The 136,496-nt window shown below is 46.3% G+C and overlaps 1 protein-coding gene and 1 non-coding gene across 2 annotated transcripts; one reads left to right on the plus strand and one right to left on the minus strand.

Annotated features, from left to right (window-relative positions):
• Positions 1–50,155: 50,155 nt before the first annotated feature.
• trnad-guc lies at positions 50,156–50,227 on the minus strand. The gene has a single exon. It is a non-coding gene; the product is annotated as a tRNA-Asp (tRNA).
• A 12,325-nt stretch (positions 50,228–62,552) lies between these two features.
• On the plus strand, positions 62,553–120,966 carry triqk (triple QxxK/R motif containing). The gene is made up of 4 exons (XM_033020131.1): positions 62,553–62,673; positions 81,263–81,345; positions 103,188–103,273; positions 119,189–120,966. Exons 2-4 carry the CDS (start codon positions 81,285–81,287, stop codon positions 119,300–119,302), a joined length of 261 nt encoding a protein of 86 aa, XP_032876022.1. The 5' UTR covers positions 62,553–62,673; positions 81,263–81,284; the 3' UTR covers positions 119,303–120,966.
• Positions 120,967–136,496: the final 15,530 nt, after the last annotated feature.

Raw genomic sequence — 136,496 nt, forward strand, 5'->3', positions numbered from 1 at the left:
TTTAGTTTAGAGATACAGCGCGGAAACAGGCCCTTCATCCCACCGAGTCCGCACCGACCAGCGATCCCCGCACATTAACACAAACCTACACACACTCGGCATTGCTGCCGTCTGGAGCTTTGCTCCTGGTATGGGTAACCCATGGCGGTACAGTCGAGGGGGAGGTCTCTGACAAAGAGCAATCCAACCAAGACCTCAACGGTGGAACAGGCGGAGGACGATGGCTGACCTTAGTGGAGCGTCACAACGTCTGGGAAGGCTGCAGCAGAAAAGGGTCGCTGGTCGTCTTGGACTCCATGCCACTGGATCCTGACCCAGATCTGTCAAGGGCCGTGTGGTGGCTGTCTGTGCACCTGCTCCCCACGTTAAACAAAGTCACGCACAGGCGTCCTCCATGAGAGGACAGTCATACTCGTTTTGAGTGACCGCCAGTGATGATGATACACACCAGGGACAATTTACACTTATACCAAGTATACAAACCCAAGCCAATTAACCTACAAACCTGTACGCCTTTGGAGTGTGGGAGGAAACTGAAGATCTCAGAGAAAACCCACGCAGGTCACGGGGAGAACGTACAAACTCCATACAGACAGCACCCGTAGTCAGGATGGAACCCGGGTCATTGTGTGTGAATGTGTGTGAATGTGTGTGAGTGACTGGTGGTGGTCGGAGGGGCCGTAGGCGCAGATTGGCAGCCACGCTTCCGTCAGTCTGCCCCAGGGCAGCTGTGGCTACAGAAGTCGCTTACCACCACCGAGTGTGACTGAGGAGTGAATGAATAATGCGATGTAAAGCACCTTGAGTATTAGAAAGGCGCTATATAAATCCCATCCATTATTATTATTATTATTGGCGCTGCAGGCGCTGTACGACAGCAACTCTACCGCTGCGCCACCGACTGCTCTCAAAAGCTGCAAAAGGATTTTGTTTTCAACAAGTTGTAATTGTCTCTGATGGAATCATTCCTTCTTAATTAAATAGTGTGAGATATTTAAAAAATAAGCAGCCAACATTGAAGCGTTAAGTGGTCACAAAGTGCTGGAGTAACTCAGACTGATATGTAATAGGCGATACGCAGAGTACTGCCCTGCCGACTACAAATTCAGAAGATTCAGAAGGTAACGTTTCAGGCCAAGACCCTTCCTCAGGTTGGTCGGTGTCTTGGATAGAGTGGATGTGGAGAGGATGTTTTCACTAGTGGGAGAGTCTAGGACCAGAGGTCACTGCCTCAGAAGTAAGGGACGTTCCTTTACGAAGGAGATGAGGAGAAATTTCTTTTGTCAGAGGTTGGTGAATCTGTGGAATCCATTGCCACAGATGGCTACGGAGGCCAAGCCAATGGATATTTTTAAGGTGGCGATTAACAGATTCTTGTTTAGTCCGGGTGTCAGGGGTTACGGGGAGAAGGCAGGAGAATAGGGTTGAGAGAGAAAGATAGATGAATGAATGAATAAGTTTATTGGCCAAGTATTCACATACAAGGAATTTGCCTTGGTGCTCTGCCCGCAAGTGACAACATGACTTACAATGACAGTTAGGAATGACACATAAAACATTAAACATTTATAATAAATCATTATCGATTAAATATGTGAATTAAATAAAATACCAGAGCAAAAGGAGGCTAAAGATTTTTGGTTATTGAGTAGAGCTACTACTCGTGGAACAAAACTGTTTATATGTCTGGCTGTGGCAGCTTTGACATTCAATCAGCCATGATTGAATGGCGGAGTAGACTTGATGGGCCAAATGGCCTAATTCTGCTCCAAGAACTTATGAACAGAATAAACGAACAAAAAAAAGTTCACCCAAGATAGACACAAAATGTTGGAATAACTCAGTGGGACGGGCAGCATCTCTGAAGCGATGGAATGGGTGATGTTTTTCGGGTCGAGACAGTTCAATCATTTTTTTTTTTAAACAATTTTTTTTGCGCAAGATTCCAGCATCTACAGCAGGAGCCTGCTCTGAGCTATCAATATTTCAAAGACTTTTCCTTAACTATGGTGAAAAAACGTATACTTACATTTTGGCAAAATACATCTCCCCCAACTCTTAAAATGTGGATTACAAACATGTCTGAGACGCTACATCTTGAAGATATGAGACTTGGCTTAGCAGGAAAATCAGAGCAATTTTCAAAGATATGGTCTCCTTTCATTGATTCTTTACAAGGATAGTATGGTGCAACACAACTTCGGAATTAAACCGAATTACGGACTGGGTGATGGGTGTGATGAGAAATGAAGCAGGTATATCAACAATTTGGGTTTTTCCCCCCTTTTTTTCATTTTTGTCTTTTTATTTTTGTTTAAAGTTTTTACTTACTCACTCTTTGATGACACTAATTTGGTAGTTTAGGGGTTCTATTTTTACATATTCACTTTCTTTCTTTCTTGCTTTCTCTCTTTTTCTATTTCATCTTTGTTAAAATTAAAATGGAAGCTGTGCAATAAATGTATTATGTCATATGCCGCAGTTTATACTTTTGTACACTGCTTCTAATAAAAATATAAATTAAAAAACAAAGGTTCCAGCATCTGCAGTTTCTTGGGACACCACCTGAGGTTTACTCACATCTCAGAACTGCTGCATTTTGTGGGTCCCTCTCGAGTGTGGGGCAAGAAATGGTGAGGATGGGCACCGGGAGCAGCAGATCCAGGCCACGGGTCAGGTTTGAAGCATGATTCACCCTATGGTAATAGCAAAGATAGACACAAAGTGCTGGAGCACCTCAGCGGGTCAGGTAGCAGCTCTGGAGAAAAAGGATGAGTGACGTTTCAGGTCAAGACCCTTCTTCACACTCTGATTTACAAAAAATGACACAACGTGCTAGAATAACTCAGCGGGTCCGTCCAGACAGCACCCGTAATCGGGATCGAACCCCTGGTCCCAGGCGCTGTAAGGCAGCAACTCCACTGCTGCGCCACCGTGCCGAGTTTGAAGAGGAAGGGTCAAGAGGGAGGGGTAGGGAGTGCTGGGGGATGAGGGGGAGGAGTGGAGGAGGATAGGGGTAGGAAGAGGCACGGCGAGGCGCAGTTGGGGAGGGTTGCCATCACTCGCATCACAACGGGAACCCGTCAGCCACGTCTGCGCAGTTGGGGGGGCTATGGGTGAGTGGTGGAATATTGCCTTCGGGGACCAGCCCTCCCGTGTGACAGGGGTCCCACTTGGTCCAGTAGAAATTAAAATTCCAGTCATTCCCAGTGAAATGTGCAACGGAGCTCCTGTCCCAGTAGTCCTAGATCCAAATTTAAATGAACAAATTTAGCACCTGCGTAAGAAGTGTTTCGTAAGATGCTGCGACGTGCAAAGCGATCGCCCGCACAGTGTTGACAATGTTGTTCCTGCCCACTCTGTCGCAGAATGTCCTGGCAGTTTTATTGGGGTCATGGAGACATCGCATGTAAACGGGGGCTTCAGCCCAACTCCATGTTTTCAAGCTGGAAAGGGTGCGGAGAAGGTTTACGAGGATGTTGCCAGGATTCGAGGGCTTGAGCTACTGGGAGAAGCTACTCGGACTCTATTCCTTGGAGCGCAGCAGGATGAGGGGTGATCTGATAGAGTTGTATAAGAGTTTCAAGAGAGAGTTAGATTTAGCTCTTAGCCATGATCATATTGCATGGCGGTGCTGGCTCGAAGGGCCGAACTGTCTACTCCTGCACCTATTTTTCTATGTCTCTATAAAAACATGAGGGGAATCAATAGGGTGAATGCACTGTGTTCAAAAAGGAACTGCAGACGCTGGAATATCGAAGGTACACAAAATTGCTGGGGAAACTCAGCGGGTGCAGCAGCATCTATGGAGCGAAGGAAATAGGCGACGTTTCGGGCCGAAACCCTTCTTCAGACTGATGGGGGGTGGGGGGGGGGAGAAGGAAGGAAAAGGGGAGGAGGAGGAGGAGCCCGAGGGCGGGCGGATGGGAGGGTGGGAGGAGACAGCTAGAGGGTTAAGGAAGGGGAGGAGACAGCAAGGGCTAGCAAAATTGGGAGAATTCAATGTTAATGCCATCCAGACGCAAGGTCCCCAGACGGAATATGATGCACTGAGTCTTTTACCCAGGTTTAGGGAATCAGCAACATCAGGGCATAGGTTTAAAATGAGTGAGGAAAGATTTATTAAGAACCCGAGGGGCAACTTCACAGTAAAGGGAGCGACCTGCCAGAATACATAGTTGAAGGTAGACACAAAAAGTGTGTCGAGAGGAACCGCAGATGCTGGTTTACATCGAAGATAGACACAAAGTGCTGGAGTAACTCAGCGGGACAGGCAGCATCTCTGGAGAGAAGGAATGGATGACGTTTCGGGTCGAGAGTCTGAAGAAGGGTCTCGACTTGAAACGTCACCCATTCCTTCTCTCCAGAGATGCTGCCTGTCCCGCTGAGTTACTCCAGCACTTTGTGTCTATCTTCGGTGTAAACTAGCATCTGCGGTTCCTCTCGACACCTATGTTAATGCCGCCTGGCTGGTGCCAAACGTGAACAATTAATCACAGGGCAACTCGGGATCCAGTCACACATTACATTATTTTCAAAGAATTCTCCTGCACTTCGTCTTCTCTTGTAACTTCCAGTGAATCAGTTCTGAGTATGATTTATGCTAAGGTTGCAAGGAATAGGCACTTGCATTATCGGTCGCAGTTCCCATCAGTGTTAACCACCAGCGAAGTGTTCTCAGCCTATAGACTTTAGACTGTAGAGATATTGCATGGAAATAGGCCCTTCGGCCCACCGTCCATGCCGACCAGCGATCGCCTCATACACTCGCGCTATCCTACACAATTCGCTGCCGTATGCTGGGGCAACGGGGCGAAGGCTGCGGACGCCGATAGGATTAACAACCTCATCAGGAAGGCTGGCTCCGTCCTGGGGGCAGGGTTGGATTCACGGGAGGTGGTCTTGGAGGGGAGGACGCTCCTCAATCTGTCGTCCTGCTGTGCCTTTTTGATCAGCTTGGAGGTGTTGAGGGACCAGGACAAATCCTCCGAGATATGTACCCCGAGGAATTTGTAGCTGGAGACGCGCTCCACCTCAGTCCCGTTTATATGGATGGGGGTATGACTGCCTCCTCTGACCTTCCTGAAGTCGACAATAATTTCCTTCGTCTTCTTGGAGTTGAGGACGAGGTTATTGTTGGCACACCAGGTTGTCAGGTGCTGGACCTCCTCTCTGTAGGCTGACTCATCGTTGTCACTGATCAGTCCTACCACCGTGGTGTCGTCAGCAAACTTAATGATGGCGTTGGATCCGTACTTAGGGATGCAGTCGTGGGTGAAGAGGGAGTAGAGGAGAGGGCTGAGCACACAGCCCTGTGGCACGCCGGTGTTCAGTGTTATAGTGGAGGAGGTGAGGTTGTTGACCCTAACAGACTGTGGTCTGTTGGTGAGGAAATCCAGTGTCCAGTTGCAGAGGGAGGTGGAGATGCTTTCTTTACTGCTGATTTGACTTGCAGATTAACTTTTTGTGAATCCTGCACCAGCACTCCTAAATCCCTTTGCCCCCTCCGGTTTCTAGATTCAAGTTCAAGCTCATGACAGATGGCACAATGGGCTAAGTGTTCGGCTGGCAACCTGAAGGTGGCCGGTTCGAATCCTGCTTGGAGTGTGTACTGTCTGTCGGTGTGTCCTTGGGCAAGACACTTCACCTACCTTTGCCTGGGACTAGAGACGGAAATTAGCTACTGATTGGCTACAATCTCGCATATTTACATGCAAAATGTAAATTAATATGCACTGTCCCTATAAACAAACAATTATTAATTAATTATTATAAACTGCAGAGCATCCTGGACAATACAGCTCACCCCCTTCAGCAACAGACCGGTCCCACCAAGATGCAGGACGGAACGCCACTGTAGATCCTTCTTCTCTGTGGCTATCAAACTGTAGAACTCCTGTCGTGGGGTAGACTGACTCCTCCTCCCTCCCCAATCTTTGCACATCCTCAATCCTTCTAATTTAATGTATTTTGTGTTTTATGACTGTTGGCAGATCAATTTTCCTCATAGGATTAATAAAGTTCTATTGTATCGTGTCCTACTAGGAACAATTTACAATTTTAGAAAAGCCAATCTACCTACAAACCTGTACGTCTTTGGAGTGCGCGAGGAATCCGGAGCACCCGGCAAAAACGTGGCCACAGGGAGAACATTCAAACTCCGTATCAGTCTCACCCGTAGTCAGGATCGAACCTGGGTCTCTGGCATTGTGTGGCAGCAACTCTACCATTTAGTGCATGGTAAAGCCAGCAATGTCCGATCAAAGATAGTCCGAGGATCTCCAATGAGGTAGACAGCAGTTCAGGACTGCTCTCTGGTTGTGGTAAGATGGTTGAGTTGCCTGATAACAGCTGGGAAGAAACTGTCCCTGAATCTGGAGGTGTGCCTTTTCACACTTCTGTACATTTTGCCTGATGGGAGAGGGGAGAAGAGGGAGTGGCCAGGGTGAGACTCGTCCTTGATTATGCTGCTGGCCTTGCCGAGGCAAGCGTGAGGTGTAGATGGAGTCAATGGAAGGGAGGTCGGTTTGTGTGATGGTCTGGGCTGCGTCCACAATATAATTGTCGATTTGTGGAATTCCTGCCACAGAGAGCAGTGGAGGCCAAGTCACTGGATGGATTTAAGAGTGAGTTAGATCTCTAGGGGCTAGTGGAATCAAGGGATATGGGGAGAAGGCAGGCACGGGTTATTGATTGGGGACGATCAGCCATGATCAAAATGAATGGCGGTGTTGGCTCGAAGGGCCGAATGGCCTCCTCCTGCACCTATTTTCTATGTCTATGTTTCTAATAATCAGCAATATAGTAATGGGCAAAGAGAGCAATAATTTAAACCCCATCCTGATGAAGATGATGATACTTTATTGTCACTTGTACCTAGCTCGGTGCAGTAAAATTCTTTGTTTTTACAGACAAAGTATAAAATCATGAGAGGATTAGATCGGAATAGATGAACGGAGTCTCTTGCCCAGAGTAGGTGAATCGAGGACCAGAGGACATACAGTAGGTTTACTTTAAGGTGAAGGGTAAAATAATTAATAGAAATCTGAGGGGTACCTTTTTCACACAAATGGTGGTGGGTGTGTGGAACCAGCTGCCAGAGGAGGTAGTTGAGGCAGGGATATCCTAACGTTTAAGAAGCAGTTAGACAGGTACATGGGTAGGACAGGTTTGGAGGGACATAGACCAAACGCGGGTAGGCGGGACTAGTGTGGATGGGGCATGTTGGCCGGCGTGGGAAGGTTGGGCTGAAGGGCCTGTTTCCACTCGGTGTCATTCTAAGACTCTATGACTCTACCGCTGAGCCACCATAGTGTCTCCAGCTCCAAAGCGCTGCACCACTGTGCCGCCCTAGCTTTTACCTCGGGTTTCCACAGCGAGACATGAGCTTGGTGTTCAGGCTGTGTTTACTAATATTATTCATACTAGCTTAGACCGGACAATTGAGAGGTGGATTTGCATTTGATTTGTTCAAATCAGAAGGGGCGGCAGCGGTAGAGTTGTCGGTCGCCTTACACGCACTTGCAGCGCCGGAGACCCGGGTTCGACCCTGACTTCAGATGCTGTCTGTACAGAGTTTGTACGTTCTCTCCGTGACCTGCGTGGGTTTTCTCCGAGATCTTCGGTTTCCGCCCACACTCCAAAGGCGTACAGGTTTGTAGATAAATTGGCTTGTATAAATGTAAATTGTCCCTAGTGTGTGTAGGATAGTGTTAATGTGCGGGGAGCGCTGGTCGGAGCGGACTCGGTGGGCCATAAGGCCTGTTTCCACACTGTATCTCTAAACTAAACTAATCCAAACCATTTAGAACGGACTTTAAGATGGAAATAAACTCCAAATGGTGCACATTAAACTCAAAATAATACTTTATTAAAATTGCAAGTACGCTGCTGAATTATTTTCTGGCCAAGTTATCTCATTCCTAAGCCTAATTTTTTCCAGTGAAGCCTCTTTGCCTATGGCATCAGAATTCATTGATGTTTTTCTAGGATGTTTTTTTGAAGGTATTGGCATTCAGAACTTCCAAGGCAGATATTGTGTGGATCAGCTTGAATATACGCTCCCTCTGCTGAATTCCAAATCCATCTTAGCTGCCACTAGGAATCTTGCAAAGGTATTTCGTATTCTCTGCCAATCTTCCTTACAATTTCTGGATGGCATGGAAGCTGCCAAACGGATTTGATTTGAGATTTTTCCACCTAACACAGAATGGGGAAAGATTTCATCTTGCCTGTCGGAATGGCTGAGCAGGTTTTGAGTGCATGAGTGTATGTTCCAGAGATGAAAAAGATGGAGGCACCAGAGATATTGAGTCGTAGAGTCTGAAGAAACATAGAAACATTGAAAATAGGTGCAGGAGTAGGCCGCTCGGCCCTTCGAGCCAGCACCGCCATTCAATATGATTATGGCTGATGATCCCCAATCAGTATCCCGTTCCTGCTTTCTCCCCATATCCCTTGATTCTGTTTGCCCTAAGAGCTATAACCACTCTCTCTTGAAAACATCCAGTGAATTGGCCTCCACTGCCTTTTGTGGCAGAGAATTCCACACATTCACAATTCTCTGGGTGAAAATGTTTTTCCTCATCTCAGTCCTGTTTTCCCTCATCCCAGTCCTTGCCGCTGTTGGCGCTGACGATGGCTGCCACGGTGTACTGCTCCTTGCTGTTTTGTGTTTGTTTGTTCGTTTGTGTCGTCTGTGAAAACTCTACAAAGATTCACATGTTTAATCGATAACATTTTGTTATTAATGTTTAATGTTTTATGTGTCATTCCTAACTGTCACTGTATGTCATGTTGTCACTTGCGGGCAGAGCACCAAGGCAAATTCCTTGTATGTGAATACTTGGACAATAAACTTATTCAATTCAATAAATGGCCGACCCCTTATACTTAAACTGTGACCCCTAGTTCTGGACTCCCCCAAGATGGGGAATATTTTTCCTGCATCTAGCCTGTCCAATCCCTTAAGGATTTTACATGTAGAATAATTTTATACGTAGAAGAAGGGTCTCGTCCCGAAAAGTCAACCATTTCTTCGCTCCGGAGATGCTGCCTGTCCCGCTGAGTTACTCCAGCTTTGTCTGCATTTGGTCCAAATCCCACTTAGCTTAGGATTGAATTAAGGAATGTTGTCGTGGGTGTGGACGTCCTAACGGGTCGCTGGTTGTCGGTATAACCATATAACCATATAACCATATAACAAGGCCATTTATTGAACCACGGAAACAGGCCATCTCGGCTCTACAAGTCCGTGCCGAACAATTTTTTTCCCTTAGTCCCACCTGCCTGCACTCATACCATAACCCTCCATTCCCTTCTCATCCATATGCCTATCCAATTTATTCTTAAATGATACCAACGAACCTGCCGCCACCACTTCCACTGGAAGCTCATTCCACACCGCTACCACTCTCTGAGTAAAGAAGTTCCCCCTCATGTTACCCCTAAACTTCTGTCCCTTAATTCTGAAGTCATGTCCTCTTGTTTGAATCTTCCCTATTCTCAAAGGGAAAAGCTTCATCACATCAACTCTGTCTATCCCTCTCATCATTTTAAAGACCTCTATCAAGTCCCCCCTTAACCTTCTGCGCTCCAGAGAATAAAGACCTAACTTATTCAACCTATCTCTGTAACTTAGTTGTTGAAACCCAGGCAACATTCTAGTAAATCTCCTCTGTACTCTCTCTATTTTGTTGACATCCTTCCTATAATTGGGCGACCAAAATTGTACACCATACTCCAGATTTGGTCTCACCAATGCCTTGTACAATTTTAACATTACATCCCAGCTTCTATACTCAATGCTCTGATTTATAAAGGCTAGCATACCAAAAGCTTTCTTTACCACCCTATCTATATGAGATTCCACCTTCAAGGAACTATGCACGGTTATTCCCAGATCCCTCTGTTCAACTGTATTCTTCAATTCCCTACCATTTATCATGTACGTCCTATTTTGATTTGTCCTGCCAAGGTGTAACACCTCACATTTATCAGCATTAAACTCCATCTGCCATCTTTCAGCCCATTTTTCCAAATGGCCTAAATCACTCTGTAGACTTTGGAAATCCTCTTCATTATCCACAACACCCCCTATCTTGGTATCATCTGCATACTTACTAATCCAATTTACCACCCCTTCATCCAGATCATTGATGTACATGACAAACAACAAAGGACCCAACACAGATCCCTGAGGCACCCCACTAGTCACCTGCCTCCAACCCGACAAACAGCCATCCACCATTACCCTCTGGCTTCTCCCATTCAGCCACTGCTGAATCCATCTTGCTATTCCTGCATTTATACCCAACAGTTTAACCTTCTTAACCAACCTTCCATGAGGAACCTTGTCAAAGGCCTTACTAAAGTCCATATAGACAACATCCACTGCTTTACCCTCGTCAATTTCCCTAGTAACCTCTTCAAAAAATTCAAGAAGATTAGTCAAACATGACCTTCCAGGCACAAATCCATGTTGACTGTTCCTAATCAGACCCTGTTTATCCAGATGCTTATATATATTATCTCTAAGTATCTTTTCCATTAATTTGCCCACCACTGAAGTCAAACTAACAGGTCTATAATTGCTAGGTTTACTCTTAGAACCCTTTTTAAACAATGGAACAACATGCGCAGTACGCCAATCCTCGGGGACTATTCCCGTTTCTAATGACATTTGAAATATTTCTGTCATAGCCCCGGCTATTTCTACACTAACTTCCCTCAATGTCCTAGGGAATATCCTGTCAGGACCTGGAGACTTATCCACTTTTATATTTTTCAAAAGTGTCAGTACTTCTTTTACTTTGAAACTCATAGTATCCATAACTACTCTACTCGTTTCCCTTACCTCACATAATTCAATATCCTTCTCCTTGGTGAATACCGAAGAAAAGAAATTGTTCAATATCTCCCCCATCTCTTTTGGCTCTGCAGATAGCTGCCCACTCTGTTTCTCCAATGGACCAATTTTATCCCTCGTTATCCTTTTGCTATTAATATAGCTGTAGAAACCCTTTGGATTTACTTTCACCTTACTTGCCAAAGCAACCTCATATCTTCTTTTAGCTTTTCTAATTTCTTTCTTAAGATTCTTTTTACATTCCTTATACTCCACAAGCACCTCATTTACTTCATGCTGCCTATAATTATTGTAGATCTCCCTCTTTTTCCGAACAAGATGTCCAATTTCCCTTGAAAACCAGGGCTCTTTCCAATTTTTACTGTTTCCTTTCAACCGAACAGGAACATAAAGATTCTGTACTCTTAAAATTTCCCCTTTAAATGTCCCCCATTTCTCTTCTACATCTTTCCCATAAAACAAAATGTCCCAGTCCACTCCTTTTAAATCATCTCGCATCTCATCAAAGTTAGCCTTTCTCCAATCAAAAATCTCAACCCTAGGTCCAGTTCTGACCTTCTCCATAATTATATTGAAACTAATGGTATTGTGATAACTGGACCCGAAGTGCTCCCCAACGCATACCTCCGCCACCTGTCCCATCTCGTTTCCTAACAGGAGGTCCAACACTGCCCCTCCTCTAGTAGGTACCTCTATGTATTGCTGCAAAAAACTATCCTGCACACATTTTACAAACTCCAAACCATCCAGCCCATTTACAGAATGTGTTTCCCAGTCTATGTGTGGAAAGTTGAAATCTCCCACAATCACTACCTTACTACTGCTTACTACTAATATCTGCTATCTCCTTACATATTTGCTCTTCCAATTCTCGTTCCCCATTTGGCGGTCTATAATACACCCCTATAAGTGTTGCTACACCTTTCCCACTTCTCAGTTCCACCCAAATAGCCTCCCTAGATGAGCCCTCCAATCTATCCTGCCAAAGCACTGCTGTAATATCTTCCCTGACTAGCAATGCAACACCTCCACCTCTTGCCCCTCCAATTCTATCACACCTGAAGCAACGAAATCCTGGAATATTTAGTTTCCAATCACAGCCCTCCTGCAACCATGTTTCACTGATCGCCACAACATCATACTTCCAGGTGTCTATCCAGACTCTAAGCTCATCCACCTTTCTTACAATGCTCCTAGCATTTAAATATGCACATTTAAGAAACCCCCCCGTCTCTTCTCTGTTTATTTCCTTTTTTTTCTTTCTCCTCTTGTGTCCGAGTGCTTCCCTTTTCTGCTTTCTGCCTCCCATTCTGTCTACTAGCTTTCTCTATTTGAGTCCCTCGCCCCAACCATTCTAGTTTAGCTTGCCATAGCTCGCCATAGCTTGCCATAGCTTGCCATAGCTCGACATCGACCAGGTGGTAGGTTGTTGTAGACATTGTCGTAGATATTGTCGTAGGGGGGGTCCAGTCGCCGTTCTTTCGGCGACCTGCTACGACTTTGACAGTCGCCGAAAAAATTGCCTAAGTGGGACAGGCCCATTAGGATCTAGGACTATTGGGACAGGAGCCCCATTGCGCATTCCTCGTGGATTTTAATTTCTACGGATAAAACTCGGCATGGTAGCGCAGCGGTGGAGTTGCTGCCTTACATTGCCCTGGACCTGGGTTTCCATCCCGACTACGGCTGCTGTCTGTACGGACCCGCTGAGTTATTCTACCACTTAGGTGTCCTTTTTGGTAAATCAGCATCTGGAGTTCTTTGCTTCTACAGGTTTCTCAGAGGGTTGTTGGGCTCAAGGACTTCACAGAGTCCTGGGTTCGATCCTGACTCCGGGTGCTGGCTGTACAGAGTTTTCCATTCTCCCCGTGACTGCATGGGTTTTCTCCGGGTTCTTCAGCTTCCTCCCACACTCCAAAGACATGCAGGTTTGTAAGTTAATTGGCTTGGTATAAATTGTCCTTGGTGTGTGTGTGTAGGATAGTGTTAGTGTGCGGGGATCGCTGGTCAGCGCGGACCCGGTGGGCCGAAGGGCCTGTTTCCGCGTTGTATCTCTAAACTAATCTAAACTAAAATATCTGGAAGAACGGCATGATCAATCTCTCCCTTGTGGAGGAAGGCAGCTTGGCTGCGTTTGTAAACACAGCTTACACAGATGTAACTGGAGCTCGTTTTTTCTGTGGTATGAAGCTCTCTTGCCAACATAAACGTGGCCCAGATGTGCTCATCGAACACGAGCTTTTCCTCGAAAATCCCTGCACCTGTGTCAACAAACGGATGGATCTCCATGCAGTGCAGTTACAGCTGCCAGGCCTGCACCACAGCGGGCTGAGCAGGGTTTAGCTTAGATCGAAGATAGTCACAAAAAGCTGGAGTAACTCAGTGGGACAGGCAGCATCTCTGGAGAGAAGGGATGGGCGACGTTTCGGGTCGAGACCCTTCTTCAGAGGCTTCTTCTTTTGTTTAGTTTAGTTTAGAGACCCAGCACGGTAACAGGCCCTTCGGCCCACCGACTCCGCGCCCACCAGCGATCCCCGCACGCTAATGCTATCCTACACACACTGGGGGCAATTTACACTCATACTGAGTACACAAACCCAAGCCAATTAACCTACAAATCTGTGCGTCTTTGGAGCGTGGGAGGACACCGAAGATCCCGGAGAAAACCCACGCGGGTCACGGGGAGAACGTGTATACTCCGTACAGACAGCACCCGCAGTCGGGATCGAACCCGGGTCTCTGGCGCTGTAAGGCAGCAACTCTACCGCTGCACCCTTAAATCTCCGGTTTCAACCAGCATCAGCAGTTCCTTCCTGCGCTAAAGCAGTACATTTTATTGACACATTTTCACCCGCATCTCTCGTCACAGGAATGGGTGTCATTTAAACCACTGTGCCCCGAGGCTTCATTGCAACAGAATCTTATTAGACTTCAATTAACGAACGCAAATCTGCCAGAGAGATAGCAGAGCATTTATTTCTTGATGGCTATAACGTTATGCCATAAGCCTCACAGCGACAGAATTATTTTCCCAGTCGGTTGTTAAGATTCTCCAAACATTTTATGGAATAAAAAAAACAAAACAAGTTTGTAAAAAAAATGTTCTGTGGGCGATTCTATCTCGTCCACCGAATGCCTTTGCAGACAACATTTCTGAGCATACGTGTCCTGTGCACATTAAAGCTGTTGTATTATTGATCAATATGCCAAATGTGCCCTCGACTAGTAATTATAACAGCTTGAAGGGGGAAGGGGGGGGAGGGGATGTCCCTGAAGATTATTCCCACACGTGCGAACAATAACAATGAACTATTCTTTGGCGTGAGGCTGGTTCTCGAATTTAATAAAAGAAATATCATGCTCTCTTCTCGACCATCTTCTTCTCCCCCTGCGGTTTAAACATCTCTTGGCTTTGAGTCGGCCTTGTCAGATGCACTCGCTCGGGGTAACACGGGGAAAACGGAGTTGAGCTTTTGGAAGAAAATGTCAGAACCTCAGCGCAACGGGATCCCAGAAGAGCTAGTGATTTTGAAGGCTTTATGCTTAAGAGGTATAATTACCAGTCGAGGGTACATTCGGCGTATTGATCAATAACACAACAGCTTTAATATATTTTATGTGCACCGAAACGCGTGTGCTCGGAAATTGTTGTCTGCAAAGGCATTCGGTGAACGAGATAGAATCGCCCACAGAACAACTTGAAAATAAATTGTTTCACTTAAAAATTCCATAAAATATTTGGAGAATCTTAACAACCAACTGAGAAAATAATTCTGTCGCTGTGAGGCTGATGGCATAATGTAATAGCCATCAAGAAGTAAATGCTTCATTCCTTTGTGATGTGCTATATTCGCTGCTATTTTACAAGCTGAATTAGATACTGACATAATAATAGGCAGCCTGTTTAACTGTGTGCAATAGAACTTAATATCTTTGTCAATCTAAAATTGGATTGCTGTAACTACTCGAGCTGAGCCCATCGTTAATATTTGATTCCATTCTCTGCTGCTCTTTGATCTCTTACTTTTGTTTTCTTTCACCCCCCCCCCAGCACCGAGGAGAGAGCCTCCGGCCCAAACAGCAGCAGAGAACATCCTGGCAGCGAGGGCAGGATGAGAAGATGTTAGACCACAAAGCTCATCACCTGCTCGAGCGTGTCATGAGGATGCTGTCAAACCCCTGAAGTGAGTGAACTGGAGATCAGAAGCTTCTGCACTTCAAGGTGGAAGGCAGGGAAGGCCAGTGAGCGATGGGCAGGGCTGAGCACAAATTCCTCACTTTTATTATTAATAAATATTGACTTTGGCCAATCGTTGCTCCAACATTGATTTTTGTTGATCAGTTTGGGGCATCTTCACTTCCATACAGATTTGCAATATGGACCACATTCATAACTACAGAACATAGAGTTGGCTGCCATTGCTGAACAGCTCATATCATCGAAAAACATAGAAAATAGGTGCAGGAGGAGGCCATTCGGCCCTTCGAGCCAGCACCGCCATTCATTGTGATCATGGCTGATCGTCCCCTATCAATAACCCGTGCCTGCCTTCTCCCCATATCCCTTGACTCCACTAGACCCTAGAGCTCAATCTAACTCTCTCTTAAATCCATCTAGTGACTTGGCCTCCACTGCCCTCTGTGGTAGGGAATTCCATAAATTCACAACTCTCTGGTTGAAAAAGCTTTTTCTCACCTCAGTCTTAAATGACCTCCCCTTTATACTAAGACTGTGGCCCCTGGTTCTGGACTCGCCCAACATTGGGAACATTTTTCCTGCATCTAGCTTGTCCAGTCCTTTTATAATTGTATATGTTTCTATAAGATCCCCCTCATCCTTCTAAACTCCAGTGAATACAAGCCTAGTCTTTTCAATCTTTCCTCATATGACAGTCCCGCCATCCCAGGGATCAATCCCGTGAACCTACGCTGCACTGCTTCAATCACAAGGATGTCCTTCCTCAAATTAGGAGACCAAAACTGTACACAATACTCCAGATGTGGTCTCACCAGAGCCCTATACAACTGCAGAAGAACCTCTTTACTCCTATACTGAAATCCTCTTGTTATGAAGGCCAACATTCCATTAGCTTTCTTCACTGCCTGCTGTACCTCTAAGCCAACTTTCAGTGACCGGTGTACAAATACGCCCAGGTCTCACTGCACCTCCCCCTTACCTAACTTAATCCCATTGAGATAATAATCTGCCCCCTTGTTTTTGCCGCCAAAGTGGATAACCTCACATTTATCTATATTATACTGCATCTGCCATGCATCTGCCCACTCACTCAACCTGTCCAGGTCAGCCTGCAACCTCCTAACATCCTCTTCACAGCTCACACTGCCACCCAGCTTTGTGTCATCCGCAAACATGCTAGTGTTGCTCCTAATTCCCTCTTCCAAATCATTAATATATATGGTAAACAGTTGCTGCCGCAACATCGAGCCTTGCGGCACTCCACTCGCCACTGCCTGCCATTCTGAAAAGGACCCGTTCACTCCTACTCTTTGCTTCCGGTCTGCCAACCAATTTTCTATCCATGTCAACACCCTACCCCCAATACCATGTCCTCTAATTTTAGTCACCAGTCTCCCGTGTGGGACCTTATCAAAAGCTTTCTGAAAGTCTAGATACACTACATCCACTGGCTCCCCTTGTCACATCCTCAAAAAATTCCAGAAGATTAGTCAAGCATGATTTCCCTTTCATAAATCCATGTTGACTTGGACTAATCCTTTTACTGCTATCCAAATGCCCCATTATTACCTCTTTAATAATTGACTCCAGCATCTTTCCCACAACCGAAGTCAGGCTAACTGGTCTGTAATTCCCCGTGTTCTCTCTCGCTCCTTTCTTGAAAAGTGGGATAACATTAGCTATCCTCCAATCCACAGGAACTGATCCTGAATCTATTAAACATTGGAAAATGATCACCAATGCGTCCACTATTTCTAGAGCCACCTTTCTGAGGACCCTGGGATGCAGACCATCAGGCCCAGGGGATTTATCATCCTTCAGTCCCATTAGCCTACCCAATACTATTTCTCACCTAATGAAAAAAAAATTCAGTTCCTCTACCCCCTTAGATCCTCTGTCCTCCAGTACACCTGGGAGATTGTTTGTGTCTTCCTTAGTGAAGACAGATCCGAAGTGCCTATTCAACTCTTCTGCCATTTCATTGTTGCCCATAATAATTTCACCCGCGTCTGCCTTCAAGGGACCCACATTTGACTTTGCTACTCTTTTTCCCTTAACATATCTAAAGAAGCTTTTACTTTCCTTTTTTATATTCCTGGCCAGCTTCCCCTCGTACCTCATCTTTTCAGCCCATATGGCCCGTTTTGTTTCCTTCTGTTGTCCTATGAAAGTTTCCCAATCCTCTGGCTTCCAGCTACTCTTTGCTGTGTTATACATCTTTGCTTTTAGTTTTATTCTATCCCTAACTTCTCTTGTCAGCCACGGTTGCCTCCTACTCCCCTTAGAATCTTTCTTCCTTTTTGGAATGAAATGATCCTGCGTCTTCTGGATTATGCCCAGAAATGCCTGCCAATGCTGTTCCACCGTCATTCCTGCTAGGATCCCTTTCCACTCTACCTTGGCCAGCTCCCCTCTCATGCCTTCATAGTCCCCTTTGTTCAACTGCATCACTGACACTTCCGATTTAACGTTCTCCTTCTCAAATTGCAGATTAAAACTAATCATATTATGATCATTACCTCCTTTACCTCGAGTTCTCTTATCATATCTGGTTCATTGGACAACACTAAATCCAGAATTGCCTTTTCTCTGGTCGGCTCCATTACAAGCTGCTCTAAGAATCCATCTCGGAGGCATTCTACAAACTCTCTTTCTTGGGGTCCTGAACCAACCTGATTTTCCCAGTCTACCTGCATATTGAAATCCCCCATCACCATAGTGGCATTACCTTTGTTACATGCCAGTTTTAACTCCTGCTGCAACTTACACCCTATATCCGGGCTACTATTTGGGGGTCTGTAGATAACACCAATTAGTGTCTTCTTGCCTTTACAATTCCTCAACTCAATCCACGGTGACTCTACCTCGTCAGTCTCTATGTCTTCCCTCGCAAGGGACTGAATTTCATCCCTCACCAGCAGAGCTACCCCCCCTCCTCTGCCCACCTGCCTGTCCTTTCTATAGGAGGTATAACCCTGAATATTAAGTTCCCAGGTCCGATCCTCCTGCAGCCACGTCTCAGTAATCCCTACAATGTCATATCTACTAACCTCTAACTGAGCCTCAAGCTCATCTACTTTACTTCTTATACTACGCGCATTCATATACAATACTTTTAATTCCTTATGCATCTCACCTTTCACATCGATCCCTATTGCACTTGGCCACACGCTCCTATATGTGTGTGTGTGTACATGTATATATATATATACTAGACCAAGTGCAGACCCGTTGGGTCTGTTCCCCCAACGTGCGGTTGTGGGGGGGGAGGCGGCATGCAGCGTCACACACACTAACTATCCCCCCGCACTCACGCTAATTACCCCCCTTGATATTATATTAATATTATTAATTTGCTCCTTTTACTCCATAACCACCCTATCTACTGACGCATAGCCCCCAACTTGCAGTCACATCTAGAGAGGGAGGGGGGGGGTAGAGAGTGAGGGCAGAGAGAGAAGGGACAGAGACAGAGAGAGAGAGACACAGAGAGAGGGGCAAGAGGGATAGGGGGGTGGAGAGGAGAGAAGAGGGAGGGTGGGTGAAGGGGGGGAAAGGTGGGGGAGGATGGGAGGAGAGAGAGAGGGTGAGAGTGAGGGGAGAGAGAGAGGGGGTGAGGGGAGGGGGAGCAGGGAGGGGGAGGAGGAGGGAGGGTGGAGGGAAGAGGGTAGGGGGGTGGAGGGGAGGGGGTTTAGGGGGGGAGGGGGGTGGGGAGGAGAGGAGGAGAGGAGAGAGAGAGAGGGGGGGAGAGGGGGGGGGGGGGAGGAGGAGAGAGGGGGGAGAGAGAGGGGAGGGGAGGAGGAGAGAGGTGGAGGGGGGGATGGGGGGGGGGGGGGGGAGGGAGAGGGGGAGAGAGAGGGGTGTGCTGAAAGGGGGGTGAGTGAGGGGAGGGGGAGAGGTGGGGAGCAGGGAGGGGAGGGAGGGTGGAGGGAGGGGGAGGGGTGGTTGGAGGGGAGGGGAGGGGGTTTAGGGAGGGAGGGGGGGTGGGGGAGGGGATGGAGGGGGGAGAGGGAGGAAAAGAGGGGGGAGCAGAGAGAGAGGGGGGAGGGGAGAGGAGAGGGAAAGGGGGGAGAGGAGAGGGGGGGAGAGAGGAGAAGGGGTGATGGGAGAGAGGGGGGGATGGGGAGAGGGGGGAGAGGAGAGGGGAGGCAGAGAGGGAGGGGGAGGAGAGGGAGGGGGGGAGGAGAAGGGGAGGAGAAGGTGGGGAGAGGAGAGGGGGGGGAGAGGAGAGGGGGGGGAGAGGAGAGGGGGGAGAGGAGAGGGGGGAAGAGGAGAGGGGAGAGAGAAAAGGGGGGAGGAGGGAAGGGAGAGGAAGGCGGGAGAGGAGGGGGGGGGGGTGGGGAGAGGGGGGGTGGGGAGAGAGAGGAGGGGAGAGAGAGAGAGACAGGGAGAGAGACAGGGGGGGAGAGAGAGAGAGAAAGAGAGAGGGATAGGGAGAGAGAGAGGTGGGGAGAGAGAGGTGGGGAGAGAGAGGTGGGGAGAGAGTGGAGGGGAGCGAGAGGAGGGGAGAGAGAGGAGAGGAGAGAGAGGAGGGGAGAGAGAGAGAGGGTGCCTTTTACTTCAACCCAAATCCCCCAAACAACCATTTGCAGGCAGTGCTTTTTTCCCCTCAAACTAACCATATTGTCATTTTCAAACCGCATTATGGGTACTCACAGCTGTGGAGACATTTGTTCAGTGTCATTCAGAGCTCTGATTGAGGCACACCACTTGCAGAGACTGATTGAGGCACACCACTTGCAGAGACTGATTGAGGCACACCACTTCCTGGTTTTATAGTCCCTCCCCCTCCCTCCAGCAGGAGCAGCAGAGAGAATGAGGAATTTTGTAAAAACATTAATATCTCTGTCATTTTTCATCGACGGGAAAAATCCTCGGCACACGTGCGGTGGAGGGGGGCTCTGAGCGAGGTGGCCAAAAATGACGGCCGTAGGTGGCGGCGTTCTCTCGGAAATCGCTGCACAGATGGCCACAACCAGTAATATATATATTACTAAAAGTAAGATCTTGACCACTTCCTGTTTTCCTGTTTCATGATTTTAGAAAAAACGCTGCCACTTACGGCTGTGATTTTTGGCCAGCTTACACAGAGTCTCCCTCCGCTGCGCAGGACAAGAGGATTTTTCCCATCGATGAAACATAAAAGAGTTATTAATGTTTTTAAAATGTTGACATTCTCTCTGTTGCCTCTGCTGCCGCTGCTGGTAGGAGGGGGAGGGACTATAAAATGCGGAAGTGTTGTGCCTCAGTCATTCTCTGCAAGATGGGGGAAGTGAGAGGGTCACGTCTTTCAGTATGAGCTGTGAATAACACTGAACACATGTCTACTAAACTGTGAGTGGTTTTACTGACCTTGAGTGCCCTTAATGCGGTTTGACAATGAAAGTGGGGGTTGAAGTTAAAGCAGTGCAAATGTCTGGTGGCATTTTGGGTTGAAGTAAAAGCACTGTAAATGGCTGGTGGCGTTTTCGGTTGAAGAAAAAGCACTGCAAATGGCTGGTGGCAGTTTGGGTTGAAGTAAAAACATTGCAAATGCCTGGTGGTCTAAACTTGACAACTTCCTGTTTGCACTGTATATTGATTTTAGATAAAACGCTACCACTTACGGCTGTGATTTTTGGCCATCTTACTCAGTCCCCCTCCGCTCATCAGGTGCAGAGGATTCTTCCCATCAATGAAAAATAAAAGTGTTATTAGCGGTTAAAAAATGTTGAGAAACTCTGTCCTGTCAATCAAGCCATGAAGGCCACACCTTTTCCGGTGGGGAGGGAGGGATTATAAAACCCGGAAGTGTGGGTGTGGCTCAGTCTCTGCATGATGGGGGAGGAACAGGTCACGACTCTGTCTGAGCTGTGAATCAACTGAACCCACTGAATGTCTACTGAACTGTGAGTGTGGTGTTTTGTGTGGTTTTATGGTGGTTTCACCCTCCTTGAAATGGTATGAAACTGCATTTGAATTTGGTGGCCTTGCGCCCTGCTTGAAGTGGTATGAAACTGCACGAGTTTGGTGGATCCTGTTTGAAGTGGTATGAAACTGCACTTGAATTTGGTGGCCTTGCACCCTGCTTGAAGTGGTTTGAAACTGCACTTGAATTTGGTGGCCTTGCACCCTGCTTGAAGTGGTATGAAACTGCACTTGAATTTGGTGGCCTTGCACCCTGCTTGACGTGGTAAGAAACTGCACTTGAATTTGGTGGCCTTGCACCCTGCTTGAAATGGTAGGAAACTGCATCTGAATTCGGTGGCCTTGCACCCTGCTTGAAGTGGTAGGAAACTGCACCTGAATTGGTGGTCTTGCACCCTGCTTGAAGTGGTATGAAGCTGCACTTGAATTTGGTGGCCTTGCACCCACCTTGACGTGGTAAGAAACTGCACTTGAATTTGGTGGCCTTGCACCCTGCTTGAAATGGTAGGCCAATGAATTTGAATTTGGTGGTCTTGCACCCTGCTTGAAATGGAATTTCAAGGAGTAGCCGTGAGTCAACTGCTAGCCCACCAGCCGTGAGGAAGCTGCCAGCACATCAGGCTTGAGGAACTGAGCTGTCACTCCAAGAATCCATTTGGCCCACAATGTCCATACTAGCCCTCTGGAGACCAGTCCCTTCAGCCCACAACACCCTTACTAGCGCTCCAGAAAGCCCCCCCCCCCCCCCACTAGCCACCAATATTGGAATTGGTGGAGAGGTGGAATATTGCGTTGGGGGACCAGCCCTCCTGTGTGAACATCGAACCCAACGGGTCCCACTTAGTCTAGTATATAGACTACATATATATATATATATAAACATACTGAACTTCTTTTTCTTGTTTACTATATTGTATGATAAATCCCTCTCCCATCAGACAAAAGGTACAGAAGTGGGAAACCAAGCACCTCCAGATTCCGGGAAAGTTTCTTCCCAGCTATTATCAGGCAACTGAATCATCTGACCGCAACTAGAAAACAGTCCTGAACTACTATCTACCTCTTTGGTGACCCTCAGTGACTATCCTTGATCGGACTTTGCTGGCTTTACCTTGCACTAAACGTTATTCCCCTTGTCATGTATCTATATAAATGGCTCGAATGTAATCATGTATTGTCTTTCCGCTGACTGGTTAGCACGCAACAAGAGCTTTTCACTGTACCACGTGACAATAAACTAAACTGAACGAATAACTTATATATGTATAGCATAAAAACAAACAAAGGATAATAGTGCACACTCAATAATCAGAGACACTCCCTTCCAAAATATTACAATGCCAAAAAGTCAACTTCAAATACTCTGCAGCAGCAGCCTGGGACTCGCCTGGACTTGGCAGCGCTGATAAGACCCAGAGTGAGGACTGGACTTTGGAAAATGTTGCTAAAACCTGGTGCCTCTTGCTTTGGGGCTCAGTTGAAGATTTCTGCACACTTTGCTAATCGGGAATTGTGCTTGGGTATGGCAGTCGTTTTACTGGACTGTATGCATGCAAGAAAAGAATCTCACGTGCCTTTCTTTGCACAAGTGGCAACAAAAAGCACCATTGACCCGTTCCTCAAGCATCGAGAGTAAAACGTGGCCTTTGACTTCTCCACAGCAAAGATTTCATCATTCCTAGCAGCTGGGTGGAGACCACCCTATGATAAAGAGACAGACTGGACGCAAAATAACAAAGGCTCACTTGTAATGAAGTGATGTAACAATGCTCTGCTCTGGAAAAGACATTTAATAATTTTGGTCTTCGGTTCAATTATAGTTCGCCATGCGGGAAACGGCCACATTGCTGATACAGATGAATAATTTCAAAGCACTTGTGCAACTTAGGGGAAGCACACACTTGACCACAGAATAAAAAACATAAACAAAACCTTGTATTTACACGGAGATACAAGGAAATGCATAAGCTGGAATCTTAGTTCAGTTTAATTTATTGTCACGTGTACTGAGGTACAGTGGAAAGCTTTTGTTGAGTGCTAACCAGTCAGCGGAAAGACAATACATGATTACAATCGGTTCATTCACAGTGTACAGATACATAAGGGAATAACGTTTAGTGCAAGGTAAAGCCAGCAAAGTCCGATCAAGGGCAGTTCAAGCGTCACCAAAGGGGTAGATAGTAGTTCAAGACTGCTCTCTGGTTGTGGTAGGATGATTCAGTTGCCTGATAACTGCTGGGAAGAAACTGTTTCTGAATCTGGAGGTGTGCGTTTTCACGCTTCTGTACCTTTTGCTCGATGGGAGAGGGGAGAAGAGGGAGTGGCCAGGGTGCGACTCGTCCTTGATTATGCTGCTGGCCTTGCCGAGGCAGCGTGAGGTGTGATGAAGTCAGTGGAAGGGAGGTTGGTTTGCGTGATGGTCTGGGCTGCGTCCATAATTCGCTTGAGCAAAACATAACGTGGTTGTGGATCGTGGCAGGTCAGGCAGCGTCTGTGGAGGGAATGTTTAGGTGAGGCTTTGGGTTGGGACATTTCTCCAGTCTGAAGAAGAGTCCAGATACAAATCATCATCAGTCCATTCCGTTTCCAGATGTTGACTGACCTTCTGAAGAAGGGTCCAACCTAAAACATCGTCTGTCTATTCTCCTCACGGATGTTGACTGACCCTCTGAAGAAAGGTCTGACATGAAACATCATCTGTCCATTCCCTTCATAAATGCTGACTGACCATTTGTCAACATCATCTCTCCATTCCCCTCACAGAGGCTGACTGACCCTCTGAAGGGTCCAAGCTGAAACATTGCCTGGCCATTCCCTTCATAGATGTCAACACCGTCTGTCCAAGGTCCATGCAATTGCAGCCCACCTTTCTCTTCTTCACCTCCCACCAGACTAGGTTGGATTCCTATATATTGACCCTAGCTCTGCCTTCAACATCATAAGTCCAACCAAACTCCTGGGTCTAGGACTCAGCACATGGACCACAATCGGCAAGGATTGGCGATGAAACAGCCTACTGACCATTCCTAACACTGATGTCGCACAAGACTGTATTCTCAGCTCCCTATGTATTCATGACAGTGCAGCCAACCTCTGCCCTAGTTCCTTATACAAGTTCATAAGTTGTAATAAATTCATAAATCATAATATGTGAAAATGCACACCGCCCAGATTCAGGGACAGTTTCTTCCCTGAAGAAGTCTGAGGAAGGATTTCGACCCAAAACGTTGCCTATTTCCTTCGCTCCATAGATGCTGCCGCACCCGCTGAGTTTCTCCAGCATTTTTGTCTACCTTCGATTTTCCAGTATCTGCAGTTCCTTCTTGAACAGTTTCTTCCCAGCTGTAATCAGGCAACTGAATCATCCTACCACAACCAGAGAGCAATGCTGAGCTATGATGACCTCTTTGATGACCCTCAGACTATCTTTGATCAGGCTTTGCTGGCTTTACTTTGCACTAAACGTTATTCCCTTATCATATACCTATACACTGTAAGTGGATTGATTGTAATCATGTACTGTCTTTCCGCTGACTGGTTAGCACGCAACAAAAAGCTTTTCACTGTACCTCGGTACACGTGACAATAAACTCAACTGAACTGAAGTTCATATCATCTCATATCATACCATATCATATGGGGTCAAGGAAAGAGCGTTCACGTCACGGCCCTGTTTCCACCAATCTTTCCACCACCACGCACAAGAAGCACAAGAAGCGAAAGACGCCATTGTACCCAGATGCCGAGAAGTGTGTTCAGCTCCAGCTGAATTATTTCTAATCTTGTGATGTGAACTCGATAAGTAGATATATCATATCATGTCATATTTCATATAAGAAAGGTCCGTTCTAGAGTCTGATACATCGAGAGAAACATTGTTCTTGAATGTAGTGGCACATGCTTTTAAGCTTTTATAGCTTCTGTCTTATAAGAGAGGGGAGAAAAGAGAATGACTGGGGTTTAGTTTCGAGATACAGCGCGGAAACAGGCCCTTCGGCCCACCGAGTCCGCGCCGCCCAACGATCCCCGTACATTAACGCTATCTTACACACACTGGGGACAATTTATATTTGTTCAGAGCCCTAGTGAGACCACACCTGGAGTATTGTGTGCAGTTTTGGTCCCCTAATTTGAGGAAGGACATTCTTGCTTTTGAGGGAGTGCAGCGTAGGTTTACAAGGTTAATTCCCGGGATGGCGGGACTGTCATATGCTGAGAGAATGGAGCGGCTGGGCTTGTACACTCTGGAGTTTAGAAGGATGAGAGGGCATCTCATTTAAGGGCTTGGACACACTAGAGGCAGGAAACATGTTCCCGAAGTTGGGGGAGTCCAGAACCAGAGGCCACAGTTTAAGAATAAGGAGTAAGCCATTTAGAACAGAGACGAGGGAAACACTTTTTCTCACAGAGAGTGGTGAGTCTGTGGAATTCTCTGCCTCAGAGGGCGGTGGAGGCAGGTTCTCTGGATGCTTTCAAGAGAGAGCTAGATAAGGCTCTAAAAAATAGCAGAGTCAGGGGATATGGGGAGAAGGCTGGAAGGGGGTACTGATTGGGGATGATCAGCCATGATCACATTGAATGGCGGTGCTGGCTCGAAGGGCCAAATGGCCTACTCCTGCACCTAATGTCTATTGTCTATTGTCTATACCAAACCAATTAACCTATAAACCTATACTTCTTTGGAGTGTGGGGGGAAACAGAAGGTCTCGGAGAAAACTCACGCAGGTCACAGGGAAAACGTGCAAACTCCATACAGACAGCACCCGTAGTGTCTCTGGTGCTGCAATCGCTGTAGGGCAACAACTCTACCACTGCGCCACCATGCACTATGAGGTGTGAGTGGCTCTTGATTATATCTTGACAACATGTTATTAATTTATCTATCTATTTCCTATACTCCATCTTGTCATTGTTCCAGATCCACCCCACTGCAGTGGCGTCATCTGTAAGTTTAGAAGGATGAGGGGGATCTCATTGAAATGTGCCGAATAATGAAATGCCTGGATAGAGTGGACGTGGAGAGGATGTGGAGTGGAACGGCCAAAAGGGACTTCTGCTCCAAGCTGGAGGATGAGACAGATGTTCGGCAGCTGTGGCGGGGCCTGAATGCAATCACCTCCTACAAGGCGAAACCAGGAGGTAGCTCGAATGTCGGCGTAGCATCACTCCCTGACGAGCTCAATGCGTTTTACGCACGCTTTGATAGGGAGAACACTGATGTGCCTTCTCGAGCCCCCATTCGCTGTGATGGTATTTCAGTCACAGAGGCCGACGTCAGGAAATCCTTCAGAGGGGTGAACCCTTGAAAAGCACCTGGACCTGATGGTATACCCGGTCGTGTTCTAAAAACCTGTGCGGACCAACTGGCTGGAGTTTTTACGGACATTTTCAACCTCTCACTTCTGAGGTCCGAGGTTCCCACCTGCTTTAAAAGGGCATCAATAATACCGGTGCCCAAGAAGAGTAAGGTGACGTGCCTCAATGACTATCGACCAGTGGCACTAACGCCTGTGGTGATGAAGTGCTTCGCGAAGTTGATCATGGTGCATATCAACTCCTACCTCGAGAAAAACCTGGACCCACTGCAGTTCGCTTACCGCCACAACAGATCAACGGTGGATGTGATCTCACTGGCTCGCCACTCCGCTCTGGACCACTTGGACAACAAAAACTCGTATGTCAGGCTGTTATTCATTGATTACAGCTCGGCATTTAATACAATCATCCCCTCCAAGCTGGTTACCAAACTCTCAGAACTGGGTCTCTGCGCATCCCTCTGCAATTGGATCCTCGACTTCCTCATTCGCAGACCACAGACTGTTCGAATTGGTGGAAAAGTGTCAGCCTCAATAACAATCAGCAAGGGAGCACCTCAAGGCTGCGTGCTCAGCCCCCTGCTGTACTCACTCTATACTCATAGTGCGAACTCCATCATCAAGTTCGCTGACTACACCACTGTTGGGGGACGTATCACTGATGAGGACGAGTCAGAGTATAGAAGTGAAATCGACCGACTGACCAAATGGTGCCAGCACAACAACCTGGCCCTCAACACCAGTAAAACCAAGGAACTGATTGTGGACTTTGGAAGGGGTAGGATGAGGACCCACAGTCCCATTTATATCAACGGGTCGATGGTGGCAAGGGTCAAGAGCTTCAAATTCCTGGGCGTGCACATCTCTGAAGATCTTTCCTGGTCCGAGAACATTGATGCAATTATAAAGAAAGCTCATCAGCGCCTCTACTTCCTGAGAAGATTATGGAGAGTCGGTTTGTCAAGGAGGACTCTCTCTAACTTCTACAGGTGCACAGTAGAGAGCATGCTGACCGGTTGCATCGTGGCTTGGTTCGGCAACTTGAGTACCCAGGAGCGAAAAAGACTACAAAAAGTAGTAAACACTGCCCAGTCCATCATCAGCTCTGACCTCCCTACCATCGAGGGGATTTATCGCAGTCGCTGCCTCAAAAAGGCTGGCAGCATCATCAAGGACCCACACCATCCTGGCCACACACTCATCTCCCCGCTACCTTCAGGTAGAAGGTACATGAGCCTGAAGACTGCAACATCCAGGTTCAGAAACAGCTACTTCCCCACAGCCATCAGGCTATTAAACTCAATTCAAACAAAACTCTGAACATTAATAGCCCATTATCAGTTTATTTGCACATTATCTGTTTTATTTATTCATGTGTGTATATATTTATACAATGGTATATGGACACACTGATCTGTTCTGTATTCATGCCTTCTATATTCTGTTGTGCTGAAGCAAAGCAAGAATTTAATTGTCCTATCTGTGACACATGACAATAAACTCTCTTGAATCTTGAATCTTGATGTTTCCACGTGGGGGAGGAGTCTAGGACAAGAGGTCATAGCCTCACAATAAACAGATGTACCTTTGGAAAGGAGATAAGGAGGATTTTTTTCAGTCGTGTGGCAAATCTGTGGAATTCATTGCCACAGAAGGCTGTGGAGGCCAAGTCAATGAATATTTTTAAGGCGGAGATTGACAGATTTGTGATTAGTACGGGTGTCGGGGGTAATGGGGAGAAGGCAGGAGAATGGGGTTGAGAGGGAAAGATAGATCAGCCATGATTGAATGGCGGAGTAGACTTGATGGGCCGAATGGGCAGAATTAAGCCATTCGGTCCATCATGTCTACGCCATTTAATCATGGCTGATCTCTGCCTCCTAATCCCATTGTCCTGCCTTCTCCCCATAACACCTGTTCTAATCAAGAATTTGTCTATCTCTGCCATAAATATATCAACTGACAGCCTCCATAGCCCTCTGTGGCAATGAGTTCCACAGATTAACTACCCTCTGACTGAGGAAATTCCTCCTCACCTCCTTTCCAAAATAGCGCCCTTTAATTCTGAGGCTATGACCTCTGACCCTGGACTCTCCCACCTGTGGAAACATCCTTTCCACAACCACTCCATCTATGCCTCAGATTACCCCTCAGATTCCTGTTCAATCGTTTCCCCTTCACCTTAAACCTATGTCCCCTGGTCCTCGATTCACCTGCTCTGGGCAAGAGACACTGTGCGTCTACCCCGATCTATTCCTCTCATGATTTTATACACCTCTACAAGATCACCCCTCATCCTCCTGCACTCCAAGTAATAGAGTACCAGCCTGCTCAACCTCGCCCCATAGCTCAGACCCTCGAGTCCTGGCAACATCCTCATAAATCTTCTCTGTACCCATGCAACAGCAAAAGTGCAGTTTGTTTTGATAATTTAAATAGCAAAGAGATCTCCCTGTCCATACGTGTCTTTATTTAATAATAAAAATAATCATCATGTATCTACATTTAAGTCATATAAACGCCTTTCAGACAGTCATTGATGAGATCAAGCCTACATTTATAACTGCCCATACAGGCTGTGTTAAATATATTACATCTTAATAGTTTAAAAGTCTTGCAAAGAATAAATTCATTAAGTGATTTGGAAACTGCAATATATTTCTTGACAGCACAATATCTCATGCTGAATTATAAGTGGCTTGGAATTAGATGACCATTTTAAATTTCATCAATTTATTCCAATAGCTTGTTAATATGACCTAGTGTTTTGGATGCAATTGAATGTAATTTGATTTTGTCTTCTGAATTTACTGACATTAATGTTTGCCTCGTTAATCATGGCATTCGCGTTGAGCTCTCGTTGCCCGCGCAAAGTTCATTTCTATCGAAATGAAGGCTGTCAAGAAAAAAACAATGTGCTCTTCGCAAATGGAACATCTGGCCCCAGCTGCAAATCCCAGCGCTGGTTTGGAGTGCAAATTGGGCACTGCTCATTACGCTTATAATTATCGCGTAAGGTCAATTATGTCACGACTGACATGGGGCGAGAAAACCTTCCTAGCTCCTTGCATGTCTTTACATAATATATATATTCACACGCGCACACACGTACACACACACGCATGCACACACATGCACATACGCGCACCCACATGTGTGCACGTACGCATACACACACACACTCGCGCACACAAGCACACACACACACACACACACACACACACGCATACACGAATGTACAATACGATACGATAGAACTTTATTTATCCCAGGAGGGAAATTAATCTGCCAACAGTCATACAAACACAAAATACATGAAATATGAAATATGAAATTAAAATGACGAGTGGAAAGGATTGGGGATGTGCAAAGATTTGGGGAGAGGAGGGGGTGGGGGGGAGGGGTCGGTCTCAGTCTACCCCACGACAGAAGGGGGAGGAGTTGTACAGTTTGATAGCCACAGGGAAGAAGGATCTCCTGTGGCGTTCTGTCCTGCATCTTGGTGGAAGATGTATATGCACACACACACACATGCCTACACACGAACACACACATACATACATGCACACACTTGCATGCACACACACACACATACATACATGCACACACTTGCATGCACACACACACACATACATACATGCACACACTTGCATACACACACACGTACGGACATTTATATATACACGCACGCAGGCATGCACACACACGCATGCACGCAAACATACATACGCACAAACACAGGCACACGTGTGCATACACACACATAACATATGAGGCTTATCCAATATAATACATTTCTAGAAAATCATGTAATTTGGGGTCTTTTTAGAAAATGCTTGATGAAGAGTGTTTTTTTATGCACATTAACTGCCGAGCATAAAAGCATTCTGCAAAAGTTCCATATGGAGAGTGCAATGGTTTGCATTTGTGTTTAGTTTATTGTCATGTATATTGAGGTACAGTGAAAGGCTTTTGTTGCATGCTAACCAGTCAGCGGAAATACAATACATGATTACATTCGAGCCGTCCACAGTGTATAAAGGGAATAATGTGAATAACGTTTAGTGCAAGATAAAGCCAGCAAATTCACATCAAAGATAGTCCGAGGGTCTCCAATGAGGGGGATCGTAGTTCAGGACTGCTCCCTTGTTGTTGGTAGGATGGTTCAATTGCCTGATAACAACACAGGTTTTCGACTCTATCCAGGGACCCCGACAGTCCTTTCTGGTTAGGCAGAGGTTCACTTACACCTCCTCCAACCTCATCTACTGTAACCGTTGTTAAAGATGTGGACTCCTATAGATCGGCGAGACCAAACGCAGACTGGGCGATCGTTTCGCTGAACACCTTTGATCTCCCGGTTGCTAAAAACACTTTAAAGGGCCTGTCCCACTTGGCGATTTTTTTGGCGACCGCCGGCATCATTGACTGACGTATCAGGTCGCCGCAAAAGTGATGCGGCGGCGATGCGGCGTGACGTGGCGTGACGCGGCGTGATGGCGTATTGACGCGCGGTGTTTCCACAAGTGTCGCAACATTTTTTTTGTCGCCGCTGGATTTTGAAATTTTCGAAATCTTTCGGCGACACTGATACGTCAGTCAATGACGCCGACAGTCGCCAAAAAAATCGCCAAGTGGGCAGGCCCTTAATTCTCCTTCCCATTCCCACGCAGACCTTTCTTTCCTAGGTCTCCTCCATTGTCAGAGTGATGCTAAATGCAAATTGGAGGAACAGCATCTCATATTTCGCTCGGGTAGCTTAAAGCCCAGTGGTATGAATATTGATTTCTCTAACTTCAAGTAACCCCAGCATTCCCTCTCTCTCTAACCCTCCCCACCCAAGTCACACCAGCTTCTCTTTTTCACCCAACAAACAGCTAACAATGGCCTGTCTCCTTTATCAACGTTACTTTTTTGCATATCTTTCATTCATTGTTCTTTATCTCTCCACATCATCGTCTATATCTCTCGTTTGTCTTATCCCTAACCAGTCTGAATAAGGGTCTTGACCTGCAACGCCACCCATTCCTTCTCTCCAGAGACGCTGCCTGTCCCGCTGAGTTACTCCAGTATTTTGTGTCCAACAACACAGGTGATATGGTTACAGGGTCATTTCTCATTTTTCTCCTGATGATTCTACGTTTGAATTTCACCAGAGCTACATGGAGCCATAGAGCCAGGGAAACAGGCCCTTCGGCCCAACCCGTCCATGCCGTTCAAGATGCCTCAGCTAAGCTAGTCCCATTTGCTCGAGTCTGGCCCATATCTCTCTAGACTTTTCCCGTCATAGAACAGAGAGCATAGAACAGAGAACAATACAGCTTTTTAGGGAAGTCACGATGGCGCAGCGGTAGAGTTGCTGCCTTGCAGCGAATTCAGCGCCAAAGATCCAAGTTCGATCCCGACTACGGGTGCTGTCTGTACGGAGTTTGCACGTTCTCCCCGTGGCCTTCGTGGGTTTTCTCAGAGATCTTCGGATTCCTCCCACACTCCAAAGACGTTCAGGTTTGTAGGTTGATTGGCTTGGTAAATGTAAAAAAAACAATTATCCCTAATGTGTGTAGGATAGTGTTAATGTGCGAGGATTGCTGGTCAGCATGGACTCGGTAGGTCGAAGGGCCTGTTTCCGTGCTGTAACTAAATTAAACTAAACTAAACCCACAATGTCTGTGCCAAACATGATGTCAAGACCAACTCTTATCTGCCTGCACGTGGTACATATCCCTCCATTCCCTGCTTCTCCATGTGCAGAACTAACAGTCTCTCAAGTGCCACTATCATATCTGCCTCCACCACCACGCAAGGCTGCATGTTCCAAGCACCCACCATCCTCTGTGTAAAAAATGATGTGCATGTCAAAAAGACACGAGGTGCTGGAGTAACTCAGCGACTCAGGCAGCATCTCTGGAAGACATGGATAGGTGATGTTTTGGTTCGTTGATGGGCCGAACGGCCTAATTCTGTTTCTATCACATGAGGAATACTTGTAATATAGATCTGTTACACGAAAAATACCAGAAATCTGAAATTCTCTGCCTCCCATTGGTTGTCTATGTTGTTACTTTGGAATTCACGAGGTTTTTTATTGGATTTGGGTATTAAAAAAATGCAAACATAGAGACATGGAGCCAGACAGCATGGAGAGAGGCCGTTCAGCCCAACTCATCCCTACTGGCCAAGATGCCCCACTTAAGCTCACCCCATTTGCCTGTAGACACAAAATGCTGGAGTAATTCAGCGGGACAGGCAGCATCTCTGGAGAGAGGGAATGGGTGATGTTTCGGGTCGAAATCCATTTGCCTGTGTTTGAACCATATCCTTCCAGACCTTTCCTATCTATGTACATATCTAGGTGTACTTTAAATGCCCTGCCTCAACGACTTACAGAGAACATAGAACAGTACCGCACAGGAGCAGGCCCTTCGGCCCAATATATCTGCAGAACATGATGTCCAGCACCAGGGGCCACAGTTTAAGAATAAGTTCAAGTTCAAGTTCAAGTTTGCGTTTATTGTCACTTAACCAACAGTGAAATTTGGGCCATTTAGAAAGGAGATGAGGAAAGACATTTTCACCCAGAGAGTTGTGAATCTGTGGAATTCTCTGCCTCAGAAGGCAGTGGGGGGCCAATTCTCTGGATGCTTTCAAGAGAAAGTTCGATAGAGCTCTTAAAGATAGCGGAGTCAGGTGATATGGGGAGAAGGCAGGAACGGGGTACTGATTGGGGATGATCAGCCATGATCCCATTGAATGGCGGTGCTGGCTCGAAGGGCCGAATGGCCTACTCCTGCACCTAATGTCTATTGTCGATTAAACTAATCTCATCGGCCTGCACATAATCCACATCCATCCATTCCCAGCATATCCATGGACCTATCGGAAAGCCTCTGTAACGCCACCATTGTATTTGCCTCGACCACCACCCCTGACACTTCAGTGCAGACACCAGCCACTCTCCGTAAAAAAACTTGCTGTGCACATTACCTTTAAACTTTGACCCTCTCACATGACAGCAATGACCTCCAGTCTTTGCTATTTCTGCCTTGGGAGAAAGATTCTGACTGTTTACTTTATGTGGAGCATGTAATATTCATGACATTATCTTATTGAATAACAGCAGGCATGATTAGATTAATAAAAAAGATAGCTACCTGTGATGTTTCTCAGAGTGTAGATGAATTATATTGGCATAATTTCCGCAGAAGGCTGTGGAGGCCAAGTCAATGGATATTTCTAAGGCAGAGATCGGCAGATTAGTACGGGTGTCAGGGGTTGTGGGGAGAAGGCAGGAGAAAGGGGTTGAGAGGGAGAAATAGATCAGCCATGATTGAATGGCAGAGTAGACTTGATGGGCTGAATAGCCTAATTCTGCTCCTATAACTTATGATCAATGCGAAGCAATTAATTTTGGGGCACTTTACATGCTTCTGTTAATAGAGTCATAGAGTCATACAGCATGGGAGCAGGCCATTCGACTGTAGCAATGTTATAAAATTTTGAAATTAAAAAAATCAAGTCTGTAATTTATCCCATCAATTAAAGCATAAAAATAAATTTAATTTGACATCTAATTCGCTTTCATATCTTCAATATTAAAAAAGTTATGACCATTTTCATACTCGGAAATTAGCATCTTGTTCCCTATTGCTTTTCCATTGACTTAACACAAAAGCTGTGATCGAGGACAGTCAAAAGTCCGTAACTTTCTTAAAAATTAAGAGAACTGAAATAAATTTTTCAGTTATTATAGATTGAAGCATTCTGAAACAACTATGAAACAATCTTACTTAGATGACTTGAAATTAAAGCATATAATTAGTTAGTTACCTAATTGTAGCTAATTACAAAATTCAATTACTAGATCTAAACATTTATCAATTTCTTAAGAATAGATTAACATGTTTAAATAGCCTAAGTGTCCAAATAACATTCACACAAGAATTCATAATATAACATAATTTTTAAATATCATTGTCATGGATTTATAGGCCAAATGGAAGGAATTTCATGTTTAATACCTGTAAATTAATGGCCATTTAAATCATCTTGCGAGTGGGTTTTTCTGGAACGCGATCAATTGGAACGTTGCGGTTGCGGTGAATTTAAACTCCATATCGGCAAGAAAAATACTGCTGGTTCGTATGGGGAAAAAAATCACTGTTTCGCAACGTAAAATGTTGTAACGTAAGGCATCTTAAGGAGCACTTTTATACATAAAATAAACGGCTTTCATTTACCTGTCCCGTACATGAAATCCGTCCCCGTTGTCGGCGTTGACGGCTTTAGAAGCTGATTTTAAAATTACTCCAGCACTGAACTAGTCGGGCGATTAAAAAAGAAAAAATACACAGAACGCCCGTCGGAACGATTCTTAAGCACAAGCTTGCACTCCAAAGAAATATAATCCAGGACAAGGTAGGAGAAACCCGCGTTTTAACCCCGCCCCCCCCCTCAAAGGCGCCAAAATCGCGCACATGGCCAGTGGTAGAATTGCAGCGCCGCTGAAGGTAAGTATTGTAACATACCTATCGGCTGGGTCTGAAGAAGGGTCCCGACACGAAACATCACCTATTCTTTTATTTCCAGAGATGCTGCTTGACCCACTGAGTTACCCCAGCACTTGGTGTCTATCTTCGGTTTAAACCAGCATCTGACTACTCCACTGCGAAATCTCCTCAAGGTGTGCCCACTTTGAAGAGGTTCTTCTCCTCTCTCTCTGACAGGGGTTCTGCGAGACCCTCTCTCGCTCCTCCCCCTCTGTGATTCCTCCTGCTCTCCGGCTCCACCACCACGGTTTAACCCGGACTCGCTACCACAGCCGCGTGTGTTTTCTCGCCGTTTGCCTGCACCTCCAGCTTCAGCCTCGGGAATTTCAGCTGCGGTTCCAGACATCCCAGTCCGGACCCAACCCTGGTTACAGGGTAGAGACAGTCGAGCCACCGCTTCTCGCAAGGCGTCTGAAGAAGGGTTCCGTCCCGAAAGGTCACCCATCCCTATTCTCCAGAGATGCTGCCTGACCCGCTGAGTTACTCCAGCACTTTATGTCTATGTTCGACCCACCATGTCTATGTCGATCAAAATGCCATACTTAAGCTAGTCCCATTTGCCCGCATTTGGCCCATATCCCTCCTCAACCTTCCCTGTCCATTTACCATATAACCATATAACAATTACAGCACGGAAACAGGCCATCTCGGCCCTTCTAGTCTGTGCCGAACACTTATTCTCCCCTAGTCCCATCTACCTGCACTCAGACCATAACCCTCCATTCCTTTCCCGTCCATATAACTATCCAATTTATTTTTAAATGATAAAATCAAACCTGCCTCCACCACCTTCACTGGTAGCTCATTCCACACAGCTACCACTCTCTTTGAGTAAAGAAGTTCCCCCTCATGTTACCGCTAAACTTCTGTCCCTTAATTCTCAAGTCATGTCCTCTTGTTTGAATCTTCCCTACTCTCAATGGGAAAAGCTTATCCACGTCAACTCTGTCTATCCCTCTCATCATTTTAAAGACCTCTATCAAGTCCCCCCTTAACCTTCTGCGCTCCAAAGAATAAAGACCTAACTTGTTCAACCTTTCTCTGTAACTTAGTTGCTGAAACCCAGGCAACATTCTAGTAAATCTCCTCTGAACTCTCTCTATTTTGTTGACATCCTTCCTATAATTAGGGGACCAAAATTGTACACCATGCTCCAGAATTGGCCTCACCAATGCCTTGTACAATTTTAACATTACATCCCAACTTCTATACTCAATGCTCTGATGTATAAAGGCCAGCACACCAAAAGCTTTTTTTACCACCCTATCTACATGAATTCCACCTTCAGGGAACTGTGCACAGTTATTCCTAGATCCCTCTGTTCAACTGCATTCCTCAATTCCCTACCATTTACCATGTACGTCTTATTTTGATTTGTCCTGCCAAGATGTAGCACCTCACACTTATCAGCATTAAACTCCATCTGCCATCTTTCAGCCCACTCTTCCAACTGGCATAAATCTCTCTGTAGACTTTGAAAATCTACTTCATTATCCACAACACCACCTATCTTAGTATCATCTGCATACTTACTAATCCAATTTACCACACCATCATCCAGATCATTGATGTACATGACAAACAACAGTGGACCCAACACAGATCCCTGTGGCACCCCACTAGTCACTGGCCTCCAACCTGACAAACAGCCATCCACCATTACTCTCTGGCATCTCCCATTCAGCCACTGTTGAATCCATCTTGCTACTCCACCATTAATACCCAACAATTGAACCTTCTCAACCAACCTTCCATGAGGAACCTTGTCAAAGGCCTTACTGAAGTCCATACATACACCATCCACTGCTACCTGTCCAAATGTCTTTTAAATGTTGTTATTGTACCTGCTTCAACTACGTTCTCATACCATATATCCAGCACTCTCAGAATCTTGTCCCTTTCACATTAAACATATGTGTACGTACCCTTGCTTTCGATTCTCCTACACTGGGTCAAAGACTCTGTGCCTTCACCCTAACTTTCCCCCTCATGATTTTGTACACCTCTATTAGATCACCCCTCAGCTTCCAGCTCTCCAAAGAATAGAGTTCCAGCTTGCCCAACCTCTCCCTATAGCTCAGTCCCTCTAGTTCTGACAACATCCTTGTAAATCTTTGCAGTGCTTTCTCCAGCTTACAGACATCTTTCCGACAACAGACAACAACCCAAATTGAATGCGGTGCTCCAAATATGGCCTCACCAGCGAGGAGAGGGCGGTCACGGTGGCGCAGCGGTAGAGATGCTGCCTTACAGCGAATGCAGCGCCGGAGACCCGGGTTCGAACCCGATTACGGGTGCTGTCTGTACGGAGTTTGTACGTTCTCCCCCTGACCTGCGTGAATTTTCTCAGAGATCTTCGGATTCCTCCCACATTCCAAAGACGTGCAGGTTTGAAGGTTAATTGGCCTGGTAAATGTTAAAAAAATCCTTATTGGGTGTGGGATAGTGTTAATGTGCGGGGATCGCTGGTCGGCGCGGACCCGGTGGGCCGAAGGGCCCGTTTCCGTGCTGTATCTCTAAACTGAACTAACCGTCTTGTACAACTGTAACATCTCAACTTCCACATTCAATACCTGGATCAACGCATTTTAGACGCATGATAGAATGGCAGAGTTTATTGGAGATGTGTGGGGAAAGTTTTTAGGGAGAAGTAGTGTCTGGAATAAGTTGCCTGAAGTCGTGATGGAGGTTGATATGTTAGTGCCGTTTATAAGGCTTTTGGATAGGCACATGGATATGCAGGGAATAGAGGGACATGGATCACGGGCAGGCAGGTGAGATTACTTTATCTTTGCATCATCTTCGGCAAAGACACTGTGGCGTGAAAGACCTGTTCCTGTGCCGTACTTTTCTATGTTTTATGTTCTCTGATATAATCCACAAACCTTCCAAATGTATTTTTGCAAAAAAACAGCCACTTCTATTAAGATGCCACATTAAAAAGATTTGCGAATCTTTGGAGATCACTTTATCAAGACAATTGCTTCCAGGAACTGGATTTCCACTCAGAAGGGTGGGCAGCACGGTGGCGCAGCGGTAGAGCTTCTGCTTTACAGCACCAGAGACCCGGGTTCGATCCTGACCACGGGTGCTGTCTGCACGGAGTTTGTACGTTCTCCCCGTGCCCTGCGTGGGTCTTCTCTGAGAGCTACGGTTTCCTCCCACACTCCAAAGACGTACAAGTTTGTAGATTAATTGGTTTGGTATAAATGTAAATTGTCCCCAGTGTGTGTAAGATAGCGTTAATGTACGGGGATCGCTGGTCGGTGCGGACTCGGTGGGCCGAAGGGCCTGTTTCCGTGTTGTATCTCGAGACTAAACTAAACCGCAGTCATTCTCTTTTCTCCCCTCTCTTATAAGACAGAAGCTATAGAAGCTTAAAAGCATGTGCCACTACATTCAAGAACAGTGTTTCTCTCGATGTATCAGACTCTAGAACGGACCTTTCTTATATGGAATATGATATGATATGATATGATTATAATTGGCTTGGTAAAAATGTAAAATGGCCTTAGTGCGTGTAAGATAATGTTAGTGTGCGGGGATTGCTGGCCGGTGCGGAATCGATGGGCCGAAGAGCCTGTTTCCGGGCTGTATCTCTGTACAAAACTAAACTAAAGAGGAATAAAATAATATTATAGGGTTGAGTTTAGTTTAGTCTGCTATAGTCATGTGAAATGAGGTACAGTGAAAAGCTTTTTGACTGTGCGCTATCCAGTCCAATAAAAGACTATACATGATTAAAACCATGCCATCCACACTGCTCAGATAAAGCTTTGCCTGCTCAACTTTTCCCTATAACTCAGGCCCTCAAGTCCTGGCAACATCCTCCTACATCTTCTCTTCACCATTTTCAGCAGTTAATGAATGTATACGATGCCACCAGAAAACGCATATTCCTGTATGTGCACATATATATTCCTCTATTTATATATATACATAGAAACATTTTCCTATATGAACACACATATTCCAAATGGTAGCGCTGGAGTAAACTCAAGTGCTCCAATGGATGATATATCTTTTAACTCAAAAACAAATAGAGCAGAGATAGGGCATCTTAACTTATTCTTCATGGGAGAATCTGCCTCCTCCTTAGTTTAGTTTCGTTTAGAGAAACAGTGCAGCAACAGGCCCTTCGGCCCACCGAGTCCGTGCCGACCAGCGATCCCACAAGACCCACCTACACACGAGGGATCATTTATAATTTACAAAAGCCAATTAACCTACACACTTGATGACAGACACAAAAATGCTGGAGTAACTCAGCGGGAGAGGCAGCGTTTCTGGAGAGAAGGAAAGGGTGACGTTTCGGGTCAAGGCCCTTCTTCAGATGTACAAACCTGTACATTTTTGGAGTGTGAGAGGAAACCGGAGCACCCGGAGAAAACCCACGTGGTCACGGGGAGAACGTATATTTAGGAAGAAGTACGTCTTAGCTTTTCAGGAACAGACAGCAAGAACAAACATCCCCACAATCAGTGTTCATATTCACATTGGACTTGGTGAATAGGGAACAGAAATGATTTTTTTTCCCCCCCCTCTGGCACACATAACATAATTAACACAACCTGCTACTTTCACCTGCTTCAAGTTTGCAAACAGTATTACTTTGTGGGTAAAATATTTTTGCTTATATCTTATCAAGTATAACTTCCTTCTTCACTTCTGTGCTATATTTCAATTTCCAATTCCATTTCTTGGCCATTGCTTGGATATGGGTGGTCCAGGACACATTTCTGGTGATATTGGCTGCTGGGAACTTAAAGCTTTCAACCATCTCCACTTTGGCACCGACATTTTTGTTTTTGGGTTGAATTCTGTTTTTAATTTGTGTCTCTGTGATGTCTTTATTACTTGTTATATTCCGATTATATGTTATTCCGATTACTATGTAAGGTGTCCTTGGGATGTCTGAAAGGCGCCCATTAAATAAAATGTATTATTATTATTAATGCATACTGGGGTCTGTGTACCCACATCGCTTCCTGCAATCGAGCATAATCTCCTTCGTCTTGCAGACATTGAGGGAAAGGTTGTTGTCTCGACACCAGCTCATGAAGATCTCAATCTCCTTCCAGTACTCCGTCTCATCATTATTTGACATCCGGCCCGCAGCAGTGGTGTCGTCTGCGAATTTAAGGATGGAATTGGATTTGTACTTGGCTGCACAGTCGTGGGTGTACAAGGAGTAGAGAAGTGGGCTGCGAACACATCCTTGCAGAGTCTCAGTGTTGAGGATTATCGTAGAGGATGATATTGAGGGAGTGCAGCGTAGGTTCACCAGGTTAATTCCCGGGATGGCGGAACTGTCATATGTTGGTAGAATGGAGCGGTTGGGCTTGTATACTCTGGAATTTAGAAGAATGAGAGGGGATCTTATTGAAACATATAAGATTATTAAGGGTTTGGGCACGCTAGAGGCAGGAAACATGTTCCAGATGTTGGGGGAGTCCAGAACCAGGGACCACAGTTTAAGAATAAGGGGTAAGCCATTTAGAACGGAGATGAGGAAACACTTTTTCACACAGAGAGTTGTGAGTCTGTGGAATTCTCTGCCTCAGCGGGCGGTGGAGGCCGGCTCTCTGGATGCTTTCAAGAGAGAGCTAGACAGAGCTCTTGAAGATAGCGGAGTCAAGGAATATGGGGAGAAGGCAGGAACAGGGTACTGATTGTGGATGATCAGCCATGATCACATTGAATGACGGTGCTGGGTCGAAGGGCCGAATGACCTACTCCTGCACCTATTGTCTATTGTCTATTGTCTCCCAACCTCACTGACTGCTGTCTTGTTGATCAAGAAGCCGAGGATCCAGTTGCTGAGATGAGCGCTGACTCCAAGTTCCACGAGTTTGGTGATGAGCTTGGATGGGATAATGCTGTGTTTTGCTCAAGGCTCCAGTATCTGCAGTCCCTTGTGTCCACATTCCCTTTATTGCCGATTTAGCTGGTATTTACCAGCACATCATAAAGTAGCAATTAGCCTAGGAAACTCTTGCATTAGGTGTAACTCTGGAGAGAAGGAATGGGTGACTTTTCGGGTACGAGACCCTTCTTCAGACTCTTGCACTGTGCAGCTTTGTCAATGTACATAGAAAGTCTCTGACCTACAGAAAAATGTAATGACTTATGTCAGTAAACTAAATATGTAAATGTTTTTATACATAATGGAGTCAATTAAGAGTTTCTTCCTTTAAAATAGTATTGGAGAAAGAAGAACAAGAAAACTTTTTTTCTTGTATATTATATTGATTACGGTGTACTATGTTCACATATTCTGTTGTGCTGCTGCAAGTAAGAATTTCATTGTTCTATCTGGGAACATATGACAATAAAACACTCTTGACTCTTGTTAACCAGCTTTACGATGAAAGTCCATTATTGCCTTCTGACTTTAGACTTTCGAGATACAGCACAGAAACAGGCCCTTCGGCCCATGGAGTCCGCGCCGACCAGCGATCACCCCGTACGCTAACACTATCCTACACCACTGGTGGCACGGTGGCGCAGCGGTAGAGTTGCTGCCTTACAGTGCTTGCAGCGCCGGAGACCCGGGTTCGATCCTGACTACGGGTGCTGCCTGTACGGAGTATGCACGTTCTCCCCGTGACCTACGTGGGTTTTCTCCGAGATCTTCGGTTTCCTCCCACACTCCAAAGACGCACAGGTTTGTAGGAACATTTGTTTGCTCTAAATGTAAATTATCCCTAGTGTGTGTAGGGTAGTGTTAATGTGCGGGGATCGCTGGTCGGCGTGGACATGGTGGGCCGAAGGGCCTGATTCCGTGCTGTATCTCGAAAACTAAAAACTAAAACTAGGAACAATTTACAATTTTACCAAAGCCAATTAAGCTGCAAACCTGTACATCTTTGGAATGTGGGAGAAAACCGGAGCTTTTGGATAAAAACCATGTAGGTCACGGGGAGAACGTGCAAACTCCGTACAGACAGCACCCGTAGTCAGGATTGAACATGGGTCTCTGGCGCTGTAAGGCAGCAACTGCGCCACCGTGCCACCCCTAATGCTGCACAGTGCACTAAAATAGTAAGATTAAACGAGAACTTACCAGTTTGAAGTTTGATCTGTATTTTATGAGGGGTTACGATGAGGGATTACGTGAAGAACCCGCTCAGCACGCATGCGCGGCATACTTCAAAGCAGCAGTGTGAAATCACAGATAGACATAGTTATTGAAGTAAACATAGTAAAGACAAGGAGACATCAGTTTATGAATTTGACCCATATTATTGAGCGTGGGAGTGGAGGGCACGTAATCCCTCATCGTAACTCCTCATAAAATACAGATCAAACTTCAAACTGGTAAGTTCTCATTTAATCTTACTATTTTACTTCGGCGTCACGTGAGTGACTACGTGAATATTTCAAAGCTCTGTGATTTCAAACCGTGTAACAGTTATTACTACATCACTGCCGAAGTCTTTGAGGGAGGAAGTGTGTTATCGTAATCAACCAATGAATCTGTTTTATGAAAAACAAAACGGTATTTATTAACAATAACAACAAAAAAGAAAATTGCTCCCCCGGGCTTAAATTAAATATTTGCAGACTGTAAAATTGTTTCAGCATATAACACAGGTTTTGCCAACGGCTTGTGATAAAAAGTCCTGAACGTGGTTTCCCTTGCCCATCCTGCTGTAGCCAGGATGTGGTCCATCGGCACGTTCATTCTTTCCACCGTTTACGTGGATGCTGCCCTGGTGGAGTGAGATTTATACAAGTTAGTGTCAAGGCCGGCAGCTTTTAGCACCTGCTTGAGCCATCTCGAAATGGTTTGGCTCGTCACCAGACCATGAGGTTTTTTATGACTGACCCACAAGGCGTTTTCACTCCCTCGAATATTGTTAGTTGTGTCTATATAAGATAGTAGGTGGGTCATGACACATAACCGTGGTTCTGGTGGGTAAGCCCGGAATACCACGACTGGACTTGGCATTCCTGGCCTGCTCTGTTTGATCAGTCCCTGGATCATAAACAAGATCTGGTCTGGAGCTGTAATCATGTGGTCCAGGCGTAACCGATGTAGAGACTGGACCCTCTGTGCGGATACAAGTGCCATTAACATGAGCGTTTTGAGTGTCAATTGTTCCAGGCTGAGGGATCTGGCTGGTGGCCACCCCCTGAGGTAAGTCAGGACCTCACTGACATCCCATATATGGGTGTACCTTGGTTAGGGGGGTTGGTATTGTAAATGCCTTTCATTAATTTTACCACCAGCGGGTGAGATCCCATGGCCTGTTGTCCTGGTGCTAGTGTTAAGTAGGCAGACAGGGCACTTCTCGCTGTGTTGATGGCACTGTAGCTGAGTCCTTCTTCGTAGTGAAGTTTGGCCAGGAATTCCAGTACGTTGGTGACTGATGCAGTTGTGTAGGTGGTCCCTGTATCCAGGCAGTACTTTCCCATTTTTTGATATTGGTCAAGTACTGTTTTTTGGTGGATGTTCGGATGGATGCTGACATGGTGTCGACAGTTTGTTCCGATAATCCCAGTCCCAGCAATGGTCTGTTCAGAATCTGCAACCCAGGAGTTTGATTTTTTCATGGCATGGGTGGCTTATGCCTGACACTGGGTGTTTTAATAATTCTGGGTCACTGGGAAATGTCATCGGAGTTCCAACAACCATGTCATGGAGTATCGGGAACCATGGCTGCGTAGGCCAGTCGGGTACTATCAAAATACCTGAAGCAGAGTCCATTTGTATTTTGCGTAGTACCCGACTAATGAGGCAGAAGGGAGGAAATGCATAGAAGAAGAAATTTCCCCAATCCAGCGCGAACGCATCTACCGCTGCTGCCTCAGGGTCTGGTTCCCAGGCGACATACATAGGTACCTGGTGATTTAGCCTTGATGCGAATAAATCGATATCTGGCGTGCCATATTGCTTGACAATTTTTGCAAATATTTTGGGGTTTAACATCCATTCGATGTTGTCATTAAATTTACGTGGCCTGGTGTCTGCCACTGTATTTAGCTTACCTGGTAGGTAAGTTGCTGATAGCCAAATATGTCTTTCGACACACCATTGCCAAATTGTGTTAACCAACTTGTCGCATGATAACGATTTTATGCTGCCCATATGGTTAATGTAGGCCACCACCGTAGTATTATCTATTTGTAACCGAACATGCAAGTGATGCATATTTGATGCATATGCTTTTAAACCATAGAAGGCACCCAACATCTCTAGATAATTTATGCCTAGTGTAAGTAGTAATGACGACTCAGGGTTAGTCCATCTACCACCTGTGCTGGATATGGCGTTAGTTGCTCCCCAGCATTGAGCACTGGCATCTGTTTGGATAACTAGCGTAGGGTTAGTGATGATAATAGGGCTGAAACTATGCCAAACGTTTTTTGCCCACCACTGTAGTTCTGATATTGCTTCAGTGGGTAACTTCATGACACGATCATAATGACCTGCATGTCGTTTTAGTGCCTGTACCTTTGCTCTTTGTAAGTTTTGATAGTGCAAAGGTCCGAATTGCGTAGCCGGAAATGCTGCTACCAATTTCCCAATTACTCTTGTTACTTGTCGAATAGTTGATAGTTCATTGACCATTAGATTGTTGCATGATTGTGCCAATGCAACTGTTTTGTCTCTTGGCAAAGTTACAGTCATATGGACTGAATTAATTGTGAAGCCCAAGTAGTCCATAGTTGTGGATGGCTTCAACTTAGATTTATCTGGATGTAAGACAAATCCCAAGGTTTCGAACAACTGTTTGGTAGCTGATACAGCTGACATAGTCAATTCCATGGTTTTGCCTACTATTAAGATATCATCAAGATATGCCATGACAATATGTTTTTGTCTTCTTAATATTGCCAAGGCTAGTTTTAGTATCTTGGTGAATAATCTTGGGGCTGATGTTAAACCATTGGGTAACGCTTTAAACTGCCATTATTGCCCCATCCAGGTAAACTTCAGGTATCTGCGATGATCCTTGTGAATAGGTACTGAATAGTAAGCATCTTTAAGATCAATGCTTGCCATGTAGTATCCTTTGGAAATTAGTTGTTTGGCAGTAACAAACGTTTCCATTTTGAAATGTATATACTTAACAAACATATTTAGTGATGTTAAGTCAATGATGATGCGACATCCACCATCTTTTTTGGTTTTAGTGAATATAATTGATACAAATTCCAAGGGTTCATGTTTTGTTTTTTCAATGATACCCTTTGTGATTAGTCTCATCAGTTCAACTTGTCCCTCTCGTTTTTCTTTCACCTTTGGGGTAAATGTTGAACTGGTGGCAATTTACCTGTTATGAATTGTATTTTGTATCCACTAATGCCATTGAGTATATACTGATCACTCGTGATAGACTCCCATGCTGCTTTAAACTGGTGTAATCTCCCCCCTGTTAGTATTAAGCCCCTTCTTTCTATATGCTGGTAGGAACCAGACCCACCTACCTCCATGGTTATGGGTATTTCCTCTGGTTCCCGCCGGTCCCACGAGGCTTGCGTGTTGTCTGATGTGGCGTTGACGTTGGGGGGTGGCGCATTTTCCATGGGGTCCGCTCTGGGCCCTGGTCTAAAAAAGACTTACGGTGATAGAATGCGGACCCCGAGCTTTCACCAGTCCTATATGGTGGACGTCGACTGGTGGACGCGACGGGGTTCTGCCACTTGGTGTTTAGTGGTCTAGGTTTGCTCGTCCCGTGCCCTGCCTTCATGAGACCGTGAGTTTTTGAGGCCTCGGCCATATCCTTCATTCGCTTAGGGAGGTCATTGCCAAAGAGCAGTATGTCTGGCTCAGAGGCTGGGGTTTTGCACAACCCCGCAAATTTAGGATTGATGGCAGGTTTTATTATTTCTTTACGCAGGTTGTTAATCTCAAATTGCGTATTACACAACAGCGCGAGAGTATCCTGTTGAGTGGTGGTCATCTCGGTGTTGTCCACGGAACGAGCAAACGAAGTGATGGCTGACGTCAGGAGCCTGAGGATCCGCTGCAGTTTTAGCTCGTGGTGTCGGATGTTTGCCCCAACGTGCCCCCAGATTTGGCTGTTTACAGCTGGCACTTTGAGGGACTCACAGTTCTCCGGCGCTGTATAAGTTTCCAAAGCATCATTGACCACCTGCTCCTGTAGAGCCCTGTTGGAGAGGTGGTTGATGCTGGCCGCTAGTTTGGCTTCTAACGGTCTTCCTGCACGTGGGGTTTCCACGTAGTGATCCACTACACCAAGCAGCTCTTCCTGTTCCTGCACCCCTTGCATACTCCCGAGATCTTCAGCCATCGTCCCCTCTTCTTGACCAGCCCAGTCCTGGTCACCAAAGCTACCCTCGGGTAAGGAGGAAGCAATGGACAGTGCACAAGGCACTGTGGATGGAGTGCCTGACCTCCCTCTGCGAGAGCACCCTTCCTGGGGCGCACGTCGCTGGAGCACCTGCTCCAGGAACCGCTCCATGCGGCTGACGCGGCTGTCTCTCCCCCGCCCGGGTGGAGAGACGTCCCCGTCCGACGTGTCGGAAACCACCGGCCAACCGCTTTTCCTGGTAGCTTTCCCTCCAGCCCACTGCTCAGGCGCTAGCGGAGCTGGGCTCGGCACGGTGTCGGGGATAGCGGAGCGCTCGGTTAGCGTTCCTACCGCCTGTTGCTGCCCCGCCCTGATGGAACGCTCCTCTGGTGGAGTCGAATGGGGGACAGATTTCTTTGAGAGCCTTGTCTTTGGTGTACTCATTCTGAAAGAGAAATCAGCCGGCTCTTCTTTGGTAAGTAAAGCCGACCTCAGTTCACTTACCTGACGGTCCGTCTTTGAAATTGCAGCGGGAGCGCCTGACTCCCGCTGTAGCCGCTTGTTGCACTGCTGGCGTAATGCCGCGCATGCATGCTGAGCGGGTTCTTCACGTAGTCACTCACGTGACTCCGAAGTAAAATAGGCTACAATTGCTGGCTTGCTCTCAGGAATGGATTAAAATGTTTAATTGATCAGTAAATACTTGGGACAACTGAATTATACACGGCTTTCCTTAAGTGTTACGAAATGGAACAATAAATTTTGTACAGTATTTCTGAAGTGGTGCAATGTAACATAATGCAGAACAGTATTAGATGGTTGTGTAGGAAGGAACAGCAGATGCTGGTTTACACCGAAGATAGACACAAAATGCTGGAGTAACTCAGCGGGACAGGCCGAAGAAGGGTCTCGATCCGAAACGTCACCCATTCCTTCTCCCCGGAGATGCTGCCTGTCCCGCTGAGTTACTCGAGCATTTTGCGTCTATCTTCGGCGTAAACCAGTAGTTAGAAGGTTACTTATTACTGAGCCCCTGGACGGATGCCGTGCCCGACTAATAAAAATTAGAAGAGGTTGTTTTCTCACGGAGTAAATTTGGTTGCTGTTTTTATAAACAACCTGTTTATTGGCCTTATTTGAAAGAAAATCAATTCATAAGATCCCTTTTATGGATATTTTCCAAGAGAAAATCCATATCACGTTGCTTTGATGAGCTTCAAAGTGCTCCTTTGCTCGTTAATGAGTTACTTCAACATATAATTGCCGTCGCTGTATACTGTAGGCAAATGGTGGGAAGATGTGATGTGGGATCTGGCACTAAAAGGGGTAGTAAAATGGAAACAGAATAGATTACAGCTTTAGGTAGTAACTGAAGTAATCCCCTTCGATTCCTCTACTAACTTTTCAGATTTTATTTAACACCTGCTGATCAATAATATCGAACAAGGAGTTATTGATGGCAGTCAATGCTAACAGGGGACGTTTTCCATTGAGCGCAATAGAATCTCTGATGGCACCAGGTCTTGCTTTCACGAGAGAGTTAGATGGAGCTCTTAAAGATAGCAGAGTCAGGGGATATGGGGAGAAGGCAGGAACGGGGTACTGAATGTGGATGATCAGCCATGATCACAGTGAATGGCGGTGCTGGTCGAAGGGCAGAATGGCCTACTCCTGCACCTATTGTCGATTGTCTATTGCCAACTGGAATCACAATTATTGTATTTCTGGAGTACATCAGTAAGTTGCTCACAATTGCATTTGCAATATCAACTGTCCTGTGCTATTGCAAAGGAGAGTAAATAGAGGGGTTTCATAAATACCATTCCTCTGGGCCTTGCAAGCTGATCATTTTAAACTTTAGACTTTAGAGATAGCGTGTGGGAACAGGCCCTTCAGCCCACCGAGTCCATGCTGACCAGCGATCACCCTGTACATTAACACTATCTTACACACTGGGGAATTGTCTGCCACAGAAGGCAGTGGAGGCCAATTCACTGGATGTTTTCAAGAGAGAGTTAGATATAGGTCTTAGGGCTAACGGAATCAAGGGATATGGGGAAAAATCAAGAACGGGGTACTGATTTTGAATGATCAGCCATGATCATATTGAATGGCGGTGCTGGATCGAAGGGCTGAATGGCTTACTCCTGGACCTATTTTCTATGTTTTTATGTTTTGAAAAGTTTATGTGCGAGACGTACAAGAAAAGGACAGAGAGCAGCGAAATGAGAGTTTGAATTTTCTCTCTCACCTTAACCTTTATTCAACTGCAATTAATGTCATTGTTTGTACCAGGATTAAACGGTAATTGGAAAACCACCGATTTCAACATTTTCCCCTTCAGATCTGAAAGTATTGTTATTGCCAATCTGGCAATTAGCAGTTTAGTTCAGAGGTACAGTGTGGAAACTGGCCCTTCAGCCCGCCGAGCCAGCGCCGACTAGTACACTAGCACTATCACACACACACACACGAGAACAATTCACTATTTTACCGAAGCCAATTAACCTACAAACCTGTATGTCTTTGGAGTGTTGGAGGAAGCCAGAGCACCCGGAGAAAACCCACGTGGTCACAGGAAGAACGTACAAACTCCATACAGACAGCACTCGTGTCATCTCTCTGTGGACTCTTTAATGAGTATTTCTCCTTTGTTTTTACTATGGAGAAAGACATGAAGACTGGGGAACTAGGGAGAATTAATTCTAGGAGCAGAGGTCATGGCCTCAGAATTAAAGGCCTTTCTGTTAGAAAGGAGATGGAGAGGAATTTCTTTAGTCAAGAGGGTGGTGAATCTGTGGAATTATTTGCCACAGAAGGCTGTGGTGGCCTTCAATGGATGTTTGTAAGGCAGAGATAGCTAGATTATTGACCAGTGTGGGTGCAGGGGTTATGGGGAGAAAGCAGGAGAATGGGGTTAAGAGAGATAGATCAGCCATGAATTAACAGTGAAGTAGACGATGGGCCGAATGGCCTATTTCTGCTCCTATATCTTATGAAGTGTCTAGGGGACAGTCAATATTACGAACGAGGAGATGCTGAATGGCATAAGGCGTAGGGAGCCAAACTCCAGGGCTTGATCAGATACATCTGTGGGCATTATGGGAAGCTAGAGAAAGAAATACAGAAACAGCAAGCTAGGTCTTTATTCCTTGGAGGGCAGGAGGATGAGGGATGATCTTGTGGAGGTCATAAGGACATATGTGATAGGAGTAGAATTAGGCCATTCGGCCCATTAAGTCTACTCCGCCATTCAATCATGGCCGATCTATCTCTCCCTCCTAACCTCATTCTCCTGCCTCCTCCCCATAATGCTTGACACCCGCACTAATCAAGAATCTATCTATCTCTGCCTTAAAAATATCCACTGACTTGTCCTCCACAGCCTTCTGTCGTAAAGAATTCCACAGATTCACCACCCACCGACTAAAGACATTCCTCGTCATCACCTTCTGTAGCGGCAGATTTTTATATCGTTCAAGAAATTACTCCCTCTAGCCGCTAAATGGACTACATGGTTAAGGGGAATGTCTTTGTACGCATGCAAGCTCTCCGTCGGGGACCTTTGGAGCTTCTTCACAGATAAATCATCAAATCACAGTCCTTTGATTAATAAATTCTTTATTGTTGATGAAAAACAATAAGGTACACCCAAACTTCTTCCGACTCGTACACTAGAATCTTCATCGAACTCCAGTTTATCGCATTAAATGCTAGAAAACTCCTCATGTCTCCGTTACACTTCGCATGGTCAAAGGGTGAACCTTCCCCATGCTCGTCCGAAACTAAACTGAAAACTAAGCTTCTGCGCAAGAAACTTATCTCCAAACACGCCCTAAAATACGTCATAAATCCCACCCACAATATAACAGGCAGTCTAAAATTTAAAGACACATGCCATCATCAATGACAAGCAAAACAAGCCAATTGGCCACTACATACCGGCCCCTAATTGTTCCGAGTATATAACGAGGCAATTATTAATAAACATCAAAAAAATAGCCATGAAGGCTTAACATATATCAAAAGCAAAAAAATAATGGAATTGAACCCCGTGGCTCCTCGTCGGGGAATTGAACCCCGGTCTCCCGCGTGACAGGCGGGGATACTAACCACTATACTAACCAGGAAAAAATAGCATGCACTATATATCCGCAATCAGAATTCTTCATGACTCTTCCATCTTCACTTTCGCCTTCCAGAAGCAAGCATAACTAGGTTATTCATCTTATTAAAACACTGTTTTTTGTTTAAGGACGTACCGTGCGCACCAAACCCTTAAAATCAGGCATGATACCCAGTATACAGTCCAAAACATAACAGTCCAAAGCTTTGATAGCATGAAACGTCTTCCTCCATGTCCGATCAACTCATGGATGTGTTGTAACAGCAATGTTGAAATATGAAAATCCTTCAAAAGAATAACAGGATCTTTACCAATAATGTTCACCGTTAAGTTTGATTTAATTTCCGGATCATTAGCAGAGATTTCAAATCCCAGCTCAAGCTTTGGCCATTCTCTGTCTGGCTTACTGATCCATCTCTTATCACTTAAGAAGCGGTTTGCTGTCAGTTCTCTGGAAACTTCATCCGTGGGATTTTCTTTTGTGTTAACATATTTCAGTTGTACAACATTAGTAACTCCCAATGCTCTTTCCATTGGCAGATCGTCTTTGTCCAAATCCAACTCTCTGGTTTATTTGGCTCTATCATCTAATGGAATGCTTTCACAATTGTCGCTGTTCCACTTGAAAAGTGTGAATCCTCCCTTATTGCAAAGACAAGTCAGATGTTCTACTGGTAGAATTGCTTCCTGCTCAGTAGACATGGATTTTAAGCAATCATCATTGTATTAAGTATCCTTCAAAGAGATTCTTACCATGAAATTTACTATTCTCGCCAAACTTGCATTTCAAATTCTGGGTACATTGCTCTGCCATACGACGATTATTCGGCAGATTAACTCTTTCTTGTTTGAAAGGTAAGCCCACACAACAGTGTCCGTCAGTTTTCACTGAGTAGTTCATAATATCCATGAACTTCAACTCTTCATTCGATATCTCTTCAGATTCCTTGCTGGTACTTTCCTTGAAGTCATGATTGTATGACTTCATCACCGGCTTTTCTAATTCATCAGTAGACATTTGATTAACATCAATGGCAGGACAGTTCATCTGATTCTTGTTTTCGTTGTTCCTTTTCAAGGAGCCATAGATAACCCATCCAAGTTGGGTTTCCGTAGCATACGGTCCATCACCTTGGTTTCTCACAATCTGTATAGGTTCCAAAGCCTTCAAAACATTTGTTCCGATAAGTAGTTCAACACTAGAATTTATATCAGATATCTTGACATCCTTCAGATAAGGCCATTGTTTCAAGTCTTCATGTCTTGGTATATTTTGACGACCAACAGGCATAGTTCCATGTGTAAACACTTCAGATATTGGTATTAAATTATCTTCATCCAAACTGGATATCGCCATACTTGTAATGTAATGACTCCTGCTCTCTTTATCTTTAGTCATGATACGTAATCGAATCTCAGTCTCTTCTCCGGTAATGTTCAGCCTTCTCGTCAGGTTTTCTGTGCAAAAGGTAGTCGAACTTCCATGATCCAGAAAAGCATATGTTTGCAACACTGTATTCGTCTTACTATTCCTTGGGGAAGTCAATGTTCATACCGCTGGAGTGTAAACTACCCAAGCGAAATATGAGGTACTGTTCCTCCAATTTGCACTGGGCCTCACTCTGGCAATGGCGGAGGCCCAGGACAGAAAGGTCAGATTGGGAATAGGAGGAGGAGTTGAAGTGCTGAGCCACCGGGAATATAACTTTGTTACTGTATCAATGCTCCAAATTTTTCAATGCAACCATGGTACTCATTTCCATTATTTGATGCACAATTCGTATGCACTCAATTTTCTAAGGAAAGATACCCGGAGTTAAGGCCATCACCTGACATCTCCCTCACTCACAGCATCATACACGGTGGCACGGTGGCGTAGCGGTAGAGTTGCTGCCTTACAGCATCAGAGACCTGGGTTTGATCCGGATTATGGGCGCTGTCTGTACGGAGTTTGTACGTTCTCCATGTGACCTGCGTGGGTTTTCTCCAAGATCTTCGGTTTCCTCTCACGCTCCAAAGATGTACAGGTTTGTAGGCTAATTGGCTTGGTAAAATTGTAAATTGTCCCTGGTGTGTGCGTTTATGTAGAATAGTGTTGTTGTGCGGGGATCACTGGTCGGCAAGGACTCGGTGGCCGAAGGGCCTGTTTCCGCGGTGAATCTCTAAACTAAACAAGAATACCTTATTAGATAAATATCAGGTAGATGATTATAACACCAAGATGTGCTAAAAATGATATTTATTCATAACATGTACCTAATCATTTGTCTTAAAGCAGAAAGTATACCTGAGAGCTTTTCACAATAGAAGTGTTTCACAATCAATGAATTTGTTTGGAAGTATAATAGTTTTAATACTGAGAACATGCAAACCAATTTGTTAAGCTGAAAGGTTGTTAATAATAGAGGCAAATAATAGAGGTTATTCATTTGCTACATTAAATGTGGTCAATATCAAATAATATCATAGTTAAAAATGCAGAGTTAGTACTTCATTTAGAGTGAAGTGCTCAAAGTAATGTTACAAAAAACATTCCAGTCTAGTTTTTAATTTTATAATTTAGTTCATAAGGTCAGGTCATAAGGGATAGGAACAGAATTAGGCCATTCGGCCCATCAAGTCTACTCCACCAATCAATCATGGCTGATCTTTCTCTCCCTCCTAACCCTACGCTTTATAGACACAGCGTGGAAACCGGCCCTTCGATCCACCGTGTCCGCGCCGACCATCGATCACGTTTCTATTCTACACACCAGGGACAATTTACAGTGGCCAATTAACCTAGAAACCTGCACTTCATTGAGACATTGGAAGAAAACGGAGCAATCGGGGAAAACCCATGCAGGTCGTACGGAGAACGTACAAATTCGGTTCAGACAGCACCCGTAGACATTCTCGAACCGGTGTCACTAGCGCAGTAAGGCAGCAACTCTACCGCTGCGCCACCGTGCCGCTCACATTCATTATGCCTTGGTATCTTTATATGGAGTTGAGCTAATCCACAGAGATTTATCCAGTATTTATCCAGATTTTATTTAGACCGAGTAACTTAATATATTTTCATTATTCTTTTTATTTGTTGTTCCTTTTGCATTACTTTGTGTTGTTTGTTTCTTTCCGGAATTTGTTGTTATGGAATAACAGTCATTTGTTAGTGCTTTGATTTTAGTATTGAACTGCCAGGGGAAAGTTAATCACTGCTTCTAAATGACGGTTTTAAAAAAATCTTTAAACTCTGCAACAAAAAAATAAAAAATGTCAAGGTTTAATCCTTTAAAAGGTTACTAGACTAACTGGGACCTGATGGGATGGAATATTCCACCTCTCCACCAATTCCAATATTGGTGGCCAGTGGGTGGGGGGGAGCTTTCTGGAGCGCTAATATGGGTGTTGTGGGCCAAAGGGACTGGTTTCCAGAGGGCTAGTATGGACATTGTGGGCCGAATGGATTCTTGGGTTGGCAGCTCAGGCACTCAGGCCTGGTGGGCTGGCAGCTCAGTCACTCAGGCCTGGTGGGCTGGCAGCTCAGTCACTCAGGCCTGGTGGGCTGGCAGCTCAGCCACTCAGGCCTGGTGGATTGGCAGCTCAGTCACTCAAGCCTGGTGGGCTGGCAGCTCAGTCACTCAGGCCTGGTGGGCTGGCAGCTCAGCCACTCAGGCCTGGTGGGCTGGCAGCTCAGCCACTCAGGCCTGGTGGATTGGCAGCTCAGTCACTCAGGCCTGGTGGGCTGGCAGCTCAGTCACTCAGCCCTGGTGGGCTGGCAGCTCAGAAACTGCCAGAAATTCTGCCCAAAACAGGTGAGAGACTCTGTGAGAGAAAAGGAGAGGGTGGAGAATCAATTTTAGGCATTTTTCATCTTTTTCTGCGGATCACAGCAATGAAGGAGGGAAGTCTATCCTGGCCTCGATATCACAGGGAGCTAATGAAGGGAGGGAGAAAAATACTGGGGTGAGGTTTAATACTTGCAGGGGGAATACTTTCTGATGGGCTGAAGGGACTCCTCTTGGGCTAGTACAGGCTTGAAGGGGCTCTTTAAAAAAAAATCTGATTGAAATCTTAGTGAAAGGCACTTTGTATGGACTCCAGGTGATGAAGTGCTTTGAGAGGTTGATCATGGAGCAAATCAACTCCTACATCGACAAAAACCTGGACCCACTGCAGTTCGCGTACCGCCACAACAGATCAACGGTGGATGCGATTTCGCTGGCCCTCCACTCCGCACTGGACCACTTGGACAACAAAAACTCATATGTCAGGCTGTTATTCATTGATTACAGCTCGGCATTTAACACAATCATCCCCTCCAAACTGGTTACCAAACTCGCAGAACTGGGTCTCTGCGCATCCCTCTGCAACTGGATCCTTGACTTCCTCGTCCACAGACCACAGTCTGTTCGTATTGGTGGAAATGTGTCAGCCTCAATAACAATCAGCACGGGAGCACCTCAAGGCTGCGTGCTCAGCCCCCTGCTGTACTCACTCTATACCCATGACTGCGTAGCGAACCACAGTGCGAACTCCATCATCAAGTTCGCTGACGACACCACTATTGTGGGGCGTATCACTGATGGGGATGAGTCAGAGTACAGAAGAGAGATCGAGCAACTGTCCATATGGTGCCAGCGCAATAACCTGGCCCTCAACACCAGCAAAACCAAGGAACTGATTGTGGACTTTGGAAGGAGTAGGAGGGGGACCCACAGCCCCATTTATATCAACGGGTCGATGGTTGAAAGGGTCAAGAGCTTCAAATTCCTGGGCGTGCACATCTCTGAAGATCTTTCCTGGTCCGAGAACACTAATGCAATCATCAAAAAAGCACATCAGCGCCTCTACTTTCTGAGAAGATTACGGAGAGTCGGATTGTCAAGGAAGACTCTCTCTAACTTCTACAGGTGCACAGTCGAGAGCATGCTGACCGGTTGCATCGTGGCTTGGTTCGGCAATTTGAGCGCCCTGGAGAGGAAAAGATTACAAAAAGTAGTAAACACTGCCCAGTCCATCATCGGCTCTGACCTTCCTTCCATTGAGGGGATTTATCGCAGTCGCTGCCTCAAAAAGGCTGGCAGTATCATCAAAGACCCACACCATCCTGGCCACACACTCATCTCCCTGCTACCTTCAGGTAGAAGGTACAGGAGCCTGAAGACTGCAACAACCAGGTTCAGGAATAGTTACTTCCCCTCAGCCATCAGGCTATTAAACCTGGCTCAGACAAAACTCTGATTATTACCAACCACTTTCTGTTATTTGCACTACCAGTTTATTTATTCATGTGTGTATATATTTATATAATGGTATATGGACACATTTATCTGTTTTGTAGTAAATGCCTACTATTTTCTGTGTGCTTAAGCAAAGCAAGAATTTCATTGTCCTATACAGGGACACATGACAATAAACTCACTTGAACTTGAACTTTTCCTTTTGAGCCAAAATGCTCCTCCTGGGCTAATACGGGCATTTTGGGCAAAAGGGACTGATTTCTCGGCTAATAGAGGCCTTGTTGGCCGAAATTAGTGGTTTCAGGCAGGCCAAACAACTCATTTCATTTCATTTCCATTTCAATTTCAAACAGCTCAATGGTTTCGGCCTGAAACGTTGCCTATTTCCTTCGCTCCATAGATGCTGCCACACCTGCTGAGTTTCTCCAGCACTTTTGTCTACCCTCATTGCATTTTAATTTAATTTCCATTTCCATTGCAGTTTCAAGCCTAACAGCTGATTGCATTTTCATTTCACTTCCATTGCCATTGCAGTTTCAAGCACAGGGCAGGCCGAACAGCTGATTGGATTTTCATTTCATTTTCATTGCCATTGCAGTTTCAAGCATAGGGCAGGCCAAGCCAAACAGCTCATTGCATTTTCATTTCATGTCCATTGCCTTTGCAGTTTCAAGCACAGGGCAGGCCAAGCCAAACGGCTCATTGCATTTTCATTTCATTTCCATTGCCATTGCAGTTTCAAGCAGAGGGCAGGCGAAGCCAAACAGCTCATTGCATTTTCATTTCATTTCATTGGAGAGGAGGAATGGGTGACGTTTTGGGTCTAGACCCTTCTCCAGACTGAGAGTGAGGGGAGAGGGAATCTAGATATGGAAGGGCAAGTTGTGAAAATGACAGATCAAAGCAGATGCTGATAAGGAAACATAGAATTGTTAGCTGGTGGGAAGGTGACGATGAGGCTACACAAGGTTTAAACTAGTTTAGTTTAGTTTAAGGATACAGCATAAAAACAGGACCTTCGGCCCACCGGGTCTACGTTAACTATTGTTCCCCTGTTCATACTAGCAAGCGAGCAAGCAAGTTTATTTGTTTAGCACATTCCAGCAACAATGCAAATCAAAGTGCTTAACACAAAGCATTAAAGAGCAATCAAAAGCAATTAAAAACAATCAGTAAAAAGAATAGAAAATAAAAGCAAGGCTAAAATATAATAATACAAGTATAAAATACAAGAATAAAAGTTACAGTGCAATTTAAGAAATGAATAATTATTTAATTTAATTAAAGGCAGTGTCAAACAAAAAAGTCTTCAGCCCCAATTTAAATGAACTGGGAGTTGGAGCGGAACTGCATTTTTCTGGAAGTTTGTTCTATATATGTGGTGCATAAAAACTAAACGCTGCTTGTCCATGTTTAGTTCTGACTGGGGACAGAAAGCAGACCTGTCGCAGACGACCTCAGAGGTCTGGATGGTTCATAATGCAGCAGAAGATCAGAAATGTAATTTGGTCCCTAGTTCGATGCTATTTACTAGTGCGATGCTATTCTACTTCCCCACTCCTATAATTCTTGGGGCAATTAAATTACAAACCCACACATCTTTGGGATGTGGAAGAAAACCGGAGCACCCGAAGGAAACGCACAGGATCAGAGCGAGAGCGTACAAACTCCACACAGACAGACAATAGACAATAGGTGCAGGCCATTTGGCCCTTCGAGCCAGCACCGCCATTCAATGGCTGATCATCCCCAATCAGTACCCCGTTCCTGCCTTCTCCCCATATTCCCTGTCTCCGCTATCTTTAAGAGCCCTATCTAGATCTCTCTTGAAAATATCCAGAGAACTGGCCTCCACCGTCCTCTGAGGCAGAGAATTCCACAGATTCACAACTCTCTGTGTGAAAAAATGTTTCCTTGTCTCCGTTCTAAATGGCCTACCCCTTATTCTTAAACTGTGGCCCCTGGTTCTGGACTACCCCAACATCGGGAACATCAGCACCCGATGTCTGAATCAAACCCATGTCTCTGGCCCTGTGAGGCTGCAGCTCTACCACCTATGCCACTGTGCCACCTTAGAGTACTCCAAAATCATTGAATATTTTCAAAGTTCTTGTTTTCAGTTATGCTTTTACAACATTGGTAATGTGGGGGAAGGAGTTCTTTTAACATGAATCCCCATTGAAGTTTACATTATAGCAAGATGATTATTCAAGGATGAAGCTTCATGATATTACAATGAATGTAGTATTGTTTGATTTGGTAAAAATATATCTACTTGTTTAATTTAGTTAAGACATACAGCGTGGAAACAGTCCCTTGGGCCCACTGAGTCCGCGCCGACCAGCGATCCCCGTACAAGAACACCATCCTACACACACTATGGACTATTTGCAATTATACCAAGCCCATTTGCCTACAAACCCGTACGTCCTTGGAGGGTGGGAGGAATCCGCAGCTCACGGAGAAAACGGAGAGAGCGTATGAACTGCGAGCAAACAGCACCCGTAGTCAGGATCGAACCCGGGACTCCAGCGCTGTAAGGCAGCAACTCTACCGCTGCACCATTGTGCCACCCTTGTTATTCCCTCAGCAACCATAGAGAACACGACTTGCTCAACACATTTGTTTAAGAAGGAACTGCAGCTGCTGGAATAATCGAAGGTAGACAAAAATGCTGGAAAAACTCAGGGGGTGAGGCAGCATCTATGGAGCGAAGGAAATAGATGAAGTTTCGGGTCGAGACCCTTCTTCAGATTTTTGTTCTTTAGATTCCCTGCAATGCGTGATTCTGTGCTCGATGTTAACCAAAACATAGCAGCCCGCTGTGTGTTCTTTTGTTCTTTTTTCACACTCCTAACTGTTGGAACGTTTTCTAGCAATTATGCATTTTGTCCAGAATCTTCATGAGCGAGTTAGATATAGCAATTAGGGCTAACGGAATCAAGGGATATGGGGAGAAAGCATGAACGGGGTACTGATTTTGGATGATCAGCCATGATCATGTTGAATGGCAGTGCTGGTTCGAAGGGCCGAATGGCCTACTCCTGCACCTATTTTCTATGTTTCTCATTTTCCAACACTGTGGAAAACAAAATCTATGCACTTTTTTTCACATTATTAATGCATCACACTGCCTACTCCATAGACAGGGCAATATTTTGTGTTTGTTTCAATGGAAGGTTGATTTTTCATATCTCCGGTTGGGCAAGAGTATAAGTTCATAAGTTCTAGGAGCAGATTTAGGCCATTCGGCAATCATGGCTGAACTATCTCTGCCTCTCAGCCCCATTCTCCTGCCTTCTCCCCAAATCCCCTGGCGCCCGTATTAATCAAGAATCTGTCAATCTCCGCTTTAAAGATACCTACAGACTTGGCCTCCACAGCCGTCTGTGGCAATGAATTCCACAGATTCACCAGCCTCTGACTAAAGAGATTCCTCCTCATCTCCTTCCTAAAGGAACATCCTTTAATTCTGAGGCTGTGCCCTCTGGTCCCAGACTCTTCACGATGCCTCGGCAAGGCCAGTAGCATAATCAAGGACGTGTCGCACCCTGGCCACTCCCTCTTCTCCCCTCTCTGATCGGGCAAGAGGTACAGAAGTGTGAAAACACACACCTACAGATTCTGGGACAGTTTCTTCCCAGCTGTGATCAGGCCACGGAATCATCCTATCACCAACTAGAGAACGGTCCTGAGCTACCATCTATGTACTACAAATGTCCTAGACTCTCCCACCAGTGGAAACATCCTCTCCACATCCACTCTATCCAAGCCTTTCTCTGTTCACTAAATTTCAATGAGGTTCCCCCTCATCCTTTTAAACTCCAGCGTGTACAGACCCAGTGCCATCAAAGGGTCATCGTACATTAACCCAATCATTGCCGGGATCATTCTCGTGAACTTTCTCGTGGACCCTGTCCAACGTCAGCTCACCCTTCCTCGGATATGGGGACCAAAAGGTCCAGACTAACGTCTCCCAATAAGATTAAGGTTGTATGGGGTATGGGGCATTGTCACTAACTGCACGTTCACTCAAAAATGTATCATCCCTGCAAATATCATTCATAGAACATAGAAATGTACAGCACAGCTCAAGAACAGGCCCTTCGGCCCATGTTGTGCATGCTGAACATGATGCCAAAATAAACTAGTCTGGCATGCATCGGTAGAGTTTCCGTCTTACAGCGCCAGAGACCCGGGTTCGATCCTGACTATGGGTGCTTGTCTGTACGGAGTTTGTACGTTCTCCCCATGACCTGCGTGGGTTTTCTCTCGGGAGCTCCAGTTTCCTCCCACACTCCAAAGACGTACAAAAAATGTAAATCGTCCCTCGTATGATGTTGGACAGCGATAATATGTAGGGATCGCTGGTTGGTGCGGACTCAGTGGACCGAAGCGCCTGGTTCTGCTCTGAATCTCTAAAAAAAATCCATATCCATCCATTCTCGGCACATACACGTGCCTATCCAAAAGCATCTTAAATGCTACCATGGTATCTGCCTCCACAACCATCCCTGATAATGCATTGCAGGCACCCACCACTCCCAGTGTAAAAAAAACATGCCCTGCACATCTCGTTTAAACGTTACCCCTTTCACCTTAATGCTATGTCCACTAGTCCATGACATTTCACCCTGGGGAAAAGGTTCAGACTGTCTTCCCTATCTATGCCTCTTAAAATGTCAGAGAAAATAATCCATGTTTGTCCAACCTCTTCTTATAGCTGATGCCCTCTAATCCAGGCAGCATTCTGGTAAACCTCTTCTACCACCAGGAGCGCTGCACGATTGGCAGCCTCGCCAACAGTCTGTCTGTTTTTTTCGGGGTTTTTTTGTTTGGTTATTTTTAGTGCGTTTTAAAAGTTTGTGTTAATGTTCTCTGGTTTGTTTTATGTGGGGGAGGGGGTCGGGGGAAGCTTTTTTTCAATCTCTTACCTTGCCGGAGATGCGATTGTTTTCCAGGTCGTATCTCCGGTCTCTCTGCGGCCTAACAACATGGAGCTGGCGGCCTTGATTGGGACTGACTTTGAGCCCCAATGCGGGGCCATGGACTTACCATTGGAGCCTGCGATCCTTTGCCCGGGATCAACGCTCCAACCTGTGGATTTTACCATCGAGAACTCGCAGTCTCGGGTAGAGACCGTAGATGTCGGGAGCTCCAACGACACAGTAGGTATTGACCAGGCCACGACCCGGGGTCTGATCACCGGCGCGGGGGAGCTGAGATCCCCCCCGATGCAGGAGCTTGATCGCCCCGACGCGGAGGGTCCGACCACCGGCTACTGGAGCCAAGATCGTCCCGTCAACGGAAGGATCGAGGCCCCTGACCGCAGGAGAACAAAAAAGGGAAGAGATTGAACTTTTTTTTCACCTTCCATCAAAGTAAGTGGAGGAGTCACTGTGGTGGATGTTTATGTTAAAATGTGTGTTGTGTGTTCTGTTGCTTTTTATTTATTTGACTGACTTGGCAAATGAAAATTCCTCATATGTTGCAAAGCATATTTGGCTAATACAGTATTATTGTATTGTATTGCATTGTACACCTTCTTCAAAGCTTCCACTTCCTTGCTGAAAGGGGCGACCAGCAAAAGTCCAAATGCAGCTTAGTCGAAATACTATAAAACAGTTTACCTGACGAATGTACACCTTACCGCACTTCTGTTTTCACTTAGTCACTTGATCAATATACCCCTTCACCTGACTTATTGATCAATGTACCCCCGTCTTCTGCTTCAACTTCTAATTTGATTAATAACTAAAAAGTAGGAAATCAAATGAATAACTTCTGAAAATGAAATATAAATACATTTCACTCAAAGGGTGCATGGAACGAGCTGCCAGAGGAGGTAGTCGAGAAAAGTACCATAACAACATTTAAAAGACACTTGGACAGGTACATGGATAGGATAGGTTTAGAGAGATTTGGGCCATATATGTACAAATGGGACTATTGTAGATAGTGTATTTCAATCGCTGTGGACCAATGGGACAGAAAGGCCTGTTTCTGTACCCTATGACTCTAATTTGCCCCTTCACCGATGCTGCATGATCTGCAGAAGGGTACAGACCCAAAACCTCACCCAACCTTTTTCTCCAGAGATGCTGCCTCTCCCGCTGAGTTACTCCAGCACTTTGTGTCTACCTTTTAATATAAACCAGCATCTACAGTTCCTTGTTTCTACTATTGAATAAATACTGCATTTCTCTCTTTTTACATCAAATTTCCAACAATTTGGCTTCTCTTCCCATGGCAACATTATAATCTTTCAGCAGGGGTTACAAGCAGTCGGTGCATACTTTTAAAGCAGTTCAAAATAAAACTGCATGCTTGCCTGACCTGCTGAGTTACTCCAACTTTGTCTACCTTTGCTATAAACCACCATCTGCAGTTGCTTGTTCCACTGCTGAATTGATTGCTGCATTTCATAGAAAATAGGTGCAGAAGTAGGCCATTCGGCCCTTCGGGCCACTGAGCACCACCATTCAATATGATCAAGGCTGATCATCCACAGTGCCCCGTTACTGATTTCTCCCCATTTCCCTCTTTTTACTTCAGATTTCCAGCAATTTGGCTTCTCTGCCCATTCTTTGTAAGATGTAGGTGCATACTTTTAAACGGTGCAAAATAAAAGTCCCCAAATCTCCTCCCATATGCATGCATTATCCTCCCATGTGCATCCGCTCCAGTATGCATGCACCTTCCCCAGATGCATGCATTTCCTCCCACATGCATGCCTGCATCTCCTCCCATATTCATGCACCTTCCCCAGATACATGCATTTCCTCTCATATGCATGCATGCATTTCCTCCCATATTCTTCATGCAATCGCTTGGAAGAAGGGTCTCGACCCAAAACGTCACCCATTCCTTTGCTCCAGAGATGCTGCCTGACCCGCAGTTACTGCAGCATTTTGCGTCTACCTTCGATTTAAACCAGCATCTGTAATTCTTTCCTACACATTCGCGCACCTCCCCCATATGCATGCATTCATGCATGCATGCACGTACTTCCTCCCATATGCATGCAGACACCTATGCTATCTGGCCCATCCCTGGCTGCACGGCTTGCGTGCCCGCCCTCTGCGCGCTCCCGCGGATAGGAGGAGCAGCGAGCACGCGAACACACGGCGAGAGCGCGCGGAGCCCAGTATCTTTGATCCGGGCCCAGGTCCCGGGACGCACGGCGCTGGAAGCCGGGCTGCTGCTGCGGGGATCTTTAACACAAGTGGGTATAAACTGTTTGACTTCAATTCCTCGCTCGGCATGCAGTGGGGCGTGGAGATTGCAAGCAATGCACCGCGTTGCACCGTCTGAGCAGGCAATGCACCGCCAGGCACCCAAATGCCCCGTCTAAGCGAGGAATGCACTGTCTGTCTTGCAAACAATGCACCGTCTAAGTAAACAATGCACCGGCTAAGTAATCAATGCACCGTCTTGCAAGTAATGCACCCCCTTCCTTCCACCTCGCCTCGCTCAATAATGGCTCCAGGCATTTATTGTATCTGTCCATGGTTCCAGCGAGGGGGCGGCCGATTGCATTTCCTTGCAGATGATTGAACGTCTCCAGCAAATGCTGTTCTCCCAATGGATGCCCCAAGTCACGTGTCAATAAACCCTGGGTCACAGGAAGCAACGTTGACTATTCTCCCTTTGCAAAGAGTTTCACTAACTTTTATTTACCTTGTTGGACACAAAGTGCAGGAGTAACTCAGAGGCGCTGGGCCTCGCAGGCTCTGGAGAACATGGAGAGCTTGAGACTGTGAAGATCTGAAGAATCTGCAGGCCCAACTTGCCCATGCTGAGTCTGACCAAGGTGCCCAATCTGCACTAGTCCCACCAGCCCCATATCCCTTCAAACTGTCCCAATCCATCACATCTGTAGAAAGGTCTCGACCCAAAATGTCACCCATCCATGTTCTCCCGAAATGCTGCCTGACCCGCTGAGTTACTCCAGCACTTTGTGTCCTTTTGAGACCTGTACATATGTAAGTAAGGTTTTTGGCCAAGTATTCACATACAAGGAATTTGCCTTGGTATAGATAGCCTGAAGAAGGGTCTCGACCCGAAACGTCAGCTATTCCTTCTCGACAGAGATGCTGCCTCTCCCGCTGAGTTACTCCAGCATTTTGTGTCTACCTGCTCTATAGATAGGCCTGGATAGAGTGGATGTGTAGAGGATGTCTTCACTAGTGGGAGAATCTAGGACCAGAGGGCACAACCTCACAATTAAAGGATGTAACTTTAGAAAGGAGTTGAGGATGAATTTCTTAAGTCAGAGGGTGGTGAATCTGTGGAATTCTTTGCCACAGAAGGGTGTGGAGGTCAAGTCAGTGGATATTTTTAAGGCGGAGATAGATAGATTCTTGATTAGTACGGGTGTCAGAGGTTATGGTGAGAAGGCAGGAGAATGCAGTTAGGAGGGAGAGATAGATCAGCCATGATTGAATGGTGGCGTAGACTTGATGGGCCGAATGGCCTAATTATTCTCCTATTCCTTATAACCTTACCTGCAGTCACTTCCTAAACAATCTTTTTTTCCGGTGCAGGGAAGTCCAAAACTAGAGAGCAATAGATTAAACATGAGAGGGGAAAAGTTTTAAAGGGACATGAAGGGAAACGTTTTTCACACAGGATGGTTAGTGTCTGGAACGAGATGCCAGAGGAAGCTGTGGAGGCAGGTACAGTTTCAACATTGAATAGTAAAAGGCTTGGATAGAGTGGATGTGGAGAGGATGTTTCCACTTGTGGGAGAGTCAAGGACCAGAGGCCATAGGCTCAGAATTAAAGGACGTTCCTTTAGGAAGGAGATGAGGAATTCCTATCGTCAGAGGGTGGTGAATCTGTAGGATTCATTGCCACAGAAGGCTGTGGAGGCCATGTCAATGGATGTTTTTAGGGCAGAGATACATAGATTCTTGATTAATACGGGTGTCAGGGGTTATGGGGTGAAGGCAGGAGAATGGGGTTAGGAAGGAAAGAGATCAGCCATGATTGAATGGTGGAGTAGACTTGATGGGCCGAATGGCAAAATTCTACTTCAAACACATGACCATTTGGACAGGTACATGGAAAAGAAAGGTTTAGAGGGATATGGTCTGAATGCAGGCTAATGGATCAATTCAAATACTCCTGCGTATCCGTTGTTCAAGTTGTGGACTCTCATACATCGGCGAGACCAAACGCAGACTGGGCGATCGTTTCGCGGAACACCTTAGCTCAGCCCGCATGAACCTATCTGACCTCCCGGTTGCTGGACACTTTAATTCTCCTTCCCTTTCCTACACAGACCTTCCTGTCCTCGGTCTCCTCCATTGTCAGAGTGAGGCTAAACGCAAATTGGAGGAACAGCATCTCATATTTTGCTTGGGCAGCTTACAGCCCAGTGGTATGAATATTGATTTCTCTCACTTCAGGTAGCCCCGGCATTCCCTCTCTCTATCCCTCCCCCATCCAAGTCGCACGAGCTTCTGATTTTCACCCACAAACAGCTTACAATGGCCTTAAGGGGTTGGACAGGCTAGATTCCCGATGTTGGTGAAGTCCAGAACTAGGGGGTCACAGTTTAAGGATAAGAGGGAAGTCTTTTAGGACCGAGATGAGAAAATCATTTTTTACACCTAGAGTGGTGAATCTGTGGAATTCTCTGCCACAGAAGGTAGTTGAGGCCAGTTCATTGGCTATATTTAAGAGGGAGTTAGATGTGGCTAAAGGGATCAGGGGGTATGGAGAGAAGGCAGGGATGGGATACTGAGTTGGATAATCAGCCATGATCATATCGAATGGCGGTGCAGGCTCGAAGGGCTGAATGGCCTACTCCTGCACCTATTTTCTATGTTTCCTTTATCATAGTTACTTTTTTGCACATCTTTCATTCATTGTTCTTTATCTCTCCACATCACCATCTATATCTCTCATTACCCTTATCCCTAAAGTGCCTGTTCCCACTTGGCGATTTTTTTGGCGACTGCCGGCGTAATTGACTGACGTATCAGGGTCGCCGAAAAATGTTGAACATTTCAAATTCCAGCGGTGACAAAAAAAATGTTGCGACACGTGAGGAAACACCGCGCGCCAATACGTCGTCACGCCGCGACTTTTTCGGTGACACGATACGTCAGTCAATAATGCAGGCATTCGCCGAAAAAAATCGCCAAGTGGGACATGCTCTTAACTAGTCTGAAGAAGGGTCTCGACCCAAAACGTCACCCATTCCTTCTCTCCAGAGATGCTGCCTGTCCCACTGAGTTACTCCAGCTTTTTGTGTCTATCGTTGGTTTAAACCTGCATCTGCAGTTCATTCATACACCCTCCCCAGATCCTGCCTGGCCCGCTGAGTTCCTCCAACACTTTGTGTTTTGCGCAAGGTTCCAGCATCTGCAGTGTCTCGTCCCTGCAATGTTTATTCTTTCATTCCAGCGGTGTGTGCTATGTAACAGCCACATTAACCTCTGGTGACACCATGTTAAGAGCACAATGTTCTGGTCTGGGCATGACACCACAAAGGGCATGTTAACCTTGGATTGTTTGCAGTGTGGAGCCATCAGACTTGTATTGGAACCGCAGGCTAAATTAGGAGGGAAGCTTGCATGTAAGCTGTTCTTCTCAAGCCTTGTATATTCCCAGAGTTTAGACATGGAGAGAATGATCTAATAGAGATGTTTAATATAATAGTAAGATTTGTTGGGGCAGTTAGAAACCACCTGTTTACATGTGTACACAGTGGCACAATGGTAGAGTTGTTAGATTTCCACGACTCTTTCTGATATAGTGAGTAGAGTTGCCTCCTTAAAGCGCCAGGGACCCAGGTTCGATCCTGATTACGGGTGCTTTCTACAGAGTTTGTACGTTCTCATCACGACCTCGTAGGTTTTCTCCGGGTGCTCCGGTTTCCTCCCACACTCCAAAGACGCGCGGGCTTTTAAGTTAATTGGCTTTGGTAAACTGTCCCTAGAGTGTAGGATAAATCTAATGTACTATCCAGATAGATTGGTGTCGGTGGGCCGAAGGGCATTTTTTCCCGCTGCGTTTACGATTGCTGTCTGTACGGAGTTTGTACGTTCTCCCCGTGACTGCAGTGGTTTTCTCCGGGTGCTCCGGTTTCATCCCACTCTCCAAAGACATACCGTTCTGTAGGTTGTGTTCAAAAGGGAACTGCAGATGCTGGAATATCGAAGGTACACAAAATTGCTGGGGAAACTCAGCGGGTGCAGCAGCATCTATGGAGCGAAGGAAATAGGCTACACAAAATTGCTGGGGAAACTCAGCGGGTACACAAAATTGCTGGGGAAACTCAGCGGGTACACAAAATTGCTAGGGAAACTCAGCGGGTACACAAAATTGCTGGGGAAACTCAGCGGGAGAGCCTATTTCCTTCGCTCCATAGATGCTGCTGCACCCGCTGAGTTTCCCCAGCAATTTTGTGTACCTCCGTTCTGTAGGTTAATTGACTTTGGTAAAAATTGGAAATGGTCCCTGGCATGTAGGATAGTGTTAGTGTGCGGGGTGATTACTGTTTGGCACGGAGTTGGTGGGCCTAAGGGCTTTTTTTCTGCGCTATATTTCTAAAGTCTAAAATAAGCAGAGGGGAATGTCAAGAGTCTTTAATTGTCACATGTGCCGACAACGAAAGAATAAGTGTATAAGTATTGAACAATGAATAATGAACAATTAATAAACGGAACAATGAATATCCAAAAGGCAGAAGTAAATTTTAAAATGAAAAAAACATAAAATTAGAGTTCTCACTATATCGTGGAAATCTCAAAAATCCATAAATAACAAGTTAATTACAGAGTGTTTTGGAAGGATTCAAAGGTTATTGAGAAAGATACACCAGTCACCTAATTATTTTAAATATCCTGGAGGTAGCTCAGCAAATAATGACATCAGATTAAAAATACAAAGTAAAGATTTGGTTTATTGTCACATGTCACAGAGGTACAGTGAAAAGCAAAGATCCTATGGCAAGCAAGATAGATCACTTAACGAAAAAGACGTAGTACGGTCATGGGCAGATTCATAGGTAATTTTCGGCCCCATTTCCGTAACCGGCTTCCATCTCTGCACCAAAGATCCCATAGCGGAGCGAAGATAACTAGTGCGGAGACGGAAGCCGGTTACGGAAACATCCTTGTAAAAATAAAAGTTATTTGATTGTTCAAACTGTTCCCCCGCAACGTTTATTACACTGCGAGTCGGGTCGGGTTACTGAAATGGATGAAAAAAAGGCCCACGTTCTGCTCCGTTGCGTACTACACGTCAGCCCATTGCATTTAGAAGGAGTGGTCTATCTTACTCCGCTATAGGATCTTTGGTGAATAGCTTTTGTTGCATGCTAACACGTCAGCAGAAAGACAATATATGATTACAATTGATCCATTCTCCTGCCTTTTCCCCATAACTCCTGACACCAGTACTAATCAAGAATCTATCTATCTCTGCAGTTAAAATATCCTTTGACTTGGCTTCCACAGCCGTCTGTGGCGATGAATTCCACAGATTCACCACCCTCTGACTAAAGAAATTCCTCCTCACCTCCTTCCTAAAGGAACGTTCTGTAGTGCGTGGGTCTCAAAAGGAAGCACGAAGTCCAGTGTTTTGAGAGGCACCTTTAATTATGTTCCTCCCGGTTGTAGGGAGGTCCAAACGAGAGAAAGATGGCACCCAAACCCCTGCCTATAAACCCTCTGGTTAAGGACCGCCTCCGGACTGAACCACTCCCGTGCCGAGGGGTTCGACAGTATGATGGCACGACCCTTGGGAGCCGCCACAGGACCCCCCCCAGAACCAGAGGCACGAAACGCACCGGCGGGCGCACGACCCGGCCGGCCCGCGTACGGAAGTCAGCCGATCGTGGGGCTGGCGGAGGCATAGGTGGAGGGACAGGTCGAGGGAATGGTCGAGGGACCGGCGGGAGGACAGGTGGAGTGACAGGCGGAGGGAGCCGTGAAGAGGGACGCCCTCGAGGCCGAGGTTGGGCAACGTCCAGGTGTGCCGGCTTCAAACGGTCAATCGACACTGCCTCCGGCCGGCCCCCCATGTCCAGGACAAAAGACGACTGCCCGTGTTCCAGCACCCGGAACGGGCCCTCGTAAGGCCTCTGGAGTGGCGTCCGGTGGGCATCACGGCGCAGGAAGACGTATGGGCAGTCCCTGAGGGCTGATGGCACGTGTGGGCGAAATGTCCCATGGCGGGACGTCGGGACGGGTGCGAGCCTGCCAACTGGCTCGCGAAGGCGTTTTAGGGTGGATGAGGGCGTTCCCTGCTGCCCCGGCGCCGACGGCACGAACTCCCCGGGCACCGTGAGTGGCGACCCGTACACAAGCTCCGCCGATGATGAGGCCAAGTCCTCTTTGGGAGCAGTCCGGATGCCCAGCATGACCCACGGCAACTCGTCCATCCAGTCCGGGCCGGAGAGTCGTGCCTTCAGTGCTGCCTTTAGCTGCCGGTGGAACCTCTCCACCAGACCGTTAGCTTGCGGGTGGTAAACCGTGGTGTGGTGTAGTCCCCCCCCCAGCAAGCGAGCCATGGCTGACCACAGCTCGGAGGTGAACTGTGGCCCCCGGTCTGAGGAGATGTGCGCCGGCACCCCGAAGCGAGCAATCCAGTGCGCGGACAACGCACGAGCACACGTAGCCGTTGAAGTATCGGCCAGCGGAATGGCCTCCGGCCACCGCGTGAAGCGGTCCACCATTGTAAGCAGGTGGGTGATGCCCCGGGACGGCGGGAGAGGCCCTACAATGTCTATGTGGAGATGGTCGAACCGCCGGTGAGGTAGACCAAACTCCTGGAGAGGCGCACGGACATGGCGCTGGATTTTTGCCGTCTGGCACGGAATGCAGGTGCGAGCCCAATGGCCAACCTGCTTGCGCAGACCGTGCCACATGAAACGAGCGGCCACTAGTGCCGTTGTCGCCCGGATTGATGGGTGAGCCAGTCCGTGGATCACCTCGAACACCCTCCGGCACCAGGCGGCAGGGACGATGGGGCGCGGCTGCCCGGACGACACATCGCACAGGATTGTCACTCCCCCAGGACCGAGAGGGACATCCTCAAGGCGGAGGCCGGAGATGGCAGTCCGGTAGGCGGGCACCTCATCGTCCGTGAGCTGTGCCTCTGCCAGAGCAGAATAGTCAATTCCGGGCGCCACCTCGAACACGGCGTTGATAGCGGGGCGGGACAATGCGTCGGCCACCCGGTTCTCTTTCCCCTCGATGTAGCGGATAGATGTTGTATACTCCGATATGTAGGCCAATTGCCGCTGCTGTTGTGCGGACCAGGGGTCAGAAACCTTCGCCAGGGCGAAAGTGAGCGGCTTGTGGTCCGTGTAGGCGGTGAAGGGGCGGCCCTCCAGGAAGTAGCGGAAGTGGCGCACTGCCAGGTACAGAGCCAGGAGCTCGCGATCGAACGCGCTGTATTTCGTCTGCGCGCGGTTGAGGTGCCAGCTGAAGAAGGCCAGGGACCGCCAACCTCCGCCCGTCAGTTGCTCCAGCACAGCACCAACCGCCGACTCCGAGGCGTCCACCGTGAGAGCAGTCGGGGCATCTTCCCGTGGGTGCACCAGTAGTACGGCCCGAGCCAGGGCCTCCTTCGCGCCGCCAAATGTAGCCACTGCCTCGTGGGTCCATTCAACGGCTTTGTTCTGCCCACCCGCCAGGAGTTGATACAGAGGCCGCATGATGTGGGCCGCGGATGGAATGAAACGGTGGTAAAACGCCACCATACCGACAAACTCCTGCAGGCCGCGCACCGTGCGTGGGCGGTTTCACCGAGACCGCGTCCAGAGACAGGGCCGGGCCGGCCTGTGAGGAGGTAGGGCTTTCTCTTCTCTCCATCATGACGCCAATGGAGCGTCGGGGGTCACCAATGTAGTGCGTGGGTCTCAAAAGGAAGCACGAAGTCCAGTGTTTTGAGAGGCACCTTTAATTATGTTCCTCCCGGTTGTAGGGAGGTCCAAACGAGAGAAAGATGGCACCCAAACCCCTGCCTTTAAACCCTCTGGTTAAGGACCGCCTCCGGACTGAACCACTCCCGTGCCGAGGGGTTCGACAGTATGATGGCACGACCCTTGGGAGCCGCCACAGTTCCTTAATTCTGAGGCTATGACCTCTAGTCCAAGACACTCCCACTAGTGGAAACATCCTCTCCACATCCACTCTATCCAAGCCTTTCACTATTTGGTAAGTTTCAATGAGGTCCCCCCGCACCTTTCTAAACTCCAGCGAGTTCAGGTCCAGTGCCGTCAAACGTTCATTATATGTTAACATTATATGTTAACCATTCTTGTAAACCTCCCCTGGACCCTCTCCCGAGCCAGTATATCCTTTCTCAGATATGGTGTCCAAAATTGTTCACAATATTCCAAATGCAGCCTGACCAGCGCCTTATAGAGCCTCAGCATTATATCCCTGTTTTTGTATTCTAGCCCTCTTTAAATAAATACTAGCATTGTGTTTGCCTTCCTTACTACCAATTAGTCTTGCAAAATGAAATGTTGGTGAATCCTGCACCAGCACCTCCAAATTCTGGATTCTCTTCCCATTTAGAAAATAGACTACGCCATTATTCCTACTCTCAAAATGCATGACTCCACACATTGCTACACTATATTCCATCTATCACTTCTCTGCCCACTCTCCTACCCTGTCTATAAGTGCTTATGCAGAGTCCCTGCTTTCTCTCCAATACCTGCCCCTCTGCCTATTTTTGTAACATCTGCAAATTTGGCCACAAACCGAATTTATCTGAATTGGTGTCAAGTTGGGAAAATGGGAAGTACAACGAGATCTGGGGGTCCTTGTTCATCAGTCACTGAAAGTAAGCATGCAGGTACAGCAGGCAGTGAAGAAAGCTAATGGCATGTTAGCCTTCATAACAAGAGGAGTTGAGTATAGGAGCAAAGAGGTCCTTCGTTTGCAGTTGTACAGGGTCCTAGTGAGACCACACCTGGAGTATTGTGTGCAGTTTTGGTCCCCAAATTTGCTATTGAGGGAGTGCAGCATAGGTTCTCAAGGTTAATTCCCGGGGTGGCGGGACTGTCATATGTTGATAGAATGGAGCGGCTGGGCTTGTATACTCTGGAATTTAGGATGAGAGGCTACCTTATAGAAACATATAAAATTAGTAAGGGATTGGACACGCTAGAGGCAGGAAACATGTTCTCGATGTTGGGGGAGTCCAGGGGCCACAGTTTAAAAACTAGCAGTAGGCCATTTGGAACGGAGATGAGGAAAAACGTTTTCACCCAGAGAGTTGTAAATCTGTGGAATTCTCTGCGTCAGAAGGCAGTGGAGGCCAATTCTCTGGATGCTTTCAAGAGAGAGTTAGTTGGAGCTCTCTTGATAGCGGAGTCTTGGGAGCAGCGGTCCCAGCACCGACCCTTGCGGAACTCCGCTAATCACTGGCAGCCAACCAGAAAAAGCCCCCTTTATTGCCACTCTTTGCCTTCTGCCATCCAGCCAACCCGCGATCCATGCTAGCATCTGCCCTTTGATGCCATGGGCTCTCATCATCTTCAGCAGCCGCCCATGTGGCACCTTATCAAAGGCTTTCTGAAAATCCAGGTAAACAACATCGACTGAATCTCCTTTGTCCGTCCTGCTATTTACTTCTTCAAACAATTCCTGCAGAATCGTCAGGTAAGATCTCCCCTTTACAAAACCATGCTGACTTCGGCCTATTTTATCATAAACCTCTTAAGTACTCCATAACCTCATCCTTTATAATGGACTCTAAAATCTCACCAACCACTGAAGTCAGACAAACTGGCCTAAAGTTCCTACTATTCTGCTTTGCTCCCTTCTTGTACAGTGGGGTAATATTGTCAATTTTCCAATTGTCTGGAACCACTTCTGACTCAGTGGTTCTTGAAATATCACTATCAATGTCCCCACAATCTCTAAAGCCACCTCTTTCAGAACCCTAGGGGTGCAGTCCACCCGGTCCAAGTGACATATCCACCTTCAGCACTTTGAGGTTCCCAAGCACCTTCTTTGACTTCCACCCCCTGACACTCTTCAATCTCAGGCACATTGCTGGTGTCTTCCACTGTGAAGATTGATGCAAAAACACATTATTTAACTCCTCTGCAGGAACTCCAACACTTTGTGTCCATCTTCAATTTTTTTAATGTATTACCATATTACTTTGAGAATGTCCCCACCAGACGTTTGACAAACCGATTTATTTTATATAGTCGATTATCAGATTCTGCAAAATGTCCGTCAACCCAATAAAGCTTAATAGAATAGAACTCGTCCTTTTAAAATGGAACTTGAACAGTATGAGCAAGTAAGTGTGTAGTTTGGCAAAGCGTATTAATTTTTTTTAAAGTCTTGGATGTGGCACAAAGGGCTGTTCCTGGTTAACAGTTAACAGATAATAGTGGGTTTTCTTTCAGATCCTCTGCTATCCATGTGGTGAAAGCACTTGTGGTACTCCCACGGAGCTGTTAAAAAACAATTTTTGTATTAAACAAAGGTGAAAGATCAGAAATATATAGCCAAAGCAGATGATGTCCGTGTGCGGAGCAAGTTGTATTATAAGAGGCTTAATTTGATACTATTGTCTTACAGTGACAGTCAATTGAGTACTTAAGGGCCTGTCCCACTTGAGCGATTTTTTTTTTAGGCGACTACAGGCGATTGCATGTTGAAAATTCTTCGCCGACAGTGGCCACAATTTGGGCTGTCGTAGGTTGTCGCCCGGTACTGACTTCGGTGAATTCCATTGTCCTAGTCACTGGCAGTTGCCTAAAAAAGTGTGACTGGCCCTTAATTGTGACAACATTTAGACCTCTTGGAAGAGGACATCCTTGTGATTGAGGCAGTGCAGCGTAGGTTCACGAGATTGATCCCTGGGATGGCGGGACTGTCATATGAGGAAAGATTGAAAAGACTCGGCTTGTATTCACTGGAGTTTAGAAGGATGAGGGGGCATCTTATAGAAACATACAAAATTATAAAACGACTGGACAAGCTAAACGCAGGAAATTTTTCCCAATGTTGGGCGAGTCCAGAACCAGGGCCTTAGAATAAAGGGGAGGCCATTTAAGACTGAGGTGAGAAAAAACTTTTTCACCCAGAGAGTTGTGAATTTGTGGAATTCCCTGCCACAGAGGGCAGTGGAGGTCAAATCACTGGATGGTTTTAAGAGAGAGTTAGATAGAGTTCTAGGGGATAGTGGAATCATGGGATATGGGGAGAAGGCAGGCACGGGTTATTGATTGGGGACGATCAGCCACAATCGCAATGAATGGCCTCCTGCACCTATTTTCTATGTTTCTATGTTTCTTGATTTAGTTTAGAGATACAGCGGAGAAACTAGCCCCTAAAACGATGAATCAAGAACCAGAGGACATAGGTTTATGGGGGGGGGGAAAGATTTAATAGGAAACTGAGGGGTAACATTTTCACACGAAGAATGGTGGGTGTATGGAACGAGCTGCCGGAGGAGGTAGTTGAGGCAGGTACTGTCGCATTGTTTAAGAAGCATTTAGACAGATACATGGAAGGGCAGGTTTAGAGGGATATGGGCCAAATGTAGACAGGTGGAATTAGTGTAGCTGGGACATGTTGGTCGGCGTGGGCAAGTTGGGCCGAAGGGCCTGTTTCCACACTGTACCACTCTATGACACATTGCAAAGAGATGACAGAGCACTTCACTTTTGGTAAGTGTGAAGTCTCACCTGGTGATATTTCTGCTCCTGGATAGAAACATTTGTGCTGCCAGAAGATAGACACAAAATGCTGGAGTAACTCAGCAGGACAGGCAGCATCTCTGGAGAGAAGGAATGGGTGACGTTTTGGGTCGAGATCCTTCTCGACCCGAAACGTTGCCCATTCCTTCTCTCCAGAGACGCTGCCTGTTCCGCTGAGTTACTCCAGCATTTTGTGTCTATCTTCGGTTTAAACCAGTGTCTGCAGTTTATTTTCCGACACATTTGTGCTTCCAGTATGCACAGGAGCAATATGACTTACATCAGAGGTAGACAAAACTGCTGGAGAAACTCAGCGGGTGCAGCAGCATCTATGGAGCAAAGGAAATAGGCAACGTTTCGGGCCGAAACCCTTCTTCAGACTGAGCATTCGAGATCTGGCCTACCGTTTAGTTTTTTTAGTTTAGTTTGGAGATACAGCGCGGAAACAGGCCCTACGGCCCACTTAGTCTGCACCGACCAGCGATCCCCACACGTTAACACTATCCCACGCACACTAGGGACAATTAACCTGCAAACTTGTACGTCTTTGGAGCGTGAGAGGAAACTGAAGATCTTGGAGAAAACCCATGCGATCACAGGGAGAACGTACATTCTCCATACAAACTCCATAAAGACAGCACCCATATACAAACTCCATACAGACAGCACCCATATACAAACTCCATACAAACAGCACCCATAGTCAGGATCGAACCCGGGTCTCTGGTGCTGTAAGGCAGTAGCTCTACTGCTGCACCAGCGTGTGTGTCACCTCCTGTCTGGAGTTGCTGCTGAAGGTTGGGTCAATTTAACTACAAGAACTGCATTGGCATTGAGAACCATGAAGCAGTTGTTAGACGTGTAGAAAGGAACTGCAGATGCTGGCTTACACCGAAGATAGACACAGAATGCTGGAGTAACTAGAGTCAGACAGCGTCCCTGGGGAAAAGGAACGAGACCCTTCTTAATTCTGAGAGTCATTGAGAAGGAAACTAGAGGTATGAAAAGGTACAGAGCAAATCAGAGCAGGCACTGATGAACCAGGAAAGGTGGAGCCCACAATTGTCTATTGTTGGCTTGGGGAAGCGCAGAGAAGAGAGCAACGTGCGTACAAAATCATAAAAGGAATAGATCGGGCAAACGCACTAAAGTAGGGGCGAGGGGTGAAAGATGTAATAGGAATCTGAGGGGTAACATTTTTTTACACAAAGGGTGGCGGGTGTATGGAACAAGTTGCCGGATGAGGTAGTTGAGGCAGGGACTAGTGCAACTTTTAAGAAACATTTAGACAGGTACATGGATTGGACAGGTTAAATGGGATCTGGGCCAAATACGGGCAAGTGGGATTAGTGTAGATGGGACATGTTGGGCCGAAGGGCCTGTTTCCACATTGTAACACTCTATAAATGACCATGGTGTGAGTGGTCCTTGATTATTTTGGCTGCTGCCCTCGGGCAGTGTGAAGAATAGATGGAGTCAATGGTGAAGTGGATGGAGTGTGCATGTTGGACTGGGCTGCGTTCTCAACTCTCTGCAAATTCTTGGTCTCTTAGAGTCGTTACTGCAGTTGTGATACACACGGATAGAATTTCCCATAGTGCATCTGTAGAAATTGATAGGAGCAGAATTAGGCCATTCGGCCCATCGTCTACTCCGCCATTCAGTCATGGCTGATCTATCTCTCCCTCCTAACCCCATTCTCCTGCCTACTCCCCATAACCTCTGACACCTGTACTAATCAAGAATCTATCTCTACCTTAAATATATCCACTGACTTGGCCTCCACAGCCTTCTGTGGCAATGAATTTCACAGATTCACCACCCTCTGGCTAATGAAATTCCTCCTCATCTCCTTCCATTAATTCTAGTCCTAGACTCTCCCGTTAGTGGAAGCATCTTCCACATCCACTCTATCCAAGCCTTTCACTATTCTGCCCCCTCATTCATCTGAACTCCAGAGAGTACAGGCCCAGCGCCGTCCAACGCTCATCATATGCTTACCCACTCATTCCTGGGATCATTCTTGTAAACCTCCTCTGGACCCTCTCCAGAGCCGGCATGTCCTTCCTCAGATACAGGGCCCTAAGCTACACACAATGTTCCAAATGTGGCCTGACCAGCGCCTTATAGAGCCTCAACACTGCATCCCATTAGACACTTTTCGTTTTTCCGACATTGACCTTTCAGTTCGTTTTAAATTTATTGTCACGTGTACCGAGGTACAGTGAGAAGCTTTTGTCGCGTGCTAACATTTGCGGACATTTGCTTAGACCGCTTTTTGCATTTTCCTCAATGTGTGTACGTCTAATTCACATCTGGCGTCTCCAGCTAATGTAGCCACGCACTACATTTAAGCGCCTTGAGTATTAGAAAGGCGTTATATAAATCCCATCCATTATTATTATTATTACATGTTCTTTACAATTTCCGAGAAATACTCAGCTAGAATTCCCCACATAGTGAAGCTAATTGTCAAAGTCAAAGTCAAAGTAGCCTTTATTGTCATTCAGACCTTGCGGTCTGAACGAAATGTTGTTGCCTTGCAGTCCTACATATAGTAAAAAATGGCAAAAACACACAGAAAACACAAATTAACATCCACCACAGTGAGTTGAATACTCCTCACTGTGATGGAAGGCAAAAGTCTTAAGTCTTTGTCTCCGGGTGTTAGATAAGATAGGTTGTTTATATTTGAATCAATTTTCTTTAATTTAGCTGAGGTTAAATTAGCAATTGCATACCTGCAGATAATGCAGAAAGGATAAAAAAAAAAACAATTCTCATATGATACGGACTTTCTTCCTGGAATGTTTCAGTAATCATGTAAGAAATATCAATGTAGTTGGGCCTTTTGAGGTATAACTAGTCTATATGTGAGTGGAGGGTGATGTGTTACAGTCCTGAAGGAATGTGTTTTTGATAACAACCTTCATTTCAAATATACCAATATAGATCTATTATTCCCTTTCCACTTCTTGTGCAACACATTTTAAATTACATTTGATACTTTATGCAAATGCCGATCTGATTAGACTCCGTGCAGTGTCTGCTGCGGTCTCTCAGGATTTCTGCAGAGTTTTGTTTACTAACCATCAAAGCGGTGGCAGAGAATGAAAATTACTGTGTTGCTTTGAAGGGCGAGAGCTAGTTTGCCATATTTTACATTTTATAATTAGAAAGGTGCAGTGGATCCCGACGCAGTTTTCTCAGTGTTTAAAAAAAATGTTTTTAAGTGATACAGTGCGGAAACAGGCCCTTCGGCCCACCGAGTCCACGTCGACCAGCGATCCCCGCACACCTACACTACCCTACACACACTAGGGACAATTTACATTTATACCAAGCCGATTAACCGACAGACCTGTACGTCTTCGGACGATGGGAGGAAGCCGAAGGTCTCGGGGGAAACCCACGCTGGACACGGGGAGAACTTGCAAACTCTGTACAGATCAGTTCGGGGGCGGACACGGTGGCGCAGCGGTAGAGTTGCTGCCTTTTACAGCGAATGCAGTGCCCGAGACCCGGGTTCGATCCCGACTACGGGTGCTGTCTGTACGGAGTTTGCACGTTCTCCCCGTGTCCTGCGTGGGTTTTTTCCGAGATCTTCGGTTTCCTCCCACACTCCAAAGACGCACAGGTTTGGCTTGGTAAATGTAAAATTGTCTCTAGTGGGTGTAGGATAGTGTTAATGTGCGGGGATCGATAGTCGGCGCGGACCTGATGGTATCCCTAACTAAACTAAACTAAGATAGCACCCGTAGTCGGGATCAAACCCGGGTCTGTTGCGCTGGACAGGGTCTGTTTCCTCCCACCCTCCAAAGACGTACAGGTTTGCAGCTTAATTGGCTTGGTGTAAATGTAAAGTGTCCCCAGTGTGTGTAGGATAGTGTAAGTGTGTGGGGATCGCTGGTGGGCGTGGACCCGGTGGGCCGAGGGACCTGTTTCCGCGCTGTATCTCTAAACTAAACTAGACTAGTCACTAAGTGTCGGAAGGAACTGTAGAAGCTGGTTTACACTGAAGATAGACACAAAATGCTGGAGTAACTCAGCGCGACAGGCAGCATCTCTGGATAGAAGGAATGGGTGCGTTTCGGGCCGAGGCCCTTCGACCCGAAACATCACCCATTCCTTCTATCCAGAGATGCTGCCTGGGCCGCTGAGTAACTCCAGCATTTTGTGTCTATCTTTTAGACTAGTCACTAATCTGACTGACTCCATATAAAATCGGTCTTGGATCACTCAGCAGTGAAGAAATGTACACTGACCCATATCTATAAATTAATCCTTTACAGTAGTTGTAGCCCCCGCCATGCTGTTCTATTAGCCTGCCAGCAACATACACACATCTGACATTAGATGTGAGTGGGTGAAGTGGCTCAGCCAAGCATCTGTCATCTTCCACTTGGGCTGAGTCCAAATTGCAAAATAAAATTTTAAATTTCCCTCGACTGTCAGGCAAATTGCTGCAAACGTCGTATAACCAACCTGACTCAGTCTCTCCCTATTTACAGATAAAGCGGCAAACTTAAAAAGAGAAGTCCTCTTTATTATAACAATTGCTGCATCGTTTTGTTCTCGGTTCGTGGGAAGGAACAGCACCTTCAGCTTGAAGCTAAAATTCATCAGGCAGTTCCCTTCAAAAGTAGCTTTTCAGTTTTACTGACCCGCTGAGTTACTCCAGCGCTTTGTGCTCTCTGCACTGCAGAAATGCTGCCTGACCCGTTGAATTACTCCAGCACTTTTGCGTTCTAACTTGTCACAGATGCTGCCTGATCCACTGAGTTATTCCAGCACTCCGAATGAAAGGACGTTCTTTTAGAAACGAGATGAGGAGAATTTCTTTTTAGTCAGAGGGTGGTGAATCTGTGGAATTCTTTTCCACAGATGGCTGTGGAGGCCATGTCAGTGGATATTTTTAAGGCAGAGACAGATAGATTCTTGATTGGTAGAGGTTATGGGGAGATGGCAGGAGAATGGGGTTAGGAGGGAGAGATAGATCAGCCACGATTGAATGACGTAGACTTAATGGGCCGAATGGCGTCATTGTACTCCTATTCCTTACGACTTTATGAGTTCTTAGTATTGTACACACCTTAGAGGTGCATCCTGACCCGCTAAGTTACTCCATCATTTTGTGTTCTACACACTTCAGAGATGATGTCTGGCCCGCTGAGTTACTCCAACACTTTGTACTCTACGCAAGATTCCAGCACCTGCAGTTCCTTATGTCAATTGTCGTATTTAGTTAAAATATCCCTCAGAGTATTCCTAAGAATCACAGGTGCACAATATAATATGCAGGGCTATCAGCTTTGGAATTTATGCTTACATCCTGTTCCCTTACATGAACCTTGTACCCTATAAAACTTAAGTAATGCTCACCGTTTAACATGGAAATCACAATAGTTTTTGTTTTATGGACCACAAAAGTTTCTCCCGATTGATATACCTTTCCACTACCTCTACAATGCCCTTTGCTAATGCAAATCATAAGGAATAGGAGTAGGATTAGACCATTCGGTCCATCAAGTCTATTCCGCCATTCAATCTTGGCTGATCTATCCCTCCCTCCTAACCCCATTCTCCTGCCTGCTCCCCATAACTCCTCATCAAGAATGTCTTTGAGAAGATGAAATGCCCACTTCATCAAATTGTTCCCTGAGGGTGAGAAAGCTGATATCGGAGGATTGAGTTTCCTCTTGTCAGGAGTCATACAGCGTGGAAACAGGCCCGTGAGGACCTAAAATGCCCCCATCGAAGATAGTCTCTGCTATGAGTGTGGAGGGGCCGGCGCTGCCGAGAGCGTGGGGAGCCCGCGTTGTCGAGTGTGAAGAGGGGGGGGGCCACTGAGTAGGAAGGGGGGCCCGGCGGGGAGGAGGGAGGGTCACAAAGTCAGAAGTGATAGGAGTAGAATTAGGCCATTCAGCCCATCAAGTCTACTCCGCCATCCAATCATGGTTGATCAATCTCGCCCTCCTAACCCCATTCTCCTGCCTCTTCTCCATAACCCCTGACACCCGTACTAATCAAGAATCTATACATCTCTAAAAATATCCACTGACTTGGCCTCCACAGTCTTCTGTGGCAAAGAATTCCACAGATTCACCATCCTCTGACTAATGAAATTCCTCCTCATCTCCTTCCTAAAAGAACGTCCTTTAATTCTGAGGCTACGACCTCTAGACTCTCCCACTAGTGGAAACATCCTCTCCACATCCACTCTACCCAAGCCTTTCACAATTCCTTATGTTTTGATGAGATCCCTCCCTCATTCTTCTAAACTCCAGCGAGTACAGGCCCAGTGCCGACAAATGCTCGTCATATGTTAACCCACTCATTCCTGGGATCATTCTTGTAAACCTCCTCTGGACCCTCTCCAGAGCCAGCACATCCTTCCTCAGATATGGTGCCAAAGATTGCTCACAATATTCCAAATGCGGCCTGACCAGCGCCTTATAGAGCCGTATAGAGAAGGGTGGGGGCCGCCGAGGTCAAAGGTGGAGCCCGGTGGGGAGTCGGCCTGCTGCCACATGCGGTGACTCTTTGGGTCGAGACCCTTCCTCAGACCCGCAGCTGCCCTCCTTCCGAAGAAGGGTCTCGACCCAAAACGTCGCCTATCCATTTTCTCCAGTGATGCTGCCTGACCCACTGAGTTACTCCAGCATTTTGTGCCTTATCTTAAGCCACGCACACGCAGCCCTAACTTGAGAAGGTGTCTCTGCCCATCATGGAGAAACATGCTGCTTGACCTGCTGAGTTACTCCAGCACTTTGTGTACTTCAGGATCAGACCAAAATCTGAAGCACCCCACCCAACAGTACTGAACTGTGGCGGGTCAAGAAGTGGCTCCAATCTTATACTTCAGGGGATAGATAGATAGCCTGTAACTTCCTGCCTCACCAGTGAAATTCACATCCCATAATTAAAGGCATGATCCAATACTAGGCGTCAGCCTAGATTATTAATAGAAAACACAGTCTGGAGAAATAGGAATCTTGCCCGTCATTAATAATTAATGGCATCAGAAGTCAACAAGTTTAATATTTATACTAATTTTCCAAATATTTAAAAACTGCAAAAAAAAACATTGACTGAAATCCTTTTTTTTAATGTATAGATGGTCTGTTTCAAAACCAAAAATGGGAAGAAAAGATGCCAGTGCCTCTAAAATTCCAATTGATCACTACCGCAAGCAAATTGGTAGGTACAGATTATTTTAATCCTTTCTTAAAGTTTTCCACTTCGTTGATGATTTCTGCTCGGTTAAAGGCGGTCTTAATACTGGTGATCATTTATATCACTGTTGAAGATTTTTTTTGAAGAGATACAGCATGGAAACAGGCCGACCAGCGATCACCCGTTCACACTAGTCCTAGTTCCGAGGCGTGGGCCGAAGGGCCTGTTTCCGTGCTGTATCATCAAAGTCTAAAGCGGGGTTTCCCAAACTTTTCCGTCCCGTTTACCCCTGGCAACTTTAATAGCACATAACAATGTTATTTCATTTATTTATGAACAACTAATGATGAACAGATAGTGTACCAGTATACCAGAACCAAACACAGTCAGTCAATGAGCAAAGATATGTACAAATCCCGAATCAACAAATTTACCCCCCTGGGTAAGTGAAATTTACCCCAGGTTGGGAACCCTTGGTCGAAAGTAAAGTCTTAAACTTTACTTTTCCATTCAAGTTAGCATTTTCTGGATCGGAAGTAAAATAATTTAAAAATGAATCTTTTTTTCCTGTCGATATGGGTTTAATTTTGTTTATTTTAGAGATACAGCGTGGAAACGCCCTTTGGCCCACTGAGTCCGCGCCGGCCAGCCATCCCCACACATTAACACTTTCCTACACACACTAGGGACAATTTATATTTATACCAAGCCAATTAACCTACAAACCTGTACGTCTTTGGAGTGTGGGAGGAAACCGAAGATCTCGGAGAAAACCCATGCCAGTCACGGGGAGAACGTACAAACTCCGTACCGACAGCACCCGTAGTCGGGATCGAACCCGGGTCTCTGGCGCTGTGAGGCAGTAACTCTACCGTTGCGCAACCGTACTGGAAATGTACTTCAATATCTAAGAACATGAATCCATCATCGAAAGTATTCAAGGCACTGCTGCAGTCTCCACTGCACATAGCTGATCATAGGTCTGTATCAAGATAGACACAAAAAGCTGGGGTAACTCAGCGGGTCGGACACCGTCTCTGGGGAAAAGGAATAAGTGAAAAGGTAACAGAATAGGGTTGAGATCCTTCAGTCTATAGGAGGGTCTTGACCCAAAATGTCACCTATTGTGTCTGAAGAAGGGTCTCGTACCCGAAACATCACCCATTCCTTCTCTCCAGAGATGCTGCCTGTCCCGCTGAGTTACTCCAGCGTTTTGTGTCTTATCTTCACTTTAAACCAGCGTCTGCAGTTCCATCCTGCACATTAGCCTGTCGCAGTTGTCCTCAGCTGCCGATGCGCCAGTCAGAAGGGAATTTGGCTCAATAGCTCATTCTCCAAAGAATACAGATTCCAATTTAGTTCCTGCAAAGCTGCAGTAATTAGATTTAACTTACCTCTGCAATTTAATCATTGTTCTTTATTTGCAAAAAAATGACAGCACGAGCGTAAACATAAACACAGAGGCATGATTGGACTTTCAATCCCGTTCTCGCCCACACCCTACTAATTTGCTCTCCGCCACCTCAGCAGGTGGTGGCTCGTGCCATTATCTGCTTCCATTAGCATCGGTGGCTTTCTGGTAGCGATCCAAGAGTCTGTGAGTTGAGACAGCGAGAGCGAGCGGTCCCGTAGGAAGCATCGTATCAAAGCCTGTTCCTCTGCTCGTTCCACATCCAGCACTGTGCACCAGCAGTCACAGAGCAGCAGTCCGAAATTAGGAACCAGGATGGTTGTCCCACACGTGTTTAGTTTAGTTTAGAGACACACAGCGTGGAAACTGTCCCTTCGGCCCACTGAGCCTGCGCCGGCCAGCGACCGCCCGTTCACACTGGTTCTATGTTCCCTCCTCTTTCGCAACCACCCTCTACACACTTTTCTTCTATAAAATAATTGTAATCAATTATTTACAAGAATAATATTTACAATATAAAGCAATATCCACCACCATAGCACAAAGTAAAACAAATATATATTTTTTAGTTTAGAGATACAGCGCGGGAACAGGCCCTTCGGCCCACCAGTTCCACGCCGACCAGCGATCCCCACACATTAACACCATCCTACACCCACTAGGGACAATTTATACATTTACCAAGCCAATTAACCTACAAACCTGTACGTCTTTGGAGTGTTGGGAGGAAACCGAGGATCTCGGAGAAAACCTACGCAGGTCACGGGGAGAACGTACAAACTCTGTACAGACAGCACCCGTAGTCAGGATCGAACCAGGGTCTCCGGCATTCGCTGTAAGGCAGCAACTCTACCGCTGCGCCACCGATATATCAATATACTGAAAATTAAACAACTATATTATAATCCTTGTCAACGATGCATTCCACACCCCGTGGTGCCCAGCGGTCCCGCAAATCCCCCAGGGCGCCCGTGGACAGCGCGTAGTCCCTTTCTAGTGCCACCCGGGCACGGACGTAACCCCGGAAAAGGGGCAGGCAGACGGTTCGGGCAATCCTCTACACACTGGGGCATATTTAGCATTGACAATGACTTCAGATTGAAATACCATCAATTACAGACACAAAGTACTGTGGTAACTCAGCAGGTCATTAAGACTATCCTACGCACACTAGGGACAATTTACGATTTTTACCGAAGCCAATTAACCGCCAAACCTGCACGTCATTGGGAGTGTGGGAGCAGACCGGAGCACCCGGAGAAAATCCACGCAGTCACAGAGAGAACGTACAAACTCCGCACAGACATCACCCATAGTCAGGATTGAACCCGGGTCTCTGGCGCAGTGAGGCAGCAACTCTACTGCTGGTTTATACCAAAGATAGACACAAAGTGTTGGAACAACTCAGCTGGTCAGGCAGCATCTCTGGAGAAAAGCCTACGCAATCCCCTCGTTTCCAAATATTTTAACTCCCCTTCCCATTCCCATATTTCACTTGGGCAGCTTATAACCTAGTGGTGTAAACGCTGATTTCTCTAATTTCAAGTCACCCCTGCATTCCCTCTCTTCCCCCCCCCCCCCCCCCCCCCCCCCCCCCGCCCTTGGCATCCTACTAGTTCCACTGTTTGCATCCTTGTATCCCTTATTTATCACCTCTTCCCCAGCGAACAATGGGCCATCATGAGTCCGCCCTTCCATGGCCACCTTGGTTAACATATGATGAGCGTTTGACGGCACTGGGCCTGTACTCGCTGGAGTTTAGAAGAATGTGGGGGACCTCATTGAAACTTACCGAATAGTGAAAGGCTTGGATAGAGTGGATGTGGAGAGGATGTTTCCACTAGTGGGAGAGTCTAGGACTAGTGGTCATAGCCTTAGAATTAAATGACGTTCCTTTAGAAAGGAGATGAGGAGGAATTTATTTAGTCAGATGGTGGCGATTCTGTGGAATTCATGGCCACAGAAGGCTGTGGAAGCCAAGTCAGTGAGCATTTCTACGGCGGAGATGGGCAGGAGAATGGGGTTGAGAGAGAAAGATAGATCGTCCTTGATTGAATGGCGGAGTAGACTTGATGGGCCAGATGGCCTAATTGTGCTCCTATCACTTATGAACCTATGAGTATGGTGGAGTTTCAGATGGTTGACAGGGAAGGAATGGTATTGGTTGACAGGATGTTGAGTTAATGAACATTCTACACACACGGAATTCCTACAATGTTTAAGGGGCACTTTGTTTCCTGTGCGCAAAGCTAAAGAAATATTCATCATATTCTCACTGACTGAGGACAGTTTTATTAAGACACAATGGGAAACAAAATGAATTAAAGCAATTGAAGAGACACATTCCTTTATTTCGCTTGTTGAGCTAACACTGGCACAAAATTGAAAATATTTTTAATGTCCCATTGCAGTGACTTGAACTTGCAGTACAAAACTGCGAATACCATTTTACATTCTGTTTAATATACAAAAGCGACATTTTTTCCTCAAGTATCGTATTTGCCATTCTTCCGTGCAAATCAAACAAAGATTATGACCTTGTATATTTCCATCCCAGTTGTAGCATTGTGTCGAAATATTGTTTCATCTCTTGAAAAGATGTGCAGTATCTCAGAATTAAATTCACTCGAAGGAGTGCTGATTGTTATTATGTGAATGTGTAACATCTGAAGCCTCTTATGCACAACAGTCACAAATTAAACCTCAGATTAATCACAAAACAGTCACAAATTAAACCTCGGTTGGACGGAAATGTTATTTTATTCTTTCAGAAGCTAATTTGCAAAAATTGTACGGCTGGCTTTGGTTACATTCCTCTTGGCTTTTCATTAAATGTTATTTTAATTCTCCATGCAAATAGAAAAAGGTTGTAGGGGCAGAATTAAGGGCCTGTCCCACATAGGCTATTTTTAGGCGAATGCCGGCGACTGTCATAGTCGTAGCAGGTCGCCAAAAAAATGGCGACTGGACCCCCCCATACGACATAAAATTTGAAATAGAATCATTACTTTAACAACGAAAAAAAAACTGAAGTCAGCACCGGCGACAGCCTACGTTAACCTGGCGACAACCTATGTCACCTGGCGACAACTACGACAGCACCTACATCAGGAGAAGTCAAGCTACGCTCATTGGCGTCAAACCCACTGTTGCCGACTGTCTCCGAAAATTTTTCAACATGTTGAAAATCCAGCGACGACCAGAAAGACGCTACGACTCTTTGGGCGACTGAGGAGACGACTCACGACCATACAGGCGACACCCCGGCGACCATGTGGCGACAGCCTAGTCGCCTGCAGTCGCCTAAGAAAAGCACCTAAGTGGGACAGGCCCTCTAAGATATCAAGTCTACTCTGCCATTCAATCACGGCTGATCTATCTTTCCCTCTCAACCCCATTCTCCTGCCTCCTCTCCATAACCTCTGACACCCGTCGTAATGAAGAATCTTATCAATTTCCCCCTTCGAAATTTTCATTGACTTGGCCACCACTGTCTTCTGTGGCAACATGCTTATATTTTTTTTAATAAATCTGGATCAATGAGAATTCTGTATCTTAGCTTGATCACAGGAGGGAACAGGTCAGACATTTAGTGCTGCTGCACATATCTTTTAATGTATCATTCAATTTATTATTGCATAAAATTGACTATGGTCAGGAACTTATGTCTGCACACTACAGCTTGCAATTTCCGATCGGCAATGGTTCGATGGTGTTTTTATTGTCACGGGTGTGAAATGCGAACCCAGTGAAATTATTTTTCATTCAAGCAGTCCAGAAGAGTATTGCCATTCACCCTTCGAATCTCGATCAGCAAATGTACAGAAATAGTCCACTGAGCCCTCTTGCAAGAGATGCCATGTTTTTGGCGCCATTTTCAAAGCCAACACTTCAGTTTCCAGATACAGCACGGAAACAAGTCCTTCGGCCAACCGAGTCTGCGCCAACCTGCAATCCCCGCACGCTAACACTATCCCGCACACACACGAGGGACAATTTTATAATTTTACCGCCGAGTTACTCCAGCACGTTGCGTCCTCCATTGACCTCCAGTGATGCTGCCTGACCCGCTGAATTACCCCAGCACTTTGTGCTATACTAGGGATTGAACTGTTCAGCCACTGAATGGATAGATAACCTGTTAGCACCAGCGACTTGCCCGTGAGTAATTTCCACTCGGTGCCCGAACAGTAAGGTGTTGGGTCGTGGCACATTGTTTAACAACCACTACATTAACGTGTCACGTTTGTGGACCATGCTGCGCAATGTGAGTTAACTTGCATGTAATATAACATTGGCTTTTATTGGAAAACGTTGACCCTCAGGTGACATGGTATTGTAAATTGCCCCCAGTATGTAGCAGCATAGTGTTACAGGTGCACAACCTTTTATCCGAAGATCCAAATAACGAAAACCTCCGAATAGCGGCCATTTATTCGGTCCTTGAAGAAAGGTCCTTGAAAACGTTCACCGAGGGCGGCCCGCAGAGGTGACAGCGGAACCTCCGGTCGGTCCTCGAAGAAAGGGGAACTAAATCCCCATTCATAAAAGAGAAGGTGAGGGTATATTGCGCGGGAGGGTTAATAATTGACAATCTGCTGCTGCCTGCCCGCTGAGTTAAAAAGTTCCCACGGTAGACTCACGATACACAGTGCAGATTGTCGCTCCCTTCAGTTTCACCCCACCTACGCCCCTCTGCTTCCCGGCCATGTGTGTGACCCCTTCCCTCCCCTCTCCAGCTCCCCGCCCATTGCACCGGCGCGGGGGCTTTGCACTGTCTTCACGTCGGCGATTGCAGCAGGACTGTGCTAGTCACCGGAGACGTCAGGACCAACGGGACACCGACCCCCAGGCCCACTGCAAGCACGGAGATCCCAGAGACCCACAGCCAACAGCAGCCCAGCCCAGCCCCACTCCAACTACAGAGGAACCTGGGTTGCGGATGACGGGGCGCAGCTCGGGGCGTCGTAGGGGCCCATCGGGGAGCGGCCACTCAAAGCCACGCCGGGTGATGTAGGGCCCTGCCCCGGTCTTGATGTTGGAGCCCCCGGCGGGCTCTAGCAAGTCTGCGGCAATTTACAGCCGCGCCGGGCGTTGTAAGGCCCCCCTCCAGGTCACTCTCAACCCCGTAATTCGGGCGGGAGAAGTCGCCGTTGCCGGTGCCCCGCAAAGCAGTCTCCCACCGGGGACCCGCGAGCTCCCGGTGTCACCATCCACCGGAGTCGGGTCGCAGCAGCGCGCCACCGCAGCTCTCCACGCTCCGAAGCTGGCTAGCTCCATGGAGGTAGGTCCACAGGCTCCACAGCTCCCACCGCCGCCCACCGACCCCCAGGCCCACTGCAAGCACGGAGATCCCAGAGACCCACAGCCAGCAGCAACTCCAGCCCAGCTCCGCTCCAGCTCCAGAGGAACACGTAGGGGCAGAAGCTGATGGTGTGCAAGGTACGTCTTGTTCTTGGGGTGGCAGATGAGGGGGCGCAGCTCGGGCTGTGGGCGAACTGCCACTTGTCGCCGTAGCGGCCCATCGGGGAGCGGATTCCTCTGGAGTTGGAGGGGGAGGGGGTATTGTGCTGTTTGATCGCCCCATGTTATCCCAGGGACAGGGAGACACAGCGGCTTTTTAGACTGGTGGGCAATCACTTCCAAAGTTCTGCCCACACAGTCAGTACACCTCTCCTACACTGCATTTCATACAAACATTTATTCTGCAAGAAAAAACGACATTGAAGACTCAAACTCACGATCGAGTAACTGCCAGGATCAAGGCGCAAACTCGCGACCTTGCGGATATGAGCCGAGCACTCTACCACTGAGCCAGCCATTAAAATCTACGCTAAAAAATTTCCATTCCGAAGACCGACAAATTCTGAATTACGAAAAGTGTCTGGTCTCAAGGCTTTCGGATAAAAGGTTGTGCACCTGTAGTGTGCGGGGATCGCAGGTTGGCACGAACTCGGTGGGCCGAAGGATCTGTTTGCCTCTATGACTGCAGCATCTTTTCATAAGATCATAAGTGATAGGAGTAGAATTAGCCCATTCGGCCCATTAAGTCTACTCCGCCATTTAATCATGGCTGATCTATCTCTCCCTCCTAACCCTATTCTCCTGCATTCTCACCATAGCCTCTGACGCCCGTGCTAATCAAGAATCTATCTATCTCTGCCTTAAACATATCCACTGATTTTGCCTCCACAGCCTTCTATGGCAAAGAATTCCACAGATTCACCACCCTCTGACTAAAGAAATTCCTCCTCATCTCCTTCTTAAAATAATGTCCTTTAATTCGGAGGCTGTGACCTCTGGTCCTTGACTCTCCCACTAGATATTTTCTACTTTTTAATGGCAAACTGTCATTAAAGTCTTTTATATCAGAGATACAATATCACTGTTACCATATAACCATATAACAATTACAGCACGAAACAGGCCAACTCGGCCCTTCTAGTCCGTGCCGAACACTTATTCTCCCCTAGTCCCATCTACCTGCACTCAGACCATATAACCCTCCATTCCTTTACTCCAGTCCATATACCTATCCAATTTATTTTTAAATGATAAAATCGAACCTGCCTCCACCACTTCCACTGGAAGCTCATTCCACACAGCTACCACTCTCTGAGTAAAGAAGTTCCCCCTCATGTTACCCCTAAACTGCTGTCCCTTAATTCTCAAGTCATGTCCTCTTGTTTGAATCTTCCCTACTCTCAATGGGAAAAGCTTATCCACGTCAACTCTGTCTATCCCTCTCATCATTTTAAAGACCTCTATCAAGTCCCCCCTTAACCTTCTGCGCTCCAAAGAATAAAGACCGTTGTTTAATGATCTATTCGTTTTTTACCCAGAGTAGGGGAATCGAGGACCAGAGGTCATAGTTTAAGATAAGAGGGGAAAGATTTAATAGGGACTTGAGTGGTAACTTTTTCACACAAAGGCAGGGACTATTGCAACATTTAAGAAACTTTTAGAAAAGTTCATGGGTAGGATAGGTTTGATGGGATATGGGCCAAACGCAGTGTAGATGGGACATGTGATGTCGCAATCGTCCCTGCCACAACTACCTCCTCTGGCAGCTTGTTCCATGCACCCACTACCCTTTGTGGAAAAAGTTGCCCCTCAGGTTCCTATCAAATCTTTCCGCTCTCACTTTAAACCTATGCACCTTGGTTCGCGATTCCCCTACTCTGGCTAAAAGACTGTGTCTTTATCCTTTCTATTCCTCTCACGGTTTTGTACGCCTCTATAAGATCACCCCTCAGCCTCCTGTGCTCCAAGGAATAAAGCTCCAGGCTGCCCAACCTCTCCCGATAGCTCAGGCCTTCAAGTCCTGGCAACATCCTCGTCACTATTCTTTCCCACTTCATGACATCCTTCCTATAATAAGGGCTCACAAACCAAGTTTGTCAATCTGTTTAAGAAGGAACTGCAGATGCTGGAAAATCGAAGGTAGACAAAAGTGCTGGAGAAACTCAGAGGGGTGCAGCAGCATCTATGGAGCGAAGGAAATAGGCAACGTTTCGGGCCGAACCCCTTCTTCAAACGGTTTGTCAATCTAGTGGTCACCATTGGGAACACCAGAAACACAATATAGAACAACTGATGTCCAGACCTGAGTTTTCTAATCACGTTTAGTTTAGTTTATTATTGCCACGTGCACTGTGACAGAATGAAAAGCTTTTGTGCGTGTGCTATCCAAGCGAAGAAACGACAATACCATACACAATCAGGCACAGATGAAGATAAAGGATAAAGTGCAACGTTTCTATCTGTGTTTGGCGTCTGATTTGTCTTTTCATGATATTTCAGAAGGCTGTGCTGAAGTGTACTTAAGTTTTCTTTTCACAGCCTACCTCTTCTTTCCCTGCTGAAGGTTATTGGGTCGTCACTGTTCGATCTCTCATCCAGTATGTGTGAGCTTTGTGTACGTGAACGCAAGCTGTTCAAATGCAGACTGTGTCCGATTCTTTCCTCCTCTTGTAACACCTTGCTTGTGGAAACCAGTCTGCAGTCTGCCTATTCTCTGGCACCGACCTCCTTTCCGAGTTGTAGCCTCCCCTGCACTGGCTACTGAAGAACATGGTGTGTAGGGAAGAACTGCAGATGCTGGTTTAAATCTGGTGAAGGATGTCGACTGAAAACGCCACCCATTCCTCCTCTCCAGAGATGCTGCCTGACCCACTGAGTTACTCCAGCATTTTGTGTCTTATCTTCGAAGGAACTGCAGATGCTGGTTCTGAAGATAGACACAACTGAAGATAGACACAAAAAGTTGGAGTAACTCAGCGAGTCAGTCAGCACCTCTGGAGAAAAGGAATAGGTGATATTTCGGGTCAAGACCCTTCATCTCGCGGTGGCACGGTGGCGCAGAATTAGAGTTGCTGCCTCACAGCGCTGGAGACCCAGGTCCAATCCTGACTACGGGTGCTGTCTGTGCGGAGTTTGTACGTCCTCCCCATGAGCTGCGTGGGTTTTCTCCGAGACCTTCAGTTTCCTCCCATCCTCCAAAGACGTCCAGGTTAGGTTAATTGGCTTGGTATAAATGTAAATTGTCCCTAGTGTGTGTAGGATAGTGTTAATGTGCTGGGATCACTGTTTCCGCGCTATATCTCAAAACTAACAACTAAGGAAGCTAAATCCTAGGTAAAAGCATTGATTAGGAATGAGCTCTGGCTTTCCCTTGATATGATCCATCTATCATGAGAGGAATAGATTGGGTAGATGCACAGAATCTCTTGCCCAGAGTAGGGGAATCGAGGACCAGCGGACATAGGTTCAAGGTGAAGGGAAAAAGATTTAATAGGAATCTGAGGAATAACTTTTTCACACAAAGGGTGGTAGATGTATGCAACAAGCTGCCAGAGGAGGTAGTTGAGGCTGGGACTATCCCAACGTTTAAGAAACAGTTAGACAGGTACATGGATAGGACAGGTTTGGAGGGATAAGGACCAAACGCAGGCGGGTGGGACTAGTGCAGCTGGGACATGCTGGCCCGTGTGGGCAAGTTGGGCCGAAGGGCATGTTTCCACGTTGTATCACTCTATGACCCTAACTAGAAATTAAATTCATAATATCCCATGGCAAAGATCAAAAGATCATCCGTATTCAGTTATTATTTTGCCTGCTATTACATGACATATTCTAGAATATGTTTGCGAGATTAAAGCTTTTTGATTTTTTTTAAATCCACTCGTAGGCAATTAAGTATTTGCTGTGAAAATTGAAAACAAAAGTAGGACTACGCACAGCTGAGAGTCCATTTGCAGGTGAAAGGATCCTTCTTTGATGCTGTACCAGCTGTGTGTTTGTCGGGCAAACAGTTTACTAAGCTTCTATGCATCTGTCCAGTGATGGCATAATGTAGTCAGAGCCCAGTTCCATGGTGTTCAGAAATAGCATTGCATTAATTTTTCATGCTCAATATGCATATGAGACATCGCACTGCTGCAGAATGGCAGTGAAACCAGGTTTTTTAAATCTGCAGGGAATAAATCTCTTAGACACTGAGATGGAAGAGTTCATCAAATAATTTAGAGACATTCACATGTTAATGAACCTGGCCCGAACTGCAAGTATAAATTAATTCATTCTTGCATTTAGAAAATTTTAGATTTGACCTGCATCACTATCATATGCAGTGTACTCAGAAAGTATTCAAACCCCTTCACTTTTTCCACATTTTATTACGTTACAGCCTTATTTTAAAATGGATTAAATTCTTTTTTTTTTATCATCAATCTACACACAGTACCCCAGAATGAAGAAGCGAAAACAGGTGTTTAGACATTTTTGCAAAGTAATTAAACATAAATAACTGAAATATCACATTTACAGAAGTATTCAGACCCTGTAGACAGTACTTTGTTGAGGCACCTTTGGCAGCGATTACAGCCTCAAGATTTCTTGGGTATGACGCTACAAGCTTGATACACCTGTATTTGGGTAATTTCTCCCATTCTTCTCTGCAGATCCTCTCTAGCTCTGTCAGGTTCGATGGGAAGCGTCGATGCACAGCTATTTTCAGGTCCCTCCAGAAATGTTCGATCGGGTTCAAGTCCGAGCTCTGGCTGGGCCACTCAAGGACATTTACAGACTTGTCAAGAAGCCATTCCTGTGTTGGCTTGGCTGTGTGCTTAGGGTCATTGTCCTGTTGGAAGGTGAACCTCCGCCCCAGTCTGAGGTCCAGAACGCTCTGGAGCAGGTTTTCATCAAGGATCTATCTGTACTTTGCTCCGTTCATCTTTCCCTCGGTCCTGACTAGTCTCCCAGTTGCTGCCGCTGAAAAACATCCCCACAGCATGATGCTGCCACCACCATGCTTCACTGTAGGTGTGGTATTGGCCAGGTGATGAGCAGTGCCTAGTCTCCTCCAGACGTGACGCTTGGCATTCAGGCCAAAGAGTTCAATCTTGGTTTCATCAGACCAGAGCATCAGAGAAAACAACCCTTTTGGCAAACCTTAAGCGGGCTGTCATGTGCCTTTTACTGAGGAGTGGCTTCCGTCTGGCCACTCTACCATAAACGCCTGATTGGTGGAGTGCTGCAGATATAGTTGTCCTTCCGGAAGGTTCTCCCGTCTCCACAGAGGATCTCTGGAGCTCTGTCAGAGTGACCATCGGGTTCTTGGTCACCTCCCTGACCAAGGCCCTTCTTCCCCGATTGCTCAGTTTGGCCGGGCAGCCAGCTCTATGAAGAGTCCTGGTGGTTTCAAAGTTGTTCCATTTAAGAATGACGGAGGTCACTGTGCTCTTTGGGACCTGCAATGCAGCAGAAATAGTTTTATACCCTTCCCCAGATCTGTGTCTCGACACAATCCTGTCTCGGAGGTCTACAGACAATTCCTTCTGTTTTGGTTTTTGCTCTGACGTGCACTGTCAACTGTGGGACCTTATATAGACAGGTGTGTGCCTTTCCAAATCATGTCCATTTAATTTAATTTACCACTGGTGGATTCCAATCAAGTTGTAGAAACATCTCAAGGATAATCAAAGGAAACAGGATGAACCGAAGCTTAATTTTGAGTGTTATTGCAAAGGGTCTGAATACTTATGTAAATGTGATATTTCAGTTATTTCTTTTTAATTACTTTGTAAACATTTCTAAACCTGTTTTCGCTTCTTCATTCTGGGGTATTGTGTGTAGATTGATGATAAGAAAAAAATAAAAAGAATCTATTTTAAAATAAGGCTGTAACGTAACAAAATGTGGAAAAAGTGAAGGGGTCTGAATACTTACTGAATGCACTGTAAGACACGAAAAATTGGAGTAACTCAGCGGGTCAGACAGCATCTCTAGAGACAAGGAATAGGTAATGTTTTGGGTTGAGTCCCTTCTTCAGCTTGAGAGTCGGGGGGAGAGGAAGCAGCGGAGAAAGAGTTTCGCACTCTCCTGACTTCTCAGTCTGAAGAAGGGTCTCGACCAGAAACGTCACCTATTCCATGTCGCTAGAGATGCTATCGGATCTGCTAAATTACTCCAGCTTTTTGTGTCTGTCTTCAGTTTAAACCAGCATCTGCAGTTCCTTCCAACACACTCACTATTGTATAGACCAGCATCTGCAGTTCTTTGTTTCTACCTTTCTTCACTATCATTTTGGGTGCTTTAAAAGTTAAAAGGAAAGTTAGTGCAAATTCAGGTGAGGGGGCAGAGGTTGAGGATTCGTCTCATGCAGTGTGGCCTGAGGGATTGGTATTTAAGAAAAGGGCAGAAAGCAGAGAAATGAGAGTTGGAATTTTTCTCTCTCAGTTTAACCTTAGTTCAACTGCAATTATTGTCATTGTTTGTGCCAGAATTAAACGGTTATTGGAAAACCACCAATCTCAACATTTTTCTCTTCAGATTTGAAAGCATTGTTATTGCCGTATATCTGGCAATCAGTTTAGTTCCGAGATACAGAGCGGAAACTGACCCTTCGGCCCAACGAGTCCGCACCCGGGTTCCATCATGACCGCGGACCGCGCTGCCTGTGTGGAGTTTGCACGTTCTCTCTGTTATCGTGCGGGTTTCGCGCCGGATGTTCAAGTTTCCTCCTGTGCCCCAAGGATGTGCCGGTTGGTAGGTTAATGAGCCTCCGTAGAATTGCTCGTAGTGTGCAGGGAATGGACGAAAAGTGAGATAACATAGAACTAGTGTGACTGGGCGATGGAAGGTCGGCATGAACTCACCCGGTGGGACAAATAGCTTATTTCTATGCTGTATTTCTGAAATAAAAATAGAATTATGCAGTTATACAACGTGGAAACTGGCCCTTCGGCCCAACTGATCCACACTGACCAACATGTCCTAGTCCCAACTACACTAGTCCCACTGCCTGTATTTGGTCCATATCCCTCGAAACCAGTCCTATCCATGTACCTGTCTAAATGTTTAGTCCCAGCCTCAACTACCTCCTCTGGCAGCTTGTTCCATACACCCACCACCCTTTGTGGAGAAAGGTTACCCCTCAGACTCCTATTAAATCTATTCCCCTTCACCTTGAAACTATGTCATCTGGTCCTTGATTCACTTACTCTGGGCACGAGACTCTGTGCACCTACCCGATCTATTCCTCTCATGATTTTGTACACCTCTATAAGATCACCCCTCATCCTCCTGCGCTCCAGGGAATAGAGACCCAGCCTACTCAACCTCTCCCTATCGCTCAGACCCTCTAGTCCTGGCAACATCCTCGTAAATCTTCTCTGCACCCTTTCCAGCTTGACAATATCGTTCCTATAACATTGTGTCCAGAACTGAAAACAATAGTCTAAATAAGGTCTCACCAACATCTTGTACAACTGCAATATGACCTCCCAACATCTATACTCAATGTGTGACAAAGTTACCCCTCAGATTCCTATTAAACCTTTTCCCCTTCACCTTAAACCTATGTCCTCTGGTCCTTGATTTTGTACACCTCGATAAGATCACCCCTCATCATTCTGCCCTCCAAGGCATGGAGCCCCGGCCTAGCTCATGCCCTCGAGACCTCTGCACCCTTTCCAGCTTGAGTTCTAAAAACAAAATTCTTCTAGTTATTTTAGAATCCAAAACAATCTCTATAGGACCTATTGTACATTTTCCTTGAGCCTCATGCCCTTTGACGTCTAGTTTTCACACCATACCCTTCCTTATCTCTGTGTTTACCTCTACCCGACTCTCAGTTTGAAAAAGGGTCTCTACCCGAAACGTCACCCATTCCTTCTCTCCAGAGATGCGGCCTGTCCCGCTGAGTTACTCCAGCATTTTGTGTCTATCATCTAAACCGATCACTTTCCTCATGCCCATGTTCTTCTGGAGCTGCAAAGTCTCCATGAATATTTCAATGGAAGATCTTGTGGTAACATATTAAAATTTAACAGTGCGCAGTTCCTCTGAATATAGCATTTAATGTCTTCTGCACCTTCTCATTTATAATTTTTACTATTTTCGAGGGTTTTTTTCTCGACATTGTTCTCGCCCACCCACAGTTTAATAATTTGTAAATTTATGCTAAATAATTTGCAAAGTTAATCAATTTGTCAGAGTTGAGAGTAATTCACAAATTTATGCCACCCAGAAATTTCTTGTCGCTGATTGGATGGCATGCATTATTCATTGAATTTTTTAGAACAAAGTTAGCTATGAAAACCAATTGAATCACTCAGAAATTAGCAAGTCTTTTTCTTGAGATAGACACAAAAAGCTGGAGTAACTCAGCGGGACAGGCAGCATCTCTGGAGAGAAGGAATGGGTGACGGTTCGGGTCGAGACCCTTCTTCAGGCATAGTCAGGGGAGAGGAAGACAGAGAGATTATTGAAGGGTAAGGTACGATCAAGGAAAATGTAGAGTAGATAATTGTTAGCTGAGGGGAAGGTGACACCGAGGCATACAAAGTCAAATTTAATTAGGAGGACAGTCAAACTGGTCGGAGAATTAGGATGGGGGGGGGGGGGGTGGAGAGAGAGGGAAAGCAAGGGTTACTTGAAGTTAGAGAAGTCAATATTCATACCGCTGGGTTGTAAGCTGCCCAAGCAAAACATGAGGTGCCGTTCCTCCAATTTGTGTTGGGCCTCACTCTGACAGAGGAGGAAGCCTAGTTATTTTGGAAAACAGTTAGCTATGGAAACCAATTGAATCACTGAGAAATTAGCAAATCTTTTCCTCAAGATAGACACAAAATGCTGGAGTAACGCAGCGGGACAGGCAGCATATCTGGAGAGAGGGAATGGGTGACGTTTCATAGAAACATAGAAAATAGATGCAGGAGTAGGCCATTCGGCCCTTAGAGCCTGCACCGCCATTCAATATGATCATGGCTGATCACTCCGTATCCTGTACCTGCCTTATCTCCATACCCTTCTCCAGACTGGGTCTCGACCCAAAACGTCACCCACTCCTTCTATCCAGAGATGCTGCCCGACCCACTGAATTACTCCGGCATTTAGTGTCTATCTTCGGTGTGAACCAACATCTGCAGGTCCTTAGTTCCTTCCTACACGATCTTTTCCTCACGTTTTTTGTTGAAATATTTGAGGCCCAATATTCAGGCTTTACATGTAATGAAATTAGATATTTGTTCATAGAGGACTAAAATATTGTGTATTATTGGTTTCACAGGCATGTGGACTCAGGCAACACCCAAATACATAAATTATCTAGAAATTATTAATAAACTTACACGCAAAATACCTGCAAGTTGGTAAAAAAGAAAAAAGACGAAAAAGGAAGACATTAGTGAAAATCATTTGGAGTATTGAGTATAGAAGTTGGGAGGTCATGTTACATTGTAGAAGACATTGATGAGGCCAAATTTCGAGTATTGCGTTCAGTTTTGTTCACCATGTTATAGGAATGATGTTGTCAAGCTGGAAAGGGTGCAGAGAGGATTCACGAGATGTGGCCTGAGCTATAGGGAGAGGTTGGGCAGGCTAGGACTTTATTCCTTGGAGCACAGGAGGATGAGGAGTGATCCTCATTGTAGCAGCAGATCTACAATCACATATTACAATCGCTCCACACTCTTAAATCTCTGCTCCTACAGCAACCCTTCTTACTTTAACTATGATCTTCTTAATCTCCTCTATCGAACTTTACTAAGTTTACCTTGCACTAAACGTTATCCCCTTATCAAGAATCTGTAGACTGTGAACGGCTCGATTGTAATCATGTATTGTCTTTCTGCTGGCCTGTTAGCACGCAACAAAAGCTTTTCACTGTACCTCGGTACATGTGACAGAAAACTTAACTGAAATTGAAACTGAAACTGACATAGTTTCATAGGTGGGGGGAGATTTAATAGGAACTGACTTTATTAGATTCTAAAGCAATCAAGGAAATTCTTCTTATTGAGTCCACACACAAGATTCGAAGTTGTTCAGCCAGAGCTGAACAAACCTCTCGGCATCTGCATACAATGGTGTCTGTCTTGTTGCTTCATGTGCTTCTTGTGCGAGGTGGTGGAAAGATTGGTGGAAACAGGGCCGCGACGTGAACGCTCTTTCCTTGATCAAGGGAATGGGGATAGAACAAGAAAATGGGATTTGAGGTTGATAATCATCTGTGATCTTGTTGAATGCAGGGTCAGAAAATTGGCCAATTGGCCTATTTCCTATATTGTTTTGTCCATTTGCTGGGTTACGTAACACTCTGCATCGTACTTAGAGTCAGAAAGAGATACAGCGTGGAAACAGGCCCTTCGGCCCTACTTGCCCACACCGGCCAACATGTCCCAGCTGCACTAGTCCCACCTGCCTGCGCTTGGTCCATATCTCTCCAAGCCTGTCCTATCCATGTACCTGTCTAACTGTTTCTAAAGTAGATTTGTGGCTTTTATAGAACAGAGAGAGGCAACTTCCTAGGCCTGTGGCAGTTCTCTCAATGAGCCATCTGTTTAGTCTCATTGCCCTTACAGCTCCCCATGGATTTTTATACATTTAGCTATTTCAGGTATTTGTTCATTTTGTTCTTTTGAAAATGAACATGGATTATTGCTGTCATCTATCACTGGGATAGCATTCCATCATGTTGGGAGTGTATGTGTTTCCACTAGCGGGAGAGTCTGCCCAGAGACCATCGGCTCAGAATAAAAGGATGCACCTTTACAAAGGAGTGGTGGAGGAATTTCTTTAGTGACATGTTAGGGTAGCGAACCTGTGGAATTCATTGCCACAAACAATTAATCCCAACGTTTCAGAAACAGTTAGACAGGTACATGGATTGGACAGGTTTGGAGGGATATGGGCCAAACGCAGGCAGGTGGGATTAGTGTGGCTGGGACACGTTGGGCAAGTTCGGCCGAAGGGCCTGTTTCCACATTGCATGTCTCTCTCTCTCTCTCTAGACGGCTGTGGAGGTAAAGTCAATTGATATTATTAAGGTGGAGATTTACAGATGTTTGATTAGTAAAGTCAGGGGTTATGGGGAGAAGGCAGGAGAATGGGGTTGAGTGGGGTAGATAGATAGATCAGCCATGATTGAATGGCAGAGTAGACCTGATGGGCCGAAATGCCGAACTGCTCCTGGAACTTATGAAAAAGATAAATACAGCGTTGAATAAGGGTATCATTGTTTAAGAAACAACTGCAGATGCTGGAAAAATCGAAGGTAGACAAAAATGCTGGAGAAACTCAGCGGGTGTGGCAGCATCTATGGAGGGAAGGAATAGGTGACGTTTCGGGTCGAGACTCTTCTTCAGACTGATGTGGGGGTATCATTGTATGGGTGACCTGTCGAAATTGAGGCTCATGCAGGGGAAGTGCACGTTGACTTCTGAACACATTTCCAGTCAATTTTAATTCTGGAACTAAGATGTATTGCATCTCATTGTCATGTTTGGCACATGGTAGGCCGAAGGGCAAGTTCTTGTGCTGTACTTCAGCTGTTCAAGAGTGGAGTGTTTTATTGTCATGTATCGGGTAGAACAATGAAATTCTTACTTGCAACAGCACAACAGAATATGTCCGACTGCCAGCCGCGGTCGGCGGTGCTTCTAACTGCGGCGCGGCGGGGACGTTAGATCTTCGACCGCTGGCCTGCGGCCTACACCACCTTGAAGCCGTGGTCTGTGTTAGGGAAGCACCAATTCAGGACTTACCTTGTCTGCACATCTGGCCGCCCGCAGCGGCGACTGCGGAGGTTTGTGGTCCCGACCACGGGGGGGAAATGGAGGATGACTGACTAAACTTTGTGCCTTCCACCGCAGTAATGAATGCTGTGGTGGATGTTTGTGTTAAATTTTTATTGTGTATTGTGTGTTCTTTTTTATTGTACCGCTGCTGGCAAATTCATTTCACTGCACTTCATTGTGCATGTGATGAATAAATCTGACTATTGACTAAACACAGTACACTGTAAACAATATCATAAAATAAAAGAAGTTCTGTATATATATTTATATACACACACATACATTAATTTAGTTTATTGTCACATGTACCGAGGTTCAGCTTTTTTGTTGCGTGCTAACCAGTCAGCAGAAAGACTATACATGATTGCAATTAATCCATTGACATTGTATAGAGATATATGATAAGAGAATAATTTTTAGTGCAAGGTAACATACATACACACATATAAAACAAACAAACACTAATAGCGCAAAAAGACAAAACCCTTCTATAGGAAGGAACTGCAGATTCTGGTTTACACTGAAGATAGATACAAAAAGATGGAGTGACTCAGTGTGACAGGCAGCAGCTCTGGAGGAAGGGAGTAGGTTTGTCTAAAGAAGGCTCTCGACCCGAAACATCACCTATTCCTTTCCTCCAACTGCCTAATCCGCTGAGTTACTGCAGCTTTTTTTGTCTACCCCCAAGTCTATGTAGTTCACAGCTTATTTGGAGGTTGTGGTGTTTTAACAGCCTGATGGCTGTAGGGAAGAAGATGTTCCTCAACCTGGACGTTACAGTTTTCAGGCTCCAGTGCCTTCTTCCCTTCGGCAGGCGTGAAATGCGAGTGTGGACAGGGTGGTGTGGGTCCCTGATGATGCTGGCTGCCTTTTTGAGGCAGCGACTCTTGTAGGTCCCTTCGATGGCGGGGAGGTCAGTATCCATGGGAGAGTCTAGGACTAGAGGTCATAGCCTCAGAATTAAAGGATGTTCCTTTAGGAAGGTGATGAGGTGGAATTTCTTTAGTCAGAGAGTGGTGAATCTGTGGAATTCTTTGCCACAGAAGGCTGTGGAGGCCAATTGATATTTGTATGGCAGAGATAGAGAGATTCATGATGAGTACGGGTGTCAGGGGTTATGGGGAGAAGACAGGGGAATGGGGTTTAGAGGGCGAGATAGATCAGCCATGATTGAATGGCGGAGTAGACTAGATGGCCTAATTCTGCTCCTATCACTTATAACCTTATGAAACAATCATATTAGATGAAGGAAAAGGGAAAAAAAACAATTGTCAAATTTTTTTCAGTATTCATTTTAGGACAGAAAATACATAATAGAACATAGTTTCTAATCAATTTCCTCACGGTTAATCCAAGAGCAGATAAAATACGAGCAGATGATCTACATCGCAAAGCTTTGAAGGTGGCAGCTTTAGAGATAGTAAATGCTCTGGTTATCATCTTCCAAAGTGACTTAAGATGTTCAAATTGTTTTCTTTGGACTGAGATTAGTAAATGTGACTCGGCTATTGATGAAAGAAGGGAGGGAGGGAGAATAAAGAGAACTAAGACCTGTTAGCCCAACATTAGTGATAGGAGGGAAAGTGCTGGAATCTATAACGAGGATGTAAGAAGAGAACGCCTAAAAGAATAATGATATTGTGCAGACACATAGAACTTGTGCAGCTCGGTGGCGCAGCGGTAGAGTTGCTGCTTTACAGCGGCAGACACCCACGTTCGATCCTGACCACCGACTCCGTGCCGACCAGCGATCACCTGTGCACTAGATCTGTCCTACACACTAGGGGCAGTTTACATTTATACCAAGCCAATTAAAGGGCCTGTCCCACTGTACAAGGTAATTCAAAAGTTCTCCCGAGTTTCCCCTGATTCGAACTCGGAGAATTACGGTAATTACGGACCCACAATACCTCAGCTCTGGTCAAGAAGGCTCACCAGCGTCTCTTCATCCTGAGGAGACTGAAGAAGGTCCATCTGTCTCCTCAGATTCTGGTGAACTTCTACCACTGCACCATCGAGAGCATCCTTACCGACTGTATCACAGTATGGTATGGCGACTGCTCTGTCTCCGACCGGAAAGCACTGCAGAGGGTGGTGAAAATTGCCCAACGCATCACCGGTTCCTCGCTCCCCTCCATTGAGTCTGTCCAAAGCAAGCGTTGTCTGCGGAGGGCGCTCAGCATCGCCAAGGACGGCTCTCACCCCAACCACAGACTGTTTACCCTCCTACCATCCGGGAGGCGCTACAGGTCTCTCCGTTGCCGGACCAGCAGGTCCAGGAACAGCTTCTTCCCTGCGGCTGTCACACTACTCAACACTGTACCTCGGTGATTGCCAATCACCCCCCCCCCCCCCCCCGGACACTCCTCCCACCAGGGGAAAAAAAATACTATGACTATGCACGTAAATAGATTTCTTTATTGCTCATATTCTATGTCGCTCTTCTAGGGAGATGCTAACTGCATTTCGTTGTCTCTGTACTGTACACTGCACAATGACACTAAAGTTGAATCTGAATCTGAATCTGAATAGCCGCTCGTAGGTACTCGGGGCTCTCGTGGACATTTTTCAACATGTTGAAAAAGCTTCACGAGTTACCGCGTTTCCCGAGTACCTGCCGTTAGCATTACGAGCCGCTAAGAGACGTCCCGAGCTCTGACGTACATTCTACATACTTACCACGAGTTTAATTTTTTTTAAACTGGGGAGAGCTCTTGGGTAAACTCGTATAGTGGGACAGGCCTTTAACCTACAGACCTGTACGTCATTGAGATGTGGGTGGAAACCGGAGCACCCGGAGGAAACCCACACAGGTCACAGGGAGAACGTGCAAACTCCGTACAGACACCACCCATAATCAGGATCGAACCCAGGAATTTGGACGCCGATTTTAATCACAAAGCGCAAATGTTATCAGTTTAGTTCAATTGACCAATGACCAATTTCTTCTCCAGAATGTTTAGTTTAGTTTAGAGATGCAGCACGGAAACAGGCCCTGCGTGCCACCAAGCTCGCGACGATGAGCGATCCTTGCACACTAACACTATCCTACACACACGAGGGACAATTTGACATGAACACCAAGCCAATTAACCTACAAACCTGCACGTCTTTGGGGCGTGGGAGGAAACCGAAGATCACGGAAGAAATCCCACAGGGAGAACGTATAAACTCCATACATGCAGTGCCTATAGTCGGGATCGAACCCTGGTCTGTGGCACTGTAAGGCAGCAACTCTACCACTCTAACAGTGATCCAATTTTCATTTGATAGTATGTGTCCCGATTTACTAATTATATTGAAAAAGGGGTGCTTAAAAAACTTGATGTGGAGATAATGCATATTACTCACAATTTTTTTTGTCTTATCTTCAGGTAAGCAAGATTACAAGAAAACCAAATCAGTTTTAAAAGCTACAAGATTAAAAGCAGAAGCAAAGAAATCAGCACCAGGAATAAAGGTGTGTGTGTGGTTTTTTTTTTGATACATTTCATTTACTTTAAATTTAAGTATCTTTTTCCAACTGACCCAAATATTTAGGAATGTGTAGGATGGGAAGGAACTGCAGATACTGGTTTAAACCGAAGATAGACACAAAAAGCTGGAGTAACTCAGCGGGACATGCAGCATCTCTGGAGAGAAGTAATAAACCTGAAGAGGGATCTCGACCCGAAACGTCACCTATTCCTTCTCTCCAGAGATGCTGCCTGTCCTGCTGAGTTACGCCAGCTTTTTGTGTCTATCTTTGACCCAAATATTGACTGCAATATTTAACAATCTGTGTGGATGTGAGCAGCTAAGTATTTCTGCAGGGCTGAAACCAAAACATATTATTTGAGGCAGTCAAGGCAAAGCTATAAACAGAATAGATAGAAGAATGTTTCTCTGGGATCTTTAGCTAGCTATCAAATTTAACGTAGACAAAAATGCTGGAGAAACTCGGCGGGTGCGGCAGCATCTCTGGAGCGAAGGAAATAGGCAACGCTTTGGGCCGAAACCCTTCTTCACTCCATAGATGCTGCCGCACCCGCTGAGTTTCTCCAGCATTTTTGTCTACATTCGATTTTCCAGCATCTGCAGTTCCTTCTTAAGTATCGAATTTAATGTACTGTTTTGCACTTTCTGCATACAATCATTAGTTTTTTAGCAAATAAAAGCATTTAGACTTTGGACTTTAGAGGTACACCGCAGAAACAGGCCCTTCGGTCCACCGGGTCCGTGCCGACCAGCGATCACCCCGTACACTGACACTATCCTACACACACTGGGGACAATTTACAATTCCACTGAAGACAATTAACCTACAAACCTGCACGTCTTTAGAGTGCGGGAGGAAACCGGAGATCCCGGAGAAAACCCACATGGAGAACGTACAAATTCCATACAGACAGCATCCGTAATCAGGGTCCCTGGCGCCGTGAGGCAGCTACTCTACGTTAGCTGGTAAGCTAACCGTGCTTACATTGAGTGTCACCGTGGCACCCTTCTTGGTCCATTACCCCTTGCAGAACATGGTCGTTCACCTGAGGCTTGATCCGCGATTTTAAAAGAGTCATTGGGTATTTTTGAGGAGCAGATCATTCTTGATTAGTACGGGTGTCTGGGGTTATGGAGAGAATGGAGTTGAGAGGAAAAGATAGATCAGGTGTGATTGAATGGCGGAGTAGACCTGATGGGCCAAATGACCTAATTCTGCTTCTATAACTTATGAACTTAGTATTTTATTTTTCCATGCAGTGGGGAAAAGGTATTTGACTGTTGTGAAGTGCCTTGACCTCCGCTAGAAACTGAGGGTTACCTGTGCAATGAACTGGGTACATGAAGTTAAAGCATTTCATCCTTCATCTTGAATCCTTTCATCTTTAGGATTAAGGTTTGATCTGGACTAAAAAGATGCAGAGTTGGAGCATCTCAAATTAACTCCTTTTAGGTATGGTTGTGCATCAAAATCAACTCTTAAAAAAAACATTAATACTAACTAATCTACTACATTCTGATTTGTGGTGGGCATATAACATTATTTGTGTATTTTATGTGCTTTTATATAATTCCAAGCATGTGACAAATTTAAAATAATTTTCTAATAGATTGCTTCTCCGAAACGAGAACGTTACTGAAGGAATAACCGCTAGGCCATATTTTTTTCTAACAATGACACGTTTTAAAATATCCCTATTAAAGTTTTTTCATTTTTGACATATGAGGTATATTATTGATATTGTTGTCATTCTCTCGATGAATATGATCAATTGTGCAGGAAGGAACTTGAAGATAGATACAAAAAGCTGGAGTAAAACTCTGCGGGTCAGGCAGCATCTCTGGGAGAGAAGGAACGGGTCACGTTTTGGGTCGAGCCAATTTCTGGTCTTGTGTACATTAGTGAAATGGACACACAAGGAACTGCAGATGCTGTCATCTTGAGCAAAACACGAGCTGGAGTAGCTCGACGGGTCAGGCAGCATCTGGTTGGGAATAGATAGGTGACATTTCAGCCCAAAATAGATGAAGCTGGAGGGAGAAAAGAGTCAAGAGTGTTTTATTGTCATATGTCCCAGATAGGACAATGACATTCTTACTTGCTGCAGCACAACAGAATATGTAAACATAGAACACTGTAAACAATATAATCAACGAGGAAAGAAAGTTCAGTGTGTGTATACACGTACTCACATATACACACACACACACACACACACACACACACACACACACACACACACACACATATATATATATACTAGACCAAGTGCAGACCCGTTGGGTCTGTTCCTCCAACATGCGGATGTGGGGGGGGGGGGGGGGGCGGCATGTGGCGTCACACGCACTAACTACCACCCCACACACACGCTAACTACCCCGCTTTATATTATATTAATATCATTAATTTGCTCCTTTTACCCCATAACCGCCCTATCCACTGACGCATAGCCCCCAACTCGCAGGCGCGTCTAGAGGGGGAGGTGGGTAGAGAGTGAGGGCGGAGAGAGAATGGGGAGAGACAGAGAGAGAGGAGCAGAGACAAGGGCAAGAGACAGAGGGAGAGGGGAGTGGAGGGGAGGAGGAGAGGGTGGGTGGATGTGGGGGGGGGTGGGGGAGGAGGGGAGAGGCAGATGGGGGGAGAGGGGGAGGAGAGGGGAGGGGGAAGGGAGAGAGAGGGGGATGAGGATGGGGGGAGGGGAGGAGAGCGGGGAGGGTAAAGGGGGAAGGGGGTGATAGACGGGGAGGGGGGGAAGGGTGGGTGAGGGTGGTAGAGAGGGGTGGGGGAAGGGGAGGAGAGGGGAAGAGGGGGAGGTGAGAGGAGAGGAGTGGGGGAGAAGAGGGGAGATAGAGGAGAGGGGGAGGGAGAGGTGGAGAGAGAGTGGAGGGGGAGAGAGAGTGGAGGGGGAGAGAGAGAGGAGGAGAGAGAGAGAAAGTGGAGGGAGGAAGGGGGGGAGCGAGAGAAGGGGGAGTGGGGGAAAGGCACGGGGGTGGAAGGGAGGGAGAGAGGGGGAGAGATCTGTTCCATTGTGATATCGTGTGTAAATGAGATCCATTGTGATTGACACTGTGACTCATGCAACAGTTTGATTTTTTTGATGTTTTGTGAACAATTTTACTCAAAATCTGGGGAAATAATTCACCAAATCTAGATACAGTGTGGAAACAGGCCCTTCGTCCCATCGAGTCCGCTCCGACCAGCGATCACCCACCCACTAGTTCTATCCTACACATTAGGGACAATTTACAGAGGCCAATTAACCTACAAACCTGTACGTCTTTGGAGAGTGGGAGTAAACCGGAGCATCCGGAGAAAACCCACGCGGTCTCGGGGAGAACATACAAACTACGTGCAGACAGAACCCCCAGTCGGAATCGAACTGAGGGTCTCTGGCGGCGTGAAGCAGCAAATCTACCGCTCTGCCATCTCCCCCGAGAACTCAGTATCAACCCTCGGCCAATCCCCCTGTCCAGTATCAAAGAGTACTGCACACTGGGTGACATCCTAAATCCCAGATACTCTGTCAGAAAGTGCAAAATGTCTCACATTGCCATTTAAGAACAAGTTAACAATGCTTGTCGTATGCACCTGCACTAAAACAGTGAACTTGTCACTTGCTGCAGCTTCTCACGCAGCAAATAGATTAAAGAATTCATTATCTGAAGAATTCAGATTTGAAGGCTTCAGAATGAGCAGATTGCATATCTAAACCAAACAAACAATAATAGTGCAAATACAAAATCAATGTCCCCAAGTTAATATAGTTCAGAGCTTATTTGGAGGTTGTAGTGTTTAATAGTAAGATTAAACGAGAACTTACCAGTTCGAAGTTTGATCTGTATTTTATGAGGAGTTACGATGAGGGATTACGTGAAGAACCTGTCCAGCACGCATGCGCGACATACTTCAAAGCAGCGGTGTGGAATCACAGAAGACACAATAATTGAAATAAACACAGTAAAGAAAAGGAGAACTTAAATACCAGTTGATCTCTATAATTGAGGGTGGGAGCGGAGGGCACGTAATCCCTCATCGTAACTCCACATAAAATACAGATCAAACTTCGAACTGGTAAGTTCTCGTTTAATCTTACTATTTTACTTCGGAGTCACGCGAGTGACTACGTGAAGATTTTAAAGCTCTGTGATTTCAAGCCGTGTAACAGTTCATACTTCACTCGCTGCCGAAGTCATTCGAGGGATGTTATCGTAATCAACCATGAATCTGTTTGTAAAACAATAATGGTGTTATTAACAATAACAAGACCAAAATGGTCCCCCGGGCTTAAATTATATATTTGCAGATTCTAATTCTTTTTCTGCAAACGATATAGGTTCTGCCAGCGGCTTGTTATAAAAAGTTTGGAATGTACACTCCCTAAACCACCCCGCTGTAGCCAGGATGTGGTACATAGGCACGTCCATCTTCTTAGCCACCGATGTGGATGCTGCCCTGGTGGAGTAAGATTTATACACGTTAGTATTTACTCCAGCAGCTCCCAGTACCTGCTTGAGCCACTTGAGATAGTTTGGCTCGTCACCCGACCATGAGGTTTCTTGTGACTGACCCGTAAGGCTTTTTCTCTCCCTCGGGGATTTCTTATTGTGTCGATGTAATTCAATGTGGGTCATGACACATAACCGAGGTTCAGGTGGGTATGCCCGGAATTCCATGACCGGACCCGATGTTCCTGGTCTGCTCTGTTTGACCAGCCCCTGAATGGTAAATGTGACACGGTCTGGTGTTATAACCATATTGTCCAATCGTAGTAGATGGAGGAACTGGACTCTTTGTGCTGAGACATGGCCATCGGCATGACCGTCTTCAGGGTAGGCTGTTCCAGGGTGAGGGACCTGGCTGGTGACCATCCCCTAAGGTACGTCAGGACCACACTGACATCCCAGATTTGGGTGTACCTGGGTCTGGGGGATTAGAGTTGAATATGCCTCTCCTGAGTTTGATCACCAGTCGGTGGTACCCTATGGCCTGTTGTCCTGGTGCCTGAGTTAAGTAGGCTGACAGAGCACTTCTGGCTGTATTAATGGCGCTGTAGCTGAGTCCTTCATTGTGGTGAAGACCTGCCAGGAACTCCAGTACAGGTTTTGTTGTAGTTGAATATGTAGTTCCTGTATTTGAACAGTATCTTCCCACTTCTTGATGTTTGCCAAGTATAGTTCCCTTGTGGATATGCGATGGGATACTGTCATCGTGTTGATAGTGCTGTCTGACAAATCCAGGCCCAGCAGTGGTCTTTCCAATTCTGCAACCCAGGCCCAGCAGTGGCCTTTTCAAAATCTGCAACCCAGTAGTTTAATTTATCGTGGCATGGGTGGCTTATGCCTGATACCGGGTGAGTTAATAAGTCTGGGCTACTGGGAAAAGTCATTGGGGTTTTTAATGACCATGTCGAGGACCACTGGGAACCATGGCTGTGTAGGTTAGTCGGGTACTATCAAAATACCTGAAGTAGAGTCCATCTGTATTTTACGTAGTACCCGACTGATGAGGCCGTAGTGCCTGACTGATGGGGTAGAAAAGGGGAGAACATAGAGATTAGATTCCCCCCCCCCCCCCCAGTTCAGCGGGAATGTATCCATTGCCGCTGCCTCAAGGTCTGGTTCCATGCGACATACATCGGTACGTGGTGATTCAATTGGAATACAAGGAAATCGATATCTGGTGTTCCATATTGCTTTGTAATTTCAGCAAATACTTTGGTTTAATATGTCTGTTACAGTATTTAGCTCACCTGGTAGGTATTTTGCTGATGGTCAAATATGTTTGACGACATACCATTACCAATTGTTAAATAAATTGTCACATGATATCGATTTTGTGGTTTGGTATATGCCACCACTGTGATGTTGTCAATTTATAAACGAACATGCAAAATGGTGCACTATTGAACAATATGCTTTTACCCATAGAACGCACTCAATATTTCCTACTAGGTTTATGCCCAGTGTCTGTAGTGATGACGACTCCAGATTAGTCCATTTACCACCATGTTCTGGATATGGGTTATTTTGTTTAAACACTAGCACCTTAGCTCTAATGGAAAGGTTCAAGTTAAGTAGCTGGTAATGCTGCTACTAATTCCCAATTACTCTTGCCACTTTGTTGAATGGTTGGTTGATTGTTACCATTGATTTGTTACAGGTTGTGCCAGTACGCTGACTCTCCTTTTGGCAATGTTATAGGCAAGTGGATAGAGTTAATTGAATACCAGATAGTCCATAGTTGTGGATGGTGTCAACGTAGATTTATCTGGATTGTATGACAGAGCCCAGGCTAAATAAGTTTTAGTAGCTAATGCTGCTGTTTTAGCTATTTCCATGGTTTTGTCTGTCGTTAATATCATTGAGACATGCCATGACGATATGTTCCTTAATAGTGACAGGGCTGGTTTGAATATCTTGGAAAACAGTTTTGGCTCATATTTAGCCATGTTGATAATTTATACTGCCATAGTTACCCCATCCAGGTAAATTGTGGTATCTCCGAAGATCTTTTATGAATGGGTACTGAATAGTATGCATCTTTTAAGTCGATGTCTACCATAAAGTATCCTAGGATATCCACGGTTAGCAGTTACAAGTTTTCCATTAAAGTGTGTATACCTGGTGAAAATATTCAAGTGGTTAAGTCAATGATGGTGCGACATTCACCATCTTTGGTGTTTTTTGTACCAAAGGTTCATATTAGACTTCTTTATGACCCCTTTGTATATCTCCTCCAGTTCAGCTTGTCCCTCATGTTCTTTTTTAGTGGGAGGGTAGACCCCTTTGGGGTGCATGCTGAATTGGTGGCAAGTTTCTTCATTCAATTTTTATCCTTGAATACTTTTGGTATATAACTACCAAGTGTGATAGTTCTTCATGCTTCCAAACCCAGGTGTGATTCCCCCCCTGTTAGCACAAACCCTTCACCTTTTATGTGATGGTAGGAACCATACTCACCTGCCTCCACTGTTGTTTAGTGGTGTGTTCATTTCTTCGGTTTCTGGTTCCTCGTCTGTCGGGATGGTGTTGTTGGGGGGTGGCGCATTTTCCATGGGGCCCGCTCTGGGCCCTGGCCTGAAAAGGCTTACGGGGACTGGCATGCAGGCCCCGAGCTTCAACCAGTACCATTAAGTAGACGCCTACTGTTGGATGCGTCTGGTCTGCTGCTGTCTGGTTTTGTGTGGTTTGCTCATTCCAGGCCCTGCCCTCATGATGCCGAATATCTTGGATACTTCGTCCAATTTTTAGGCTTGGTTTGGTAACTTTGCCAGATAGCAGGATCTGTGGTTGTGAGGTCGGCGTTCTCACAGTCCTGTGAATTTTTTAGGTTGAGGGCAGGTTTTATGACTTCCTTCCAGAGGTTGCGGATCGCATTCTGTGTTGAACAGTAGGGTCAGGTGTTTAGCCATACTACCCTGCCCCTCTGGAATGAGCATGCGAAAATGATAGCCGACGTCAGGGGTATCAAATGCAATTTAAGATATTTGGGTTTTTAAATGCCCTGCTCAATGTACCCCCAATAATTGTAGGCACTTTGAGTAAATGCAATTTTGGGGAGGTGTGATAAAATCCAACGCCTCATGACTACCTGTCTTGGAGAGGTTTTTTGGAAAGACAGGTAGTAAGTTGGCCGTCAGTTTAGACTGAAACGGCCATCTCGCTCTTGGTGTCGCCACGTAGCGGCCACACCCAGCAGCTCTTCCTGATCCTGTACCTCAAGCATACTCCCGATGTTGTTCAGCCAGTGACCCCTCTTCTTGACCAGCCCAGCCCTGGTCGCCATCGATCTCCTCTGATGAGGGAGATGGCCAGTGCTGTTAGTGCACTGGAGCGGGAGTGTTATGCTCCCTTGGCGAGCTTGCCCCAGCTCCCGAGGCAAGTCTCGCTGGAGTTTTTTAACTCCATGACCTTTCTCTAGGCTTGGAAAACAGACACTTACTCGCTCTCGGGCGGTAGTTTGAAGTGTCCGTGTCTGTCTCCAGCCCGAGGTTTGGTTGCCAACTTTGCTCAAGAGGCTGCCTGCCGTTCTCGGACGGCGTTTCTGCCTTTCTCGGGCGGGGAGTCTCCTTGTCGGAGTATGCAGGGATTACCGGCCGGTTTTTGAATTTCCCTCCAGTCCGCTGCTGTTGGTCAGACAGCTCTTAGCGGACTGGGCATCGGCTCAGTACCCCGACTGTGGACCGCAGCGTGTGCGGTCCAGGTGCCGCCTCTCGCCCCTCCACTGACGGAACGCTCCTTCCCTGGAGTCGAACGGGGGCGGTTTCCCTCTGTTCTGCTTTGCTCCAGTTTCCCCTGGTGCACAAAGAGGAGCAAAGTTGTGAGTTTGAACCTGTGGGTAAGTACTTACCTAACGGTCCATTCCTTCAAGCTTGTAGCGGGAGCGCCCGTACTCCCGTTCGTCGCCGTTGCACTGCGTGAACGCTCATGTCGCGCATGCGTGCTGGACGGGTTCTTCACGTAGTCACTCACGTGACTCCGAAGTAAAATAGCCTGATTAAATTGCTCAATGGTGCAATGGTTCTTTATTGCCACGTGTGCACAGCATAGTGAACTACTTTTGCACAACCTACTAATGCACAGTCTCCATATTTTGCCGCTGTTTACAAAGAAGAATAAAAAAGAAAAAGTCCAAAGTTCAAAAGTCTAAATTCCGGGGTCCACGTGTCGGACGTACTGGACGCCCCTGATCGTGGCAAGCCCCAGGCCCGTGACCCAACATCGCTCTCCTCGCCCGACCACCTCTGTGTCACACGGGGTGCCTCTTGCAACTGGCCTTGAAGGCGCTGGAGGCAATACCCTCTCCCACCGGCCCACTCCTGGTGTCCGTCATAATCAGCGGCTCCCTCCTCCTCCTCCTCCTCCTCCACTCTCCAGGGCCGAGTTTCCCCCTGCAACAGTCACACACACACGGGCAGGCGGGCGGGATTTCTCCCCGGCGGCTGCGGTTCTGGCAACTGACGGCGTTCTGCTCTGTCTGGGGGGAGAGGGCGAGTGGGAGTGAAGGGGAGAGGAAGGGGAATGAGGGGGAGGGGAGGGGGGTGTTGTTACCTAACTGAACTCACTGTGGAATGAAGTCAGTGAAAGCGGCGGTTAGAGAGTGTGAGGCCTCGCGTCCTCGGCACTTCTGAGACGCCGGCTCTGTCGCGCTGGCTGTTCCCCCGCTGCTGGAAAAGCAGCGGTTGCAGATGCGATGTTTGGCTTGAGGCAGCGTGACAGAGCCGGGCTGGGCACCAGCGGCAGGGAAAAATGTCGGCGTTTTTGGAGCAGAGGCGGGTGTCAGCAGCCGTTATGGTCGCTGGCCAGCAGGAGGCGACAAAATGAGTGAGTGGGGAGGGGGGTGGGGGGGCGGAGGATTTTATTAAAAAATGGGTACATGAAAAAGTAAAAATGTTTTGAGGAGTGCATAATTGAATGTAAAAGTGAATGAGCTAGCGAAATGGAAAAAATGACGGAGTTTCATGATGGAGTGCTGGCGGACCAAGGAATCAAAGGCCGAATCAGGCGCGCGCGCGCACACACGCGCGCACACACACACACACACACACACACACACACAGTTTTAACATATAGATAGATTATACTAGACTAAGTGGGACCTCTCCACCAATTCCAATATTGGTGGCCAGTGGGGGAGGGGGGGGGGGCTTTCTGGAGCGCTAGTAAGGGTGTTGTGGGCTGAAGGGACTGGTTTCCAGAGGGCTAGTATGGACATTGTGGGCCAAATGGATTCTTGGGGTGGCAGGTCAGTCCCTCAAGCCTGAAGTGCTGGCAGCTCACTCACGGCTGATGGGCTGGCAGTTGACTCACGGCTATTCCTTGAAATTCCATTTCAAGCAGGGTGCAAGGCCACCAAATGCAAGTGTAGTTTCATGCCATTTCAAGCAGGGTGCAAGGCCACCAAATGCAAGTGCAGTTTCATACCACTTCAAGCAGGGTGCAAGGCCACCAAATGCAAGTGCAGTTTCATACCACTTCAACCAGGATGCAAGGCCACCAAATTCAAAAGCCGTTTCATACCATTTCACGCATGGTGCAAGGCCACCACATTCAAATCCAGTTTCACACCATTTCAAGCAGGGTGAAACCACCATAAACCCCCACATAAACACCACACTCACAGTTCTGTAGACATTCAGTGTGTTCAGTTGATTCACAGCTCAGACAGAGTCGTGACCTCTCCCTCCCCCATCTAGCAGAGACTGAGCCACACCCACACTTCCGGGTTTTATAATCTCTCCCACCTCCCACCGGAAGGGGCGTGGCCTTCATGGCGTGATTGACAGGAGAGAGATTCTCAACATTTTTTAAACTCTAATAACACTTATTTTTCATTGATGGGAAGAATCCTCCACCTGATGAGCGGAGGGGGACTGAGTAAGATGGCCAAAAATCACAGCCGTAACTGGTAGCGTTGGAGGGTGTATGGAGCAAGCTGCCAGAGGAGATAGTTGAGGCTGGGACTATCCCAACGTTTAAGAAGCAGTTAGACAGGTACATGGATAGGACAGGTTTGGAGGCATAAGGACCAAACGCAGGCAGGTGGGACTAGTGTAGCTGGGACATGTTGGCCGGTGTGGGCAAGTTGGGCCGAAGGGCCTGTTTCCACACTGTATCACTCCATGTCTCTATCTTAAGCCGATTGCAAGAATACAATAAAAGAAAAGCAGCAAATTTGATTTGAATATTTTTGTGGTGAGCAAGAGAAGTTTGAAACTAGCTGCAGTCTCTCTTTTTGCAAAGCTATACAGCATATGGTGCAAATAAAGTAAAATAAATTAATTTAATGCTGGTGGAGGGAGAAATAAATTCTTAGTGACACTGAGCTATGTTCCTACTTTAAGCTCACGGTCTTGAGATACAGTGTAATTGAATTGAGTTTCATTTTATAATCATATCTAAAATGCTCAACCAAGCAGGTGTGCATTTTGTCAGTTTTGTTAAGAGTATCACAGGGGCACCAGGCTGGTATTTTATTTGCTTCCGGAGGGAAAATGAGATGTGAATGGCTCAGTGCTGTCAAATCGTGCACAAGGGCCGTCATCGTGGCTGAAATCAGCACCACCGCAGTTTCTGTTATGCCAGGGAGGAGAGATGGTGCAAAAATGGGTCAAAGTGAAAAAACAAAGTTGTCATGGCAAATGTCCGACTTTACCAGTGTCCTCTTTTCCGTTGCCATTACTACGCAGGTATGTAGGAGTGATCTTATGCAGACCAGATAGAACAGATCTTCCAGGCGTTACTTCCAGTTGGTTGTTTATTGAAGTAGTTGTACGAACAAAGAGATGAACAAACCAGGTTTTCCTTATTCTGCATGCAAGCTGTAGCTGGCTGCTCTGTCCTTGGTCTGCTGAGAACTGTATGCCCTCCCTCTCCCTGTGCCTACAACTTCCTGTCCCCTATGCCCATATATACCCCACCCTGTGCATCTAATGACCTGGAGTATTGTGTACAGTTTTGGTCCCCTAATTTGAGGAAGGACATTCTTGCTATTGAGGGAGTGCAGCGTAGGTTTACAAGGTTAATTCCCGGGATGGCGGGACTGTCATATGCTGAGAGAATGAAGCAGCTGGGCTTGTACACTGGAGTTTAGAAGGATGAGAGGGATTCTTATTGCAACATATAAGATTGTTAAGGGTTTGGACATGCTGGAGGCAAGAAACATGTTCCTGATGTTGGGGGAGTCCAGAACCAGGGGCCACAGTTTAAGAATAAGGAGTAAGCCATTTAGAACGGAGACGAGGAAACTCTTTTTCTCACAGAGAGTTGTGAGTGTGTGGAATTCTCTGCCTCAGAGGGCGGTGGAGGCAGGTTCTCTGGATGCTTTCAAGAGAGAGCTGGATAGGGCTCTTAAAGAGGATATGGGGAAAAGGCAGGAACGGGGTACTGATTGGGGCTGATCGGCCATGATCACATTGAATGGCGGTGCTGGCTCGAAGGGCCGAATGGCCTACTCCTGCACCTATTGTCTATGGACCGCCCCCTTGTGCCCAAAAATAATACTGCAAGATATATCTAGACAAAATAATATAATATGCCAACAGCAGCTAGCCTAAACATAAATGGCTCCTACATATATAAAAGAGTAATAACATGACGAATGGAATTTAATTCAGATGACTCTGCAATGTTGCTCGTGAAGAACCCGGGGAAGGCAGGAGAATGGGTTTAGGAGGGAGAGATAGACCAGCCATGATTGAATGGCAGAGTAGACTCGATGGGCTGAATGGCCTAATTCTGCTCCTATCACATGAAAGAAAATTGGATCGCAAAGAATGTCCTGGATAGAGTGGATGTGGAGAGAATGTTTCCATAACCTTCTGGATTTGTAGTCGGCAGGACAGTACTCTGCATATCGCCAACTTGAGGTCTCCCATAGTGGGAGAGGGAAGGACTAGAGGTCATAGCCGCCGAATTAAACGACATTCTGTTAGGAAGGAGATGAGAAATGTCTTTAGTCAGAGGGTGGTGAATCTGTGGAATTATTTGCCACAGAAGGCTGTGGAGGCCAAGTTAGTGGATATTTTTAAGGCAGAGATAGATAGATTTTTGATTAGTACAGATGTCAGAGGTTATGGGGAGAAGGCAGGAGAATGGGGTTAGGAGGGAGAGATAGATCAGCCATGATTGAATGGCGGAGTAGACTCGATGGGCCGAATGGCCTAATTCTGCTCCTGTCACTTATGGAAAAAAATTGGATCGTAAAGAATGGCCTGGATAGAGTGGATATGGAGAGGATGTCAAGGACCAGAGATCGTAGCCTTAGAATTAAAGGATGTTTTTTTCGGAAGGAGATGAGGGGGAATTTCTTCAATCAGAGGGTGGTGAATCTGTGCTATGCGGTGGAGGCCGAGTCACTTGTTGTGACATTTCGGGTCGAGATCCTTCTTCAGACTCAGATTTGTAGGTTAATTGTAATTTGCCGCTAGTGTGTGTAGGATAGTGTTAGTGTATGGGGATCGCTGGTTGGTGTGGACTCGGTGGGCCGAAGGCCCTGTTTCCGCGCTATATCTCTAAAATCTGGTCCAAAGTAAAAGCAGCAATCTTAGAAAGCCTTTCCTACGTGGTTAAAAAGAAATCAAGAATGCTGAGAACTATATTCCGCACTCTGTATCTTCCCCTTTGCTCTACCTGTTGCACTTGAGTTTGTCTTAGTCCAGCCCAACGCATCTACAAATGCCCAGAGTAGGTGAATCAAGGGTTCAGAGAAGATTTACAACGATGTTGCCAGGACTAGAGGGTGTGAGCGATAGGGAGAGGTTCAGTAGGCTGGGTCTCTATTCCCTGGAGCGCAGGAGGACGAGGGGTGATCTTATAGAGGTGTACAAAATCATGAAAGGAATAGATCGGGTAGACGCACAGAGTCTCTTGCCCAGAGTAGGGGAATCGAGGACCAGAGGACATAAGTTCAAGGTGAAGGGGAAAAGATTAAATAGGAATCTGAGGGGTAACTTTTTCACACAAAGGGTGATGGGTGTATGGAAAGGGCTGTTGGTGGAAGCAGTTGAGGCAGGGACTATCCCAACATTTAAACATAGAAATATAGAAACATAGAAAATCGGTGCAGGAGGAGGCCATTCGGCCCTTCGAGCCATCACCGCCATTCATTGTGATCATGGCTGATCGTCCCCTATCAATAACCCAAGCCTGCCTTCTCCCCATATCCCTTGATTCCACTAGCCCCTAGAGCTCTATTTAACTCTCTCTTAAATCCATCCAGTGATTTGGCCTCCACTGCCCTCTGTGGCAGGGAATTCCATAAATTCACAACACTCTGGGTGAAAACGTTTTTTTCTCACCTCAGTCTTAAATGATCTCCCCTTTATTCTAAGAAACAGACAAGTAAATGGATTGGACAGGTTTGGAGGGATATGGACCAAACGCAGGCAGGTGGGACGAGTGTAGATGGGACTTGTTGGCCGGGGTGGGTGGGCAAGTGGGGCCGAAGGGCCTGTTTCCACGCTGTATCACTCTAAATAGCCGTGGTTACTTCAAACACTCCTGTTGTCCACTGGGCCCAGCAGATGGTACTTGCAGTTATGTGTGTCACTTGTTTATGACATCCTGTAAAGATTAGTAGCTCTGTGGCCAGATGGGGCTGGGAGCACAGCTGTGGCTGGCTAAAGGAAAACAAATGGAAGCTCTCTTGCACAGTCCCAGCCTCTTGAGATGTTCCAATGTAGCGATTAGTGCAAAAAAACCTACGCAGTCTGCAGATGTTCTAACAGATAAACCATCCATTAATGGATGTAAACATTCCAGCAGTAAAACATTGTTGAGCTTATGTGAATTAATTTAACTAATACTGTACTTTAAAAAAATATATATTACAGGACAAAATACATATAACAATGTTTAGTTATGTTTTTTTAAAGTTTTGAGATACAGGGCGGAAACAGGCCTTTCGGCCCACCGAGCCCGTGCCCACCACAATACCCGCACACTAACACTACCCCACACACACTAGGGACAATTTGCATTTATACCAAGCCAATGAAACTACAAACATGTGTGTCTTTGGAATGTGGGAGGAATCTGAAAATCGTGGAGAAAACCCACGCAGGTCACGGGGAGAACGTACAAACTCCGTACAGACAGCACCCGTAGTCGGGATCGAACCCAGGTCTCCGGCGCTGTAAGGCAGCCAGTCTACCGCTGCCCCACCGTGCTGCCCTCTGACAGCCTCACACTGACACTGGAGGAAGCTCAGTTTTTTTCCCAAGTTTTGTAAAACAAATTTCTTTGAGAGTAAATTGCTTTCATAATGATGTAAAGTTGGAAATAATGTTAGACATTAAACTCTATGTCACATGAAATCTGTTTACATCCTGTTTACCCGATCTATTTCTCTCGTGATTTTGTACACCTCTATAGGACCACCCCTCATCCTCCTGCGCTCCAAGGAATAGGGTCCCAAAATGGTGCACTCATATTCCCTGAGCTAAAATTATTCTAGCAGTTATTTTCAGAATAAACATATCGAAATATGCACATTTGTTTCAGTGAGTAAGTAATCTGTCACAGCCAGATACAGAGAACGAAGTACCGTAAACAATTTAATTCTTACCGTTCAGAAACAAAATGCATTATTTTTCTAAGATGTGGAAACAAGGAACTGAAAGTGCTGGTTAATACACAAAAGGACACAAAGTGCAAGAGTAAAAATTCCTCCTCATCTCCTTCCTAAAGGAACATCCTTTAATTCTGAGGCTATGGCCTCTGGTCCTAGACTCTCCCACTGACTAGTGGAAACATCCTCTCCACATCCACTCTATCCAGGTTTGAGCTAGTTTCTGTTTGAGGGGGGGACCTCATCGAAACTTACCGAACCGTGAAAGGCCTGGATAGAGTGGATGTGGAGAGGATGTTTCCACTGGTGGGAGAGTCTAGGACCAGAGGTCACAGCCTCAGAATTAAAGGACGTACCTTTAGGAAAGTGGTGAGGAGGAGTCTCGTTAGTCAGAGGGTGGTGAATCTGTGGAATTCTTTGCCACAGAGGGCTGTGGAGGCCAAGTCAGTGGATATTTTTAAGGCAGAGATAGAAAGATTCTTGATTAGTACTGATGAGAGGGGTTATTGGGTGATGGCAGGAGAATGGGGTTAGGAGGGAGAGGTAGATCAGCCACGAATGAATGCTGGAGTAGACGTGATGTGCTGAATGGCCTAATTCTGCCCCTATGGCTTATGAAAAATATCGACTTGTATTAAACAAATTTTATTTCAAGAGAGCCTGGATTGTCTAATTGGCCTAATTCTGCTCCTATGACTTTAAAAATATCGACTTGTATTAGACAGATTTTATTTCAAGAGAGCATGGATTGTCATCACATCAGTAACAATCATACATTCTTTGTTGGTTTCTCAGTATTAACATTTACCTTTTCATCTTGTCTTTTAGGATGTGGCTCTTATCGTTGTGGCCATTCTGATATTACTTGTGGCTGTATATGGTTTCTTTTATCTGAAGTTCAACACAGACGTTGATCTTGATCCAGAACGGGACAAAAATTAGCGACGTCATGGCTTGTTCAAGGAGAAGGACTCCTCTGGGGAAACGTAAACAAACGGCAGGGGTTTGCAGATGAAATTTGGACTACAAAGACAGCACATGTGACTTTTATTAAGATTTACATCTGTCAAGAATTACTTTCAAAAGTATTCAGCAGCTTTATGAGCCCAGTCATGTGTTTGCAAGGCTGCATCTTGCATTATTTTAATTGGTGTACAATAATTTTTTAACATTTCACTTTTTACTGTGAGTCGTTTAGCTGAGCTTCGAGATACAGTGTGGAAACAGGGATCGCTGGTCGGCGCGGGCTCGGTGGGCCACGCTGCATCTCTAAGCCAAACTAAAATTTCACACGTGCTAGAAATCTGAAGTAAAATCAGAAAATGCATCGTGATCGTCAACCTATCTATTCTACTCATGATTTTCTCATAGTTCAGTTCAGTTTAGAGACACTGCGAGGAAACAGGCCCTTCGGCCCACCGAGTCCGCACTGACCAGCGATCATCCCGTACACTAGTGCGATCCCACACACACACACTAGGGACAATTGACAATCTTTACCGAAGCCAATTAGCCAACAAACCTGCACGTCTTTGGAGTGTGAGAAGAAACAGAAAACCCACGCAGGTCACGGGGAGAACGTGCAAACTCCTTACAGACAGTACCCGTAGTCAGGATCAGTATTCAGTTCAATAAAAATCTTACCATAAATAGGCACAATCATAAGTAGGTCCAAGAGCGTAGGAATAGTAAGATTACAGAGGCAGTATACAGGAGTTAAAACATTTCCGGCGCTTTCTCATATCATTCAAGTTCAGAGTTGTTGGAAGATATAGTCTTAAATTACCCGTAAAGGCCCGTTGTCCTGACGGCTGCATTTTGTTTGGAGTTGAAGTGGTCGGCCTGGCCTGGCGATGTTTTTAATGTCTGAAGAAGGGTCCCGACTCCAAATTTTGGTCACCCATCCTTTTTCTCCAGGGATGCTGCCTGACCCGATGAGTTACTCCAGCACTTTGGCTCGATCTCAGGCGACGTTGATCTCCAGCTCCGTGCCACTGCAGGCCACGGCCGCTCCACATGCTCAGCCTCACGGAGTGTCTCCTGATCCAATCGAGCCCCAGACACATTGGTCTTCATAAGTGATCGGAGCAGAATTAGGCCATTCGGTCCATCCAGTCTACTCCGCCATTCAATCATGGCAGATCCAGCTTTCCCTCTCAACCCCATTCTCCTGCCTTCTCCCCATAACCCTTGACACTCGTAGTAATCAAGAATCTGTCAATCTCCGTCTTAAAAATATCCATCGACTTGGCCTCCACTGCCGTCTGCGGCAATGAGTTCCACAGATTCACCACCCTCTGACTAGAGAAATTCCTCCTCATCTCCTTATTAAAGGTACGTCCTTTTATTCTGAGGCTATGCACTCTGGTCCTAGACTGTCCCACAAGTTAACTCAATCATTCCTGGGATCATTTTCGTAAACGTCCTCTGGACCCTCTCCAACGCCAGCGCATCCTTCCTCGGATTTGCGGCCCAAAACTGCTCACAATACTCCAAATGCGGTCTGACCAGTGCCTTATAAAGCCTCGGCATAACATCCCTGTTTTTGTACACTAGCCCTCTCAAAATAAATGCCGGCATTGCATTCGCCTTCCTTAGTTCTCAGTTTACCGGGGTACAGGGGAAGGCATTTGTTGCGTGCTAACCAGTCAGTGTATTAGACAATACATGATTACCATCGAGCCATTTACAGTGTACAGATTAGATACATGACGAGGGAAAGGGAATAGCATTTAGTGCAGGGTTACCACCGATTCTCACTTGCAAATTAACCTTTTGGGAATCCTGCACCGGCACTCCCAAGTCCCTTTCCACATACAGATGATCTGGAGACGTCTCAAGATGATCAAAACAAAATATCAAGCTATTGTACTTGAATCATGTGTACAATAACATCTTTAGCCTTTATGAAATGGAGATGGGCAGGTGAAATCGACCACAACCAACAATGAACACTAAATATGGTGCTAATAATGTTATAATTTGGGTTTTATAATTTAGGTTGGGGAAGCAATTAATGATACCTTCGAATTTATAGACAAGAAGTTATTGTGTTAAAATAACTAGCGTAGTTAACTCACATGGCATCAATATCCAATCAACACAAAAAAAATGATTCTAATTGTACATAGTTATGGACAGATGTTAAAGGTGCCACAGTGAGACTGATTAGCTAATGGTAGCTGATGTGAACCACCGTGTTCACTTTAAAACAAAAATCTTCCTTGATGTTTTTCTTCATGATTCAATCTTCTAAAAAAGAAAAAAAATATTTTTTAAATTAGTTTTTGCAGACTGACAATTGGTGAAGATAGTGTGGTGTCAATATTGGGGGATGTATTTCTTTGTTTGTGTGGGATGGTATTGTTACATCTTTGACCATACTGTTAATTCAAAGGCAATCTCTTACTTGTCAATGAAATATCTGTGTCTGGTAATGTGAAGACGTATTATAAACCGTAATGTGCGCACTTGTTTGTCGTGTAATTAATATCGTAAATTACACCATTTTTCTTCACACACAAGACAGCATTAAAAAAACACTGACTACAGGTGCTGTCTGTATGGAGTCTGAACGTTCTCCCTGTGTCCGTGTGGGTTTTCTCGAGGGTTTGGGAGGCACGGTTGGCGCAGCGGTAGTGTTGCTGCCTTACCCCGGCTTCGATCCCGACTACGGGTGCTGTCCGTACGGAGTTTGCACGTTCTCCCCGTGACCCGCGTGGGGTTTCTCCGAGATCTTCAGTTTCCTCCCACACTCCAAAGACGTACAGGTCTGTAGGTTCGTCCGTCAGTCCGTCGTAACCTACCTGATCTGATTGCTCAGCACTCGAGTAACTCCCGTTCCCAATCTGACCTTTCTGTCCTGGGCCTCCTCCATTGTCAGAGTGAGGCCCAACGCAAATTGGAGGAACAGCACTTCATATTTCGCTTGGGCAGCTTACACCCCAGCGGTATGAACGTTGACTTCATTTCGAGGGAAGTTAGAAAGTATATTAAAAGAGTGTAGGAAGGAACTGCAGATGCTGGTTTAAACTGAAGCTAGACACAAAGTGCTGGAGTAACTCAGCGGGTCAGGCAGCATCTCGGGAGGGAAGGAATGGGTGACGTTTGGGTCGAGACCCTTCTTCAGACTGATGTCAGGGGAGAGGGAGATACATAGATAAGGAATTATAAGGTGAGAAAATGGGACAAAGGTGCTGTTACTCCAATTCGTACTGGGCCTCACTCTGACAATGGAGGAGGCCCAGGACAGAAGGGTCAGATTGGGAATGGGAGGGGGAGTTAAAGTGCTGAGCAACCGGGAGATCAGGTAGGTCCAGGCGGACTGAGCGGAGGTGTTCAGCGAAAAGATCGCCGAGCCTGCGCTTGGTCTCGCCGGTATAGAGCTGAAATGGCGGATACAGTAGATGAGTTTGGAGGAGGTGCAAGTGAACCTCTGCCTCACCTGAAAAGCCTGTCGGGGTCCTTGGACGGAGTCGAGGGGGGAGGTAAAGGGACATCTCCTGCGGTTGCAGGGGAAGGTACCCGGGGAGGGGGTGGTTTGGGAGGGAAGGGACGAGGTGACCAGGTAGTTGCGGAGGGAACGGTCTCTGCGGAAAGCAGAAAGGGGTGGAGATGGGAAGATGTGGGATCCCGTTTGTCGGAGGAAGAGTTCAGTCAAGGAGATGAATGGGGCTCGGAGACGCCAGTGCTAATGGTGACAAAAGGTTTGGATAAGATTTACAGCACTGATGGGAACAAAGCAGGTTGTGTTTCGGGCTAGAAACAAGCCACACCAGTGATGGATGAGATGGGAAACTTGAAGTTGAACTCTGGGCCAAATCGAACAGTAAAATCCATCTGTGTGAGTTCAGCTGCACAATGTCCCAGCCCACCCATGACATGATATTGCAGCCGCACACAAGGAACCAAGAACCATGGTGCAAGAGGTAAAGATAGGCAATAATATGTCTGAAGAAGGGGCTCGACTCATAACGTCACCCATTCCTTCTATCCAGAGATGCTGCTTGTCCCGCTGAGTTACTCCTGCATTTTGTGTCTCCATTTTGTTACTCCAGCATCTTCTGCACAAATAGTTCAGTTCAGTTTAGTTTATTGTCACGTTTAGTTTAGAGCTACAGTGAAAGGCCTTTGTTGCATGCTGACCAGTCAGCAGAAAGACAACACATGATTACAATCGATCCATTTACAGTGTGTAGAATAGATACATGATAAGGGATTAATGTTTAGTGCAAGACAAGGCCAGCAAAGTACGATCAAGGATAGTCTGAGGGTCACCAAAGAGGTAGTTAGTTGTTCAGCACTGCTATCTGGTTGTGGACTGCTTACGAATACTTCCAACTACAATACAATACAATATAATTTATTGTCATTTGAGCCTCAGTGAGACTCAAACGAAATTCTGTTTCCACAGCCATACAAACAAAGACAATTCCTAGACATAGACACAATTTAATTCACACAAACATCCATCACAGTGGACCCACTGTGATGGAAGGCAAAGTCTTTTCTCTCCCCTGTTCTCCATGACTCTCCCGATATCCAAGCCCCAGGCGGGCGATGATAAGTCCCACGGCCATTTTAAGCCGTGCCGGGCGATTTACGGCCCCGCTCCCGGTCTAAATGTCACAAAGTTGGAGCCCCCGGCGGGCGCTGTAATGTCCCACGGCCATGAAGCCGCGCCGGGCGATGTACGTCCCCGCTCCGGGTCGTTCCAACCCCGCGACACGGGCTGGAGAAGTCGCGTTGCGAGAGCTCCGGGAAGTGGTCTCTCCCCCCGGGCCCGCGAGCTCCCGATGTCCCGACAGTCCACCGGACCTGCAGCTGCGTTGCTGGAGCCTCCGAGCCCCAGGAGTTGAGTCGCAGCAGCGAGTCACCACCGCTCCCCACGCTCCGAGGCCAGCCAGCCCCACGATGGTGAGTAGTCTGCAGCTCCGCAGTCTCCCGAGCCCCCGGGTCGTTCAGGTTGGAGGCCGCTCCACGGTGCTAGGCCCCAACGACAACGGAGACCCGACAGGGAAAAGGTCGGATCTCCCGGACAGGGAAGAGATTTTAAATGGTTTCCCACCCCCACCCCCCGCCCCCCACATATACACATTTAAAACCAGTATTAAAAAACACCAACACTACATTTAACTAGACAAAAAATAAAAAAAGACAGACAGGCTGTAGGGGCCGCTGCAACGGGTGAGTCGCGCCGCCAACACAACTAGGCAGCACCTCTGAAGTTGCTCAGGAACTGATAGGTTCTTGGATTCAAGACACCGACTGAAACAAGATTGTCACATCTCTTATTTGTGACTGCGTTCTCCAAAGTGCATTTTTGCATTGTTGCTATTTGAGCAGGAAGGAATTGCAGATGCTGGTTTACACCGACTATAGACAAAAAATGCTGGAGTAACTCAGCGGGACAGGCAGCATCTCTGGAGAGAAGGAATGGGTGACGTTTCGGATGAAGGATCTCGCCCCAAAACGTCACCCCATTCCTTCTCTCCAGAGATGCTGCCTGTCCGGCTGAGTTACTCCAGCATTTTGTGCCCGATATTGAGTATGGAAGTTGGGAGGTCGTGTTGCAGTTGGATAAGTCACGTTTAGAGTATTGTCTTCAGTTCTGGGCACCATGTTACAGTAGAGATGGTGTCAAGCTGGGATGGGGGCAGAGAAGATTTACGAGGATGTTGCTGGGATTCAAGGGCCTGAGCTATAGGGAGAGGTAGAGTAGGCTGGGACTCTATTCCTTGGAGTGCAGGAGGATGAAGGGTGGTCTTGCAAAGGCATACAAAATCATGAGAGGAATAGATCGGGTAGATGCACAAAAGTAAATCAGTTACCGTTTTTGTGTCTGCATCTCGCCAGATAGTGCAGATCATCCGGTGGTGAATCTGTGGAATTCTTTGCCACAGAAGGCTGTGGAGGCCAAGTCAATTGATATTTTTAAGGCAGAGGTAGATAGATTCTTGGTCAGTACGGGTGTCAGGGGTTACGGGGAGAAGGAAGGAGAATGGGGTTAGGAGGGAGAAATAGATCAGGCACGATTGAATGGCGGAGTAGACTTGATGGGCCGAATGGTCTAATTCTACTCCTGTTCCTTATGACCTTGTGAGCTCTACTCTCGGAGCTGCAAGAGACTGCAGATGCTGCAATGCCAGGTGCTGGATGGCTCTTGGGATGCACCATGATTGCGTGGCAGAAGCTCCCGAGATGAGCCACGGCGCCGAACAACGACCGACCGACCGACCAGGCATCGGTTCGCAGGCTGTTCCAGTCGAAGGCGACGGAGAAAGCCCTTCAGCAACCTGGGGCTTACCCGAATCAGGGGCGCTCCAGCATATTCAGCATCTGGACCGGACCTTGGACTTTTTCATTTTGTAAATGGCGTAAAAATATGGCGACATACATGTGTAAGTTCACAAGGTTCACAAGTTATAAGAGTAGAGTTAGGCCATTTGGCCCATCGAGTCTACTCTGCCATTCAATCATGCCACCTAATCCCATTTTCCTGCCTTCTCCCCATAACCCTTGACACCCGTTCTGACCAAGAACATGTCTGTCTCTGCCTTAAAAATGTCCACTGACTTGGCCTCCACAGCCCTCCGTGGCAATGAGTTCCACAAGCAATGCAAAAAGAATTCCACTGTGCAGTGCATTTGTGATACTAAAGAACCATTGACCCAATGCACTGATCTCCTCTGCCTTCACGTACGTGATCCATATTCCTCTGTTGTCTGCATATCCATGTGCCTATCCAAAAGCCTCTTCAACCCCACTCTCCTATTTGCCTCCATCACCAATCCTGGCAGTGCGTTCCAGGTACACGCCACCCTCTGCATAAAAAACCTGCCCCACACATCTCATAGAGTCATACAATGTGGAAACAAGCCCCATGGTCCAACTTGTCCACACCGGCCAACATGTCCCATCTACACTAGTCCCACCTGCCTGCATTTGCCCCATGTCCCTCTCATCCTGTCCTATCCATGTACCGGTCCAAATGTTCTTAAACGATGTGATAGTACCTGCAATAGATAGTATCTCCTTTAACCTCCGAACTTAAAGCTGTGCCCTCCAGCCTTACTTAGAATAGAATGCTATTTATTGTCATTCAAACCTAGGTTTGAACGAAATATAATTTCAACAGTTTTTTTACATTACAAAACAATCCAAGACCCACACTTAACACAGTTTACATAAACATCCATCACAGTGAGTCTCCAACATCTCCTCACTGTGATGGAAGGCAAAGTCTTTATCTCTTCCCTTTGTTCCTTCTCCCGCGGTCCAGCAGTCCAACTGCAGTGTCGAGGCGAACTGGGGCTCCGATGTTAAAGCCCCCGGCGGGCGATGGTAAGTCCTGTGGCCGTTTAAGCCACGCCGGGCGATGTTAGGCCCCGGCTCCATGTCCTTTAAACCCGCGGTTCCAGCGGGAGAAGTCGCCGTTGCGGAGCTCGGAAAAGCGGTCTCCCACCAGGGACCTGCGAGCTCCCGATGTTCCCGTCCACCGGGTCTGCGGCCGGTGCCTCCGAACTCCAAAGTCGGGTCGCAGCCGCACGCCACCACAGCTCTTCCCGCTCCGAAGTTGGCCAGCTCCGCGATCTCAGTTCCGCAGGCTCTGCAACTGGAGCCCTCAGGTTAATCCCGGCCGGAGGTCGCCGCCGGCTCCACGATGTTAGGCCCAACGACATCCGAGACCCGACAGGGAATAGTCGGGTCCCCACACAGGGAAGAGATTTAAAACGGTTTCCCCCACAGCCCCCCCACCACCCCCCACATATACACAGCTAAAAAAAATAATAAAAACTAACTCAAGACATACATTTATCAAGACAAAAATAAAAAAGACAGACGACTGTAGTCGAGCTGCTGCCGTTAGGCGCCGCCACTCCCACTTGTGGCACTATTCAAAGATATTCAGACAATTTTTCATTAAATCTCAATTTGCTACAGATTCTTTACTTGGAAGGGCTCGTCTCATGATCTCACAGAACGTAGAACGGGACAGCACAGGAACAGGCCCTTCGGCCCACAATGTCCATGCTGACCATGATGCCCAGATCCTAGAATCGCAATTTGCTATTAAACTAAAAAAAAAACACACACATAGAATGATCTACCTCATTGGTGACCCTCGGACTGTCCTTGATCGGACTTTGCTGACTTTACCTTGCACTGAACGTTATTCCCTTATCATGTATCTATACACTGTAAACGGCTAAATTGTAATCGTTTATTGTCTTTTGGCTGACTATATTAGACTTAGACTTAGTTCCTCCCACACTGTTGAGTGCATTGGGCAGCAAGCTTTCGCCATTCTGTTCGGGCATGTGCGACGTCTTCCACCCTCGATATGTTAACGCCCCGGGCTTCAAATCCTTCTGGAATGTTCGCCTCCATGTGAGTTTTGATCGGCCTGTTTTCCTTCTTCCGTCAGGTTGCCATGTCATTGCTATCTTAGTTGCACGTTCTGGTGACATTCTGAGTACATGTCCTGCATATTTCATCCTGCGTACCTCTATGTCCTGGCTGAGAGGCTATGTTGCAGTTTCCCGGTAGATCTCCTCGTTTGTGAGGTGGTCTCTGTAGCTAGCCTTCGGGATCTTCCTCCAGCAGTGTTGTTGGAATGCATCCAATTTCTTGTTCATCCTCACGTTGATTTTCCATGCCTCACTGGCGTAGAGGGCTTTAGGGAAGACTACGGACTGGAAGAGCTTGGAAGCACGCAACAAAAGCTTTTTGCCGTACCTCGGTACACGTGACAATAAACTAAACTAAACTGAACTGAACCGAAAAGTTTCAACTTAACACATCTGAAAAAAACACGACCAGCAAATAGAGTTGCCAATATTGATATACCATGCAAGAGGGAGAGATATAGTACGACTAAGTGGTTTTGGCCCAGATACTTGGCAGATGCGTTTGTCAGATGTTTACAGAGTGGAAAGGTAAAACGATTCTTCTGTGCACACATGTTACTTATTCATGCAAGATGTGGTGCATATGATTTAAAGATATGCTCCTCCCTCAGCGAAAGAGAATGAGCAGAACATGTTTGTATTAGCACACCACGCTCTGCTGTGGGCCGAGTTTGTAAGGCGCTGTGAATTATTACCGCCAAGTTCTGCGTCGATTTGTCTTGGCGTCACTTGGAATTGGTGATCCACTTTACAAGGAAGTCCCGGACAGAATGGATGTGGAAGGAAAGAATGTCTCCACGAGTGGGAGATTCTAGGACCAGATGCCAGAGCCTCGGGAATAAAACATCAAGTCACAGATTCAGAAATTAATGGCAACAAAAGATTAATGAATGTGCAAGAAAGAACTGCAGATGCGGGTTTAAATCGAAGGTAGGCACAAAATGCTGGAGTAACTCAGCGGGACAGGCAGCATCTCTGGAGAGAAGGAATGGGTTTTCCTATGAGAACCTTGCAGCCTTACAGCACCAGACACCCAAGTATGATCCTGACTACGGGTGCTGTCTGTACAGAGTTTGGACATTCTCCCTATGATTGTGTGGGTGTTCCGGCTTCCTCCCATACTCCTAAGACACACAGGTTTGTAGGTTAATTGGCTTCGATAATTTAACATTTATATTTGTTCTATAATACTAGAGATAGGGACAAATCAGGGCTGGCAAAGAAGGGTGGAGCCCATAATGGTCCATTGTTGGCTGGGGAAGAGGTGATAATGAAGGGATACAGGGATGCGAACAGTGGAACTAGTAGGATGACCCGAGCGGGGAGGGGCGAGAGAGAGGCAGCAGGGATTACTTGAAATATGAGGTGCTGTTTCTCCAATTTGCGCTGGGCCTCACTCTGACAATGGAGGAGGCCCAGGACAGAAAGGTCAGTGTGGGAATGGGAAGGGGGAGTTAAAGTGTTCGGCAACCGAGAGATCACGTAGGCCAAGTCTGAGTCACAACCTCCGCTGTTTACCTGGGACAAATGAAGAGGCCCAACTACTCTGGACCTCTGTACCCTAGGGTCAGATGGTGAGGTCCAGATAGCAAGAAGACCTCAGGAAGAGGGTTCTAACCTTGGACATCCCCGGCAGGCTTTAACAGAAGGCAAACTGATCGTCAAGGCACCAACACTCGGTGGCACTTAAAAGTTACGCATTGATGTAAACAATTAAACCCCTGTCCCACGGTACGAGTTCATTCCAAGAGTTCTCCCGAGTTTGCCCTGATTCGAACTCGGAGATTTACGGTAATGGCCACTCATCGGTACTCGGGGCTCTCGTGGACATTTTTCAACTTGTTAGAAAATCTTCACGAGTCTTCCCGTGCTTAACCGCCATTAGCGAGTCTTCCCGAGTACCTGCCATTAGCGTTACGAGCCGCTAAGAGACGTCCCCGAGCTCCGACGTACCCGCTACGTTCATTCTCGGTGCTTACCACGAGTTTGATTTTTTTTAACTTGGGAGAGCTCTTGGAATGAACTCGTACCGTGGGGCAGGGCTTTTAGGCGATTAAAAAGATGATATAGTTTTGTTTCAAAATGTGCATTGAAAAACATTAAATACTAAAATAATTTAACTTAAGTGATCTTTAAAAAAAAAGTGGATTCCCCATTCCACAGACTGAATATCTATCTTGAAATGAATAGGGTCACTGATCCAATGCCAAGTATATTCTGGCATGGTTAGACCAGTTAGTCCCCAGCGTCAGGCTGGGAAATCATAGCTGGGTTTAGATCCACCACAAATCTCCATGGGGATTCAGATGAGGGAAGAGAGAGTTTGATATAGCTCTTAGGGCTAAAGGATTCAAGGAACATGGGGAAAAAGCAGGAACGGGGTACCGATTTTAGATGATCCTAGGCCTCCTTCGGTTGTGGCTGACCACGGGTGTCTCCAGGGTGCTATTCCCTATATGGAGGATGCCTGTGCGCGACTGTTTAACGTGGGGAGACTGGTGCACAGACAGCCACCCCACGGTCCTTGACAGATCTGGGTCAGGATCCAGTGGCATGGGGTCTAAGACGACCGGAGACCTTTTCCTGCTGCAGCCTTCATCCGCCTTCCCAGCCGTTGTGACGCTCCACTATGGTCAGCCATCGTCCTCCGCCTGTTCCACCATTGAGGTCTTGGTTGGATTGCTCTTTGTCAGAGACCTCCCCCTCGACCTTACCGCCATGTGTGGCCCTACCAGGAGCATAGCTCCAGACGGCATCACTCTCAGGATCTCAGGTCCACACAAGCTTCTCCCCCACGACAAGCTGATCAGCCATGATCATATTGAATGGCGGTGCTGACCCGAAAGGCCGGATGGCCTACTCCTGCACCTATGTTTCCAAGATGGGGACAGCTTCACCCACCTCACAGCGGGTTCGATGATAGCCCGAATGTTTTCAAGTAGCGATACAGCGCGTAATCAGGCCCTTTGGTGCGAATCACTGAGTTACTCCAGCATTTAGTGTCGATCCTCAAAATATTTTCACGTTTTCATCCCGATGGTATAATTGGATATGAAAAGGGTCTCGACCCCTAAACGTCACCCATTCCTTCTCTCCCGAGATGCTGCTTGTCCCGCTGAGTTACTCCAGCTTTTTGTGGCTATCTAGATTATAGTTATGCTTAAATATGAAAGGATTTTTTTTACACTGATAATTCACATGGGATTATTGTCAAAAATGCAAATACTCCTGATTTTTGATATTTATTTTGACCTGTCATTTTCCTGCTGTTCAATTATTTTCATTCAAGCAGTCGGCCATCGATAAGTGACCAAATCGGAAATCCTACAGAGGTTTGTCAAACTCAAAACTTTTAACTCAATTATAGAATTTTTTAATTAGTTCAGTTTAGAGATACAGCACCAAAACAAGTCCTTCAGCCCACCGAGTCCGCGCTGACCAGCGATCCCCGCACATTAACACCACCCTACACACACTAGGGACAATTTACAATTATACCAAGCCAATTAACCTACAAACCTGTACGCCTTTGGAGTGTGGGAGGAAACCGAAGATCTCGGAGAAAACACACGCAGGTCGCAGGGAGAACGTGCAAACCCCGTTCAGACAGCACCGTTAGTCAGGATCGAACCCAGGTCCCTGGTGCTGTAAGGCAGCAATTCTACCCCAGCGCCACAGTGCTGGCTGAATGATGGGGATGACCAATTCCTTTTGGAACTGCTGCCCCACAGCCAAGTTGACTTGCCCCAATATTTCACGATCGGATTTCAGACGCTTGCAGAACCTCGTAAATTTGGGTGATCATTTTTATCCTCAGGATTTTATTATTTGGATCCGTTTGCAATCTGGATTGTTTTTGCTGGCAGCATTTACAAGATGTGGTCATTGCTATGCTTGTATTTTTATTCAGTCCTTGTGCCGACTCTTTGCACTCTTGCTCTCTGGTTTACTATGCCAAAGAATGGTTCTAATCTAAACACTAAGTAACGACCATGGCTCAACTGTAAAACGTGAACAGAAAGCATTGGAGATTCTCGGCAGGTCGGGCAGCGTCCGTGGTGTGGTAAGAATGGTCCTGACACGAAACGTCACCTATCCATTCCCAACACGGCGACTGAGCGAATTCGGCAGGCAAGGATCCCGTTGGAGGTGGCGAAAATGGCAGAGGATGATTTGTAATGTGCGACGGCTGATGGGGTGGAAGGTGAGGACTTGGGGGATTCTGTCCTTGTCGCGAATGAGGGGAGTAGGACACACTCGGGACAGTTTAGAATATTTGCCCTTTAATGCCAATTAAAGGACAAACCTGAAAACCGTGCACTTTTCATCGCGGAGTGGGCAAGCCCTTGCCGGGGTCGCCAGAAGGGAGTGCTCCGATCGCTGGCCCGCGGACTGTTACAGCCTGAAGCCGCGGTCTGCGGAGCTTCTAGCCGCGGGCGCGGCGTCTGGAGCCTGGGACCCCTCGCTAGGGATCGCCGGGGAAGAACTCCGACCGCCAGCCCGCGGCCGATAACATCCTGAAGCTGCGGTCTGCGGAGCTTCTAGCCACAGGCGCGGCGTGGACTTACCATCTGGAGCCTGGGTTCCCTCGCTGGGGATCCCCGGAGAAGAGTTCCGACCGCCGGCCCGCGGCCGATAACATCCTGAAGCCGCGGTCTCCGGTAGAGAAGCGCCGATTGGGGATTTATCGTCCCGACGAGAGCGCCTGTACATCTGGCTAACCACAGTGGCGACTGCGGAGGAGGACGGACTGTACTTTGTGCCTTCCACCACAGTGAATAATGCTGTGGTGGATGTTTGTGTTAAATTGTTATTGTGTATTGTGTGTTCTTTTTTGATGGTACCGCAGCTGGCAAATTAATTTCACTGCATTTTATTGTGTATGTGATGAATAAAACTGATTGATTGATTGATTGATTGAATAGGCAAAAAGGCTGGAGTAACTCAGCGGGTCAGGCAGCATTTCTGGGGAAAAGGAACAGGTGACATTTCGGGTCAGGACCATTCTCCTCCTGGCCTATCTCCGGTTTAAATCAGCAACTGCAGTTGCTTCCTACACAACCAACAAACCTGCTCGTCTTTGGAGTGTGGGAGGAAACCGGGGCACATGGCGAAAACCCACTGCCCCCTTGCTATCGGTGACATGACTGAACATAAAGACAACATCTGTAAACCCATGGTAGACACAAAGTGCTGGAGTAACTCAGCAGGACAGGCAGCGTCTCTGGGGACAAGGAATGGGTGACGTTTCAGGTCAAGACCCTTCTTCAGACTGATGTCGGGAGGGGGGCGGGACAGAGATAGAATGTAGTCGGAGACAGTAGGACTAGTTGGAGAACTGGGAAGGGGGAGGGGTTGGAGAGAGAGGGAAAGCAAGGGCTATCTGAAGTTAGAGAAGTCAACGTTCATACCGCTGGGGTGTAAGCTGCCCAAGCAAAATATGAGGTGCTGTTCCTCCAATTTGCGCTGGGCCTCACTCTGACAATGGAGGAGGCCCAGGACAGAAAGGTCAGATTGGGAATGGAAGAGGGAGTTGAAGTGCTGAGCCACAGGGAAATCAGGTAGGTTACGACGGACTGGAGGTGGAGGTGTTCAGCGAAACGATCGCCGAGCCTGCGCTTGGTCTCGCCGATGTAGAGAAGAAAACCCATTGTAAACCCATTGCAGCTAAAGAGGCATCTTTGGCACTCGTCTACAAAATGTTGTGTTGCAAATAGGTCTGACTCGGAGCAGCTGTTTGCAAGATGAGACCAGATCATTTCTCGATCTGTTTTCTTCAGTGGAGAGGTCAGTGCATATAGTGTTTACACTGGCGCGATTTGGAAGATTATTGCAACCTACAATGACTTGCAAGGTCCCAAGGTAGGCCCCTTCCTGGTGCCACTCTGCTGGATCACAGAGCTAACATCCACAGTTTTGTTTTTTAACTGTCAAGCTCTTTTTTTGGAATGAGAATTAGCGATCTGGAAAACAAGCAGGGTTGAAGGGGTGTTCCACAACAATATACCGGCTCATGAGCTAACGTGTAGATTGAACTAGTCCAGAAAATGTATTCCAGCCGAATCTCAACTTCTGAAGAGGTGATAGATAAATACGAAACTATATATAAAGTCCATGTCAGGTCATAGAGTCATGGATAAGACAGCTTTAGAGGGATATGGGCCAAACTCAGGCAGGTGGGACTAGTGCAGGGTACCTTGGCCAGCGTGGATAAGTTGGGCCGAAGGGCCTGTTTCCATGCTGTATGAATCTATGACTCTATGACTGCTCCTAGAGCTGAAGAACTTATCCCTCAACCACTATCCTGCCAAAACTTTCCTATCCCTGTACATTTAGTTCAGTTTAGAGATACAGTGTAGATACAGGCTCTTCGGCCCACCGAGACCAGGCCAACCAGCGATACCCTGCACACTAGGGTTAATTTATAGCTTTCACCGAAGCCAATTAACCTACAAACCTGCAGTTTATTTGGAGTGTGGGTGGAAACCAGAGCACCTGGGGATAACCCACGCGGTCACAGAGGATCGAACTCGGGTCTCTGGCGTTGGGAGAAAACAACTCCACCGCTGCGCCACCGTGCCGCCCAAAGCATTTGATCTTACTATGTTTAAGAAGGAACTGCAGATGCTGGAAAATCGAAGGTAGACAAACATGCTGGAGAAATTCAGCGTGTGAGGCAGCATCTATGGAGCGAAGGAAATAGGCAACGTTTCGGGCCGAGTCTGAAGAAGGTTTCGGCCTGAAACGTTGCCTATCTCCTTCGCTCCATAGATGCTGCCTCACCCGCTGAGTTTCTGCAGCATTTTGATCTTACTATGTTTTCTTGTTTACCTAGTGAGCGGCACGGTGGCGCAGTGGTAGAGTTGCTGCCTTACAGTGCCAGAGACCCCGGTTCGATCCTGACTACGGGTGCTGTCTGTACAGAGTTTGTACGTTCTCCCCGTGACCTTTCTCCGGGATCTCCGGTTTTCTCTAAAGACGCACAGGTTTGTAGGTTAATTGGCTTGGTAGAATAGTAAATCGTCCCAAGTGTGTGTAGGATAGTGTTATTGTGTGGGAATTGCTGGTGGGCCGAACTAAACTTAAAGATGTTAGACGGTAACCTGTCCAACTGTCTTTAAAATGCAACCTCAACTCATTGTATTTATGGATGGTATATCTGATATTTGATATCTTTATGTTAGAAATTGACAGATTCTTGATTAGTATGGGTATCAGGGGTTATGGGGAGAAGGCAGGAGAATGGGGTTAGGAGGGAGAGATAGATCAGCCATGATTGAATGGTGGAGTAGACTTGATGGGCCGAATGGTCCAACACTACTCCTATCCCTTATGATCTGATGGGTAGCACGCAAAACAAAGCCGTGTCGGCTGCGCTCTCTGTTCCCAGGTGAGGTTACAGGTGCAGCGCGAGAGCCGCTGGCCAGGTGAGTTGACTGGGTCCAGGTGTGTAGCCGACGCACAGAGCTGCTGCACGGAGGCGTTTGGCGAGGAGCGGCGTCTCCGGAGAAGGGAGGAGATAAACCCTAGTCTACCGGATCGGGTGTTGCTGTCACTGTTTATATCAGTTCACAGACGAAACAAACAAGATACTGGAACGAGAAAGTACTGCTGCTGTTACCTGCGTCCACTAATCCTCAATGTTACGCAGCTTTGCACAGCTTACTTATTTATAAAAATATTAAAAATACAATGCAGTCGTCCAGCAGACCATGTTTCTACTAAGTAACAAAGGTGACCCTCAAGCAACTAAAAAAATCATTTGATTTAACCAATTGTAGAAAATGCAATCTGAACAATGCACCATTTTAATCGCAATGCATATTTTTATTTACATCTTGCGAACATGTTTTCTGACTTATGTGCAAGGTCATACAGTTTTGCACATTGTTATTTCATTTAATGCAGTTTATAAATTATTTAAAATATAATGCAACTGTCCAGCAGACCATGTTTCTACTAATTAACAAAGGTGACTCTGAATAACCCCCCCAAAAAATTATATATTTTTACACTATTGTAGAAAATGCATTCTGAACTATGCAATTTTAATTGCAATGCATATTTTTATTTCTACAGAGAGCGAATATGTTTACTTTGATTGATGTGCAAGGTGATATATACACTTTGCACAACTTGTTATTTCTTTTAACGCAGTTTAAAAATCCTTTGAAGAGAATTGCAACTATCCAGGAGACCATGTTTCTGTTAAGTAACAGAGATGACCCTGAAGCAAACAAATATCTGTTTTACCATTTGTAGAAAATGCAATTTGAACAATGCACCATTTTAATTGCAATGCATATTTTTCATTTCCACAGAGAGAGAGAACAAGTAACGAAGGTTACTTGTTATAGCAACCAAAATAAAAATCATTTCCTAAAAAAATGGTGCATTATTCAGGTACCATTTGCTACAATTAGTTTTTAAAAATCCTTTTTCTTAAATCGTTTTTTTAAAAAATGATGAATTATTCAGTTTGCACTTTCTAAAACTTAATCCTATTTTTTTTTAAACGGTGCATTATTCAGATTGCATTTTGTACAATTGGTCCCCCCAAAAAAGTGTATAAATAAACATGATAAGAGAATAACATTTAGTGCAAATATTTTTTTTTAACCAATTGTAGAAAATGCAAGCTAAACAAAGCATAATTTTAATTGCAATGCATATTTTTTTATTATCACAGAGAGTGAACATGTTTTCCGATGAATGTGCAAAAAGTT

The sequence above is a fragment of the Amblyraja radiata genome, chromosome 4 (assembly GCF_010909765.2).
Source record: "Amblyraja radiata isolate CabotCenter1 chromosome 4, sAmbRad1.1.pri, whole genome shotgun sequence".
Lineage (NCBI taxonomy): Eukaryota > Metazoa > Chordata > Chondrichthyes > Rajiformes > Rajidae > Amblyraja > Amblyraja radiata.

What these genes read in the sequence shown, in the direction of transcription:
- triqk (XM_033020131.1), top strand. Translation starts at nt 81,285, where the DNA reads ATGGGAAGAAAAGATGCCAGTGCCTCTAAAATTCCAATTGATCACTAC. An exon ending in TCACTACCGCAAGCAAATTG is followed by an intron (nt 81,346 to 103,187) that starts GTAGGTACAGAT and finishes TCTTATCTTCAG; the next exon opens with GTAAGCAAGATTACAAGAAA. An exon ending in AATCAGCACCAGGAATAAAG is followed by an intron (nt 103,274 to 119,188) that starts GTGTGTGTGTGG and finishes CTTGTCTTTTAG; the next exon opens with GATGTGGCTCTTATCGTTGT.